The 109,827-nt window shown below is 36.3% G+C and overlaps 1 protein-coding gene, 1 long non-coding RNA gene and 1 other non-coding gene across 3 annotated transcripts; all 3 read right to left on the minus strand.

The window, feature by feature from the left end:
- Nucleotides 1-298: 298 nt before the first annotated feature.
- On the minus strand, nt 299-87,319 carry PDE3B (phosphodiesterase 3B). The gene is made up of 16 exons (XM_086749705.1): nt 86,026-87,319; nt 24,619-24,669; nt 23,479-23,727; nt 20,469-20,611; nt 17,396-17,502; nt 14,835-15,045; nt 14,214-14,287; nt 13,598-13,701; nt 12,677-12,811; nt 10,469-10,580; nt 9,615-9,728; nt 6,721-6,920; nt 4,798-5,001; nt 4,244-4,405; nt 2,604-2,853; nt 299-2,270 (listed from the first exon to the last, which is right to left on the minus strand). The coding sequence occupies exons 1-16, from the start codon at nt 87,049-87,051 to the stop codon at nt 2,044-2,046; spliced, it is 3,369 nt and encodes a 1,122-aa protein (XP_086605831.1). The 5' UTR covers nt 87,052-87,319; the 3' UTR covers nt 299-2,043.
- LOC147600592 (U2 spliceosomal RNA) lies at nt 54,047-54,231 on the minus strand. Its single transcript, XR_015258857.1, has one exon. It is a non-coding gene; the product is annotated as a U2 spliceosomal RNA (small nuclear RNA).
- Nucleotides 87,320-98,699: 11,380 nt separating the features above from the next.
- On the minus strand, nt 98,700-108,361 carry LOC147600593 (uncharacterized). The gene is made up of 2 exons (XR_015258782.1): nt 108,177-108,361; nt 98,700-100,770 (listed from the first exon to the last, which is right to left on the minus strand). It is a non-coding gene; the product is annotated as an uncharacterized LOC147600593 (long non-coding RNA).
- Between the last annotated feature and the right edge of the window lie 1,466 nt (nt 108,362-109,827).

The following is a 109,827-nucleotide window of genomic DNA, read 5'->3' on the forward strand; positions in this document are numbered from 1 at the left end:
CCCCAAATTGAGTCTGTTTTGCCCGTAATGGTAACTTTAAGGATTTCTCCCTGTCCTTATCTCAAACCTTGAGTCATTTTTCTTATATCATCTCCCCCTACTCTCTCAGAGGGTGGGGGGAGTGAGAGAGAGAGAGACTGCGTAGTCTGGTCCCGACTGGGGCTGAACTACGACATGTACAAACATGCTAAACACAAATGCTGAGAATACAGCATACTGAAACAAGTAAAATTTCTGTAGTCTTCAAATTATCTGTTAGGAAAATATATGAACAACAAATAAGTGAATGATAAATAAGTGCCAGCTTCAATAGTGCAACGTTTTATTAATGACAGAAACACCTGGTTTTAACACTGCTCATATTACAAAAAATGCAGTGATAGAAATAATGGTGGCAAAGGGGGATTTGATACTGAATATAAAAAATAGCAAAAGCACTTCCCAGTGGTCTTCTAAATGGATCAACAAAAAGCTTATTAGTGGAAAAATTAAAAAATAACTAATTTTAGTTATTTAAACTGGCCAATCAAAGACCAGAAGAAAAACTTGTGTAAAATAGTGCAATACAGTTTACACAACGTTATCTTATGAATATTACTGTTTTCTCATGTCAACTGATATAAATGTAAACACAAATATACTGATACATTTAGCAACTTGCATGTGTGTGCATTTGTTTTTATTCAGTTCAACTGCACAGCAAATAAATGTTTAGTACTAAAAGGTGCACTTTTAAAACCAGCTTTATTTGTGGCTTGCTTACATACCTGTAGACTAATTTATGCTCCCTTTTTTTTTTTTTCCAATTAGACCTACAATGGTAGTGTTCCTAAAAACACATTTATATGGAATGTCTATGTTTCTTATTTAAGAATTTAATAATCTAAAATGTAATATAGTACAATGGTGTCTATCCTACTATTAGGCTTTACACAGATTTTTCACGTTCTGCTTTCCATACATATATTTCAGGACGTACATCAAACTTGAAGGCAATATAAACTATGTCTGTGATGGGAGAAAAGATGTGGGACATATTAAAATATACTAGTGATTTTGAAACAGTAGTTTATGTCTTTTTTTTTTTAAGAAAAAAAATTTTAATTCTCCTGAAGTTTTGCATACAAAGAATAAGTGAAATACAATCTTATATCCTTAAAATTTAATACCAGAAATTGGTACAAGATAAAAATCTATGATGTGGTTGACTTGTTTTTAAACAGGAACCTGAGTAAGGGCAGGAAATATAGCATTATGACTAAAAGAATAAAATTCCTTAATAATTTAAGTAGCTGAACAGGTTTTTAATGTTTACCACAAAATAGCAAGGCAACAGTTTGTAACAGCCTTGTACTTAATGAATTATCATGAACACCCACAGCAAACCTGAATACTTTCTGCAAAAATAAAACATCAGATTATGCACAATAATAAAAAGCATCAGAAATAGATGCACCTGGATTTTTCTTCTTTTTTTAAACCACAATTATCAGAATTCAGCATTTATGTCACAGTCCTTGAACAGTTGCTCTGAGATGACTACATTAAGCATGCTACTGCACTAAGTAGACACCCCGCAAGAGGCTTGCACTGCAACAGTAACATAGTTTTCATATAGGCACAGTCGTCTTCTCATTCATGTTCAACAGGAAATAAACAACTCAAGACAATACTAGGATTCATCCCACATTTCCTTGTTAGCAAAAGTTCTTGCCACTTTGGTAATGAAGTCACTGAATGTTTTTAAAAATTGCAGGTACCTTAAGGAAAATGAGTTCCATATTCAGCAAGGCAGCATTATATCTGGATATTTCATACCAACTAAGGCATAAAGAACTTTGCATCGGGGTATACAATACTCAATCTCTGAATAAAGTTTCATATTCTGTGTGGCAAAAGTGCATAGGAGTGGGATTCCACTAGAGTACAAAGAATCCTCTCACAGTATTGAGGCCTTTCAGTTTTATGTGAATTGTGTCAAGCTGAAGTCAGCACAGTGAAAACAGATAGGCTGTCATCATACTGGACACCACTGAAGTTTTCTTAGCATGTCTTGTCTTCTCCTAGTTGTCGCTCATCTTCTTCATCAGCTTCCTCAATAACCTGAATTTCATCTGCTTGAGGTAAAGATGAGATCTCAGCCAGCAGTTTAGCTCCTTCAGCTTTATTTTTTTCTTCCTCTTCAATCACTGTCTTCCATATTTTGTGATTTTCACTGAGATGGTGTATTAGCTGGCAAAATATTCGTCTACCTTTTTTTCTTTGAGCTTCTGTAAAATTGTAAGCATATTTGATTGTTTGACATTCAAAGTAATTATATTTTACACATACAAAACCAAAGGCACATTGTAAGAGAGATGTACACTTGAGAAAAAATCATGGATGATTATTCTGAATATTTAAAGAGAGACATGGAAAAGGATAACAATGAATTTGTTTCAAATGGCAAGTCTCCTCGTATTAACCAAAATTGTATTAAAAGAGTAAAATTTATGAAGCAGCATAAATCTACAATATTTGTACTACACAATTTCAACTATCATTGCTGTGTCTGAATCTTTTCATTCCGAACCATATGTGTCAAATGAAATACAGAAACTTACTTAAAATGAGATCATCTTCCATTTCTTCATAATCACTCTCTAACTGTGCTCCATCATCATCTTCAGTACTTTCTGCATCTTCCTCCTCTTCATCAACCCACTGCCCTGGAAGCAGCCCAGCTGCATTATAGGAATTACAAAGGGGGCCAACTATGTGAGTGATGAAAGATTCTTGCAGTTTTGCAAGCTGTGGAGAAGAACGATCCATGAAGGGGCTTATAGGTAATCCAAGACTTGCTTCTTCATCACCCTGAAAAAGAAATTAAAAAAAAAAAAAATTCAAAACTTCTCTCAAAATTAACTTTAGTTTTTTATTCTAAAGATTACTTTTAAGGAACGAAGTCAACTTCACATGGATCGTATCTATTTACTAGAGGCAATAATAGTATAGACTAAGTGAATGAAAACGTAATTAGGCCAATTTAAAATAAAGACACATTATGGCTTGGACTTGCATAACCCACAATCCTCCCTTCAGCTTTGCTGTGTGATACCCTTGTGCATGCATGGAAACCTAATTCTACTGGAGTTCCTATTCCTCTGCCTTTACAGGTTGGCTCCAGGGTAGGCAGAGATCAGACTTAAATTGCTAAGCTGATGACCAGACAAAATGGGAAAGAAATCAGCTACAGTAAGGCATTCTGATAAACAGTTTCCCCCAAAAGTCATAGAATGTGAAATGAATTATAACTTCCAGAATAAAGTGGTTTGAGTTTTTTCCCCATTTTATAAATTGGAGAAGAAAAAAATAGAAAAGTTGCTTATACAGAACTCTGAGTTATAATCACTTATCTCAGCACTTTTGTGCATCTGATTGTTTTATGAAAAAGTTTTTCCTAAAGGAGCAATTTAGAATACTAATACAGTAACTGTAAGCACTTCAGATTATTACCACTATTGTTTAAATCTCCCAAGTGATTTTGCTGTTTACTTTTGTCTTCCTAGTTTGAAAAATATTTTTCAGTCCTTGGTTGTTGCCTCATAAATAGTTAACCTCTCAGAAAGCTGACTACGGAAAAATAACGGCATAGATCTGTAGGATATATTGGGTGGCTTAAAGAAGTTGTAACTGTAAAAATAGGCAAGTTTTCAGACTTTTTTCCAGTTGATCTTGATGGGATTATTTATCAAAGTTCCACTGTAAAAATCTTATTTACATGTTAGTACTGTTAGTAATGTGTATTTTTAATATTTAATTTTGAAAGTTTTGAAATATCTTCTCTCTTTGTACTAAGAGTTAGCTGAAAATACATTTCCAATCTTGTGGATTCTATGCATGTTCTTTGACCTGGAAACATTCCAGTCAACTTAACTTTCCAAAGTGGAAGAAGTTATTTTGGTTTATCAGCATCATTCTAAGAAAAAAAGACAAAAAAAAAACCAAACTAATATCTGGCAAATGGACAACATTGGCAGGGAACTTGTTTTCAAGCTGCTAACACAATTGATATGAAGTAAAAGATTACGTTAGTATGCTACCTATAAAAACAGATTTTCAGTATTCAGAAAGAGAAGATGGAAATACATTACCTGAAGATTTAACACAAGGCATAAGGTCTAATTTAGTTATACATTTGGTAATGTAAAGAATTGATCATATGCCTGTCATTAAAAAAGAATAAATTACTTTCCACACCCACCTGTTCATAAAATTCATTAACAATGCCTTCTGTCCATTTCAGATGCAGCTCTCTAACTTTTGCTGGGCCATTAATATCTGCCAGTTTGATGCATATTTGACAGGCCAGTAGGCGATCATTTTCATTGCTCCATTCTAAACCACGACTGTTGATATCATTGACCTGGGTTGAGCAAATACATTTTTAAAAATTCAGAACTATTCATCAATGTCATTTTTCAGGCTTTGCACAACAGACACTTGTATTTATTTTTCTACATTTTTTTTTGTCTTATGTAGTAAAAAAATCAATATTTCAGAAGATGGAAATGTAAGATATGATCGAGGTCTCCTGTGGGTCCCTATGTCACACCTGCTAGGCTTAATAGGGAATCTACAAAACGATCTACAAATAATTTGTACAAAGGAAATACTCTATTTGCAGTTTTTTATTAACTTAAATTTAAATAACATAAAACTTTAAATGCAAGTTATTAATACTAACAACTACTGAGTAGCAACATTAACATCAGTGCATCATGACCAGCTCAGTGTAGACACTAAAATGCAACAAACCTTGGCATTAAATTCTGCAAGGAAATCAAAATGCTTCTTGAGATCTGTGGCAAGGATTGCTTCAATCACTAAGAAACGAAAACGCTTGAATTCTACATGATCAAGATTTGATAAAAAGTTGTACTCTGGTCGTGATAAGAAAAGACTCCAGGCAGAAGCAGCATGGTGATTTTCTAAGACTGATCTGTCATTGTAGAGAACAGCCTACAAAAAAAAAAAAAAAAAAAAAAAAAAAAAAAAAAAGAGAGAGAGTGAGAATCATAAATGACAGAGTAAAGATTTCAATTTGTAATAAATATTCTGAAGCTTAAGGGTTAGTCAGTCTTAATTTAAAACAAAACATAACAAAACAAAAAACAAACAGCTACTGGGAATGTAGGATGTTTTGCCTTCTAGTTTTGAGGGTTAAAGTATAATAAAAATGGCAGATGAGGGAAAAAAAAAAAAACCAAAACAATTGGCAAAGTTTTTCCTTTCCTTAAAAGTCCTTAATGTTGTCTTAGTGACACCTACATTCACACTGTAAGCACACATACACAAACCACTTAAAAAGTAAACTTTGCACTCCTGACAGTATGTGTGGAGCACACATATTGACATTAGAAGAAAAAACAAACAAAAAAGCCCAAACAACAAAAAAAAAAAACCAGATCTAAGTATACGCTTTTAATTCCTTTTAATTCCCGTGTTGTTTTAAAAAAATGCCATGAAAATAACTCCAAAGTATATAAGAACTGTGGTTAATGCAATATGGTGTGCAGTATCACTAGTTTTCAATGATGTGATACATTTAATGCTGATGAATAAATTTTAACTACAAATCAGTTAATTAAAATATGAAACAGTAGTAGATTTTACGCACAACTTCTGTGTTTATACAAAACATCCTAGAAAATAATTAATTTAATATAGATTAAATATGACCTGAAAAAAAATATTTGGAAAACTGCAAAAGTAATTTTTATGTTTTGAGGAAAGGAAGATATTATTAATGAAATGAATGCATTTAGTTTTGAAAATTGGACATGAATATCTGTATTTTTTATTCTTTCTTGTATACTGTTTTCAGCAGAAATACATAACTGCCTACATCCTAAACTTTTTTTTTTGTAATAAGGAATTGTTGAAAACAGAGTGGAAAGTTCACTTTCAAAGTCTCCATCTTCAGACAAGTTGTATTGGTTTCTGATATACTGTTATTATTCTTGTTGTTGACGTTCTTATTATTTAAGTTTCTTATCTCAAATTTATTAAGAGAGACCTAAATAGCCACCATAAATATTCTTCCTCAGACAATATTCCACTCTTCAGATAAAAACATTTCACCATGCAGTTTAGGCATCTTTCCTTCAGTGCTTTTCCTCTCAGTTCTTCCCTGCCCCACCTTTTTTCCCTATCTGCTTTTTTGTTCAGCTGTACTCTCCGTTACCTCTTTTGTCTTAGCTTTTTAGTCCCTGAAGAGCATAGCATCTCCTTTCTTTCTACTCTCTGTTCTAAGAACAAAGTTGAATACGGGAGATAAAAACAAAGATGCCTTGCTGATTTCTTCTTATTTTACTCACTCTCCCTTCAAGATAATGGGTATTTACCATAAAGGACTAATTGGGAGTCCTCCATGGATTAGCTGCTTAGATAGTCCTAGGGCCATCTCTCTATGAAATAATCTTTTACTCTAACCTGTACTGATTTATGTTGTTATTGTCAATGTTGTAAATTGAAAATTATTTTTACACACATACAAAACACATTGGAATTTGTCAGGGAAAAGAAGTATTACACAAGTTAAGGACAAATTAATTTCCCCATTTATTAAATTGAGCAAATGATCCTAAACAGGCTACAGTAGTGATACAGAAGAGAAGAATTTTCATTATTCTGACTTCAGATAAAGACAAATAATTTTCTGGGTAAAGAATTTTTTACCTGAGGTGCATTTGTAGCCACCAAAAAAGCATTTGTACGACCAGGATGATCATAATCGTGCATGGCAGCTGCTACATATAAAGCCATCAATTCCAAAGCAGGAATGTTTGATGCTAGACAACCATAACTGTCATCAGCAATAGAACAACTTTTTGAAGAAATATAACTGACTTGAACAGGCGCAATACCACTGGTTTCCTCTAAGAAAAATGGAAAATACAAAAATAAAATATTTTAGAACAGTATTTCATTCATGTTTTTAATACATTTTAAATGACACAGCCAGATCCTACTGCAAACATAATCTTAATATAGCTATCCTTGTAACTGGAGCTGAATAATTGGCAAAGAAAAATTTCTACTCTAAGAAAAAAAAAGCTATACAATTTTTTTTATAGATAAACCAGCAATTGTAAAGAAAAGCTGAAATGCCAGTAAGTCATAAATTTGTCACGGCCACATGGGTTGTCCAAAAAGGTAGATGCAGTCTTATAAATACATTAAAAGCTTCAGCTGTTTCATGACATTACACAAGGAGGGCAAAATCCTACAGGACATTGTGGAGCCTGTAGAAGTGTCCCAAAACTGGAAAGGGGAATGTTCCTGTTCTAAAAACATTTCTTTACCTAGTACTACATACAGATATACTTCAGGATACATTTTTTCAGAAGAGATTTCCCATTACAATGCTGAGGGATAACTATAATTCACACAAATATAGTACGCTTTCAGAAGGATCCGTAAACACTCATAATCGGGAAAAAAACTGCTATGCAATTTTAGAAGAAATGTAGACTTTACACTTTTGGCAATGTATATGGGGCACATATCCACACTTACTGCCCTCATTGGAAGAGGAGAGGAAAGAAAAGATTTGCCTTAGTCCTTGAAACTGTATGGTGCCTTACAGGCATAAACCAGAGGAGGACACTCTACTTGCAGCTACAGTTCACTCGTGCTGCAGAAAGCTGGTTCAGAGGAATGTTTCAGCAAGCACAGAAGGCAATTTCATGGAACAAGGGACACTGGCCATCTGGTCTATGTCTCTTGATTGCAATTGGGTTTTCATTTAGATTAGATAGCAATCACAACAATCTAAGCTTTTCATTATTAAAATGCATTTGTAGGTATTTGTTCCATGGGAGGGAATGAAGAGAAGGAGAAAAAATAGCAAAAATGTACATCTCCAAGTCCAAACCACAGATCTTGGAAAATCCACAATGGATGACAATGGTTACAGATTACTGTTAAGATCTCTGTGACTTCTTTGTCTTCCTCTTACTGTCATGCTCCTGAAGACCTCCCACTAGAATTTCATTCCTTTCTTAAAATGACAGCACTAAAAGAGCATCCAACCTCAATAAAGGCGTGAAAGGATCAATCGGCACCTCCCTTAGTATTTCTGTAATTTGCTCATTTCTTGCAAACCTATAAGAAAAGCTCAGTGGACACTGGAAACTACTGCAAAAGGAACTAAACCTATTTAGTTAGAAATATTAGCTTGATAAGGAGATTCACAGTTTTATTCTCCTTTTTGCCCTGGATGAAGTCACTACTTTAAAAAACAAACAAACTGTTGTGGTTTTGTTTAGTGAGGGGGGACCTAAGGTGGTAGCTTCTGTAGGAAACTGCTAGAAGTCGCTCCCCTTTGTTCAGTGGACTCGGCCGGGCCTAGGGCAGACCCGCTGCTGGCCAAGGCCAAGCCAACTGGTAGCAGAATGTTCCGTGATAACGCCTCTGCAATAACACATTTAAGAAGGGGAAAACAGAAAAAAAAAAAAGAGATGTGAAGAAGCTGAGCGGGGGGCAGAGAGGGGGAGGCGCGAGCCTCATGGGCCTTGCAGGCCTCACCCTCCGGACTCTCGCCAGGCAGCCGACTGGGCCCAACTCGGCCCAGCCTGGCTGCAAGAAGTGGAGAGGAGATGGATGATGTGAAGAGATTCTGAGAGGCATCTGCCAGCCTGTTGTGAAGAACTTTTCGTGTGAGAGAAATGGCTGCAGACGCCAAGGTCGGTTCAGAAGGAGGGGGAGGAGTAATGTGGCTCCTGGCCAAGATTCCCCTGCAGCCTCTGGTGATGACCATGGTGGAGCAGGCTGTGCCCCTGCAGCCCACGGAGGCCCACGGAGGAGCAGAGATCCACCTGCAGCCAGGGGAGGACCCCACACCGGGGGAAGTGGAGGCCTGAAGGTGGCTGTGGCCTGTGGAGGGCCTGCTGGAGCAGCCGTTCTGGAGGGACTGCACCCCGTGGAAAAATTACCCACGTCGGAGCAGTTTTTGAAGGACTGTAGGCCGTGGGAGGGACCCCACGAAGGAACAGGGGAGGAATGTGAGGAGTTCTTCCAACGATGATGAAGCAGTGGCATAAAACAACATGTGATGAACTGACTGCGACCCCCATTCCCTCTTCCCCCCTGTACCGCTCCGGGCAGGAAGTTGGTAGAGATAATGTTAAGCCTGGCAATAGGGGAGGGGTGGGGGGAGGTTATCTTGTTCCCTATCTCATTATCCTGCTTTGGTTTTAGAAATAAATGAATAGTTTTCCCCAAGTCAAGTCTGTTTTGCCCGTGACGGTAACTTTAAGGATTTCTCCCTGTCCCTATCTCAAACCTTGAGCCTTTTTTTCTTACATTATCTCTCCCTATTCTCTTGGAGGGTGGGAGGAGTGAGGGAGAGACTGTGTAGGCTGGTCCCGATTGGGGCTAAACTACAACATGGGCTAACATTGTGATATTTCTACTGTCTTATACTAAAATACAAAAAAAAAAAAAAGAGTGATCAGAATAATAAGATATTTTCTTCCAAAGTAATTTGTTTTACCTATTGTAGTTTCACCAAAACATTCTTACAGAAAAAAAAAACACAATCAAAAACCAAAACCTATGTGAATACATACCCATATCACTTTCCATTATATGCTCATTATGAATTTGCTGAAATCCAGGAATGGGCCTTGTTGTCAGATACCATACTGCATGAAGAACATCTGTGGCATGTATGCGATTGTGATCTGAAAATTATCAAAATATAATAAAAAATATTATCTGAAATATTATCAAAAGAAACAAAAAGAAAGTAATGCACCAAATTTACTGTGAGATTTTTATTAAATATAAAGGCAGAATGGAATTTAAATTGTTAGTAGAGGCTATATCACTGAACATTTTAAAGAAACAAGTTAGAGAAACATCAAACATCCTCTAAGCATATTTCATCCTACCTGAGAGTCAGGAAAGGATTAAGTAGCCTTTTAAGTTAGTGATGGTGAGCCACTAGTGTTGCTTCCAAACTCATACCTACAAATATTGGGGTTCGTGCATACATCTGTGACAGATGGTGGGGTGGTGGGTGTGTTTTTTGTTTTGTTTCCTAATAAATTTGGCTGCCCTGAACAGCAAGATGAATAATTACTGTCAAAATTCTGTATTTTCTTATTATTCTATTGTGGGCCTAAATCAAAGTACTTTTAATTCAACAAATGTTCGCCCATTGACTTCAGTATGTTTGATTCAACTACTTGTTCAAATTCTTTAAGATTATATTCAATCTACACATTAACAAATTCAGTTTTGAAGTCCACCAATTTTGTGCTGCAATTCATTAAATCAGTTTTAAATTCTGACAAATGTATTAATTAGAAATATACTAAGTTCAGACATTGTCTACTTCTGTATTAAACATTAAACTAATACATACTAAAGAAGATACACTAATATAAAAGAAAAACATATGTAATTGGATAGTACTTACAGGGAATATCTCGGTACCCATTTTCAAGTGCGTGGAAGTAATTCATGAATTCTTGAGTTGGGATTTTGAAAATTTCAAACAAACCAGTGTCTTGAAACAAGGTATAAGTTACCTAAATACATATTAAAATTAATTTTAGTCTGAAAAATATACTTAAGCGTATTCTGCTTTTTAAACTTGAAAAATATTCCTGTTCTTAAAATTTTGTTTGTTGACAGATGGAAATTACTGAAATTCCATTAAAGATTACCTGAAAGCTATTGTCATAGAGATACATTTAATGATTTTTTAGCACAAAAATGTGGATTTTTATCATCCTTTCAAATACAGAATAATAAAACCTTTTCTTCATTTACTGATAAATTACATGCACAATTGATTATTTTTAATAATATTCTCCAAAATGTTCTTAATTCTGTTAGAGAACCAATGCTTTATTCCATTAGTGACCTAAAAGAAGAAATCTGTATTCTTATTATTCAAAAATTCAAATTACTTAACTACAGTAACAGAGTCATTAATATAAAAAACCCAACACTATATTTTTGAGACTTTGGCAAAGAAATACTATTTCTTTTATTAATTATTACTTATCTTGGGTATTTTTAACAAAGCTAGCTGGTAAATGAAAAAAAAAAATTCAAAAATGTACTCAGAACACACAGACATTTATATACTGTGCAAATATGTTATGGTTTACAAGTAGAACTTAGTGACTACAAAGACCTAACCTCCCCAAGACTACAAATATTAAGAAAGCTTTTCAAAACAAGTCACTGCTACACATTTTTGTCACTTCTATCCCAGACACTTGAGAGAAAGAGTAAGCTCCGAAGTGTGGGAGGTGCTCAAAGGAACAGGAGAGCAAAATGAGGGGACATCCCTCCTTCCACCTGTCCTAACTATTCCCCTTACACACGCCCAATCTGAGAACATTACAACTGATGATGGTAAAATACAGTTTTTAATTGGCTCTTAAGTGAGATATGTATCAGATGTGTACAGCACAACAGACACAAGGACTTGTATGGGAGGAGAAGGACAAGTAGTACACGTACATAGAATAGCAGGAAGAACTGATACAGAAATTCTGTTAGAATTTAGTAGAAACCTGCACACTTAAGTATTTACAGGTTTTCAAAGATCTCCTAAATTGCATACAAATGAAGTGCAAGCTAATCTGGATCACAGTAAAGGCACCACTCAAGAGCGGATTGTGGCATTCTAATCTGTACATTAACAGTTGTCACTAACTGAGGTGATAAAAGACCTGAAAACATTCGATCAAACAAGACTAACTGAAGATTTAAAACAATACACAGAATATTATGTATTATGAAAGAAAAGACAGTGTCTAATGACAAAAGTTAAATTATGCCCATTGTTTTTTTTCCTGTCTTCAGCACAGGTGCAGGCCTATGGTTACAACTGCACCTGAGTGCTTCTAACCTCTTTCCTTCCCTCCAGCTGCTTGCTCCTAGCACTACCCCTGAACAAGAGTAACATGCACTCTACTCCAGGATAGGAAACTATAATACTGGCAATAAAAATAGCTAATGCTATGGCTCCATGATTTCTAAATCCAGTATAAAGAAAGAAACAGAAGCTTCCAGATGACATCGATGAATGGGAGAGGCTGGGGAAGAGCAAACAGGATCATACTTTTGCACCTGCCATAAGACTGGCCTCAGCACAACATGAAACTGCACAAAAGAGCTTAGTAATAAAACAGAAAGAGATAAAAGGGATACTACATGCAGAAAGCAGCATGGAAAAAAAATCCCATTGTTTGTAGGATCAAGAGGCAAAAGACTGCCTAAAAGATCACTTCTCTTCCCCCACAGGTGTAGTTCTGGCAGAAATATTTTACTGAAATAAAGAAAAAAGAAATGGTTGACAAACAAGATAGCAATTCTGAAAGCAGGAGACAATTTTTAATAGGAAATGGCATATTACTACAAAGCCTAGTAGGTGTGAATCTAAACTATTTTTACATTGAGAATAAAATTCAGAAAATTTGAAGCAAGTTGTCTATAGATAAATCACTTTCTATGCTTTATAATGAAATGGAATACATGGGAAATGATATTTCCATTTTTCAAGTCAGCGTTCATATATTTGTTGAGTGCAAAACTTCTTCATGGTTTAAATAAAATATATACGCACAACAGCTTTACACACCCTCTCATATAATGAAAGACAACAAACCTGGCTAAGGATCCTTCCAGACTGGTCTCCCATTTCTTGTACAAGGTCAAAAATTTGGAAATTCCAATTGTTCATCTTCTCCATTAGTGAATCATGGTCTAATAACACTGTTTCTAATACAGGATTCTGTTCCACCTGCATGAGAGTAAGATACTTTATAATCTCTAAAATAAGAATGAAAACTAATTTGTCAGTTGTATTGGTAAAAAAAAAAAGCCATGAAAACGATAAATCATTATTGAACTTATTGAATAGCACTGTAACTACAGCTATGAGAAAATCATAAATCAATAGGACAAATAGCACAGTTAATGGCTTGACCTTTCATATTTTGGGGCAGTAGATTCCAGGGCTTTCTGAGATGGTGCTAAATTTTCATTCTTATTTCTTTTTAAACAAGATGAGTTATTAAAACAAAGCAAAAATATGCATAGGCTAACAAAACATTTCCTGAGCTTTGAAAGTTCATTAATTGAACTAGCGTTAAAAAAAATTGATGTTTAAACACAAAACGTTAGTAAAGCTTAAACCATTTGTCTCCCTGCACTTCCAATATACTGCACTGTATGAACACTCACTTGCAAGTCTCATTGAAACTCCTACATCTATCAAACTCCAAGAGAAAATAGTAGTCAATGTTTAAGCATGCTATCAACATTAAATCTACACAAATTAATTTTGATCAACAAAAAATTAATACTAATCACGATCTTGTCATTTGCTAGTGAAATTTATGCAAGCTGGAAATACACAATTTTTAAATAAAAATTTGAATTCCAACAATGCATCATTTCCCTTCAGAAATTACAACCGTTAGAAATGCAAAGATCTCTTTAGAAAGTCTTACATTGTTAGAAATTATAAAGAAATACTGCACTGATAAAAGTTACTGCAAGTTTTTTTTCAAGTTTGTAATCTTACAAGCAGATTATTTTGTGTTTGATCGATCATCTCCTTCCTTTCATCTTTTTTCTTCTCTGTATGGTGAAAAGATTCATTTGAAACACTAGCACTTCCATTTTCACCTTAAAGAAAATACATACGTATCAATAATTTATGTGTAAATTACTGCTATTTAATAATTCTTGAACTGATCATACAGATTCTTCACAAAAACATAAGCAATAGCTTGTTTCTAAGCAATTTTTGTTTTAAAAATTAGAGAACAAAGAAACTGTAAAGGATAAAATGTATTAGACAAAACCTGTTTGAAGACTAAGAAAAGCTACAAGTGTAACTTTTTATTTGTAAAAATTGGCTCAGTGATTAGGTTAGCTGAGATAGCAGAGAACTTGTTTGTTATATGGAGTACAGAGTCATAAAGCTATGAGTGGAAGTCTATTATAAAATTCTTACTCTGAAGCAAGTAATATTTTAGATTATATTGATTATCCTAAAGTCATAAACTAAAATAAAATATATGCATATGAGTTACATAAAGTATAAGAAAAAGTTCATGAAGAAATATAAAAATTTAAATTTAATTGGCTTTTTAAAAAAAGTCAATATCAAATACTTGTCTATTTTGAATTCTCACCTGATTTTCTGTCTTTATATTCTGCAAATTCTGGTTCTGGTGTTGGAACAGGTTTGAGTATCTGACGTCCACAACTTACAGAACACATGAAAAATATTTACAACATTCAGTAATTTTCTTATTTTGCTACTGATGTGTTATACTGAAAAATATTGGCAAATTACTTTTCTTAAAAAGGCATGTATTTGAATGTTCCTCCACCAAGTGTCCTTAGCATTTTCTCCTAAATCTGGCATGTACAGATTTGGTCTGTACTTAGAAAATAATCAACCATCACCTCCCCAGGACTCACCTTCTGAATTAATAAAGTAGAGCTAATTATTTATAAAGTATTCAGAAATATAGAATTAAATTCCCAGGTAGGAAGCCATTCATTTTTAAAAATCTGTAAAACACTGTTACTCAAAAAATAACTCCTGCTTTCAAGGATGAGCCATTTCAAATCAACGGCATACATACAGCTTTATATCTCGCCTGGATAATATTATGAGATTATATGCCTTTTTTTCAATACAAGTAGTTATATAGGTCTTGGTTTTGTTTTGTTTTGGTTTTTTTTCATTTTAATTGTATTCTTTTTAATGCATATGAAGTTACTAAAAATGTAAGAGTTTACAGTACCTGCTACACATATAACCTACAGGTGTTTTAACTTGCTGCTGAAAATCTGGAGAACTAAATGTGTATGCTGGAGGCTTATGTATATGAATACTTGGTTTTGTAAGAAAATCAGCAGTATCAGGAAATTCTACAGGTGACCAGCTGCTGAAAGCCCCACCGGAGACAGATCCATGACTAGGCGAACTCAGAGGACTCAGGCCAGGAGAATTACCTTCCAAAGCAAACATTAAATAAGGTTCAGATTACAGTAAAAACATCACTGTTTAGAAAGACTGAAATTAAATTACAAGAACCTTTTTAAGTTGTAAAGAATGTGCAGGTTTTCAAAACATGGTGTATAGTTCACACTGTTAAACACACAGAATAGCTAGATCTAGTCCAAGTTTTGAGATCTACAACTATGCAGTAGAGTCTAGGCTACACATTTGAATGGACAAACTATGTAACATGTTATAACATCTGGCTTTCAAAGGTTGGTTTTAGTTTTAGCTCTGGCAAAATTTAATCAGGAGCTGGAACTTTCCATATTCCTTACTGTTCCAGGATTGCTTTTTTAAATTTTCCAGACAAAAATAATCAAAAGCAATTCAGTATTGATAACTGACCTAAACAAAAGTCTTTTACCTCATTGTTTTGCAGTAAAGACAAAATATGCTTGAGAAATTTTAAAAAACAAAGTAGAAAGCCAAAATGTTGTAATTGCGTTTTTGAAGCAAGGGGTTAAAGCAGGCAGATATTGGTCTTTTTTGACAGTGATGTACCTTTTTTTTTACTGGCATGATAATCTATCCAAATCTGACTAATAAGCCATTGGGGGGTGGGGGGATGTGGAATACAAATTTTGCTCATGGGTAATTAGAGATAAACAAACAACTCCATCTTCCTTAGTTACATGAAATTCACCATTGCTGTAGAAAGTTAGCTAGGGTTTACTTCAGGCTTCTCTCAGTGAAATCTAGGAAAGCAAGCAGGTAAATCTGCACTTTGGCTACTCTATGCACCTGATACTAATTTACAACACAATTTTGCATTAAGCCAAAACATAATTTCTTTCTCTTGTGAAAATATACAAAAAGACAAATTATCTACGAGTGCCCGAAGTAAATACAGTTATAGCCATTGTAAATATACTTTTATCAAAAAGAATAAAGCACCCATGAGCAAAATAATGAGTTAATTATTATGTGGATTTTTCAAAGCTGAATCACTTATTCTGATTCAAACTATGAAGTAAAAACTCCATCACAAGTCATATGACTGTACAGTGCCTGATAACAAATTACTAAGAGAATATACAGTATTGCCCTTAAATAAGGAATGCATAGATCATACACATCCAGCAGTCATAGGCTACACTGACTTGACTCACACACTCTAAGACTAGTACGTAATTACATTTTGCTACAATAAAAGACAAGATTTTTCAAAGTTCACATTGCTAGGTGCAGAGACAGAAGTTTCAGAAAGCAAATGTCACTTCACTGCTGAAAATAAAGATCTGAAAAGTTGAGAAGCAATTTGTAAACTCCCTTCTAGAACTAAACCAGATTAATAGTCCCATGTTAGTTACTTAATTTCATCCTTTTCATGTATACACATTCAGCAGATTTTAATGCCTATCACTGCACTCCCTATTTTCCACAAGATTCAAAGTAGAAAAGTACAGAAGATAGCCTAGCTTTTCCTGAAGATAGAACTACTGAGAATGTGCAACAACGCGTTTACATGCAGAGTTTGTATGTTTCTTGGTGTCTAGAAGAGTGAAAAGGGAAAAAAAACAACCAACCAAACAACAACAACAAAAAACAAAACAAAACACCCAAATCAAATGACCAAACCATCAGCAAGTAATACAGGGAAAACTGCTGAGTTTTAAGTTTGGGGTTTTTTTAAAGAAAATAAAAAATGCATTCATGTCTCTCAATCCAACTTGCATATTTAAACTTTTATAAAACAAAATTATTAGGCTGTTATTTTTAAATCATGCTAACACAGATAGGCAAAAATGTCAAAAAAAAGTTGTTTTCAAGTTTTCACTTAATATAGGCAACCAGGCCAGTTATAATCTTTCAAATACTGATACACACATTATTTCAGCACTGCTGTTACAGTATCTACCAGCCTATTACATTGACAGTGTTAGAATAAAATCTATTCCAACTCCTTCTGAAATCTGTTTAAATAATAATCTCAGATGGCTATCAGTAGTGTCTAAGTGACACTGTTCCATTACAAAAAGCATAATTACTAAAAAAAAAGTGTCTTATTTAATGTATGTGACCTTTGTAATTTTCCACAGGTACCTAACATACTGAACACCATAACATTTTGCAGCTACATAGCATTAGGTGAACAGTTAAGATTTCTACAAAGTTTATGTTAGCTGTAGTTTTGCATATTCTTAGAAGCAGATTAAAAATAAAATATTTTTAAAACATATGCAACATGCTGATGTTACATTAGTACTACATTTACGTGAAAAAAAATCAACCATAATACATGATGTACTAACTACTACCCTGACATCCTGCCACTAAGTTACATGAATTGCACGATCTTACCTGCACGTCTGGGAACTAAATGATGAGTCAATGTCATAGAAGATGATCTTTGTTTTGGTATTGTCAGCAAGTTCACACCAAAAGTCCCATTTGAATGAGATCCTTGGCTGAAAATAAAACAGTAAGATTTTTTTTCTTTTCTACCTTGTCTTCCATTTTTATTAAACAAAATGCTTATAAAATATCCAGACTGCTCTGTTACAGGTCCATTACCATTCAAGAAAAAAAGGTTACTAGAATGAAGTCGAATTCAAGATCGGCTAGAAAATACATGTCAATTATTTGAAATAAAAACTGCTGGGTACTGGGTGAAAACAACAGAAAACTTTATGGAGTCCTAAAATGACACAATAGGTGTATTCAGACCACATGTCATAGGTTTTACTTTCTAACATAGTTTTACTTTTCTTGAATGTTTTAACAAAGCAGGCTGTTTTCGAACAGATCTGAGAACATTTAAAAGACAATCTTATGCAGCCACAACTTGCTTTTAAAATCAATCCTGCATATTTAATTAATCATTTTACTTATTATAATCTTGAAACTAAAGCTGTTTTTGACATAAAGTCGTATTGTACTTCAGTAGCTACATTGCTGGACTCTATTGTTGAATTATGCCATCTGCTGTTCTAGGCAGGAAATTGCATAGCAAAATTCCAATTATATATTTTGTTTCATAAACAAAAATTAGATATGCAATTAAAAACAACTGTATACGTGTACTTTAAAGTGAGAATACTTTATGTAAAACTATTTATTTCATTTCAGGATAGGAAAAGAGTATTTACCAAAACAGATTTAATCTTGCTTAATCAGATGTCAAACACAGAAATAACACTTGATCTCAAATAATTTCTTAAAATATATTTATTAGAAATAAATTAAAGATTTATTCTTCTGAAGTCTGATAAAGACATGTTAGCCAACTTAAAATAGCTTATATATATTATTTTAAAGCACATAAAAATGCTGCATCAATAGTTAGTGCAGTAAGACTAATATTAAGCAAGATCAGTTCATGTTGAACTAGTGTTTGAATGAGAAACCAAATCAAGAATCTGCATACAAATAAAACAGAGTTGCTTTAGAACGTTGTCTGGAGGGAAAGAAAATAATTCTGGAACATTAAAACAGATTTTGTAGCAATATTAATTTACTGTATCACTATTTCTCAACTCGGCTAGAATTCAGTTGAAAGCAGTCACTGTATGTAAAAAATCTTTGATATTTTTGTAAGCTTTCCTCCTAGTGAACAGTTTGCTGTTTCACTGTCTCATTTTACTATTAGCCCGCTCCTCCTTGCTTCTCTTCTAACATTCATTGAGTTCTTCATTGGGCTGAATCAGCTCCCCAAGGCAGGAAAAACTGTCTTCTTATTGTAGTTATTTTTCTGATAATTTAAGGGGCTGACTCAAGAGCCAGAGCCAAAAGTACAAAGTGCTCTAGGAATGCAGGACTGCCTCTTTTGGCAGCAGGAACAGCTATGCCAGTTCAGCTATTTCATCTAACTTTATGTTAAGTTAACCACTCGTGACGGATTTTGAGATTATTATTATGTGTTAGAAGTTAAAGGGAAACTGGTAAGAACCATCACTGGAAGATACAAGGAGACAGGGACTCTGAAAGGCAGGACACAAACCACAAAAAAATGAACACATATTCTAGGGCTGTATGGGGGCATATAGGAGCAGGGCAGGGGAACATGACTAACTAGAAGTGCTAGTGATCAGAGTCAAGGGATAACGTAAAAGTGATGGAGTACAAGTGAGGGTGTTTTCTGTATTGCTATTCTTAATGAGGTGAGCTTGAGTACATTCTTTGGTCAGTAGGAGCCATAAGAAAACTCTCTGTAAACGTACACTGCATCTGCACCGGAAGTGCTGAGTCTCAAATCATAAGTTTAAAGCAATTTCTCTGCTCTCTAGTTATTTCCAGTGGATATAACTGGGAAGATTCTGTCAAACACTGATAACCAAATTAGCATGAAAATACAATCTTTAAACCAATACTACTACTAGTATCTTTGATTATATTTTATACCCACAACACAGTTAACTTTTACTATGTAAAAACTTGAAGAGTATATTTTATTCAAGGAGAAAATGTCACTGACAAGTACCAAATTATTGAAATGGTTCACTTTAAAATTAAATACAATATTAATAAATAAATTCTTGGATGTGTGTATAAAAACTTTCATCCACTACTAGTAATTATCAATTATCAGCATAACTTACATTTTCTTTTTTAAAAAATGCATCTATTTTACTTTCCTTATGACTGACACAAAACCATTAAAGTCTTAAGAGATATAAGTATATTTTTAAAAAAAAAGTAAAACCACACACATTTTTATGGATTTGAGCTGCAACACAATTTCAAACATCTTCTGTACTTTTCTCACATGATATTGAGCAAAGCCATACACATCTACACATCTAAATAAAATTAAATGTGTGATGTTTCAGTCATATACACACTTAAACAAAAAGGAAAGTACATTTATTTTAACCCCAATTCAAAGTAATCTTAATTCTGGAAATTAAAGCTTTCTTTGTACCATACTGACTAACAAGTAGAGAAGAGATGACTTTCTTAATCTATCTTACTGCTTGCCTGATTACTACAGGAACAATAAATGTTGCAGTACACACAACAATGGTTACCAAATGGAAGAAAGTCATATAATCTTTTTAATAATAAAAGAAATTTTTGAGTATGTGGAAGCTAGAAAGTGATACATATTTTAAGTAAAAACGAGAAGGAGGAAGTCAGTAAAGGTTTAGAGGTTAAACTAGTTTGCTTTGCAATCATGTATGTCAGAGTTGTTTTTTTTTCATTTCCCACTAAAACTGATATGCAGGCCTATTTATTATGACAGAGCATGCCATTCAACCAAGTACAGTATATAATTAACTTGAAACATTTTCCAGTTTATGCTGGCAGAATTTGGAAATTTCATTAACAAAATTTTATGTTCAGTAATTCTGCCATCAAGTTCCAACATTACAGAAATGTACGTTTTAGAAAGGCTACATTTATTATTGTCCCTAAAGCGTAGTTAAGTGCTTACCTTGATGTGTTATATTCCTGATGAAATCTCTTGCTGTTACTTCGTTCCCATCTAGATGATGTTGATTCTACAGGTGGGATGCCAGAAACCCCTGAAGTTCGTCTCAGCTGTGGTGTTGGCAGGCTATTCCTGCTATTTAATCCCTGTTGAGTAATTTAATCATGGTTAAAATCAATATAATTAAAAACAGACCCTAAAATTTTATTTATTACTTGTGAATACTATTTATTGGGTTTTTTTTTTTAATAGTGAAACAGTAAGTATGCTATCTTACATTCACTTTTAGTGCTCAAGAAAATAAAAAAGCTGCAATCAACTTATTTTGCTTACTAGGAATAATTATTTTTCATATGTCTTTCTTTTCTTTCCTCAAATTAAAATATGTAAAGACACTTGTACTCTGAAATCCACATGGTCCAACAATTACTATGCAGAACTTTTAAAAACTGAGATCTTCTAGAGATAGCAAATTGTTGTAGGATTACGAATGCTTTTTCACACATCCCAATACGACTACAGTCAGCTCTCTAGCTCTCAGGATAACCTCAGATTTCAATAACTCAGGTGGTAAATATGGACGGTTTGGGTATTGTGGAACTTGTGGAATGGGTGATGCACAATGCACATTGTCAGTTCTGGTCCATCAAGGCTGGCTCTCTGCTTCCATAACCAGCCCCAAAGCACCCAGGAAGCTTCCCAGGCACCTCACCACTCACAGCCTAGCAGCTGTCTTAGTTCAAGCACACTGCAGCCTAAATACTGGGAATTGTCGCTGTACTTGAACAAAGTCCTCTGCAAAGCAGGGCAACAGCACTCAAACAGTCCTGTATGGAAATAACTCAGAACTTATTAACTTTGCTGTACTGAAATACTCCCAGAAAAGTATATTCATGTCTGAATAGCAACTAGTAGAACCTAACTAATAAAAAGGATAGGATCATTGAATTGAAACTGCAAAGCCAGCTCTGGCATATCTGCATCCATTGTACAGACAATCTATACATTGTACTTAATTATTATTTTTTTTAAATATCTCTCTCTGACTGCATTCAGTCCACAATCCACTTGTTAGCTCATCCCTAGATTTGGCCATTCAGCGGAGGAAGGGGGGGTGGGAAGATTCTTCTGCATAATACTGATGTGCGTCATCAGACCTTGCAAAGTAGAAAGGATGCCAGAAAAAAGTGTTTAAAAAAAGAAATCCAAAGCAATATTTGCAGTATTGAGTAAGGTCTGTAGGGTCATGTGTGACCCTTGGATACTACCACTTCAAAAGTCTGGCAGAAATAACGACTTTGCAATTTTAAGCTTCATCAGGTGGTCAAAGATCATAGTTAACTCACAAATCTATTACATATTTAAAAAAAATTTAACAGTGTTAAAGCCAGTCAGGGAACAGAAATAAAGATGCACATAATCTTCAGCAGAGAAAAAAACTTGTTTGAAATATGGAGACCTTTCATATTGCAAGTCAGGGAAAGAGAGAGTGAGAACCTTTCAATACAGTCTGAAAGGTACCATTTTGAAGAAATACTTACGATGTTCTTTGGTGTGTCATAATCTGGAGTTTGTGCTGACTTACCTGCTTTTTGAAAGAAAGATAAATCTTTTTCTTTCTTACAGTAACATACATAGTGGTAGGTCTTCTGGCTTACTCCCAAACATATACCAAAGCCAAATATTCATTGAATTATAGCGATAAGCACTATTTTATCCACCAGGTAAATGAATATACAGAAAAAAAAACCAAACTTAAATCAAGAGCAGCAACTTTTACGAAGGAGGAAAAGAGAATAGCTGTGAAAAAAACATAATCTTTCAATCTTGCATAATCTTTATAAGCAGTCTTCAGCAATTATTATTTTTCATTTCAAACAATTCTGATCCGCTATATAGAAATTTTAAAAATCATAAGTTAAATTTTCATGTTCACATAAATTATATTTTTCACATTGGTATACCAATCCTTGGCAGTTTAAAAAAAAAATCCACAAAAACACCATATACTGAATCATTACAATCTCTACTCAACTGATCTCTGCACATATCCATGTGACATTCCAAGGAATTTCATACTGCAATGATCCTGCAGGATCTTCCACTGAGTAATCTGCAGAGACTGAGCTTTTCCTCAAAAGCATTTGTCTTGACAATGGTTCCCAACAGATATTTCACAAGCTGAATCTGGCTTGAGGCATTTTATCTGGCTGCAAAATACTAAGCCAATAAGTTGATCAATTTGGGTCAAGCTGCCCACTGCCTGGAAATGGAAGCAACTACAGGGCAGAGATGTTCCAGACCAGCCTCCACAATAAGCAGCCTCATAAGCTGTGAATACCAGGCTACCCTAGAATTATTAGCTCTGGTGCACTGTAGATAACCTTCTATACTGGAATGGTTTTCCACAATGTTCCTTAACATGTCATATAGTAACTATATTCTTGCATTCACTTATTTGCCCTAGATAATGGAGAAGTGACAGTAGATTTACACACTGGTCCCATAACATGATGTACTGCACAGAAAGAAGATATATTTTTCTTTTAACATAGTTGATTTGCTTCTATCTGGCTAGTTTGATGTCAACAAAAGTAAATTTATTTGTAAAAAAAAAAAAATCCCTGAAAAAGCCACACTGACAATAATTGCTAGATCAAGAATGTGGGAGAAACAGCCCTATTTTTGCCATATCATGAGAATATAACATCTTCATTTTATATTTGCCTTTAGTTTTTTTAATCCTATCTTTATTTTGAGGAATCATGTGTTCAGAATGCAGACTAGGGCTTTTACCTGTCTATCCATCAATCACTTGAAGTTGCATTTTGGTACCTACATTCATTCAATGTGTTTTCACAGCTGCTCTCTTTTGACATTAAACTTAGTTCACAGCTATCCAAGTAAAGAAGCTACTATCCCATACAGGAACATTCTTTCCAGATGAATTTTTCTTTGATAATTTTTTAAAAAATTGCAACACACACATGAATGAAAACTAAAGTAATTTGACCTTGAGCAGCTTTCGATCTCCTTTTTCAGCAGGATCCTCTATTTCAGGACAGGGGAAGAACCCAGGAAATGGTGTGAATGGACTAGCCTTTGGCCTGCACGTGCCTGAGAAAGCACCAATCAAACTATTAATGCTTCGAAGGGAAGAAATCACTTGTGGTGGAAGGGATGGGTCAGTCAGGAGGTCTGTTAACATGCTCCGAGCCTCATTTAGTACTGAAAGATCAACTCCATTTCCACTGCCAGCATTCTAGAATAGATGGAAATGTTGCAAACTATTAACATGTCAAAACATTTCACAGTATTTTAAGTTTTAAATAAGCATCTTATCCACTGCAAATTTTAAAAGTTTTGTTAAAAATCAATGCAAGTTTTTTTAAAAATCAAAATGCTTTTCTTTTAAAGAAAATATATGCATATACATATATTCAGACAGCAATTCTTGCAGGTTTTTTTCACACAATAAAAAATATTTTTTAATTCAGCATTACCTTTCAGTTTATTTTCCCTCTATTTAAAATAGAGTTCTGGTGCAAATTTTTTTCTCTCAATTTTTCATTACTTCATCTCAGAATTAAACTTAGTATTCTGTCTCCTCCAGTAATAACAACAGAAATTTCGGTGGCCAAACTGTTATAAGCCCCTTATAGAGATGCAATCTTCACAGCCTTATTAGTTTTATTAACTCTGATTTTACTGAAACAAATCCTAACAATTCTGTCAAAAAAAAGTTATTAGTTTTTATTTGGCATAATTATCTGAACACGAACAGCAATAGCTGATTAGATGCCACCATTGATACAAGAAATAGGGGAGAAAATCAGGAAAAAAAGTTAAGAACCTGGTAGACCTGAGTTTGGCGACGTTGCTGAAGCATCACTCCCTAAACTTATGCTAAAGGATGTTTCAAAAAAAAACCACTTTCATCTTAGTTAGGTTTGAGGCTGTTCTCTTACACACCACAGAAAGTAGACCCCTGTCAACTTGGTTAGAAGTGGTAAAGATCAAGTCTCTGCTATGCAGAGCTAGAATGTTTTAGGACAACTTACGTAAATAAAACAGCAACAGAAAAATTGAAATCTGACAGTTTACAGTGAACTCTGTACTCACAAAAGAATAATTAGACTCTTAACCCACTGACCTGGTAATAGGGCTTGTACCATTGCTTCAAATCCCAATCCCAAAGTATCATCTGTAAAGAAAAAAAAAAAAAAAAAAAAGAAGAGTGATAGGTGATATGCTAATACTGAATAACAACAATGGAATAAATCTTGATTATGTGATGTAATAGAAAGTGTTCCTCCCCCTTCGTGCTTTTGTATGTAATTTAGGCCATTTTCTCAATTAATGCTACCCCAGTAAAAGTTCTAAAGAAGACTTTGAAAAAAACGCATGCAACAGAGATATCTTGATGACAGAGTAATTATATAGCTTTATTTCAATATTTCTAGATTGTTTATAAATCACTTAACATCTACATTAAATTAGGTGCTGACAGGGCTTTCCTGCTTCTATTCACTTCAACTTATACAAGCAAATCTATCCTCCAATATATTTTATATTTTCTTATTTTCAGAACCATTCAAATAGTAGCAATTTTGTACATACAGTGCAGAAAGTATGACATTAACATCATTTATTTTTTTAAAAGGCAAAATGCTCCCCAACATCTTAGCTTAAAAAAAATCAGTAATTTTAAAAGCATTTTCTTGCAGGAGGTTTTGTTAGGTTTTGCTTGAACACGGTCACAAATCTACATGTTCTGAATAACTTCACAAAACCCACCAAACCCACAAAAGAACGTCAGCAACACAATCTGAAGATACTATCAGCTTCAAGTACGTCAACAGCACGCACTTAATTTTTCTTCTATACTGACAAAAAAAGAAAAACAACATAAAATAAATGAAATTTAGATCTGTTTTGTTTCAAAAGTGTTCAGTCTTCCTGACTTCTTGACAGGTTCTAATTATTCTTTGTTAAATGAATTCATTTGCACAACATGCATTCACAAATAAATCAAATATAAAGATAACCCTTTTTTTTTTCCTTTTTTTCTGTACTTACAGAAACTGGCAATAACCCACTTGGTAGTTAATATTCTGCAGTACTCTAAGTTTTTCTTCTTATTTTTATAGGCAAGAACTATGTTTGGTTTTGTTCCTCTAAGACGAACAGCTCTTTATGGAGAAAACACTCCACCAGAAGGTGCAGAAAGTGTAAATAAAGAAACACAGGCTGACATGTCAGCAGTATCCAGGCAAGGGCGGCACTTAACAGCTCTTTTTCTCTCCTGTTATCTTCACAGAGATACCATTAAACCATATTTAACGTTAATTGTTATGACATTCACTTGCTCTGAAAAGTGAAGAGACCGATCATTAAGCATGTGCTTAAACTAGGAGTAAGTTATATCTAAGCAAGTCTATATCAGAAAGTCATACTGTGTAATGCAAGCAGATCTAAATAAAGAACTAAGAATTTAAGAATCTGCGTTTTTCGGGTTTTTTTAGGTTATTAATCTAGCTCCCATCTCATTCATCAATTCCTTTTCTTTTTTTTTATTTTTTTTTTTTTTTAACTAAGCATATGAGATGGCTGTTAGCCTGTCAGTGACAAGCATTAAGATAATGACCAACATATCTGGCCATACCCATTTTGCGTGATGTATTTGGTTTAGCATGATTATTGTTAAGATAAGGGGTTTTTCTTCTTTTCTTCCATAACAAACTAGAATGAGTTGTCCATCTGAGCAGGTTGGGTTTTTCTGTTTTTCTTCATTCTCAGATTTCTCTTTCCAGATTGACATTTATTTACCTATGTATCAAACAGGTAAATCTTTTGGTTTCCTTCTGTCTTTCTAAGCTCAGATAAAGAGACTGCGTTAATCTGCTTCATTGACTTTTGACTCAACCAGCCACAAAGATCAGATGTCCATATGAGTTTTGTTAGTTGTATCAGCAACCTTTGATACTAATGGTCCAAGAAGTTGCGTCAGCTTGCTCGCAATATTGCAGCCTCCATTAGGGGACACAAAAGAGGTTTCCCTTCCCCCAGCTCTTCCAGTATTTTATTTTTCTTTTAAATATGTGGTGAGTTAGCTATTTTTTTTTATTTGTTGTAAACGAGTTCTTAATAAAATACCTATGCTTTTGCTAACTCCAGAAAGACTTAGTCCAGATTTCTGTACCAAAACTTTAACTGCAACTGCTTTTACTGATGCAAGCTCCTTTATTCATCCTTTAAGCCACTGGGAGTACACACATCCATACTCACATAAGCTATACTGTTATAATTTTGAGGGTCAATCTATATGACTTTAAAAGTTCTAAATCTTCCTTTTGGCTTTAACCCTGCTATAGCAAAGAAATAGGCTCAAAGCTGCAGAGGCAGAAAATATGCAATGGAAAGTGTTACTGCCTTGTCTTGTGTCCCACACTCATCCAGTACACAGAAGGTAAAATGACAGAGCTCATGCAAAATCTACTTCCACTGCAAATAACGGGTTAATATTTTAAATGGCAGGGCATCATTTTACACACAATTTTATTTAAATGAAAAATTTTACAGCTTGGATTCATGATTTAAAATTTTCTGTTGTCACTGAAACCAGAAGATTTAAGCTTCTCCACTGATAACAATTTCACAGCAAAGAAATGAAAACAGTTTTGGAATAAACAGAGCTGAAGTTTACCTATATGTTGCCAACAGATTTTTTTTTTTTTAATTCACTATACATCACCATTAATTAGAAGTCATATCTCCCGAGAGAAGACAGGTGTAGTATATTAACACTCCTAGCAGGCCAGCTATATTAGCTGCAATATTTTCAGGGCTCATTCCACATGCCACACATTGAAGTAACTAAAATGAGTTGATGAAAATTTTAGGCCTAAAGTAGCAATCTCTTCTACTAAGCACAATGGGAAAAAAATGTAATTAATATTTTTCCAAGGTAAATACAACTTGGTACATCTCTATACTAATCAAGTCCTTACAGGTTAATAATGAAAGGGGAGTTACTACCTAGTAACTATCTATTTCTTAGATGCTTACAGGACACCACAAGATGGCACTGAAACCCAGAAAGCCTCCCCCATAAAAACAATTTCGAGACAAAGGAGCAGAAATCAGCAGCATATTCCTTAGCAGACCCTGCAGAATTGAAATAGTCGGGTGGGCAGGGGTGTGCGTGTGGGTGTGTGTGTAGTTTTAAAGGTTAACAGCTGATAAATTCTCCTTCTTCACAAAACCTTGTCTGTTTAAAGAAGAATGTACTCCTTACCATTCTATTCAGAAAATAACTGTAAGGAAACTGTACTTTATTTCTCACTACTTACCAGACTTAGTTTAATTAGCCTAACCCCATGCCTTGCAAGTTAAATCTGGAATACTGAAAAAGCAGCATTTTTTGCATTATTTTGTTGAGAGTTTGTGTCAAAGCTTTAATTCATTACTGTGGCTTATCAACAAAAGTTACAAAGTATTCCCAGAGTTGCATTAATCTTACAACAGGAGTAAAAAGAATACAGTTTATTTTGACTTAATGTGAGCAGACCAACAGAACTTAAAATAGATCTTAGGCAGAACCTCAGCAATGTTTGATTTTGCAACCATAAGACTTACTGCAGAAAAATCTGTGCTCTGTAATACAAAGATTTAGTAATCCATCGTACACAATATTCTTCCTCACCTCCTCCAACAAGAAACATCTGGTCTAGGAGGGACTTGAATCATAAAAGTTCCAAGCTACAACTTAAACCTCCACTTAGCAACTCACACACTCTCGATTTTCAGCATGCACTGCCAATGCCAAGATCACAGCAATTACACATCTGGGAAGTCCTCTGAAAATAAAACTGTAGTGGACTCTGGGCTTCAGGGTTTTCTGTTTTGTTTTAAGTTATTTTTATACAAAAAGTTATCTTTCCTATCACAGCTCAGCCAGTGTTTCCAGGGCCTGTAACAAATGCGTCTTACAGAAGCAAGTTGATGCCATGCAGGGTGGTGATCTTTTGGATTTTCTTTGCATGAGTGCCACAGCTCCATTTGGTTAAAGTCATGTTTGAGGAGTATTTTAAACTTATAAAAAAAATCATATCATCTTAGCTACTTGAGAATTACTTGTGTTTGTGCAAAGTTATACTAAGGACAATACTCATAGTTACACAGAGATTTAAAATACATAGCTAAAAAAAAGTTTCGGAGCTTAGAAATATAAAAATCAATTTAAAAATAGAATATAACTAACACGTATGCTCCATACCCTAAGCTGAAGTGTGCACACCATCTAAGGCCATACACAATGTTAAGATTTGTAACACTGCTGTTTTATCGCCTAAATTAAGTAACTGGGAAGTTTTAGTTTCAGTGACGATACTATTCAGGAGATTCAGTATATGCTTTAATGCTTGTTAGGAAAAGAAAACTAGTTCTATTTGACACCACCCATTCACGTTCCATGCTGCAAAATTTTAAAGGAGAAAAAATGAGTACAAAAAATGAGTTTCTACTTCTGACTGAGAGTCTTTCATTGATCAGATATAAAAGATTCCTAGTTGCCAGTAGATTCTGTTTGACACCATTAGGCATTAGCTCCATAAATAAGTATTTCCATAGCAACCAAGCACAGAATTAACTAAACAATGAAACCAACACCATAGAACTTGATTCAGGAATCAACTCTGTAAAAAATCACCTCATTAAAAAGCAAAAATTCTACAATCAGATGGGAAACTAATTTACTGTAAAATATTAAAAAGGTTACATTATATACGCATTTCTTTTCATGACTGCTTTTAAAAAAAAGACTGATGCTAGGTTCATTGCTTTTATTTCTAAATTAGTCTTTTGTAATAGCTTACAATCAATTAGCTTTTAAAACTCATGTAATTTATTTATATAAAAACAAACACAGTAGTATACAACCTAGAAGTCTTGTTTTATTTATTTATTTATTATTATTTTTTCCTTCTCTGGGTAGAAAAGGTAGATTTTGAAAAATACTATGTTATTAAGTAGTTATGTTGTATTGAGTATGAGACTAAAGGTGCTGCAACCAAAGAATGAATCTGTCAAAGTACAGGTAGCATTATTTAGATAACACAGACAATGTTCTGTTGTAAAACCTTCCAGGCCAAAACAACAGCCACTTGAGTAGATCATTGTAATCAAGACAAAACATAGCACTTGGAAAAGCATTAAATATGATACTTAAGGCATTTAGAGTCATCATGCCATGAAAATAAATGGGACAGGAAAGAACTAGGATATTTTTTGAATCCTAACACTTACCACTTCCTGACTCTACATAAATTATTTATCCAAGGTTGTAAAATGGCTAATAAGTTGTGAAGTCTGCAGATGGCCACAATCTTTGAACAGAAACTGAGTGTGCTTTCATGGTTTGGATACCTGTACTGAAGTAAACAGTCATATCCCCTATCCTAGACTGCCAGCGGCCCTACCAAACTCTTTCATAAAAGGCATTATATTTACTTTTTTAAGAAGTCTAAAATCTTCCTTCAATAGAAAGAGACTTGCTTCTCCTTAACTGCCTCAATAAATATTATTCTAGACATTAAATAGTACCTGCAATCTATGTGGCTGGACGCATAAGAACAACACTGGAACACATAAGTGTCTGGACACCATAATGTTTTCACAGTATTCTGATCTTCCTTGCAAATACAAGTCTTTGACAAGAGCTGCACCTAAGTAAACTTTAACAAGTCAGTTTAGTCTTCATGCATTTAGTTACTGTTTTCAGTAACTTTGTTCTCAGCACAGATACAAAACCGGAGCAAAAATGCTCTGTTGTTATGGAAAAGTTTCAAATAAACCTTCAGCAGGCTTTTTCTTAAAGTTAATATTACTCCCTGCAAGCAGAAAAAAAATACTTTTCTGGTGGGCTTTTGTTTCTTTTTTCTGTGTTTGTGTTGTTTGTTTGGTTTTTTAAAAAACATGCTACTTCTGCTTTTGTAACCAGGAGTACCAGCAGGTCAGCTTCTACTTTGTCTGCTTTAGAATGTTTTCAGTTTTCTTATTACTTGTGATGTTTGCTCCAATTTTCCTTTTAATATTTTTTAAGATCTTCAAATGTTTCAAAAAGGTTCCAAAAGGTGTTTTGTCTATGACGGGAAAGTAGGAGGTTTTTTTCTTCTTATGTAGATAATGAAAAAAAAAAAAACTGGCTAAAACCACACTTAGGTCATTTCCTGTTCCTTCTAGGTTTTGTCAGACTTGCACGTCAGAGTAAAGGCCCACCAGTAATTTATGGCAACTGAGGGGGAAGGGCAGAGGAAAAAAGCCTGCTATGTGCAGATCCTTTAATTGCCCATTATAAGCATTTTCCTTTAGAGCATGTGGTTCTAATAAGCATCAAAGAAAAGAAATACTTTCTGCTCTGATCTGCCACAGTTGCTTCGGTGTTTTGGCATTCTGTACTTCTACTGTCATCCAAAACCTAAAACTGTTTTTTCAAGTTCTGTTTATTTTACAAAAAGCAAAACCTAGAAATTGCTCCCAAAACATCCTTTTCACATTTACCTGTTGGCATCATTTTACAATTATACGTGGTGTGTCAACACAGCAGTAAAGGCTTTTACTGTTAATGTATGGTGTTGGAAAATACAGAGAGGGCAACCTTAAATTTTCTCTTTCTGCAATAGAAGGATGTGCATAAATCTTGTGATGAAGCATTTTACTGTATCCCGATATATTGTTAATGCAGTAACTAAAAACATTTAGTAGAGATGAACCAATTTCCCGCTCTATTAACTTAAATTTTTTAATCAAGTAGGTTTTTTCCACCTATTACACTAGAGATAAAAAGATTCATTCCTGTATTTTCAGCAAAGAGAAACTATTTCATCTGACTACAAGTTTTTTTTTCAGCACTGAGCTGAAGAAAAGGAGATAGTGAATTTTTCACAAAGATTTTTAACACAACTTTCTCTTTAAAATCTCATTAAAATACTTAAATTTCTCCTCTATCCGCAAGTCTCTCTCTAAAACAAGTAGCATAAAATTAAGCTGTACAACTCTCAGCCAAAAATTAACATGAATGTGAGAATGGTTCACATCAAATGAATTAGACCAAATGATCATCTAGTCCAGTATCTTGCCACTGACAATAGCAGCCATCTCAAGATAAGAATATCCTTAAGTAAGCAGTGCTAATTCTCAGAATATCCTTCCAGTCGCAGCAACACAGCTCAAGGAGCCATATTTTGTATGCCTTTGTATATTACAAAGGTAAACAGATTTTTCACCTTTGCATTTCTCCGATCATCTTTTCAGAATCCACATAAACTTCCGACAGATCCAATATCAGACACAAAGGCATCTCACAAGTAAAATACAGATGATGCAAATTTCTCTTTCATTCTGAATCTGTCAGTGCTGAATTCTTACAGTGAGGAAGCAAACAATCAGCAACTCCTTCATGTAGTCTACCCCCGGAACGATTTGGTTTTGCAAAAGCTTATAGTTGTTCTCCAGCTAACTTCAGGCACAAGACACACTTTTCTTTTCAGACTATAAGGCTCTATTTTCAAATCCCCAGAGCTAGTCCGTTCAGAGACACAGCACCTTCAGAATAACAAAGCTTCTAACTAACTAAACACTACCACTTCTTTATTTGATTGCATTCATTGTTATCTTAAGGATTTTTATTTACAAAATTGCCACAAGAGACAAGCTTTACACAAATCAGTGTTGTTTCCTTTTAATAACCTATTCAATCAAGGAAGATGATGACTCAGAAAGAAACATTACAGGGACTGAAGTTAGGGAAGTAACCTGAAAGAAAACAGTCAAGAAGCCAAAGAAGATATGTCATAAAGGAAAACAAGTATTACTGCAGTGCTGTGGTTGGAAGTTATACACAGGGACTGAACTAAATAAATTCTCAATTGCTCAAGCTAAAGAACTAAAAGGAATAATTTAAAAACAGATGAGAGAGTATAATTATGAGTCTGATTACAAGAGCAATTGTGTTAGCGCAAGTTAAATCAGTATTTAAAAAATACATCTTAATGGACAAGTTTCTGGTTGAAGTGCCAAGAAGTACAAGATGAGATCTCTTGGGGAAAAAAAACATAGAAAATCTGAAGAATGTAATACAGATTGCTGTCAGAAACAGAGAAGAACAAGGGAATGCAAATTGCTCCATTCTACAGAAACTGTCAATTTATTTTTCTCTAATGTACTCATGTTAAGTAGTACTTTAGATGGCAGCTTAGTAAGCAGTTGAGAAAAAAACTCAAACAGCAGCAGATTTGAAAGAACAATGAATTTTTTTTCCATGTAGTAATGTTGTGATGCTGTTCTAAATTAAAAAGAAAGGACAATGATGCCTTCCCACTTGTAGCATTAGATGATGACTAGATTAAATAAAACCACTTTGGGAGATTCACTTTGTCCCCCAAACGGCAAGTTTTGTATAGGTATGTGTTTATGTCATGCTTATCTTGCACATGCAAAGTGAACACAGGAATTGCCACTATCAGTATGGGAAGGGCCATATGCACCACTCCACTTACCTCATAATAAACTCATCTATCTAGGAAGAGAGTACGCAGTCAGATACCTCTGGAAGTTATTACCAGTTACTAATCTTGTAAAAGTTCTCTATTAAAAGATCAAGGGATGAACAAGCTCAGAAATCAATTTAAAAAGGGAAAAAGAATCTCCGACACTCTAAAATTCCAGAAGTTGTTGTGAAATGCTATTTTTAAATAACATTTAATAGCACATCCTCCTGAAACTGATTAATTTTATGTAGATGTAAGCTCCATTTCACACTCTGGTAATATGGTAACTAAATGACACTTCCAAGAAAAGAAAAATCATCTTTGTCCCACAATCAACATCTCTGAAACTACAGATTCTTTTCTTCATTAGCCTTTTCATAAATTATCTTCCATTCTGCTGTTCAAACAATCATAGGACTCTCTCACATTTGAAGACATAACTGTACAATCTACTATACACAAAGGTAATGGAAATATGTATGCAAAAGGCTGTTTTCACTCCAGTATTTTGACTTACTCTATAAGCCACTTTGCTATCCTGTTCATAGAGCACAAGTCACAGATGGAATAGACTAGACTAGACTTGAACAGGTTGGAAGGGACCATTAAAGGCCATCCAGTCCAACCACCCTGCAAGGAGCAGGGTCATCTTCAACCAGATCAGGTTGCTCAGAGCCTCATCCAACCTGGTCTTGAATGTTTCCAAGGATGAGGCATCAACCACCTCCCTGGGCAACCTGTTCCAGTGTTCCCCCACTCTCATTGTAAATTTTTTTTTCCAATTTTAAATTATCAAGTCTAAATCTATCTCTATCTATTTTAAAAACATTCCCCTTCACCCTATTACAACAGGTCCTGCTGAAGAGTTTCTCCCCGTCTTTCTTATAAGCCCCCTTTAACTACTGAAAGACTGCAATAAGATCTCCCCAGAGCCTTCTCTTCTTCAGGCAGAATAGCCTGTCAAATCTATGTCTCTCCAGTGTAGACACAAGGATGTCGTGTAGGCCAGTGTCAAATGCTTTGCGCAAGTCCAGACAGATGGTAGATGACATCAGTTGCTCATCCCTTATCCACCAATGCTGTAACCCCATCATAGAAGGCCAGCAAATTGGTCAGGCACAATTTGCCCTTAGTGAAGCTGTGTTGACTGTCACCAATCACCTCCTTGCTCTCCATCTGCCTTAGCATGGTTTCCAGGAGGATCTGCTCCATGGCCTTGCCAGGCACAGAGGTGAGACTAACCGGTCTGTAGTTCCCCAGGTCTTCCTTATTTCTCGTTTTTTAAAAATGGGGGTTATGTTTCCCCTTTTCCAGCCAGTGGGAACCTCACCAGGCTGCCATGCCTTCTCAACTGTCATGGACAGTGGCTTGGCAACTTCATCCACCAGTTCGCTCAGGACCCACAGATGCATCTCATCAGGTCCCATGGACTTGTGCAACTTCAGGCTCCTTAGATGGTCCTGAACCTGCTCTTCTACAGTGGGTGGTTTTTCATTCTCCCAGTCCCTGCTTTTGCTTCTGCAACTTGGGCGATGTGGCTAGAGTCCTTGCTGGTGAAGACTGAGGGGAAAAAGTTGTTGAGTACCTCAGGTAACTAGGTCTCCCGTTTCCTTCTGGAGAAAAAAAAACCTTTTTTTTTTTTACTAAAATAAAATAAAATAACTCAAACAGCAGCAGATTGGCTGTTACCAATCACCTCCTTATTTTCTATGTGCCTTAGCATGGTTTCCAGGAGGATCTGCTCCATGACCTGGCCAGGCACAGAGGCAAGACTGACTGGCCTGTCGTTCCCTGGGTCTTCCTTGTTTCTCTTTTTAAAAACGGGGGTTGTGTTTCCCCTTTTCCAATAAGCGGGAACCTCATCAGACTGCCACGACTTCTCAAACATGGACAGCAGCTTGGCAATTTCTTGCACAATGCTCAGAAAATCCATTGAAAAAGTAAGCTACAGAACTTTTGCTTTTTCATTTAATGCATCTCTATTTCTCTTTACACTTTCAAAATGTGAAAATCAGGCTGGTAAATTGGGAAGGTTCAATAGCGACAAATAAGGAGAGAAGAGCAGCACTTCTAGAAGCACAGATCTCCGAGTAACAGAATGCAACATCAAATATTAAAATAAACACAAAACTGCAGATAGCAAGCCCATTAAGCTAAGAACTTACTTACAACTATACTTCACTAAGCAAACACATTGATGAATATCTTATCAGCACTTCCAATTAGAACTTACTTTTTGAAGATCAGAGTGAATTGCAAGTCTAATCTGAAGATGTCAGGCACTGTCACAACCGTAACCACACCTGCTTTAAAAGGCAAAGGTATATGCCTCTGAACTGAACTTTGTATTACTGAATAGCTTAAAAGAACCCAAATTAAAAAAAGAATTATTGAGATCAGTGCTTTCCTTAAAACTAGCTAGTGACCTTCAGCAGCTGTATTTGAAATGTTAAATTAAAGGTGTTTATTAATAATTACAGTCCTAAATGAAAGTGAAGGTTATTTACTCTTTTGAACTATGCTAGATTTCTTCATGTCTATCACTATCATTTTCTTTGCCCAACTGCAAATAGCATAATGTAAGGTCAAACTACTTTAATTCTCATATTCAAGCAGGCATGTTTTGAAGTAAGGATAACCAAAATAAACAGTATCTTATTCCCCTGAAAAGTAGTGAAAGTAGATACAGAATATTTCTCTCTTTGCTCCAACTATATTATAGCAAATAATCTGTATTTAAAACAGAAAAAAACCCCCACATTTTATACAGAAGAAGTTCTATTTATGCGATTCTCTAGTGGAATTGGAAATAAAACCACTGACATGTAAGTTTGTATGTGATGGATACTATTGAAAATAGAGATGCTTTACAGATCGAATGTTTCAAAGAAAAGAACAAGATTAAAGTCAGGCAGCCACAAACTCAGAAATGCAAAAACAGATTGACAGAACCTTGACTGAAATATATGGAAAGAAGGAATTATTTCTTCTATGTTACTTTTCGTGCCTTTTTTTTTTTTTTCTAACCCTCTATTTTCAATCTGTTTGTTCATACTGTATAAATTTTCTGTATTTGTTTCTGCCAAGGACAGTCAGCTAGCCTATAAGGGCAATTGAATCAGAAAGACATAGGCTAATTGCCATACATATTAGCAAAAATTCTTACCCAGAGATCAGCCAGTAGGAATTAGATGGGACAAAAAATAAACCGACCCAACCAAAAATATCTCTCAAATTTTAAGAAAGATTGAATTTTTTTTTAATTAAATAAACAAACTCAACTCACCTGAAAATTGCCAATAATCTTTGCTATTTCTTTTTTTCCTGCTTTCACATTTTTACAAGGGGAAAAACAAACAAACAAACTACACAGCACTTTGCCTTTATTTCTACCCCTTCCCTCCTTCAGAGCATTATGATTTGAATCTTTCCAGGTCTACCTATGCAGTGATGCTTTCTTGGTCAGTGAAGACAGTTATGCAAGTATCAGTCAGAAATGGTAACACTCATTAAAAATGTATTATTATGTTACTAACTCCAGATTAATACAGAAAGGAACAATACCCTTCTTACTTTGGAGCCAACCGTGATGGCAGTTGCCTGTTTCCTGTGCTGTAATTATGCCACCAACTGCTGAAAGTGTCTTTTAACACTGAAGAAGTAAGAGCAGCGAAGTCAAGCTTTAACAGCAGAAGATAAAATAGGATACACATAGTCAAAGTTATGAAATATTAGGCCCAAATGGACTACTTTCATTCTTCACTTACGTACAACAGAACAGCTTGTAGTAATTTCTGCACCCATAACTACCAACTGGTTTACTCTAGAGCTTATTTTTTATGAGAATGTCTAGGTCTTTTCACAGAAGCTAATTCCAGTTGAAAAAGAGTACACGTGAATGAATGTTTTACACATTTGCTCTATATTATGTCCTATGCAGCCTAACTAGGAGTGGTCTAAATCATTCCATTTCTATGGACTATGTGGGAGCACAGAAAAATCATCTTTTGCACAAACAAAGAGAAATTATATAACAAGTTTAGCAGAGCAGGAAGACCATTTCAGCATTTCCTCTCAGTAGTAAAATGAACAAATGTGGCATCTCAAGAAAGTTAAAAATACTAGGGAGGGGAAATCAACAGACACCTGTCATAACCACATAAGCTAAATTATTTAAATGCTTTAACAACTAAAAAGCAATTTATAAATAACAGCATGATAAAGGCAGACAGACTTTGGTTCTGTGGCCAGTTTGTAAGCAGAACTGTTCCCAAGTGCTTCACAGTAAGGCAAGAAGGCAATGAAACAGAGATTTAAAAGTAGTCCACGTATGAAGGCAGCTTGGACCAATATTGTAGATCAAAAGCTCTGACACAGCTCAACTTCATAGGTGTTTCCCCAGGGAAGAATAAAAAACTATTTTCTCTGGGCTAAATTTAGTTAGAGACAAATTCTTCTTTTTTTTCTGAGCCTGTTTTTCCCTCATTTACAGCATGTCCTAACTGCGCCTGACTTAGATTAAGAAACCTTTCCAACTTGCCACAAGAGCATGAAAGCTCAGGACTTCATTGGAGGAAATCATTGATGTTTCTTCTAATAATCCTTTATTTCCTGCAGTATGAATCCAGATCAAATATCACATTTTTCAAAAGCATGCCTTATTGCAAAAATGTACATAGACATGAATTTCAGAAGTAGTCTCTATAGGAAGGTGGTTCTTAAAACCCACTGGAGGATTGCAGGCATAGTCAACAGCAAAGAAGAATCTTTGATGCAAAACTAGAAAACACCAAAAGTAATTTGATTTTACAAAACACAGCAATACAGGAACAAAAGAATAAACAGATAGCAAAAGCAGTAAATTGCTGTACTTTAAAATTGCTGTGTAGTTTTAAGAAATGACGATTCTAGGATGGGATTTTTGGTTTATGCTGGTATGGAGACACATAGAAAGGTAAGGGGGAAGGGGGGCGGTGTCCATGGATCCTGCTCATGCAATAAATTTTCCATTCTCCAAAGCAGTAACGTGTACACCTACAGAATGAACAGATGTATGGAAAAGCATGATAATAGAATTCCTAACTACAAGGAAAACTGCACAAGTCTCATACTACTCCTTAGAAGTAGTTTTCTAGAAGTCTAGCTATTAAACTTCTACCATGGGAACTGTAAGCATGTAAGTCCGGAAGAAAAATGTTACACACAAGTATGTCTAAAACACTTGAGTAGACCACTGAAGATTTCCTATTGTACACTAGTGTGTTTCCTCTGTAGCTACAGTCCTAAAAATGCTCTTACTATCATTATATAAAGGATATTAAGCCTCTTTCCTCTTTCTAGTAGGAATACTTTTTTCAGAATCTTCTTTCATATAGAAGATATCACCAATGGTTCTTAATATAATTTAACATTTTCATGCTGACTACATTGTAGTGTTTATACTGCCCTAAAATTATTTTAAATATAGAGATGACTGTAAAATGTGCTATTTAGACACTTACAAATAAGTTTATCAGGATGCACAAAAATACTTTAAAACGTCATCTCATCAGGTTCTCTCTCACAGACCAGTTTGAAAAAAGTAGCAATGACCTAATTTATGGGTGCCTCTTTTAAGAACCATCTGCCTCAAGCAGAACAGCTGCCAGTGATGCAAGCTGGGAAAGTAGCCAACCTGGCTCACATGCAACTATATACCCAAGAGAGCAATTAATAAGTCACAAAACAGTACCCAATTATGCAAGCATTTTTGAATCTTGGGGCTCAGAACAGGGCTGAGAGTATGAGACAGCCTGAAGGACTTCTCAGCATTAAACTACAGTGTATGGATCCTGCAGCACCACCTGATCTTTCCTTCTTACCAGCTTTTACACAAGATAAACCGGGAAAATAAATTTCACCTAAAAGCTAGCAAGCTTTTTTAAAAACATGAAACCAAATGACAATATTTAAATTGCAGGAAGATACCTTAAACAGTTGCTTAAGGCCCAAGACCCATGCATTGCTACCTTTCATTCAAAAAGCACAAGGGACTTATTCAAGAAAAGAGATTCAATAATTGTTTACACAAGTGACATTATTTTACCCTACTTATATGAGAGAATTAAATATTATTTCTATCACCTTATTTCAAAATTACTACCTGAGTTTCATATGTTTTGTTTTTTAAAAAATTAATAATTTAAGAACGTAATAAAGAAATCCTCTCCAGCCATGATCTGAAAAGCAGCCAGTGTTATTTTTTTGGCAAGTAGCAAGCAAGATTCAAGCTGAGCACATCTGACTAAGCACATCTGACAGTTATATCAAATTTTTTCAACGCTCTTCTGTTCACTACAAGTTTTCACTAATTGTCAAAATACATGAAGATTAAGGTTTGCACATATTTCAATCTCTGAGGGGCCTTTTCTTCACCAGTGAAAAGTCAGACTACATTAGAGCTAAAAATATTAGCCTATACTTTGTTTTTTGACAGATGAATTGGAAGAACTGTGTCTTAGAGTATCTCCAGGTTTATAAAGAGAACAGACACTAATCCACATGCATAATGGAAAAAAAACCAAACAAGAAGCATTATTAAACATGTAAATATGCCTTATTTGGTGGTAGTTTTCTCTTTTGTTTCCTAACATAGCAGGAAAAGTTGTTTGACAAAATATTACAGTATCGCTGCTTGGCAACTGTCACTACAGTAGCAGATTTTCTAAAATGAAGAATACAACTATACCTCTGCTACAAGACCCACGCCAACATTATTCCCCAGATAAGTGTATAAAAGTTACATTTTTGTTTCAAAACTAGGAAAACTGAGCAGATGCTTAAATCAGTAATGTCTCTACCTTCTTACTTTCTCCTTCCCCTCGCAAATAGATAAAATTATTCATAATTTTTATTTGTTTGCACTTGTAGCAAAAATTTAAAAAGACTCATTATAACTACGTTTTATATAGTAGTGTATTAGAAATCATAAGATCAAAATTAGTTTGGTAAATTTTAATTCCAACAATGCAAACAACTTCTAAGGGTACATAGCAGTCATACATGTACTCAAACAAGCTACTGGGTTCAACAAGAGATGCCTAGGATAGATGAGGAGTAGCTGGAATGAGACAGAACCATATAGAACTCCACATCTTTGGAAACCTCAGGATAACAAGGCAGAAGGGAAACTCCTGCTTGACTATCTGGTACCTGCAATGTAGTTAAAGATTTACAGAAAGGAACTCTGCTCCTCATAATTCTAGCAAATCTTTTGGATTGGGCTCACTATTAAAGTGTGAAAGTTAAAAAACAAAAATTCAATATGAATGTCCCAAGATTTATTTAATGAAATATTGTACAGTAAAAAAACCAAAATGGAGCAGTCAAGAAATACACCAAAAATTCAAGTTGAAACTGAAATTGCCATGCACTTGAAATGTTTGTGACATCTTTCTCCCACAGGTAATCCCTATCAAGTAGTAGAGCTGACACTGAAGGTTACAATGAAATCCTTAATACCTACAATCCCAAACTTATAGGAATTGGATCATCAGTAAAATAACTGCTCCTCTATCATTTTTTGTAAGATGATGCAACTGGTTCAAAAGGTAGTGGGCAAAGGGGTCGGATGTACAAGGAAATACAGATAGCACAAATGCTCTCCTGCAACTTTCTGCCTGCAAGGTAGCATCATCAGTTTCACTTCCATTGGAAACGGAGCTAAAATGCATATTATAACATCAATGCTATTTACTGAATAAACACACTTCTTTCTTTACAGGAATTGTTCTTTCTGCTCTACTAATTTCTAAAAACTGAAATATAACAGTTTAAATCTATCTATTGCATGAACCTGGACTATCAAAATTGTGAATGACACAATAACGTGTCAGGCAACCTCCACAGGAACATTTAAAGGCTGTAAAGGAGCTGCTGTCTCTCTCCTGCTCTGCATCATCTTTCTATTCCCAGATCACAGAGAAATGCTGGGGCATTTACCCCTCAGATTCAGATAAGGACAATAGCTACCTCTGACCTCAACTATAGTACAGTTGTGTTACTTGTCTTAAGGCTTACAAAGCTAAACTTAGGATGGTACCTGATACAGATACACTGTCAATACCTACAAATGCATTTGCCACCTTTAAGTAATGAAACAAAACCAATCAACATCTTCAAAAAATATTTAGATGGAAAATAACTCTAAAAACTTTCATGACGCAAGATTTACCCAATTAATAACTGACTCTAGAAAAACCTCCTGTAGGCATGCTATTACTTTATTATGTATACAGATAGTATAAACAGTTGCTAGGAATGGCAAATGAACCTGACAGGACAGGAATGCATATAAATTGAGGCCTGCCATTTACTTAGCACAGTAATGACGGTAATAGAATCATGAAGTATAAGCTGAGGAGCGACCATTTTAGACCACCTAACAAACAAGAAGCCATTTGTCAGACACTAACACACTATGAGTGCTTGAAGGACCACATGAACATTTTCAGTCAACCATACTAGGCCATAGCTACAAAATTTTCCATTCCACTTCACAGTACTTCTGATTTTATGAGCAGTTAAGATCTGTAAATAATAATTTTGTACAACAACTAAAGAAAAGAAAATGCATTTTTATGCAATCTAAATGTGGCTTGTATAATCTGTGAAAAGAGTAAGATTTCAGTTTTTGTAATGAAGTCTATTTGAGTAGGGATCAAGCATAGCTTGAAAAGTGAAAAGAAAGTTACATGATTCACATGTAACAATACAACTTAACTGTATAAAATTATTAAAAATTATTTTCCAATTCTTAAATCTATAATAATGACAAGCTCCTTTTTAATGTGTTTTTTTTTTTAATCTTTAATCCCTCCCCTCCACTGACGAGTACTTGTGTGTTTAAAGAAATTAAAACAATGAAAAAGACACTTGCAGGAAAATCAAAGTGCTACAAACTGAGGAAGGTCAAAAGTACTAGGTCAGAAATGAACTTTATTCTATAATGACACATTTTAAGCCTCACTATCACATTTCAATAGAAACCAGTTGAATAAATTTTATCAGTTAGTTTTTCAACATAATAACCAATATATTTTTTAAAACCTATAAGTTTAGCTATATATTTTGTATGTTTTGTGTTTCTTTCACAATCTTTCTAAAATAGAGCAACAACAAAAATTATTAATTCTTAAAATAAAGACTGAAAATATTTAGTAATTCTGCTAATTTTTTTAGCTATGTTATGTTTGATCTTCATAAGAAGTAATGAACAGAATAAAATCTTTATTATAGAAAAATCCACCACAAGAATAGCTTTCCTATTATTATTTTTCCCATTTAAAAATACATTCAATTCAGGCTGTCATTTGCTATCTGGACATGGTCCCAAGTAACTGGTGCTAGGTGGCCCTTCTTGAGCAGGGGAGTTGGAGCAGATGACCTCCAGAGGTCCTGTCCAACCTCAACCATTGTGTGATTCTATGAACTGCACAATAAGTCTGTAGTCCCAGGTGAGATCAAACAGACTTTTAAAATTTTGAGCAAGTTCCAATATTTTTTACCTTCATCATATCATTTTGTGGAAAAGTTATAATAATTTCCTTCTATGTCCACATCTGAACACACTGAATAACTTTAAAATTAGGACAGAAATTTATTTCCTAGTTATGATCTTTTAGGCGGCATAGTCACATACCACTTAAGAGGTTGCACCACTGATCTACATATACATTGCCTGAATGTGAGCTTTTTGCCGTGTTTGCTTTTCTATACCAGGCATTACATTTTGAAATTAAAAAAAAAAAAAGGGAGCATGTAAATACTTGCTGTTAAAACACAAAATAAATACAACCAATAGATATTTCCAGTAACAGGAAAATATACAGGAAAAGCCTACAGGCTGAATTCTCCATCATCAATTTATTAATTTTAACTTAAAATCCCAATACCTCCTTCCACCATTCCTTTTCCACTATTTGTTGCATTGATCCAAAAGAGGGTTTTTTTTTAATTACTTGATGGCTTATAGTTATTAGATCCACATAGTCCATACTATAGCTTTCTCATCACTGAATGAACCTTTTTGGAAGCAGGCTAATAATGCCCTTCCCAAAGAAGTTTCTGAAAAGCTTTCCTACTTCAAAATAGTCAGAGCTTCTGATATTACCGAGGCTAGCGCCATGCTATAATATCCATGCTGGTCATAACCTTATACACAACTACCGAACACCAAATTCAAACAGCGTTATCATTTAAAACTTCTAAAGGTCTATGGATGTATCCTATTTTCAGTGCACCATCCTGACAAACTATCTGAGATATCAGAAATCAAATAACTCAAGTAGCTTAATGCTCTCCCTGGACTCATCAGTAATGTGCTAAGGCTACTGCCATGGACAGATGATGCCCACAAGAAGCTAATGCTGCTCCTGCCTTCACTCCAGCTCAGATAACAGCATATTATGAAACATTTCTCATCTGCTACAACAGAAAAAAAAACAAAACACATTTAAAACCTTTTACCACAACACTGTCATTTCAGACATATATCACCATGGCCATTGGGTAGTTTAAAAGTACTTCAAATTTCCCAAATCTATATGGCATCACAGTTTTACACTGAACGATGACACAAAAGGCCTTGAATTTGGAAAATAGCAAGTCCCGTATCCAAAGAGTACTTCAAACCTATGGGAATGTTTCAGGAGGCATGAGGACACAATGCTTGGTTTATTCATCAGCTGACAGCTAAGGGCCAATGATCTCACTCTTCAGGCATATATTCATTGATTCCTCTTTATGGCATTAATCTAGATTGATTATGTATAATGACTGTCAAATATAAAATATTTCTTCAGTGAAACTACAAGATTGGTCAGTAATTATAGAAAAAGTTTATATACTCCATCAGTTTGACATGTTGGATATGAAAAAAAATAACTACTCTATATATTTTTAAAAAAATACTATTTTGGCTGGAAAATACTTGCTAGAAAGTGCCCACCACCATGTCCCTTGGCTGTGGTGCTCTTTGTGGCAATAACATAAACTTTCTGTTCTCTTGATTTGACAGTTTCCTTAAGATCCAGTATTAAACTGAGAAACTGCAAAAAGAATCACATAAGCATCACCCTTTTTGGAACTTGCAGACATAGGGTTTCTTTCCACTCAGAGGCAATTTGTGAGTTACATTTAATAATATTATGTTAACAGAGACTTCTTAAGTGGACAGATTGACAAATAAGAGAAAACAAAAATATTTTTTCTTTGAGGAGATACCAGTCTGCACTTGGACAATACCAAAAGCCACTGCTAAGTAGAAACAAGTTTAGAGGTCAAAACTAAGTGCCAGTAGTGCTATCTTGAACAATAATCACTGTATCCAAATAATGCTTCTGCCGATGCATTAATATTTCTTCTCTGATGAGGGAAAAATGCAGACTGAATCTCATAGGATTGCCAGATGTCCTGTATAATTAAGATGTTATGTTCTAGTAGTCAAATCCAGTGCATTATGGAAAGCATATAGGGTATGGCTTTTCCTGTCTTTCTGTGATAACAATTGTTGTTTTTTTTTTTTTGAAACATGCAGAAATAAAGGCTACGGGGCATCAAGAAAGAGTGGTTATTATGCAGATAAATTGTACTTTCCATGCACAGTTAATCTATGTATGTACAGTTTAGTTCTCTGCCATTGTCCCAGATTTTAGCATCTGAACTCTGGCAACCCTAAAACACTGCCAAATGTCTGCAGACAAAGAAAGAGTTTGTTTCAGCCCCAGATGTGATTGTGACTAAGGAGCTACTTCTGACCTTCCTCCTCTGTCCCTCTGACCTTGGCAAAATACTTGTAAAATGGGACTATTTATATTCACGGGATGCCCTCTCATGACTAGCTCATTACTGCATCATCAACCTGTATAGAAAATGATTACTAGTGGTAAAAGATGCAAATTTGACTTTTTAAATACTATTAACATGCAAATACTTGAACCAAATTCCTACAGGCTGGTGGGAAAGGAAAATAAGTTAAACTGCTGAGAAATCATACTGCATAGTGAGCAGAGAAAATCTGCTGCTAAATAGCATGTTTACACCAATATAGGCAGTGAAAGGCTGGGAAACTGTTTTTCACTCACAATTTAGAAAAACTTGGATGTCACTGGAGTAAAAGACAGAAATTGCCTGCCACAGCAGTGGAGACAGCTCCCCAACACGTTGGACTTCAGCAATATTAACCTAAATCTTCAAAATATATGTAAAATGGTGAAATATTCTGAAGAAAAAAAAAGACAGCTCAAGAGACTTTTTGCATCAGTTTAAACCTGTCAGTTAGCATGTGAAACTATTGGAGGGGGATAGAAGTAACGTTAACTGAACCTGTACTCAAACCAAAAGATAAGTGCGGAGATTCCTAATATTAGTGTTGGAATAAATTAAATCAATCCATTTAACATTCTTACATGTTCTGTGCAAGTGGTAGCCCAAATTTATTTGTAGTATTGTAAAGAAAGTGCAAAGTAAACTATTGAAAGTTATGAATAAAGTAATAAAAGCCCTAAAATTGTAATAATCTTTTGAAGGAATCTGACAAATCCAAAGTTTTCAATATATATGCCTCTTAACTCCACAAAATGTGAATTACCTGGTTTCTCAACTGGTAGAAACATGTTGATAATACCTGACTAAAGATATGAGAATTGCTGCAGTTTCACATAGAGTTGACTTTACAGCAGTGAAGTGGGACATTTTTCTAACCATTAGGCCCTCTCAGACCCATCCACTAGGCAATTAGCATGGTGCAAGCTGCTACTTTTCAGCTGCTTCATCTGAAGCTTCTTACTGTTTTTTTAAAAATAAAATACTTCAAGATAATCCCTCAGAGAAAATACACTGGGAATGTATTACCACACTGGAAATAAAAGCAAATCCATTGGCAAATCACTGCAGAACAGCTGATGTATCAAACTAGCTAAGCCATAGTAACATACTCACCCACATGTCTTAATGATTATGGGATAAAAGGTTAACTTAGACCATTTTAAGTACTTATTTCTCTTCCACACATTTAGTGTGACCTCATATGTTCCCTACTGTAAATCTTACAAACTGTGAAAACAAATTAATTTTCTAATGAGTTTTTCATAACGTTATTAAAAAAAAAAAATCCATCTTCTCCAAGACAGGTGAAAGCATTATGATAAATATTTTAAAGACAGACCAAAATATAAAGACAATTTAAACAGACTGGTTATCAGCTTAACAACATTTTATCAGACAAAGATTATTTTTCATTCAGCTAATACTTCCACAAAATGATCTTTTCTCATCATACTTTCAACCCTGAAACAAAACAAGGCATAGCTCTTAAAAAGTCTTATCAATTATGTAATTTATTGCGTATCTCTAATTATATCTGCTCCTTGCAGGGGGGTTGGACTAGATGACCTTTGAAGGTCCCTTCCAACCCTAACCATTCTATGATTCTATGATTCTATGATCTACCAATTATTTTCTCTGAATACATCTAGCCTGTACCTGGAGAAAAGATAAATGATTGCTGGAAAATGAAAGGTTTTATCATAATCACATACACGGGAAGTGATTGACGGCTATAAGTATTGTAACATTTTAAGCAAAACTGCAAAGCATAAATGCAGGTTTCTTAAAAGCATCACAGTGCTTTACTGTACATAAAACTCATATAAAATCTGCTACACAATAATGTATAGTATAATATATATTTGTAACAGAGTTGTACAGTATATAAGCAGCACTCAGTGTGTTCTAGACATTGAAAATACTGTGGTTAATGTTTTAGGATCATAGCATCACTGCCACGTGCAAAAATTTCAATTCATGGCTGACAGAACATGTTCTATTGCAGAACAACAATTAAATTAGCCATCACATTCCATTTTGCTGATGTGTGTAAGTAGTTCATCATCACTGATACAAGCAAATGGAAAGCATTTTTCATAATACAATGTACAAAGTGTATCTCTGAAATTCTCAGTCTCATAAGGTAGCCTCAAGTTGACGCAATAATTATGTTTAGAAAATATCATGCTAATGTGTGTATAAATAGAAAACGAAGCAAACACACTCATTGTCAATATACTAAGATGACTTGGTTTTAAGGGATTTGCAGACGGGTAAATGAGACAGAAATTTTGTCCATCAACACGGAATATAGCAAGTGTGAGTTGCCACACCTAAAAGACAACGGATCAGGTCCACAGAGAGAGCACATTACTCTGCCTCTTTACAGTGTATGACCCTGTACTTGCTGAATGCAGTTCAAAATCACTCAACAATTTTTTAAAATTTATTTTACTTTCTCTGGCTTTAGTATAGTTCTTACCATGATAACACCCTAACATTCACAAACATTCTTACAATATTAGCTACTGAATGCTTGTAAAATACGGGAATAATTTACTGATTAGTAACTCAGATTTTTAAAAATAAATAAATAATGTTGCTAAATTTGGACATCTAACTGAACATTCAGTTTCTTTCACTGCTTACATAGATTTCAGGCATTCAAAATACAGTTGATAGTCTTCGGCTACAGCAAAGAGTGTTTACTATCACGGCAAATCAGATCCATAGTCACAGGGTTAAAAAAAAAAAAAAAAAAAAAAAAAAAAAAAAAAAAAACCACACATACATTTAGTAAACATTTGAGAAAAGTTAGATTTTAATGACCAAGGATCTCACACACACAAAGAAATTTCAGTGACAAAGTCAGAATAAAACTCAGTTCTCCAATGTAATGTTCAACTGCCTCAAGCCTAAGCCCATCTCTTCCCTTTTTTTCTGACCTCCGACTCATTCTTTGCATTTATTTGGGGGCATGGATAACTGGGAACCACAGCCAGAAAATAAAACAAACAAAAAAAAAATCTCTCATTATTCACTGTGATGCACCACAAATTTCAGGATTTCGGGGTGGGGAGAGACAGGAGAAGTATATAGAATTATACAGTTAGAACTTGCAAAATCATAGGCACTTTTATTTCCAAAAATATTTAATTTTTTAATTCCTCCAGAAACACAGCCCATTTTAGCTTTTTTATTGCTACTGCCTAAACGTTCTCAAGAAGGCAAACCAAAACTACTAAATTCCATCATATGTGAGCGCACTGATGGAGTGACAAGCCATCAGAAGATCTGTCCCATTGGAGCAAGCAATGGTAAAACTCAGGTTAGTCTCTTTTATTCAGATAAATACTAGAAAGCACTAAGAGCCTTTCTCAGGTGCTTGCTTGCAGCAGAGATGGTGTCAGGCTCCCCACTGCAATATTTCTCAGCAGCCACAAACTTCTGTTTGCTCTCTCAAATACAAGATTTACAGCCTTGTCTGTTCCAGCTCCCTTCCTATCCCTTACCTCCTTATTTCGATTTCATTCTTCAGGTAAGTCCAGCTATGTTTACTTCTCAAGCTTCTCATCATAACCTCCTTGTCAAGCATGTCAGTCTCATTACTCCAGACATAAAATTCTCCCATTCTGATTCAAGTTCAAACTACCATTTGAACCTCCTCTCCTTCCGCCACAAATTCTTCCCTTCTGCTTACCAAAACATTTTAAACTTATTTTCTTCCACACATCTACATTCAGTTCTTATCCCTATTGCAATCAAATCAGGCAAGACAAGGCAAGGGAGAGAGAAAGTACAGAAGAAATCATCCTCCTGTTCAGTTCTGGGGCACAGCCCAAGCTCAGAGCTGAAACTATAGGCCATGTTGACTTTAGATAGGATCGTACACATTACAGTGAAAACTTCAGGTACTGTACTATAAAAAGAAGTTTAATTGAGCATACGTAAAATACAATTTAAAAAAAATATAGCTGATCTGAGAGCAGATTTTCACAAAGATAACAATACACACATCCTTGCCATAAAGGCCATTTCCCTTCCATTTCCAGTCTTGTCCTACAACAGAGGAATTTGAGACAACATTGGTCTTAAAGAATAAGGTAAGTTTAGTCTGAGTGCCAAGTTAGTAGTTTTCATTTTGGAAAAGGGAGGCAAAGACAAGTTAGATTACAATTTATAAATCCACTTACTAATCAGTTTTGGCTTGAAAGGCTTGACAAAACCCTATATCTAACCTAATGAATGTTCTCCTCCTATGTGCAGAGCTAAAAAAAAATAAACCATACAAATTTCTACTCAAATATGTCTATATTCAGTCCAGGTTTTACATTTTCATGACCTATAGCATTATATAAAAATGAGCTTTATGTACTTGCAGTTTGTGTTTCTCAAGAGGGACTCCATATAACTTTTGTCTATGCTGCAGTCACAGTTCATTGTATTGGGTCTGGCTGGGATGGAGTTAACTTCCCCCATAGCAGCCCTCATAGTGCCTTGTATGAAAGGGTTTCCAATAGCTTTGACTTCCCCTGTTACGTCTTTCTCTTCCCTTTTCCAATCTTGCCTTTTAGAACTCCAAGCAGGCTGTCAGATGGATCTTTGTTACCTACAAATTAGCTGGTTCCTTCAAAAAATACTTATATGTTTGTATGATACAATACTCACTAACAAAAGCAGTGTTGACTCTTCCCCAGGACATCATCTTTCTCTGAAATGAGTAACATTAATGTTTGTTGTGATTTCTACCAATTTGCCTGCTATGAAAATCATTATTATCAGCCAACACTTCTTTAGACCTCTCCTGGGAACTTTCATAAAGTGACATGACATGACCCAACTTCCAGTCAGCTGGGACCTAATCAATTATAAGCAAAAAGCTGCACAGTACATCCATCCTCCGGCTTCTCAAGAACCTTGGGCATGCATTATTTGGTTATATTATCTGGTTATATTTTGCTGGTTTTCCTTAAAAAAATTCTTTCACAACACTTAACACTTATTTGACTTAAACCCTCTGAAACACTGCCTGTAAACATCCAGCATAGGAATTTTCTCCAGGTCCTCCCACAGTAAACATTATTAAAAAGAACCTTTTCTTTTCCTGCTATGGCCTTATCTGATATGGATGCTCCTTCCATTTTTGAGAACCTATCAGTCCTACAGGCGTTCTGGGAGGCTTCAAGTTTCTAATGCATTTGTACAAATATTACTAAAAATTTTTTACATCTTCCACAATTTGCTCTTCAGATTATTTTTTATCTGGCTTGGACTATTACATTTAACTTGTTTCTTCTCAAACCAAGCTCAACTTACTTCAAGAATGCTTACTTTTTCCTATGAGCCTTTTTTACCATCCTGTTTAATCTTGGCATCTTTCTTTTTATCTTTATATCTTGTTTTGATAAATGGCACACATTTGTCTCAGGTTTCCAGTATGATGTCTTTCAATAATATCTATGTCACCTAAAGGGATTCTACTTTATTTACTTTCCTGTTCTATTTTAACAATTTTTCTAAACACAAGTGTAACGGATCTTTTGGATTCCATTGCTCCAACATGAATTCTGAATGATCGCTGACATTGCAGTCATCATGACAGAGATGCTCTCTGATTGATATTTTGAAGCAGATCATAAATATTCCTCAGGAAGAAATTAACAGTTGCTTTCTTTTTCTGATTTCTCTGATTGGCTGCTTTAATAAACAAGCACTCATGGTATCTAAAGATTTAATCTGAGCACTCCACTCTCATGCAAAAATCTAAACAATCTACATAAAGGTATATTTCATTAATGTAGTTTTAAAATTCTTAACTTAATTCCTAACTGTTTTGCAAGTTTAAATCCCAAGAAAATAAAGATAGGACATATAAAGTTGTATGGCCTTTTTCTACAGTGACAGAAGAGTTAGTAGTAGTAGTAGTCGTCAAAGGTACTGGATGTTTCTAGTTCTTTCATACAAGCTAATAAGATTGTTAGAAAACTCCTAGAGAAATACAAGCTAAAAAGCTTAGGTAGTACTTGCTCCAGCCACACTGGTTGGAGTTCAACATTGACTCAGTACTCAAATATTTGCTCAGCTCCTTTCCCGGGATTCACAGAGTGAGAAGAATGACGTGCTACTGCAAACATGCCCTCAGCAGTACCTGAACTAGCTAGCTGTATCTACACAAAATTTCACACCAACAGGTACATAACCTTCTAGGATAACTCCATTTGAAAGGAAGCTCAAGAGATTGTAGAGCTATATCATGTAAATAGTAGATTTTTTCTATGAGAGAATAAATGTTATCTTATATCCCCATCTTACCTTTATACCAAAAGGAGTAGTTGCCAATTTTATCTCCCATGTTGTGATAATTTCCATTTAAAGACTAATTTCTGCAAGCATTAGAACTCCAAATATGAACAAGCAGTTAAGTTTTTACATCAGGGATGGAATTCCCCTTGAAACCACTGTAAACCAAAGTTTTAAACCCCCCCCACCCAAGGTTTGGGGACCACTGCTGTACAACATGTTAGAGAACCAATTATTTGGCCAAAAGGATTGGTCATTTTCTGAAATAAAGCAATGAGGCAAAGCTACCAAGAGCAGAAAGAAAATAACTAATATTGCACAAAATATTCCATGAATCCACTAGGAACAACATTTTGAAGCGGTTGCCTCCAAAAAAGAACAGCTCAAAAGGAAATCACAAGCTAAAGCCTATGTGCCCAAATTGCCTCCAAAGACTACATTAGACATTACCATATTTGTGTTGAAATTAATTTTTTCAGACATCATGCCTAGTCTATCTACAAGCCTTTCCTTTTTTTTTTGGCAGCCATATGTGAACTATCCCTCACAGAAGTGTTTATTCTGAGCTACAGAAACAAAAATCATCTTCACTGCTTATGTACAGATGTATTTGATTTGTAACTTTATATATGCACCCACCTTATCACACAACTTTTCTATTAATTGCTGTGTAACACATGATAATCAAAATCAAGCTTCATCTGTTGAAATCTCCTAGATTTTCAGGATATTTCTGAAGACACTAGCTTTATACTTGTTTAACTGTGTATTTGGAATAAAAGCAAAAAAAAAAAAGTAGGAAAGAAGCAGGAAGTAGGAAGAAGAAATTTACAGGATCAAATGTGATCAAATTTGTATATTCATAATCTTTGTATAAACAATGAGCAAAACAACAAAATCTTACAGCTAGCCAATTATCAGTGAAAGATTACTCAATTTCATGCATCTCATACTAACATCACACATCTTTCCAATTTATTCCATTTCCTTATTAAAACTTAATTTTCCTGTGTAAATGAGCAAGAGTTCTGAAAAATTCTGTTGACTCTATACTATGTTTCAGGATTTTTAAATTGTGGTTACCAGTTTAAGATGTATTGAGAACCTATGAAAAAAGTCTAGATTATAAAATAATGGAGCTTTAATATATTATGATACTGCACTGAAAATGTAACTTTTTGAAAAGGAGCATTGGACTGCTAAAAATAATTCAGCAAATAACTTATCAAAAAGTTATCAAGAACTAGCATGGGTATTTTTCGCAAGTCTAGAGAGAAATGCATCTTAGTTTGTCTATTATGAATTTATAGAGAGAAGTTTTTGCATCAGAGCCCAGTTCCAGTTTCACAAACTAACAGAACGTACAGGAAACTCAGAAACCTGATACAAGAATGGTTCCTATAGGTTGTACTGCAATTAGGAAATTTAATAAAAGCCTGTTGCTTTGCCTCAATTTAAGATAATTATGGTTAACCAATAGGTGTTATTGAAATTTTCATTTTAATATTTCATACCCTTAATTCAATGAGAGATTATAGTAACAGTTTAAGCTGTTGAAAAAATCAAATAAGTTAATTTTTTAAGAAATCATTATAGAAACTCAATATATTTTTAATAGTATCCCAGAGTAAGAGCTTTTAAAATATGATCTTATAACAATCCTATTTCAAAAGTCATAAATAAGTTACTCTTTTAAAAATATCGTTTATTATTGTTATTTTTACTGTTACCACAGAACCTAACAAGGAAAGAGTTCTCTGTCTGTAAAACTGTATTTTGGGATCTCTACTGTGGCTGCATTTTGAAGTCAGTGACACTGAAAGGATAATTTTTGGAATAAGCCATTTATTTACAAAAACATACAAAGTTTGCTCTCTGTGAACAAGAGCAGAACTTGCAGAACAAATACGTGTGAAACCCCAAACCATATGCCCAAGATGCAGCAATTTCTCTGTAAGTATGCAAAGACAGTTACAGTAATTCCAACTGATCTCACACAATACAGAATCAACAATTTTCCCCTGCAAAAGGAAATTAATGTAATAGCATGGTATCATTTCTCAGTGAGCAGATTTTTCTACTGTTCCTTTGTCTTGTGTTTTGCACAAGAACATCTGCTACTGTTGGGCAGAACTTTGAGTGGATCATCCTGCAACAAAAAATCCTAATGGCAGATAGTTATCAACCTCCAGAAAACAGCAAAACTATGTATTACTGCACTATATTCAGTCTAAGAATATACAAAGTCATAAACTTTGACATATTAACCTGGTCTCTAAAATAACCTTAAAATGATTTTAAAACAAATTAATTATTGTCGCTGCTAGATGTCATGAATATTACTACATTGAACTCATGACTGTTGCAAATTCTGCCCAAGGAACTGGTCAGTAAAAACTTAAACTCAACCGACTACTTTTTTACAGCACAAGAACCAGAAGCCATTAGAAAGAGCTAGGATGAGCTAGGCCTAAAACAGAAATTGACAGTTCTTCACTAAGTAGCCTGCCTTATCAAAATTGTGGATGCAGCAAGTTTAAATAAGTTCAAGGGGAAACTGGGCAAAGGAGGAAATGCCCATAAGAAAGAGAGACTGAACAGGCACTTGTAACTACATAGCTAAACCACATTAGGAAGTCCCCTGAGCTAAAAACAGGTGGAAGTTGGGAGAGTGCAGGAAGGGCAGGGAGGGAGGTGGTGGGAAGAGTATTGTATGTTATCATAATTTTATCCTTCCATTGGCCTCTGATTAGGGATACTTTCTTTTTCCCTCCATGATCTTTAATGCATTTAATTGCACATTAGCCCTTGTAATGGACGAGAAGATGATAAGCAGCAACTTATAACTACTATTTTTATTGATTTTTCCCTTGGTGTGCCGCTTCTGGAGACACTGCAATAACAGGAAAATGCACATAGAAAGAGTCCTAACCCATTTTTTGGACCCAAAAATCTGTTTAATATGATATCATCAAGTCAAGGATGTAAAAGATATTTAACCGATAAGAACAGATGTTAAACTTCACCTTAGACAAAGATCAGAGATTAGAGATGGAATATTAAGGTAAATTAATTCTTAATCTGAGCCATTTTTATGCTTTTATACTAATGAAACTCACAAGTAACTTCATTTGTTTAAGAACAGTTTACTCAACAAAATATAATTTCCTAACACTACCTTTGCTATTAAAAGCTGGAGAAAAAAAATATTATAATAAGAAAATACAGTTAAAATGAATTAAAATTCAATAAAGACCTAGAAGAAGCAGCAGTAATGGCAAATGAGTAATAGCACCTGCAACTACTTATCTTCTATTAACCTGAATTAAAACCCACTATTTCATTGTTCAGAAGAAGAGTTTACAAGACGTGCTTAGAGATGATACCAAACTGGGGGAACCAGACAGTACATGCAGAGGCAGGGCTGCCATCCAGAGGGACCTAGACAGGCTGGAAAAATGAGTGAACAGGAGTCTTATGAAATTCAACAGTGACATAATTTAAGCCCTGCACCTGTGAAGGAAGAGTCCCCTGCAACAATACAGGCTGAGGGCTGCACTTCTGAAAAGGATGAAGGGCTGAACATGAGCCTGCAGTGTGCCCTGGCAGCAAAGGTGACCAACAATGTGCTGGTCTGTGTTCAAACAGCACGGCCATTAGGCCAAGGGAAACGATGGCCCCCTCTGCTCAGCTCTTGTGAGACCATACTTAGAACAGTACATGCAGTTTGGGGCTCCCCAGTACAAGAAAGGCATTGATAAAATGGAGCAACTTCAGCAGAGGACCACCAAGATGACTAGAGGACTGGAGAATCTACCCTGTGAAGAGAAGCTGGGGAAGCTGAGCTCATCCAGTCTGGAGAAGCAATGGCTTTTGGGGGAACCTAACAGCAGCCTGCCAGTGTCTAACAGGAAGGCAACAAGACAACAAAGCCAGGCTGTACCCTGTGGTGCACAGTGAGAAGATTGGAGGCAATGTTGAAACAAGAGAAGTTCAGATTAGATACAACGAAAAAATTTCTCACTATGAGGACAGACAAGCAGTGGGAAAAGGTGAAGCAGAGTGCCCAGAGAGGTTGTGCAGTCTCCATCTTTGAAAGTTTTCAAGGCCAGACTGAATAGCACAACATAACAGTACAGGAAAAGTAAAAAGATTGATGCGGACTTCAAGAGCAGTATGACCATCAAAACAGCCACATTCAAAGTGGACTTTATTTAGCTTGACCTTTTCACCTTTATGCTTGCTAATGTCCTCCTGTGTCCCACAGGCATTTTCTTTAATTTTAATCTGATTTACATTAATTTGGAGCAATTGTTCTCAGCTTTTATTTAGTTCTGAAAGTTGCTGCTTCTATTCCTCAACCTGAAGAAGAGATTCTATGCTTGTTATTTTTCTTCCTGCCTTATTAAAGCATCTGGTACTACTACTACTTCCTATAAACTTTTTAGCTTCTCTGTCTGGTCTACCATGACTGTAGTAATCTCACTACTATTTCCTTTACTTTCATGAAAATATTTTAATACAAAGAGTCTTTGCTACAAGTAATTTTTATTCAGTGTGGGTGTGCTGCAAGTATAATCAAGGACAAAAAAAAAAATTGACAAAGGTAATTAAGCCAGCTCCACTCCAACTCTGTTTGACACAAAGACATCCAGTAAAATGTTTCAAGAGTATCATTCCAGTTTTTCTGAATGTATAGATTCTGGCCACAAATCTCTAAGTAAATATGTTTTGCTTGAACTGGAAATTGTATGCCTGCTTTCATTTCTAATAGTCCTACTTCTAACCTTGAGATCAGGTATGTGAAATCTTTACGCTACGACACATACTTTTTAAAATTCTCATTTTAACTATGCTATAGAAAAGAAAAGGCTACCCCTTTAATGCAATAGCAAAGAGAATATATACCCCTCCTTATCATCTCCTGCAAAGTAGATACTGTGCCGTATGCAACAGAAGACACAACTGTTAATCAAAATAAAATACAGAAAAAATAAAGTATGACATTGCAAGCAGTATGTATGCTTATTTAAAGCAGCAATCTCTTTGGCCTAATCTAGTTACGTACTTTCGTCTTTTCTAAGAGTCTGCCCACAGCAGATAAACACACAAACCTTCTGCTGCTGCACCAACTGACGTCAGCAGTCGCTTAGGAACAGCATTTCATGCAAAAGTGGTAGTACTGAAACTATGTTTACAATTGAAAAAGAATGACAGTATGCAGGGCTCACCATAGCTTCAGGAAAAGAGATATATTTTTTTTAAATTTATAAATTTGTATTTTCCAAAACTTCATGGGATTTTCAAAGACTGTTTATCTGCTCAACTATCTTGCAGTGAATACTGAGAGTAATAGATTTATTTTTCTATATTTTAAATGGTACAATTTCCACTCCCACCGCCCACCCCAAAAATGTATTAAAAAAGAAAAAGAAAAAAAGTCTTCCATTTTGGAATGCAAGCTTTGAGCTTCTTTCACACTTCTGTTTAATCTGTAAAGAAAAATTCAAATCCAGTAACAACTTCATCGGGTAACAGTTTACAGGGACAAAGCCCTCTTATTCCCACAGTAGGAAAACAAAAGATCTCACAAAACAACCTGCACCAGTGGACATCATCAGCCCCATCACTATTTTCTAAATAGTCGAATGTTTAGAAAGTCAGCATTTAAGTGCTCTACTTTAAATAACTCTATCAAAATTTATTCTGAAGACCCTCAAGAATAAAAATTAAACTATACAGTTGTAAAGCTGTTTGTGACAGCTTCCCAAATGAACTTTATTTTGCAGTTACAGAATTTTAATTTAGAAAGAATGTGTGTGAAAACTGTATATACAGGTTTATTTATTGGTCCAGAGTAATTTACAAATAAAGAATCACAGAATCATAGAATCACATGGTTGGATGGGACCTATAAGATCATCTAGTCCAATCGTCTTCCCACTACCATTGCTGCCACAGCTACTAAACCATATCCTGTAGCTCCTTATCAAGCCGCCTCTTGAACACTGCCAGGGATGGCGACTCCACCACCTCCCTGGGCAGGCCATTCCAGTGCCTCACCACTCTTGGGGAGAAAAAGTTTTTCCTCACGTCCAATCTAAACCTCCTCTGGTACAACTTGGGGCTATTTCCTCGGGTCCTGCTTGTTGCCTGGGAGAAAAGGCCAAACCCCTGCTCATCACAACCTGCCTTCAGGAAGCTATAGAGTGCAATGAGATCTCCCCTGAGCCTCCTCTTCTCCAGACTAAACAATCCCAACTCTCTCAGCCACTCCTCATAAGACTTGTGCTCCAGACCCCTCTCCAGCTTTGTTGCCCTTCTCTGGACACGTTCCAGGGCTTCAATGTCTTTCTTGTAGTAAGGGGCCCAAAACTGAACACAATACTCGAGGTGCGGCCTCACCAGCGCCAAATACAGGGGGATGATTACCTCCCTGCTCCTGCTGGCCACACTATTTCTAATGCAGGCCAGGATGCCGTTGGCCCTCTTGGCCACCTGGGCACACTGTCGGCTCCTGTTCAGCTGAGCATCAACCAACACCCCTAGGTCCCTTTCCTCTTCACAGTCCTCCAGCCACTCAGCTCCGAGCCTATAGCGCTGCATGGGGTTATTGTGGCCAAAGTGCAGGACCCGACACTTGGCCTTGTTGAACCTCATGCCATTCAGCTCAGCCCAGTGATCCAGCCTATCCAGATCCCTCTGAAGGGCCTCCCTACCCTCAGGCAGATCAACACCACCACCCAACTTGGTGTCATCTGCAAACTTACTGAGGGTACACTCAATCCCCTCGTCTAGGTCATCAATAAAGATATTGAACAAGATGGGCCCAAGTACCGACCCCTGGGGGACACCACTTGTAACAGGCTGCCAGCTGGACTTGACTCCATTAACTACTACCCGCTGGGCACGGCTCCCTAGCCAATTCTTTATCCAAAGAAGGGTATACCTACCCAGTCCACGGGCAGCCAGTTTCCCTAGGAGAATACTGTGAGAGACGGGTCAAAGGCTTTGCTGAAGTCCAGGTAGACCACATCAACAGCCTTTCCCTCATCCACCAGTCTGGTCACCCAGTCGTAAAAGGAAATGAGGTTGGTCAAGCACGACCTGCCTTTCGTGAACCCGTGCTGGCTGGGCCTGATCCCCTGGATGCCACGCATATGCCAAGTGATCTCACCCAAGATGATTTGCTCCATAACTTTCCCGGGTACTGAGGTCAGGCTGACAGGCCTGTAATTCCCCGGATCCTCCTTACGGCCCTTCTTGTAGATGGGAGTCACATCGGCAAGCCTCCAATCCTCTGGGACCTCCCCAGATAACCAGGAGCGCTGGTAGATGGTCGAGAGCGGCTCGGCAATCACCCCCACCAACTCCCTAAGCACCCTAGGATGGAGCCCGTCCGGTCCCATGGACCTGTGGCAGTCCAGATGTCTCCACCTGTCTCCACCTGTACCAGAGGGGGTGTATTCAGCCTGGCATCCCAGACTTCCAGATTAGGGCATAAAGTGCCCTGAGGATAACTGATCTGCCTATTAAAGGCAGAAGTAAAGAAGGCGTTGAGGACCTCAGCCTTCTCCTTATCCTCAGTGGTCACATTCCCCGCTGCATCAAATAAGGGTGTAAATTCTCCTTGTTTCTTCTCTTACCACTGATATATTTGTAAAAGGATTTCTTGTTCTCTTTTACTGCAGTGGCCAATCTGAGTTCATGCTGAGCTTTTGCCTTCCTAAAAAGCCCAAATTTTGAGCAGCCTGATACTTTCCATTCTATAATAACATATAAAGTTTCTAACCACTTGTTACACTTTTGGAAATATATTGAAGGAGAAAAAAATTTGCATAGCTTGCACAAGTTCAAAAAATACTATTTACAGTTAAGTGCTAGATTTATGTATTACACCTCGAGTCAGCATTCTCCAGGTTCAGGCTATTAAGCAGTTTTCTCATCAGAGCTGAGCCTAATAGGAATCCACTGTAATGTTCGACATCATAACAGAAAGAGCCTGTACCTTGTGTGCTCACATTTCTCCTGCTGGCTCTAAGAAAACATGAAGGAAGAAGCTAAAACTAGAATGGCCAAAAAAAAGGACACTGCAGAGAAGAAAACTGAATAGTATGAGTCAATATTACAAAAGCCAGCTTATTTTAATATTCTTTTGACATACTTCCAATATGAAACCTCATGTTCAACAGTCACTCTTAACCCCTGAACTATAATTACTTAACTCAGACACGAGAAGCTGTGTCAGCATTTATCACAGTTTTTTGCTATACACATCTCTAATTAAAAAAAAAAAAAACTACATGGAAAGAGGACACAATCTGCTTCTTCCTTCAAGCTAACACAACAATTGCTACAAATTTGGGAAGGCTAACTAGCACATATGTTATTCAAATATAAGTGATCAAAATCAGGCATATTCTCCCTTCACCCCATCAAAAGAAATCCACCATCCATATGCAAAGTGGAAAAACTATGTAAAAGACAGTAAACAGAGATAACCCTATTGTTTTTAATATTAACTTCCTGACATGCAAACGACTTTACACAATTCATCCCCAAATTCACTAATACCAAGACAAGGAAAAGAAGCAAGCAACACCAATTTGATCTGAAGCAGATAATGCATGGTTTCATTCAACTCATTTTTTGGTCTGCTACTGAGACTGGGAGAAAGATGTTTCTCTGATTCCAATACATCCTTAAAGAATATTGTCTCTGGACAATTTGATCCCAAACTGAAACATTCTGACACCAGCCAAAGGTCTAAGAAGTTTATCTGGAAGTCAAACAGAGAGATCTGAAGAAAAAATTGGCTCTACTAAAAGCCTTCCTCATTAATTCTGTTATAGTTCAGAAATTGCTCCAGCTTGCTTTCTGATTTATATTATTGTATATGGACTCTAAGTCAACTTTTCCAGGATTCTGAATTTACTTCCCATCACACCTTCCATCACCACAGCTGAGAACTGAGTTGCCAGTTTTCTAATATCCTTGGGAAACAAAGTATCATTTTTCTGCTGCTGTTTCTGGAACCAATCAAGACGCTGAATGGGACAACTAGCTGTTCAAACTGCTAGCTTTGATAATTTTTGAGAGGCTAGAACACAGTTCAACCATGCTTCAATGGACAGCACCAGCAGGAGACTCTGTTGTCCAAGGTTCATTGTAGTAAAACTCCCATACAGAGACATTCAGAAGCCACGTGGATAATCTTTTAAATATAACTTGGCATAGGAAGGAAAGACTCAGAAGCAAATGTCCAGTTGCTAACAAAAATGCAGCCAATGCACTAAGCACACACTTGCAGAATTCTAGCTAGAATTATGCTCCTACAATGTCAGCTTTGCATCCCATAAAGAGGTTAGACTTACAGGGAAATAGATTTTGTTGTCATTGTTCTAATACCTGGTCTTGAAAATGGCCACGTTTTAAGTGCCTTTTTTTCCTTCCTCATCCTCTCCTTCATAAATGTTAGCTAGTTAAATGAAAAAAAAAAAATCACTTCATTGCTGAAGTAGACAACAGATACATTTAAACAAGATTATTTGCATATTTATTGTTTATGTTATCTGCAACTAAAACATGAACTTGGAGATACAATGAGAAACATACATCACTCACACATAAATTACTTTTCTTAGAGGGGAAAAATAACTTGCAGCATCAGAAAAGACTGTGAGGAAAATGAGTGGGAATCAATGTTAATAAAACTTTAGGCTTTCTGGTCATTCTAAGAAAAGAAATTCTATGAAAATTCATCTTTTTCATGAAAAGCAAGCTGCTTTGCCACATCATTTTATCCGCTGTCCGTTTTACTATTCAGGGCTCCATAAGTATTGACGGTGATCTATTCTTCTACTTCTGAATAGGTACAACATGAAATAAAATATTAATGAGACAACTTGCTTTCACATCCCAGCAAGGGCAGTGAAGCATGCCTCATGCTAAGTCAAAATCTGTTTGAGCGCGTCCTTCAAAGAACAGCCATTGCCATTCCCATCTAGCAGTCCGTTACAAATAAAAAAGTTATAGTCTATTGCAAAAAAAAAGGCTCAGAGCATAAATAAATCAGCCAATAAATGAGACAGCATTTCATTTATCTTGGAGCTGTCATCGCTAGACAGCTTGTTTCTGTAACTAGTAAAGACTGAAGAACAGTACATTAAGTCCTATAACATGACGGGAAATACACTGTCATGTTTCGCTACACAGAAGACCATCTTCCCAAAACTTGAGCAAAACACATCTCAACAAGGAATATCAGAACAGTAAACACTTTTTCAGAAAAAGAGGTAAGTGGCTCTGTGAGGAGCACAAATGATTAAATACTTGGAACTTCTGTCTTATGACTAGATTACCTGGCAACTTGGAGTTGCAAACTATAAATGCCCCATTTTCCTGTATTTAGAGTACTCATTCCATCTGTCTTTTGTGGCTTCTTCAGTATTTTTCATAATGAGGATGCTAGCAGGCTCTCTTCTCTTGCTGGCTACGGATTTTCATTACATTTACAGGTAATTCTTTATTCAAGATTACTATCCTCTGTCAAATTTAACTGAAATAAGCCAGTTAATTCAAAGATACTAGGGATGGATGTTCACATGACAAAAAGGTACTTGAATTAAACTATGATATGTGCACACATACACATGCACATATATAAATTTTTATGTATTTACAAAACATTAAGATAATAATTTAATATAGAGTTATATTGCCAGTAAACTAACCTACAGAAGTACATCCTAAAAGAAGGTCAGGATAGTAACTTCAGAGATGACCTGGAAAACATTAGATGTCTGAGGTAAAGGAACACAAATACCTCACCTAGTCCAGATATTTGACAGCATGGGACAGTGTCTTTTATTAGTATTTAACAAGAAGATAAAAATAGGAGACAGGATATTGTTTCTTAAATACTTTTTGTCTTGTAACATAAACCTTAGGGATACATTTACATAGCTAAAAGATGCTTTAGGTTCTTGTAAGGATTACAGTTCCAAGAAGTAGTGCAAGCTCAGGACTAAAGCTTTAATGACGAAATATGTTTTTTGGAGGAAACTCAACTTGGAGTTCACAAAAATGAATTGGTTAAGACTAGAAAAAGCTACTTGTAAAAGAAATGCTGATTCACTTACAGAATGGAATAGTTCAATAAATTTACTCTTCAGTAAAAAAAAAAATCATATTTCTTAAAAAAAAGTTATGTGGAAATTTGTTATTACAAACACCATAAGACTGACTCACGCGATGTTTAAACAATGTTAACTCTCGCTATCACACTTAAACAGTTTTAATTAATTGCCTCAGGACACAGAAAATGAGCTACTACTTTGCAAACTAGAAAATGCAGTTTCTCAATGTCTATAAATGGTTACTAAAAATGACTACAACTGTTTAAGCAAAAGCATACTGTACAGTTAATATACAATATACATATAAAACTAGTCAGCATATTTAATGTCAAAATACAAAAGCTGTAATTTAATTTCAAAGTTTTTTGATTATATTTTTAACATTGACAACAATTTTGTTAATATAAAAAAAAAAGTTGTGCAGCTTCTTTGAAGTTACGAGTTTTCACTGTGAACATACAGGGCATTTTACAATATTTAGATATATCAAGTCAGTCATTAAATACACAGATCGGAAAAATTCACAAGACATATGTTTTGTGAATGCTGGGCATTCTACTTTTCTTTTTTTTCTTTTGATAAATTTTTAGAAGTTTGGGGTACATGGATTTGCTTTTTTTCTTTTAATTTTGAAGTAAATGTTTTAACAATCATTACTAAGTAACCAGCACAGCAGAATGCGGCAATTCTTCAGTCTAATAAAAACATTAAAGCTACGCAAAGCACTTAGTAGTAGTTATGGAATGAACAAAAAAAAAAAAGTGCACATCAGTTCACTAAACAGTATTCATTAGAATCTAAATATTCCTAGCTTTCATCATGAAAATTTGAAACATTTTTAATACTTCATTGAAATTTTCTGACAAAATATTATCTTCCAAAAGCACTATCTTTATGCGCTTTGGCAAAGCTTACTTTGTAAGTGTTCCAAGAAAAGAGACAATAAAGCTCTATTTTATAGAATGAAATCTAATAAATATAAACGCATTACAGCTTTTTTGGCATTTTAGCATAGCAACAAAACCTGTACTCTTATTGTAGATGAAGTTATACTAAGTATCAATACAATCAAACACTTAAGAGATTTTGACATCACTTCTGTTTGATGCATTTTTTCTGACTGATAGATAAAGGGTCATCTTTACTGTTCTTCAACTCATACAGGACTATAACCAAACTAATCAATTAATTAAATCGGCACACAATTTGCATTGAGAACAAAGCTTTTAACATAAAAGAAAGATAAGATTTTGACTGGAGGCCTCCAGATAGTATGGCATAGAAAATAAGGCAGGGAAATCAGATTAGAATTGCCTAGCCTGGCCTTGGGTTATATCCCTGTCAGCATTGACTGTTTACAGAAAACATTGGCTAAATTTCACAGAACATTCAAATTTTGACAGTTCATCAGCCACAACAAGGAGCTGTTGCAAAATATTTAAGTCTTGTGGGCTACTTTTCCAAATGTTCTGTTAATCAAAAAGATTAATGGCAGAATAGAATTTAACACAAAATATCCACCCATGTTCTCCTAATTTCCTGAGTAGGTTTCACAGTATGCTGCAAATTGTCTCAGCTGTACTGTTAGCAGCATTAGAGATAGCTGCTTTAAAGCCATCTCAAACAGTAGTCACTGCATCCCTTTTCTTGAGATGTTGTAGGGTCACTGTGTCTTTTTGCAGTCATTATGGTACACAACTGCTAAGGGCCACTCTTACACTCTTTAAAAGTGCTTGCCAAACTGCCTTGGTCAATGAATAATTCCCCTGAACTATTTCTTACAATATATTTGTAATTAAGTTTTAAGCTGAAAAGTCTTTGAAGTGTTTTAGCTCTTCAGTATATTTCTGCCAACTAGCCATACTTATTAAAGATCTTACAGACCATATTCTGGGAATTCCAGTGACAGACAACCCTGCACATCCTTCATACTTCACATAGCATTGTCTAGAACAGATTAGCTTGAACAATCACTAACAAATAGATAAAGTCCCAAGAATTGCTAAATCCTTATTTTGACATAAGCAAAAAAAAAGTGTTCTAACTCCATCTTCTGGCTAGGAATAATTGCTATAGAAGGTCAAAAAAATTAGCAAGTGAATTCAGCTTGACATCAGGCTTTACTTACAAACTTTATGCTTCTATAGTTTGTTTCTTCTTTATAAGATGAAAGTTTTCTCTCCAGTTTATCATTCCCTTCACTTCCCTCTTACTTCTCCTGATTTGAGTTTAATCTTTGTCAAGGATCTATATAATCAACATTTTTGGTTTAAAAAATGTAAAACTAATCAAGAGCAATTTTCTGCTTTATCTTCCTGAACATTATTTTTAACAAAATAAAATTAATTAGTTGATGAGAAACTGTCCTTGTATTAGGAAAGCATTATTAGTTGCACAGTGCAAGATCTAAAGTTTCAGATTTCATAAAGGGGTAGAGCTACCAACTCAAAACAGCAGGACTGCAGGTGTTTTCACAAGATTTTCTCTTTGATCACAAACCTCCAGTAGAAGAAAAGTCAAAAAGTTCACAACAGAAACAGATACCTGAAGTCATTATGTGTACTACCCAATAGAAGAATTTATTCAAAAGCTGAAATGAGACAGGTGGTGCACCTGCTTCCATTTCTCCACTTCCAACCCATTCTGCAAAAAAAAAATCTCATCGTACTGTGGCTAATAACTTTACATTGATGATTCTACTGGGATGATGGACAGAACACATAAGCAAACACCTCAATAAAATGAACATACCAGACCAAGAGTTATTATGAAAGGAGTTAGTGATACATGATTGGATTGCACAATTGAAAACTGTAAACAAGATAGAACTCTGAAGCTGACAGGAACAAAGCCATGGGACCTATTTGTCCCATGAAGTTCAGTCTAGGCTTGAATTATTAATAAGAAAAAGTGATTTGGATCACATTTTCCTTTTTCTTGCTGTCACATATGTGAATTTTTAGCAGCAGGAAAATTAAGAGCCAAGGAGAATTACTGCAAAGAGCTGCATCAAAGCAACTTATTTTATCAGAAACTTCAAGTACCCATGAAGTGAGTAGAAAAATTATCAAAATACCTGGAAGCATCAAAGAGGGATAGACATACTCAGCATGAGAGGACTTCCACTTCTACATTATAAGGTAATAACTTTTCACCACTACCATATTACATATTTAGTCCTACAGACGGAAGCACAATGGATTGATGGTGGTTCACAATAGTGTTGTTACAGTTTTATAATGTTTTCATTTCACTTCACTCAGAAAATAATGAAGAATATTCACAAAAACACAACAGTATTAAAGAACTGTTTTAAATGAGTGCCAAGTATTCAGGTATTAGGAAGAATCTGATTCACATGTGTCCTTTACCACTTCATTCTGTTCTCACACATCAATGCAGTACGATTCTGCCTGTTACCACACAATCTTAAATTGTTTTTCAAAAGAACCATCTGCCCCATTTACTTTACAAGTCTAACTTAGTTATCTAAATTGCACCTTTCCATTCAAGGTCTTTGTGAAAACTTTGTGTATAATATTATATGTTGCAAGTGTGGTACCACACCTGTCTGTGATTGCTTAGTATCTGACAATTTAAGTACCTGTTTGACTTTTTTCAGTTATCCAATATTGAGGCATTCTGTTCCTTTTATTTCAAGTAAAGAAATGCAGAATATACTGTTTACTCAAGACACAGAAAAAAATACAGAGGCTTTCGGTTGTGAGGGGATGGTATTTTTACTGATTTATTGGGAAGTTCTAACACATCCATTCTTTACACTGCAGTACCATTCATTCTCTTAAATCAGCACAAGTTGGTCTTGCCACAATAAAGGCGAAGTCCTGCCCTCCCTCAGCTGCTTATTCCCATTCCTGTGTCACTCCCTCTCTTAAGCAGCAAAAGTATTCATGCAGGCATGTGGCAAGGAACTACAAAAAGAATTGATTAGTTTTAATACAGATTAGTTCCCCAATTTAATTCATTGTGTAGTCTCTCTGAATGCTTGTGTCAGCATAAAGGGAGATGATGCCAGGGCAGGAAAGAGCAGACAGTGCTGGGAAGGACCACTCCTTTCAGTGGAAGCGCCACAAAGCATTCAGGGAATTGGAATATTTGAGTAGACATGCTCAGATTAGAAAGCATATGTCCAAAGGTTAAAAAAAAAAAATTTTTTTTGTGACTACTTAAAAATTCATCTAAATTGGACACAGTTCTTAGCATCAGAAAATTATCATACTCTGATCCCAGAACTCAAAATTTTAATCAAGACTTGTGCTGCAGTTGTACCTCCCAGCCAACAGAAGCTGCTGTTGCGTCACACATTTTAGTTCTGCTGCTGGTATTGTCAGCAAAAAAAAAAAAGAGTCCAAAAAGAGGCCTCTCTCTAATTCCTTCTAGCTGTTATCCTCTGAAAATCCAAAATAAACAAAACAGATAGGTTTACTGAAGGGTGAAGTTGTGATCTCCCAGAGTGGAGCTGTAGAGAAACTTTCTATTCAGAGGAAACAGGGAGATTTTAATATTAGGAGAAAGGTGCTGGTGAACATTAGTAAGTCTACATCATTTCCTTTACAGATCTTAATGATTACTTTGAAACAAACAAAAAAATTACTGGCAAAGATAGTTGGAAAACAAAAACACCTGGAAGAAAGTTATTCAAATTAGACAATGGGAATAATATTAAAAAAAAAAAAAAAACCCTGCCCATCTTAGATTATTCTAATGATCATTTAGGAATATAACCATATGATGAGAAAACAAAAGAAAGAAAAAAATCCCTTGGTGTTGCTCAGAAAAGCATGAAAATACCCCTGATGCACAAAACTATCCATGCAAGATGATCTAAATGGTAGCCATTTTAGCCACATATATAAAGAAACGATGGACTGTCAGTTACTTTCTTGATGTTTTCAGTGGAATTTTCTACAAAATACTTCACAGCATAAGAGTTGCAAAGAACATTTTACTGATTTATTTTCCTCAGTAAAAGTCACAATTAGAGGAAGATGGAACAGACCTTAATTCCTTTTCTCTTTCAGAGGACCCATCTATCTTATTGATTCCAAAAGTTACAGACCACACAGTATTGGACAAGTTGACTTACAAAGTCAGTAGACTACAACGGATAAAAAACAAATGTTTCCTCAGGAATCATACAAAACTTCACAGACTTAGCTGAAAAAAATGCAGTCCCTTACTGTAATGTCTGAAAGATTAAATAGCCAAATAGTATCCTACTAAGCTGCAGTTATATCTGTCATTACAGCCTTATCTTTTGAAACATGCATGTATACCAAACAGTCTGGCTGAGAATATGATATTCAGGAAACAACAACTGAATGTTGTCAGCTCATAAAATAATTTTGAAAATAGCTAAGAAGTGCTAGAATTAAGAGTAAGTTAATTAAACAATATTAAAAGTTATGCAGAAAAATAAGTATGTGAACACGTAACTCCCATCTCCTTAATTGAAGGAAGACTGGCGAGGCTTAGAGGGCTAAAATACCAAATGAGGATAAAACAAAATATTCAATATGCTTGATGTATTGCATTACTTGCAGACATTCCCTAAACAAATGGCAAAGTTCCTGGACATACACTCCTTGAACCCATCTGTAATCTGATTACACCATAACCTCCATTTTACTGTCTCGAATTGAAGAGATAAAGAAGATTAACAACAAAATTCACAATTCAAAATTGAGATTTCCAGATCTCCTTTTGTTAACACCTACATTAACTGTTTATTCATAGAATCATAGAATGGTTAGGGTGGGAAGGGACCTTCAAAGGTCATCTAGTCCAACCCCACTACAAGGAGCAGGGATATCTCCAACTAGATCAGGTTGCTCAGAGCCCTATGCAGCGTAGCCTTGAATGTTTCCAGGGATGGGGCCTCCACCACCTCTCTGGGCAACCTGGTCCAGTGCTCCACCAACCTCACTATAAAAATGTTTTTCCTAATGTCTAATCCAAGTCTACCTCCCTCTATTTTAAAAACATTACCCCTTGTCCTGTAGCAACAGGCCCTGCTAAAAAGTTTCTCCCTGTCTTTCCTGTAAGCCTCCTTTAGGTACTGGAAGGTCTCCCCAGAGCCTTCTCTTCTCCAGGCTGAACAGCCCCAACTCTCTCAGCCTGTCCTCATAGGAGAGGTGCTCCAGCCCTCTGATCATCTTCGTAGCTCTCCTCTGGACTTGCTCCAGGTCCATGTCCTTCTTATCTTGATGGCTTCAGAGCTGGACACAGTACTCCAGGTACGGGTCTCACCAGAGCAGAGTAGATGGGCAGGATCACCTCCCTGGACCTGCTGGCCACGCTTCTTTTGATGCAGTCCAGGATATGGCTGGCTTTATGAGCTTCTGGCACACATTACTGGATCTTGTTGAGATTCTCGTCCACCAGTACACCCAAGTTCTTCTCCTCAGGTCTGCTCTCAATCCATTCTCCGCCCAGCCTGTATTTGTGCTTGAGATTGCTCTGACCCATGTGCAGGACCTTGCACTTGGCCTGGTTGAACTTCATGAGACTTGCATGAAGCATGTCTCCAGCCTGACAAGGTCCCTCTGGACGGCATGCCAATTCCTTATCCACCGAGTGGTCTGTCCATCAAATTTATGTCTCTCCAGTTTAGAGAGAAGGATGTCATGTGGGACCAGTGTCAAATGCCTTGCACAAGTCCAGGTAGATGACATCAGTTGGTCATCCCTTATCCACCAATGCTGTAACCCCATCATAGAAAGCCAGCAAATTGGTCAGGCACAATTTGCCCTTAGTGAAGCTGTGTTGACTGTCACCAATCACCTCCTTGCTCTCCATCTGCCTTAGCATGGTTTCCAGGAGGATCTGCTCCATGGCCTTGCCAGGCACAGAGGTGAGACTAACCGGTCTGTAGTTCCCCAGGTCTTCCTTATTTCTCGTTTTTTAAAAATGGGGGTTATGTTTCCCCTTTTCCAGCCAGTGGGAACCTCACCAGGCTGCCATGCCTTCTCAACTGTCATGGACAGTGGCTTGGCAACTTCATCCACCAGTTCGCTCAGGACCCACAGATGCATCTCATCAGGTCCCATGGACTTGTGCAACTTCAGGCTCCTTAGGTGGTCCCGAACCTGCTCTTCTACAGTGGGTGGTTTTTCATTCTCCCAGTCCCTGCTTTTGCTTCTGCAACTTGGGCGATGTGGCTAGAGTCCTTGCTGGTGAAGACTGAGGGGAAAAAGTTGTTGAGTACCTCAGGTAACTAGGTCTCCCGTTTCCTTCTGGAGAGGGCTCACATTCTCCCTGGTCTTCCTTTTGTCCCCAACGTACCTAAAGAAGCTTTTGTTGTTGCCCTTGACGTTGCTGGCCAGATTCAATTCCATTAGGGCTTCAGCGTGCCTTACCTATTCCCTGGTCATTCAGACAATCTGTCCGTATTCCTCCCAGGCTATCTGTTGTTACTTCCACCCTCTGTAGGGTTCCTTTTTCTTTTTCAGTTGGTCAAGGAGCTCCTTGTTCATCCATGCAGGCCTTCTAGCGTTTTTGCCTGACTTCCTCTTTGTTGGGATGCATCGGTCCTGAGCTTGGAGGAGGTGATCCTTGATTATTAACCAACATTCTTGGGCCCTTCTTCCCTCCAGGGCTTTATCCCATGGTACTTTGCCCAGCAGATCCCTGAAGAGGCCAAAGTCTGCTCTCCTGAAGTCCCAGGTAGAGAACTTGCTGTGTGCTGTGTGGGGCTCGCTGCCCCAAGGATCTTGAACTCCACCATCTCATGGTCACTGCAGACAAGGCTGCTCTTAATCATATAAATTTAAATCCCAATATTCATTGACTTCAATGGTAAAACTTGATAACTTGCAACTGAGCTAATATGAATACATACCAAATAAATCATATACCAAGCAGTGGCCACATGCAGTGACATATGTTAGTGAGGTTGGACAATTTTGAACTAGCCATAAGAACAGTTGCTCTTTCTTTAAAAATGCATCCCAGTGCTTTAGCCATCTCCATCCAGACACAAAAACTTTTCTTTTTTACTAAAATAAAATTGAAGAGAATCCCATATGAAGATCCCAAACCAGGTAGACCGTGGTCGCTATTTGGAACGCAGCTCCAATGACCAGCTAACCATAGATGACACTGGCCTATAGTCTGAAAAATCCCCTAAAAACATGGGCTGCTAGACTCCTGCAGCAAAGTTAATCTATCATAAGTGTGCAGAAACAGAGATACTCAATCTTTCTAAGCCTTGTATTCAAGAGTTCAAGGTGAGGGAAGAATTGGGTTTGGAGCTGAGTTTTTAAGTTGGGTGGGTTTTTTTGTTTGGGATACTGGTGAGGGGGAAGAGCAGGGGCAGGTAGGGAAGTTTGGTGGGTTGGTTGGTTGGTTGGTTTGTTTTGTTTTTTTCCCCTAAGAGCTTTGTGTATTCAGATATTAACACAGCTTTAACTCTGATGATCTGTCAAAGTCACTCTTTTAACAAGGAAGAAAATGCAGGGATTTTATATGGAAGAATTATTCCAAAATAATTTTAAAATCCTAGTATTCAAACTCTTAAAATATATTAACTTTTTAAGGTTCACACAAACACAGGAACACAAGTGTATTCCCAACCCCAGCATTTTAACAAGTTTAGCCTTTACTAAGGCTGTGTAGTGTACTACAACACTAGTTCGTTAAAATCTAAGCTTATTTGTCTGTTTGCCTATGTAAAAACAAAAAACAAACAAACAAACAAAAAGGTTAAAACACAGTGATAAAAACTCTTCATTTAACCTGTTGGTCATTGCATGATTTTTCCCTTAAAAAAAAAAAAAAAAAAACTATCCATAAGGCAATACCCATACTAACAACATAGATCAATATTAAGTCAGCTACTGTGAATTTGTTTACAGTTTTTAAGTGAAATGCAGAAGACATGATGATTTTCTGAGATAAAACACACACTGCTTTCAACACTCACTGGTTTATATTAGTGGCTAGCTAACCACTGGAAGTTACATAGGGAAAAATTATTTAGAAAAAGAATCTCTTGCTTTAGAGGTTAAACCTCAGGTAACATTCATTTTGAAAAGTATATTTTAATATGTAACACACAAGAATACTTCAGTATAATTGCTAGAAAAGGTGGTGATATCCAAAACACTGGTGAAACCTGCATAGTACTTAGTAAGCAGGGATGATAATTTTCATATAGATTACAAAAATTTGACTGTACATCTTTCAGAATCAAGCATAACTACAATGTTCTTTGGAAAAGTATGCTGGAGAGTTTAAATGATTTTTCAATTTATCTGAAGTAGAACTTTGCAAATTCTCATGAGTGCCATAGCCGCAGTCACAGCTGAACAGTTTCAGACGAAGCCAGTCTTCTCCTTTTTAACAGTCGAGTTCAGCTTGCAACACTATCAAAAATAAAAGAACTGTAAGCTAATTGCTGGCAAGTATGACGCAAGTGGTTTCCTAGGTAACAGCCCAAGTTGCTGAAGTGCCTGATCCAGCATTTCCTCATCTGTTTGCACTCACACCAGCAGCCTGACAATGTAGTCACTGCATCCTGTTTCACTCGGCAGCCAGCAAAGCACACTGAGCTTAACCCCTGACTAACATTCTTACAGTTCACCCATCGTACCTATAAATTAACTTTTACAGCGATGTTTTGTCCATGCGTTTTTAATTTTCTCACACCTTTGCGGTAGCTGTCTACACTGCATTTTCTTTTTAATTGAGAAGGAAAACAATAGAAAGAAAACATAATCTAAAGTAAAAAAAAAAAAAAACCCACACAAAGCTAACAGACATATTTTAATTTGCATTTACACTACCGAAGGTTTCTGCCACAAATTAAGTTTAAAAAAATTAGTCACCTGCAGATTTTGCATAAAACATTGAATTAGCTGTATCTGCAATTTTAATTTTATAGTTCCAGAATTATCCTGATTTTATGCTATACCCAAAATAAATTAAATACAAATATCAAGAGGGTCTGTCAAGCTACTGCTCATTCACTTCAAATAGATGTGTATTAATGTATAAGTAGGAAATGCATTTTTAAAATGGGTCATAAAACAGTTAATGTATACACCAAGGAAAACAAAAATCACATTTTGATCTAAAAAAATGTAGAGTGCATGGATCTCATCAGTCAGCTATCTTTCAGGGCAACCGTAGATTCTAGAGCAAATAAAAAAACAAACACATTAATAAAAAAATGCAAATATTGGCCTTTCTGACAATATACCACACCCCCCAAAAAAATGGATAATTTTAGGGTTTATTTTTAAATGTGAATTTGGTGATTTCAGGACATCAATACACATGAAACAAACTATTTCCAGCACAGAGCTTTTATGTGCTGACATCGGTGCTTATTCAGTGCAAAACACAACTGTTTTTCTGTACTATGGAATAGTTGTGGAGCACAAAGAAAGCAAAAAGGCAAGATAAAAATATTTTTTTTGTTGTTAAAAATTCTGGGCAATGCTTCACCAAGACAAAACATATACAAAATCTACTGCTGGAAAAAAAGTCTCCCACCTTCACTGACTGATCTAACCAGTCCAATTTTAAGTGGGAAATCCCCTAAAGCATTCTGAAATAGACAACAGCCAGCCAGAACGACCTGTCACAGCAGCTTCCTGACCACTAAAGAGAAGTAGGTATCGAAAACATGAAGGTGCAGGGAGGAGGTGACGTTAGGGACTTTTCACTGTTTCTTTCACAAAAGCTTACTCACGCCAGAGGCCAGGTTCATATCAAGTTAGAACTGCTCTAAAAGGAGATCTAAAACACTTCTGATTTTCCAGTAATTGGAAGTCTCATTCTTTCAAATACAATACAGATGCTCCAGTTTCTTAGGAGGCCTTCTTGATCAAATCTAGTATCATAATTTACCCATATTCCAAAAAGCAAAATACAAGTGTTAGGTCAAAAAGCCCAAGGGTACAGACAAATGAGTGGCCTGAAATAAAACTTCAAAGAACAGTATGCAGGTATGCACTCACCTAGAAAATAAGAAACAGAAAAGGACTACCATGTCTACACAACATGATCAATGTTCTGGCTTAATCAGCTATTGACTACTTGTTAGCATCTCAGTGATCTTTTTCCCTAAATGCAGATGTTTCCTTCAGCGTATCCAGAGAAGGGCAACAAAGCTGGTGAGGGGCCTGGAGAACAAGTCTTATACGGAGGGCTGTGGGAACTGGGATTGTTTAGTCTGGAGAACAGAAGGCTGAGGCGAGACCTCATCGCTCTCTACAACTACCTGAAAGGAGGTTGTAGGGAGGTGGGTGTTGGTATCTTCTCCCAAGTAACAAGCAGTAGGACGAGAGGAAATGCCTCAAGTTGCATTAGGGGAGAGGTTTAAGTTGGATATTAGGAAACACTTCTTACTGAAAGAGTGGTCAGGCACTGGAACAGGCTGCCCAAGGAAGTGCTGGAGTCACCATCCCTGGAGATGTTCAAAGAACGTGTAGATGTAGCACTTCAGGACATAGTTTAGTAGGCATGGCAGTGTTGGGTTGATGGTTGCACTTGATGATCTTAGAGGTCTTTTCCAACGATTCTATGATTCTTAAGAAAAAAAGAAATAAATGTTTTCTTCACCAATAGATAATTTTCCTCAATTGAATAGAAAGCCAGCTCAAAAAAAAATAAAGGAAATAGCCTGGTATGTGATTATGGAAATTCCAGAAAGAGATCAAGAAGTTTCAGTGACGAAGAGGCAACAATAGGCAGAAAACCTGTGATGTCACAAGGCATGTTGAGGAACTCTAACATCCCTGTAGGAGAGGGAAGCAAACCAGCACAGACTAGCAAGACTATTGTTGCAGGGTTATGCTGGGATACAAAAGATTACCACCCTGACTCCACTCAACACTGGATCAGGGAACCCTGAGAAAAATCATGAGCCACACAATATCTTTAGATTACAAGACTCAAGGTTCAGACAGGTTCTCCAAAACTAAAACATAAAATGGTTGCTGAGGACATCTTTGATAAAATGAGTCTTTAGACACTTGGATTAGAACTCAGTGGAAGGACACCCACATACAAGTTCTGTCAGAGGACACTACAAAATACTTAGATGTAAGTATGAACATAGGCACTAAATGGCTTAACAATTTTGGTTATGTAATTGACATATAACAAGACCATTTTGCATAGAAGGTTAGCCTCTACAAGGCTTGGAAGTCTATTCAAACACTAACGATTAAGTACTTTTGCAATACTCGGAATTATTTGCCTTATAATAATCCATCAACTATGGAATCCACCATCACAATATATAGTTTTTCTCCAGCTCTATCTCCTGCTATACTCTGACTTGGATATAAGAAGAAAAATACAGTTCTGTCCACCAAGCAAGATAACCTCCCCTCCACTTTGAATGAATCATAGAATCATAGAATGGTTAGGGTTGGAAGGGACCTTCAAAGGTCATCTAGTCCAACCCCCCTGCAAGGAGCAGGGACATCCCCAACTAGATCAGGTTGCTCAGAGCCTCATCTAGCCTGGCCTTGAACATTTCCAGGGATGGGGCCTCCACCACCTTCTGGGCAACCTGTTCCAGTGTTCTATAACTCGCATTGTAAAAAATTTTTTCCTAAGGAGAAGTGAAAGGAATAACATGTCCAGTATTTATTTTTTGAGGCATAGTTCATTCCCTGTTATCATTAGTCAACCAGCTACTCTTGCTACAACTCCACCACTTGAGCCAATACTACTCCTGTTTCTCCCTCCTCACTCGGTTACAATAGGAAAGAGTTAGGCAAAACATAAACAAGATGGGTAAAGGCTTAGTCTTCTCAAAAAAAAACAACCTAACAAAAAAATCCCACCAAAAAATCCACAACCAAACAACCTAGAAAATCTTTGTCCCCTCTATCCAGGAAATAAACAGAGGATTTTTTTTCAGCTTTGAAACTACCGAAGACTCTCTTTGGACAGCAAAGAATAAGTTCCTAACTACAAAAGCCTACATATTAAGAGCTCAGTTTTTACAAGTAAATTTGCAGTTATGCTTACAAAGAATGAAGCAGGTAGGCAAGCACCTTGCATATAACTTGCAGAACAAAAAGAACAAAATGCAAAACCAAATAACTTTACAATATTGTACAGTACCAAGGTAAAGGATAAGATCTGTAGGAGCATGTCAAAAATAAATGTATTTGTCTTTTCAAATGCAGTCTACTTATGTATCATTTTTCAATAATGGATATTTACATGGTACTGAAATGAGGGATTCTAGAAACATTTTTATGCTGTAAATGCAAATAAATATTTAATTCTTCTATTTTATAAATTATATGTTACCAAATGTTCTACACATTTTTTTAAACAATAATTTGATTGTTAGATTTCTGAAAAAGTAAAATGTTTTCAGTCAAAATATTTTTATGTCTTTGCTGAAAGACACTTGTAATTTTGAATCAACTTACATTACTGATTTTGTAACATGTAGAAAGAGAAAGAACACACTTAGGAAGAGGTGTTAAAATTATTTTAAAGTGAAGAACAGATAAGGACAAGGAAAGAGAAAGAAAAATGATATTTCAAAAAAGACAAGATAAGCAAGCAAGCAATTTACTGTTGAGCATTAATCTCCTGGGAAATTATTTTTCTTGTCCTTTCAAGGCCCAAATAATTAAAAATAAAGAAGTGCCTTCTAAAAGTACACCAATCCTGTCCATCACCAGACAGCTGAAAGGAATATAGCTTTAAGAACATATTCATTTGTGATTGTTAACACTTGCTACTAGAGAGCTAAAGTTATAAATTACACCAAACCCTGTGAATTTTTAAACAAGTAAGGACTAGAATCTCAATCCTTAAACACTGTAAAACACATGTTCTTTTCCACTTGAAAGCTTAAGTGCACTGCTGACTCTAGGGAGCTTCCTACTAGAATAAGTGCTAATACAAGTATGGAAGACTTACAAATCATTAGCAGTGAGATTTTAACAGCAACCAGTCTCATACAAGAAAAATGACATAAGACTAACTGTATACCTTTATAGGTCCATTATTAAAGCTGTATTGACTTTTGTAGCTAATCCTGTGTTGTGGTTTTGTTTAGTGAGGGGGGGCCTAAGGTGGTAGCTTCTGTAGGAAACTGCTAGAAGTTGCTCCCCTTTGTTCAGTGGACTCGGCCGGGCCTAGGGCAGACCTGCTGCTGGCCAAGGCTGAGCCAATTGGTAGCAGAATGTCCCGTGATAATGCCTCTGCGATAACGTATTTAAGAAGGGGAAAACAGGAAAAAAAAAAAAAAGAGATGAGAAGATGTGAAGAAGCTGAGAGGGGACAGAGGCGCAGAGCGGGAGGCGCAGGCCTCATGGGCCTTGCAGGCCTCACCTTCTGACCTCTCGCCAGGCGGCTGACTGGACCCGATGCGGTCCGGCCTGGCTGCAAGAAGTGGAGAGGAGATGAGAAGTTAATAAGATGTAAAAAGATCCTGAGAGACATCTGCCAGCCTGTTGTGAGGAACGGTCAGTTCAGAAGGAGGGGGAGGAGTAACGCGGCTCCTGGCCAAGATTCCCCTGCAGCCTGTGGTGACGACCATGGTGGAGCAGGTTGTCCCCCTGCAGCCCATGGAGGCCCACGGAGGAGCAGAGATCCACTTGGAGCCTGTGAAGGACCCCGTACCAGGGGAGGTGGATGCCTGAATGAGGCTGTGGCCGGTAGAAGGCCCGCTGGGACAGCCGTTCTGGAGGGACTGCACCCCATGGAAGAGATGACCCACGCCGGAGCAGTTTCACAAAGGACTGTGGCGTAGGGGAGGGACCCCACAACACAGCAGGGGAGGAATGCGAGGAGTTCTTCCCCCAACCATGAAGCAGCGGCGTGAAACAACGTATGATGAACTGACCGCAACCCCCATTCCCTCTTCCCCCCTGTGCCGCTCAGGAGGGGAAGGTAGTAGAGATAATGTTAAGCTTGGGAAGAGGGAGGGGTGGAGGGAGGTTATCTTGTTCTCTGTCTCATTCTCCTGCTGTTTGTAGTAATAAATGAATAGTTTTCCCCAAGTCAAGTCTGTTTTGCCCGTGACGGTAACTTTAAGGATTTTCCCCGATCTTATCTCAAACCTCGAGCCGTTTTTCCTTATGTTATCTCTCCCTATTCTCTCGGAAGGTGGGGGGAGTGAGAGAGAGAGACTGTGTAGTCTGGTCCCGATCAGGGCTGAACTACGACATCCTGAAACAGCATCTCTTTATTATATGAAACAAAAACTGAATATTTTCTGAAGTTTTAAGATACTTTCCTGAAGTAAGTATCAATTTCATATTTACAGATATAATATCAGCTTCTAAAGGAATTTGTCCTGAAATTTTATCCTTAATGACTTTAATAATGGGTTATGTAAATTTCATATGTAAGCACAGTTTTACTGTTTTAACAAGATGGTTTGAAGCTTACGGTCTTTTAACTAGCTTTGATTTTTACTTTTTGTAAAAAATTGTTATCCTTCACACATAAACTGAAGTACTATTTTCTTTTTCAGAACATTCTGCAGATGTCTCCAGTATGACAGCCATTGTCTCACAGGGTTTGAAAGCAGGCCACCTTTAAAGGAAATAGCCAGCATCTGCCTCTGCTCATCTACTCCTATTTTCTTATTTTCATCTTGACATCATAGAAAAACTGGCAAATCTATTATTTTCAAGCTGCTTTTAAAATCTTTTGCCATCTAGCAAATAGGCTGCCAGTTGTGAAAAATAAATTAATTTAAAGCAATGACAAAAAAAGACTGGTTGTTAAAAAAAAAAGCTATTACAAACTCTTCTTTCTTAGTCAAACCTGTTAAACCAGAAACTCCAAACAGAAGGAAAAATTAGATTTTCAATATTGCCAGGGAATTTTGGCAGGGAAACATTCTGCTGTGGTAAATAAGAAGTAGCAAGAAACTGACACAGATACTAATTAATGCTTTTCTACAATGACATAAAAATAAGTTAAGAGATACTTTTAATCAAAGTACTTTCAACTGTGCTTCGCCATAACAGCACAAAGCTGTTACTTACATCATGGTAATCACTCATTTTAACTTCAGATAGACATACTACATTTCTTCAGTCGTTGCAAAGATGCTATATAACATCCCTCAGCTTTTTACTATTAAAAAAAAAAAGTTAAACATCTGTGCATAATCAATCGAAATTCTCTCTTTGCAAGTTTCATTTGAAATTTGCTTTGTAAGCATGCCTCAGTGATCCCCAAATGGATACTGTGCTGCCCCAAAAACGCAATTAGTTGAAACAAGAACAGAAGGAGGACACATACAAGGTAGACAACATAAGCTTGTTTGTGTTTTCTAGTTAAGATGTGAAAATACTGCTCTGTCCTATATTAATACATCAGAAAGAACCAGGCCACTGTCATCATTAACATAAATGTTTATTTACAGCAGCAATACACAGTAGGTACATCTGTGTTTCAGTGCACTTTTGTATGGACAATCTCAATGGAAACAGTATAACCCAGATCAACATTAATCTTTCCTTTAGCAAAATAAAGCCCGCTTCTTGCAGATCTGGCTAGTCAAGAGGAAAACTGTGCTAGTGTGCACAGTTTTCTTCCAGTCTGAGCCAATTCCTTCAGGGCAGTGCCAGAGCAGATGGCGTTTCACAAGCACAGCAGAATCTAAACTTTTTCAGTCTGCTAATCACTTTCAGGTTTCAACACAAATTTCCCTTCGCTATTACCCACACATAAGACCAAAACACATCTACTAGACAGAAAGAGCAAAACTATATTCCCGAAATGGCAAACAAGTATCACGCAACAGTGCTTAGGAGAAAAAAAAAAAAAAAAAAAAATTTTAAAAAAGGGAAAATAAATTATGATTGAATCTGTAATACTAAACTGACTCTAATAAAAATAAAAATACCGTAAATGTAAATACAGGCCTTTAATTTTAGGTCACATTGGAACAAAGATCATACTAAAGATGCAGACAGTGAGTCTAGTGCAAGAATGCCCTTTTTAGCCTTTAGTTTAGCTCCTATGTTGTTAAAAGAGTTTAATCTAATAAAAAAGAAAACATAACATGACCAATGTTAAAAGAGATACTCTTAATACCATAGCGTCTATGCAGGGAGTCATTGTTAAGTTGTTATTTCAATAAAACTGATAAAATTTCCTTCTGCAAACCTTAAGTTTCAGAACAGTTTATTCTGTATTTGAACTTTGCTGATAAAACAGTAAACAGGCAGGTGAGACAGGGGCTTGTTGTACCACTACCTAACAGTGGTACAGTTCCTCTGGGGCAGGGGAGTAGCACTAGCTGTTCTAGGCATACTGAAAGTACTCACCCCAAATTAAACCCCGTGTATATTTCTCAGTTACTAATACCAGCATGGATATAGCTAAATCAACATACATATATTGCTAATTCATACCAAAAAGCCTAGAATGTTCCTCATAAAAGAGGAAAGACCTCTCAAAACCAAATCCAAAGCACCCAAATACAGCATGTGGTACATTTTCTATAGTATCTTGAATAGCTTAAAAGTAATAAATCATAAGGAAAAAGATCATTTTAACATTCCGTAAAACTAACTTTTTTTTTACCAAATTAACAGCAAATTAACATTTGCTGCAAATATGCCTTTAACTTAGTGAAGGTATTTGGCTTTGCATAAAGGAACATTAAGGCTGGGAACTCAGTAGTGGGTAACAAAACTTGTCAGGATTTTCATTCTATCAGTCATTTAATTGGAAATATGTCAGCTTTTTCCATACTTCCCTGTACAAAGTGAGGTTAGCACCAGTAGACATGTATGTTCTGCATAGCAGCACTGGTTTTCATAGATACTGAACTATCAAAAAGAGGGATGTTAAACAATTGCTTGGATAGCCATGCCCTATTCTGTCCCTCTCCCAGTAAATTTGCACTTATTTCAAATTAACATGCTGCATATAAAAGCTATGAAAAAGTAAGGACAGTCCAACACATCAAAACTTACTCCTGATCACCAACTGCCTGTATTTAAATGAATTACATCCTTTGCCAAAGCTGTATGATCCACTTTCAAATACAAAACTGCTCTGGAAAGTATAATTTTATTTCAGCAGTCATTCGTTGTTATGCCATCTCTAGTTCCTAAAACACTTCATTTTGTCACACTCAACAATAAGGCCATTCACTTAACTGGTCTTCCTTAAGGACAGATCTCTCCAATCTGTTTCTGTCACACTTCCCCTTCCCAAATGCCATATTCTGTCAGCTTACTTGTTATGCTCTGAACTTTATTAGCATCCACGATTCCTCTCTGTTTGGAAGGCTCTAGTACTCTTTTACTTCCACTGGATCCTTTCTGTGCTCTCCTAATATTCACTCATATATTACACAGTCTGCCCTGACCAATCCAAGCCCTGACTTTTACCTTAATTTTCATTCCTGCTATTGAGCTGCAGAAAAGTCCTATCATTTTTTTTTAATTTATTCTGTGGTATCATTCCCTCTTGCTAAGCTCTGTTTTCACCCACTGAAAAAATTAAAATGAAATTCAATATTTCCTTTCACTCCCCTTTACTCTCAGCTTAAACTATTCTTTCAGCTCTCTCTCCACATAGTTTTATCCTAGAAAAATGAGTGAGATTCCAACAAAATATTCTATCACTGTAGCTTCCCATGGTCTGCCCTCCTTTCTCATTTGACAGGCAGAAGTTTCTCATGTTTTCCTTCCCAAGTTTTTGCATCAACGATAAAATAGACTACATCTCCTAATTTCCCTGCCTGTAAACCTTATCTTTGCACAGAAATATAAGATTTACTCTTTTCCATCTTCAGCAACTAGTTTATGAGCACCTGACCTGACAGTTACAGTTGGCTTTTAGTGATTTGTTTGAATGATGGTAAGGCTCCATTAAGTTTTCATTTTTAGGTATCAGAAAACAAAAACAGGAGGAAAAAGGCTTTTTTAAAAAATTTAAATTTCCTATCAAATGCCAAATAAGGCCCAGACTTTAACAGAATCCCCACCTCAACCCTAGTTTTGATACTCACTCACGACATGAGAGACACTCATGTGGATTCCTAGATTCCAGCTCACACTGCAGGCTGGCCCTGTGTCAGGGCATATTCCACAGGGTCTCTTCACTTCCTACTCACCTTTCTCATAAAACTTGCTGGAATTTGATACCTTTGAAACTTCTAAGGCCATAGTATTCAATCAGTTCAGTTGGTCAGCTTCAACTATGAAAATGGTACTGTCAGGCATATAGTATGATACTTCAAGAATATAACTTCACAATGAAAAATAAAAAGGAGGCGGTAAGGATGCAACTCTCACCAGCAATCTTCACATTTCATCTAGCGCAAAACATTTTGTCAAGGTCAGAGAGAACCAGACAGAAACACACAGTATAATTCTACTCATCTGAAATATAGTTGCAAAAAGTTTTCCAAGACTGTTGCTTTCACCATGTAATCCTTCTCTTTGTATATTCCCTATGCTTAGTTGCACCCAGTTGAAATTGATTACATTCACAGCTCAACACACCCACATTTCTACCTTGATTTTCCACATAAGACAAACAATAAAAACTCAAGAGATACAAAGATCCTGTTAAGAACAGAAACAAATCTTGACATGCAGTTACACTTGTGGTAACAGTCATTGTAACCATTAGGGGAAAACTTAAAATTTCAAAGAGCTAGTTTGTCAAATACATAGAAAGAACAGTTACATCTTATGTTATTGGCTGCAATCAACAGGTAAAGGCTCACATGTTTTTAGGCTGCAAACAGTATCTGAATTTAATAATTCTAAGACACCGTAAAATACATATTAACAGACAGCTTCTGCACTAGAAAGTTTATACTCTGAGTACTTATGGACAAAGTTTAATTTGTTTCACAAATAGGAAACAGACACTGATATAAATTGTCCAAGCAAATAAGGAACTGCATTAATTCCAAGTTACATAAATATTGTAGACTCTTCAAATTGAGTCCTTAGCTTCCTAATGTAATGCATCAAAAACATGAGATAGCTCGGAACAGAAACTGGGGAGAAGTAGCAGTCAATTCAACAAGATAACAACAAGACAATTCTTCCTGAAATTAACAGAGTGCAACATGAAAGCAGTCTTTACTCATGAACTATTCTAACCTTCCTACATGTTTGAATGCAGTCAGATAGCTAGGAAAAGTATCAACTCTGGTTTTAGACACATATCCCATATATTTAATTAGAAAGGCCTGTTCTTTACTCAAGGAAAAATATTAAAATTTTAGAAATCACATTTCTTTCTAGACCCTGAGAAGTGCCTATGTATGAGTTCCTATTTGTTCTCATATTTCCTTCACCACCATATTAAAGAAAAAATAAAGTTTTACTTTAGTATTTTTCAGGACGCAGAGTGTTTACAAGATCTGCAATACTGACAAGCACCTTTCAGATTCCCAATTCTGATTTGGCTTTCATGGGAAAAAAAAAAAAAAAGTGCTAAATATGCAATAATCAATGAAGATAAAGCCTTTAACACCAGTAGAGATAGGTACAGCTAACAAATTAGCATCCAATTAAGACATGCAATCAAAACATCATCTACACAAAACTTGTAATACCAATCAATACTACAGTCATACTGCTAATAAGCAATTCCTCTCTAGATCCAAGATAAATACTAAAGTAAGAATCCAAAAAGCCTGTTTACTGCTAAAATCATATGAATTTCTGTGAGCAGAAGTGTTAACATAGTAGAGTTCAGAAAAGACATTGCATTTGCATAATTTTTAGCCTTAACTGTAGTCATATTGCTTCCTTCTATGTTATTTTGATAACAACATTTAAACATATTCACAAAAAAAAATTAAAGATATAATCTATTCAAGACTCTTTCCCTCCATCTCAAAGTACATTGCTAGCCATATGTACTTCAGAAAAGCCACACACAGCATAAATCTGTAGACTTTGGCAACTAAAGTAAGCATGGATACTCATATAAAAATTAGAATAAAGGTAATCTAATTTCATCAGCCTTCCAGTTTTATAGTTGCCATAGCTGTTCAAGTACAGAAAGCAATAATAAGCAATAATAAGTATTTGTCATAAGGATTGCCCAAATTCAAAAGGATTATAGGCCTCTTTCCAGCTGCCCCAGAAAACGGTGATAGCTCCATCCGATTACAGTGTGCACACACTACTGGTTGCACACATCTGTTCCGCCCCATACTCTCCATGCACATAGAGCCTTTAGAACTGTTGGCTTGAGCTTATTAATGAAAAAGCAGTCAAATCAATATAATTATTTTATCATATATTCAACTAGACAGGGTACCGGGCAGAATTTCAAATCAACAAGTAACTGAAAACTTAAGGTCAATACTAAGTTCCCTATTTTCCTCAAAGAGTAACCAAAACCTACATCTGCCTTTTTTGTTCTTATGGGTCCTTTTTGTTCTTATGTGTGAACCTTGTAGAGGTTCATACAAATCTTTACATACAAGAGGTTCATAAAAATCATACAAAATACATCTAATAGAATTACAAGAGCAACGTAGCTCTCATTTATCAAAGTATTCCTGTTACAGTGAACCTGCAGTACATTCCTTGTACTCCACTGATCTTCCTAACAACGTTCATTAAACTCACTATCTTAAAATATTAATATTGGAAAAGAATCACTGCAATATTTTATGAAGACCTGCAAAACATGCCACGAGTCCTTAAAGAAAACTCACATAATAAATGCTCTCTTAAAAGCCTCAAGTGCATATATTCCTTCTGTTTCAAGGAAGCAATATAAAAACCTTGTAATGTTTATACAAATAAAGTCACACATTGTAGGCTTACTTCTCCCCTCCTCCCTGCCCAAACAATTGACATTTTATCAGCTCTGCGACGTCTGATCTCTCTCCAAGTCAGACACGAGATCAGAGGATTTAACCTATTATCCTTTTAAAATCACATATTAAAAACTGCACAGAACATATATCTATGAATCCCATTTAAACTGTGCTTAATAAAGTACAAATATTTACTGTAAAGCATAATAGACTATTAAAAAAATAAAGAACTTCAGAACTCTTTGTTGTTTCTGTTCACTTCTGGTGATAATAAAGATATCAAATTCTGGAAGTCTACCAAACAGTTATATTTTATTATGAACACATATGATTTAAGTACTGCCAATAAATTCTACATATTTAGTTATGGTTGACATTTATGATGTTACTTAAAGAATAATAAAGGCCTTAACTTGAAATATGTGCATGCTTTTAGGAAGTGAGCTGAATATGAAAGGAAGCATTTAGCAACTTGCATAAGAACAAATATCTCCTATCATTTAGAAAGGTTAAGGAAAGATGTTGTCATATTTTCTGAGTTTTCTGTACTGCAGACAAATGTGACAGCATTGACTATCCAGAAGGGAACAAGAGAAAGTAAATTATTATAGAATATTCCCTAAATATCTTCATTACAATATTTTAATGTTTCTTTCATAGTATGCATTAGATAATTTGAAACTTATTGAATGAGTTATTTCTGAAGCCCCTTAAAGCATACTTGCGTTTTAACCTTTTATGCAAAAACAATTACCGCTGCATTATTCTATTGTGCAAATGCAGGGAAAGCAATACTCGAAAACTACTCCACCGTTTCAGATTCACCTCGTATTTCCTCAGAGCTGTTTCACAGTCAATCACAAGTGCATCACGGAAAAAAAAAAGTCAAAGCAAAATCAGAAAATTTCATTTAGTATCCATGAATTTCCGCCACAAGAACAGTAGATGGGGGATTCTGCAGCAACAATCACTTCCCAGAAACTGTCCACTTGCACGTTTATTAAACGCACTTCTCTTACTCTCCCTCTCACAACGGGGCTGATAATCCACTTGCAGCAGCCTCAGGCCGGTCTCACCGGCAACACAACTCGATGTTCCTGCACTTCACGTGCAAGTTCACCAATATAAATAAACTCGCCCCATCCCCCACCCCGCCTCGGAGGTTTGCGCTACAAAAAAAAAAACAAGACTCGTTGAAAAGTTTTCCAGGAGGTAGAAACCAACAGAGAGCTCCATTCAAAAAAAACTGAGCATTTCGGGCATCCCTCTAGACTCAACTGAACAGCTGTCTCTTCAGTAAAAAGAAGTTTCTTAAATCCCATCAACCCAAACCTAATGTTAATTTATGTGGAGCGAGGATGAGAGGGAGAAACAAGAGACTAATCTGCAAGAATAGCTGCCACTCAAACAACGCCAACATTTGATAAATAATATCCCGCAAAATCTCATTTTTCTTTAGCACTTAGCAATAATTTTGTCGATAGAAAGCGGAATGAACCTGAAGTGTCGAGCAACTAGAAAGCTGTGGTTTCTTTCTCTCGGGAAGTCTGCCAGAAGTGGAGGTGGTGGTGGGCTTTGGACAATAAATCAAAACAACAGGATAGCTGATAGTTGAAGATGTTTGGATCGGAGTTTTGTTTTAATCAGGAAGAACTACTTTCTAATACTTAAGACCGTGTGAAACGCGAGCAAGTCTCCTGTCCTATAGCAAATACATCGTTATGATTTAGCTTCTACATAGACATAAAGGACTATATCGATTCTGCAGAACCGAGTTGGGAAACCCGCTAAAGAACTAACGTTTTCCTCCATTCTTCTAACAGGAGTTTGACAGATAGCACACATCCAGCACAAACATACACAGGAGTTAGGAAAAGCGAGTGGCGCTCATTCCTCAGAAAGTTTCTCCCTCCAGTTTCGGAGAAACTTACCTGCTCTCTGGAAATGCAAGGCAAGGAGGGTCTCCTAAACATTTTGCAGCTGCCATAGTAGCTGGCCGAAGTTTCCCCTAAGGATACGCAGCTCGATCTCCTCCTGGGTTTGATCACAGGCACTTTTTCCTCCACGCTCGGGAGCCGTGGGTGGTGATGATGCTGGTGGTGCGCTCCTCGGCTCGGCGCCGAGAAGATGCCGTGCTCCCCGCCGCAGAGTGCCAGGAGGCAGCCCGCCACCCCGACCGAGCCGGCCAACAGCGGTCTGAGGGCCGGGGGGAGCGAGTGAAGGCTGGTGAGGGACACCAGCCACACCAGGCTGGAGAAGACCAAGACGAGGAGGCGTCGGCGCCACTTCAGAGAGCTCCGCAGCAGAGTCAGCGCTGCCACCGAGGCCAGCACTGCCAGGAGCCTGCCCAGGACCATCTGCGTCTCGGCGGGCGGCTGGGGCCCCTCTTCGCGCCCCTCCGCGGGCAGCAGCCACCGCAGCGCCACGAAGTCCCCCGAGAAGCAGCAGATGGGAAGCGCCAGCAGCCACCAGCGGGTCGTGCCGCCGCCGTGCCCCCCGCGCCTGCCGCCGGCCAGGTAGCAGGTGAGGAAGAAGAAGGCACAGGCGATGCTGAATAGGGGGCTGAGGCAGCGGGACAGGCACAGCAAGGCGTGCAGCGGCCGGGGGCTCCGCCAGCTGCTCCCGTCCTGCTGGCCCCCGGCGCTGCCCCGGCCAGGAAAGGCCAGGAGCGAGAGGACAAGGGCGGCCAGGGAGCCCAGGCTGAGGAGAGCCCGGGAGGAGGAGGAGGCGGCGGCAACCGGGAACAGCAGCAGAGAGAGGAAGCTCTTCGGGGGGTTCTGCCTCAGGGGGGTCGCGCAGCTCTTCACGTAGCCGTTCCGCAGGCTCTCCGGGCCGCCGCCGCCGGGGAGCGCCAGCGGGGCAGCCGCCCCGCCGCCGTCCGGCTGCTGGCAGCGCGGCGGGGCTCTGCCGAGTCCGTGGTGGGAGGCGGCCGCGGCGACTTCTCTCTCTTCCCACATGGTGGTCGGGGAGGCAGGAGGGAGGAGGACGGGGGGAGAAGCGCGGGTCGCGCTAGCTCCGGCCCGGCCGCGCCTCCCTCATCTCCTCAGGAGAAAGGCGCCGGGTTGAGCCGCCGCTTCTCCTCCGCGGGCAGCGGCGTCCGCAGCATGGTGGGTAAAGAAGGTGGAAAGAGAGGAAAGGTAAAAGTCGCGCTCGCTCGCTTTCCCCGAGCAGATCCAGCGGCAGAGACTCGCTGTCGCCTCCCAGCGCTCAGCGGCAGCAGCAGCCGCCGGCGAGGGTAGGACAGAGGCGAGGAACGGAACACAACGGAACGGAACGGAGCAGCCCAGCCCCCGCCCGCCTCCCCTCGTGTCGCTGCACACGGCGCGCGCGAAAGCTCCTGCGGCGGCACGCGCGCCGGGAGCGGTCGCGCGCTCGCTGCCACGCGCTAACGGTAGCGGGGGCGGGAGGAGAGGGGAGGCGCGCTCGCGGCTCCACGCCCGGCGCGAGCCACCGCCCCGTGCCCGGCGGCTGCCTGGCCTGAGGGGAGCGGCGGGCTCCCGGAGCTTGGAGTCCCGCGGCGCCTGGGCCCCGGGGAACCGCGCTTTCTATGTGTATCAAACAGGTCTTTTAGAAAACACGGACATAGGTCCCGCGTGACAGGCAGCCGTCCCCGCGGGGGAGCGTGCGGGGAGTGGGCCGGGCCCCTGCCAGCCCGGGCGGCCGCGCACCGCCCTCGCCAGCGCGCCGGAGCTGCGGGAAGGGAAGGGACATCGGCTGGAGGGGTTTAGGGACAGAAAGGCTGAGCTGGTTTAACTTTCTTTTTTTCCTTGTCTCTTTGTTTTGAGATACCACGGAAAAGTTGCTAGTACGGGCTTTAAAGCTCACAAAGAGTACCGAACTATTTTCCCGTTAAGGACCGTTCCTCTCTCTCTCTTTTTTTTTTTTTTTTTTTAGGACCTGAAAAGTAAGTATAGATTACGGCAATTTACTACACTTTTTTTTTTTTTTTTCAGTCTTGGTTAACTAAGTTACAGATTAGACTGCATTGCTCGACCAGATTTGATTATTTGCACAGCTGATCCCTTTGGAATGGATCAAAATAATCGTTTTGGACCAGACTTTTAAAAGTGTTTAGACTAGTGTAAGTGAAAATAGGCAGCTAATGGGATGTTGAGTAATGGCTTTGCTTATTCATCCTGATGTTTCTGGAAGAGTAACTGCTTAGCACTTTTGAAATTATAACTGTACGTCTTTACCTCCTTGCTTAAAATAAATGCCCTTTGAGCCATGTTTCCACATAATATTGTGTTGCTTTGCTTAAATTGGTTTAGATTTACCTAAGTCGGTGATTGCACTTTTTGCTTATTTACTGAAAAGGATTTGCTATTTTTGAATAGCACTCAAGTGGCGGCTGCTTTGGGGAAGCTGTGGTGTAGCAGGAAGTGCTGCTGCAGGACACGGGCCTAAAAGTAGGCAATATGCAGAAATCATCCAGCATGATTACTGACAGAAAATACAACATGCAGTGACCAACAAGGTAACTTATGTACATAAGAAGATGGAAATAAGTAATGATTGTTTTTCAAAAGGCAGATCAAATGGATGGAACTTTAATACTATTATACGCCTTCCTCTGTTTGAAATACTCCTACACTCTTTCCCAGAAAAGAAAAAGAAATTCTATCTTGACTTGGTACACTTAGTACCAATATCAAGGTACAAAATCTTTGTCTAAAAGTTTTTGAAAGAGAAAATATGAAGTTCTTTTGGGAATTATATTCTTACATTTACTTCTATTCGTATGTTAATGATAGGAATTGGACCACTGTCAAATGTATGTGTAAATGTTTTCAAAGGTGAGATGTATCTTGCTTTTACGTATGTCCTTTATTTTTTATTCCCTTGAATTTAAATAAATGCATTGCAGAAATAATTAGATAGTGTAGTCTTCATTAGAACATCGTATTTGAGTATGTATGTCTTTAAGAGTGGACACTAGATAGTGCCTACGGAAGAGTACAGGGATAGGACATCATATGATCCCTTAATATCCTGAATGCCACCATCTGTGGCTTTAGCACTTTATGAATCAGAAGTAGTGTCTTATTTTTAACAGTTCTGAGTAGATTTTTATTCAACAAATTTGTCCAATCATTTTTTTTTAAGTCTATGTAGGCTTTTGGCATTTGCAGTGTACTACAGGAAGAGGTCTTTGCTCAATGCAACTTGACTATGCATTGTGTGAAATGTGGTTTTGTTTTTTGAATGTTTCCTATCTATCTTAGTTGATATTCTTCCTGTTTTGGTAGAAACAATGAACAGTTGCTCTCTAGTCACCTTCTCTCTTCAATTCATTTTACATCTTTCCTCAGTCGTGTAGTTTCCAAGCTGGAGAGTTTGAGTCTATTGTATTTCTTAACACGTTACTATTAATCTCTCTTCTTCTTTTTTTTTTCCTGTTTTTTTTGAGCGCTACTATGTGCTTTTGGAGATGAGGACACTAGGAGTGACACACAGTATTGAAGATACAAGAGCAGTCAACATAATTATTTTCATGTAATTACCCAGTTCTTTCCTTATAATTCCTGTCATTTATTTGTTTTGCTTTGTTAGAGAAGTGAGAAAGCAAACAAACTGAGCATTGTTGAATATTGTTCTGTTGAATATTTGAACAAACGTTGAACATTGTTTTCATAGCATTAACTATATAGATCCCAGGATCTGTTTTCCGAGTGTTCACATCTACATCCACTAGATAGTTCTATATGTAAGGATATGATTTTTTTTTCCATGTTTACATTATAGTTATCTACATTAAATTTCATCTGCCTGTGCACTCAGGATTGTGAGGCTGTATGCACATTCCCTCAGCCAGCTCTATTTTTACTGCCCTCAGTAACATTACTGACAGTATACTTCACCACCTTACTATTTATTTGTTTTCAGGTAATTTATTGTGAATGAATTGGCTTTTATTTCAGTGGTATGTCTGTGCAAAAATACCCTGAAGAAATGCATTCAGGATTCATTCCAAAGTGTAATGGGAATATAGTTATTCTTTAGTAGCTTCTCTGTTGCCTAACAACACTCTTCATTTCAGGCCCCTGTCCTGAGGAGTTTACAATCCAATTGGTTTGAGAGCAGGTTCTTTTGCGTATCATAAATCAGAAAAGCAGTAGCTAAATTTCTCCTTGTGATAGAATAATTTTTAGAATAAAGAAATACCTTCTCATTTACTATTCCTTAAACAAATACAGAAAAATATAATGTGTTTCATTTAAATTGGAATGAATAAAATAATTTCAGGGTAATGTAATTTTTTTTGTCATCTTCCGATTTCACTAATAAAAGAAATGTGGTAGTTTAGTGATTTTAGCTGATTCTTAATGTCCCATATGATAGAATACCTGCTCCTATGTAACTGTGGTTATTGATAGTATTGCCTCAATGTGCAACCAAATGTCTTCAGTTGCTATTTGGTAAGTTTCTAAATGAAAATTAGGCTATAATATTTCAGAATACTAAGTTATTGTTTTCATTGTCTATTCTCCATTCCAAACCAGAATAATTAGAAAGAGCAGAGAGTATAACCATGACTCTCTTCACTCAAGGCTGTAATCATAGAATCATGGGTTGGAAGAGACCTTCAAAGGTCATCTAGTCCAACCCCCCTGCAAGGAGCAGGAACATCTCCAAACAGATCAGGTTGCTTGGAGCCCCATCCAGCCTGGCCTTGAATGTTTCCAGGGATGTGGCATTCACCCTGGAATCCACCCATCCTCTGGGCAACCTGTTCCAGTGTTCCACCACCCTCATTGTAAAAAAATTTTTCCTAATATCTAATCTAAATCTACCTCCCTCTATTTTGAAACCATTACCCCTAGTCGTGTCACAACAAGCCCTGCTGAAGAGTCTCTCCCTGTCTTTCCTGTAGGCCCCCTTGAGGTACTGGAAGACCACTATAAGGTCTCCCTGGAGCCCTCTCTTCTCCAGGCTGAACAGCCCCAACTCTCTCACCCTGTCCTCATAGGAAAGGTGCTCCAGCCCTCTGATCATCTTTGTGGACCTCCTCTGGACCTTCTCCAACTGGTCCATGTCCTTCTTATGTTGGGGGACACAGTACTCCAGGTGGGGTCTCACCAGAGCAGAGTAGAGGAGGAGAATCACCTCCCTTGACCTGCTGGCCACGCTCCTCTTGATGCAGCCCAGGATGTGGTTGGCCTTCTGGGCTGCAAGGGCGCATTGCCAGCTCATGTTGAGCTTCTCATCCACGATCAGTCCCAAGTCCTTCTCCTCAGGGCTGGTCTTGATCCATTCTCCACCCAGCCTGCATTTCTAATCTTGGCATCTTCTTTGGCCTGTTTCTCTCCTTTGACCCACACATCCAGAACATATCTAAATCTTACCACATCCACTTGAATATTCCTAAATTTTAGTAACTCCCTTCTGTTTGCACTGCCCTTTTTTTTTTGGCAATGCACTGGCCTGTAATTTTGGTACATGCAGGGATCAGCGCTGTTCAAAATTGCTGTGGTTTTTACCTCTAAGTACCTTTGTTGTCTCCTGTTCTTCAAACACATCAAATACAAACATTAGATTATTCCTTCCTACTTCAGTCCTGTGATTCAAATCAGTTTCTCACCACATGCGCAACTATTGCATCATTTAATAACTTTGGACACAGTTGCCCAGCTCTTCACTTCAAAAAACCACTTTGTGCTTTCTTTTCTATCAGCACAGAAATATTAATCAAATTCTAGGAAGTCCTCTAGTTTCTCTTCAAGACGTTCATACTGTATTCATCAAAGTACTAATAATTATATGTAATTATTACTGTATGTAATGGTGTCTTGGCTATAATCCTTGCCCTTTTTACATGGGGAAAGAGATTAACAATATGGTGCATAACATGGAAACTTTCACAAGGTAATATTTCAGGAAGTGATGAGACACATCAGTGCTTTCTAGGTTGTCCTTTTTGTGTATTTCTGTGACAAAAATGTCTTGGATGTGACTGATAGCTTTTTCGAGGACTGAACTTTATATTGGCCAAAATGCATCTGTTGTATTTGAGATTCATTTTTAATAAAGGACTTGGGTGTAATCAAGTTCTTTAAACAAAGCATCCTTTGAAATTGGAAACAAAAGAAATTTAAACCAGCTAGATGGTATACATAGATTGCCTTTCTAGTCATGATCTGGGATCATTTGCACAGAAATTTTTGTATGTAATTGAAGAATGGGTAAATTGATGCCTTGTTTAGGGAACAGTATTCTACCTGACTACTAGTGTAGTGTAGCGTGTATGTTAAAAAAAAAAAAAAAAGTGAGAATAGACGACATATCTTGTGCTGGAGCTCTGAGTTCGTAAGCTACTGCATTTGCTGCTTTTCTTTCATTCATATCCTTAAGGAAGTTGATGTCTGAATACCATGTTTTTCATTATTTTTTTCTTTGAATATTACAGGTTGAGAATTTAATTTGTAAATTAATATAAAGACAGTTGAGGTTATGCAGGAAGTAACTCTTTGTGTGTATCTCAATTCTGTTATCAGTTTTACATTGTATGTTTGAATAAATAAATAAATGGCATTATTACAGCCATAATCACTTAGGGAAAAAACAAAACAAAACAAAAACTAAAATGAAACAACAAACAATATTACACCTCCAGAAAACCCATACAAATGTGGTTCACTTAGGGAAATCAAACAATTTAACCAAACTTGAATCAATGTTTGGAGAAACACCAGCATTGTGTATTATCTTTCTAAGTTTGTATTGCATCAAACACTGTGGCTGCTCTGTTTGGTAAGCTGTAGAAACATGTGCTGCAGCTAGCAACTAGAGCTGCTTGGATGATCTCATATTCATCTGTGTGTAATGTGCTATCCTTTACAAGCAGGCTATGATATCAACTACTAAGATGTTCATATGTCTTTAGCACTGAAGGCCTAGACAGATCTGCAGTGGTTCATAGGCAACCAGACATAATGGAAACAAGCAACTGAAGGATCCTGAGATGTAGTTACTAAGGGAATTTTAGAAATACAGGTAAAAGAGGCTTCTTCTGCAAGTGTATTCGCTATGCATGATGTCAGTATACTTGCAATAAGGTGGTGTTAATGTATTTGTCATGCTTAAGGGTGGGAAAAAGAGATCCAGTTGCATTCCACGTTAAGCAAAGCAGTCAGTTTTAAAGGTAAGTCACAACATTTTGGTCTTCTTCATATGGTGGCAAAGACCAAGTTACTACAAATTACATCTTTTAGTTTAATTTGTCAACACCAGGCATATAGCAAAGAAAACTGGAAAGGAGGAATGGAAAAAAGTTGTTCCTTGTATGATAAGATGTCTCTAGTGGATATAGTCCTAGTCAGTTTAAAAAGTGTGGGTGATAGCACCAGTAAGGTGGACCTGCTATGATGCCATTGTTAGATGAAATTTCCCATTTCTGGTGAACGAAAATACTGGTGCGATGATCCAAGCTGTAGCTCAGCAGTGGCAAACTTTGAGGAACAATTAGTGAGTAGCAGAAATATTCTATCAACCTAATTAACACTAACTGTTTAGAAACTAAAAGGACAGAAATCTCTCAGATTTTTTCTTGTGCCCATATTTTTCTTTTTATGAAGAGAAGCAGCAGCATGCTGACTTCTGGTACTGTATCCAGATGCTTCTACTACTATATTTTTAAAATCTAAGCAATCAGCCTCCTCATCTGAATGAACTTGGACTCTTCTGAAACGGCCCAGCTTGTGCATCTCCAGATAAGCATGCAATGATGTGCACCTTTACAGCTGAAATGTATTTTGATTATACTCTAGTTCTCAGTTTAAAGGTGAAATTGTCAACAGACAATTATATTTATTGTTTTACAAGCAGAATCTATTGATGCTGATGTGATTTCAATAGTCAGGCTATGTATAATCTGCATATTCTTTCAAATAACATTAATAGTCTAACACTTCATATTAGCTTTATGGAAATTTTTAATGGGATTGCATAACTTTTTAAAACATCATTTTTATTCAATATATAATGTATCAATTTAAAAAAAATATTTGAGAACGTGTTCAGAAATTACTCATTTAAATAAATGAGGATGTCTTTGGCTGATTTTTTTCCCCAAGGTACCATGAATTTGGATGCTTATTTCTTAATAAAAATAAAGATAATGGGCTATCAAGTTCAACAAACAGCTGTCAAAATTTTGTCTTTAAGATATTAGCTCTGTAATTATATATGGTACTAATTTATTTACATGAGCTTATTTGAAGAATAGCCAGATAGTTTACGTTTTTGACAATAAAAATGCAGGAATTTCTCAAATGTGACTTTCTTGGCCAGATTTCACTTTTTCAAAGCTGATTATTTAAGTATAATTTCTCATACTGTGGTATAAGCAAAACTGAAGATTAATAATAAAAAAGAAAATAGGTTACTTTCTTCATATATAAAATGTTTTCTTCTCTATAAAACATTTATGCTGAATCAAGTTTTATTATAAAGTCTAACCCTTCAGTGAAATAACATTAAACTATACTAATATTTCTGTGGCAATTCAATCCTTAACTTGCTAGTTGAAATTTCTGTCTTGAATTCTAATAGAAGCATTTTGTGGATTCTGACTATTAATAGTGCTAAAAATTAAATCCAACTAGGGAGCTGGTTTGGTTTTTCAAAGAAGTCTGACTTAACACATGAGCACCAGATACATAAATATATTCTGAAAAACATCAAAATCAGTTCAACTCAGGTCATTTATTAGGAGGGAGAGGCGGGGGGAAAAGTGAGCTGAATCATTCAGTCAGCTTCTCTCATTTCCACATCTTTCAGATACCCATTTTATTGCCCCTAAATCATCCTTGTTAATTAACATTCATTTAAATTCTGTTAAATTGCTAAAATTACATTATATTGTCAGCAGGCATAAAACAACCCAGTAAAGAAATTCTGCTGTATTATACCTCTTCAGGGTCTAGCCTGCATTTCTGCAAATGCTTGAGTATAATCTCAACTATTTTGTTTGGCTGTGTTATTTCATTCAGTTATGTGTATGAAACCCTTATAGGCCTTAATATATTCAGAAGTTCATCATGCTTAATGCTTTCTTATGGTAAGTACTGTAAAACCTTGGATCTAGGAGGAAATAGTATTATAATATTCACTACTTGTTTTGTTCATAAATAAAACTGAAACTTTTAACTTGAAGTACCAGGCTGTAGATGCCTTAATAATACTGCTTTGACAGCAAATATGTGGAAGTATGTACAATATCTTACTTCTTGAATAAAAAAAAAATCTGGAATGTTAAGTATTTACAGATTACCATAAAGTATTATATAACATTATCTTGACTTGTAAAATGTTTGGCGATTCATTTGTTTTTAGCATTCAAACTAATGATGTCTAATAAGACAGTCTATGTAAGTAAATGTCCAGAACAAAACATGTAAATGTAAATACCCCCTATACATCCCCCAAAAGAAGAAGAAATGTAACAGAATCCTGTAACTGTGATTTAGTAACTATTTCTTTGGGAGATTCAGCAGCAGATTAAAAAAAAATAAGAAAATTATTCAGTTAAGCTAATTAGCTCATTAATGTGGAAGTATTTTGTTGTTCTAACCACAGAAGGAATTCATCCGAGTAAAAAAGCAGACACGAATAAATTGTGGTAGGAGACAGAAATCATCTGGTTTTAAAATGATAAAGCATGGCACCAGCATTTCTTAGGTTACTTTTATTTTTATTAATTGTTAAGACCAAGTTGTTCATCATACATAACCTGAGTCTTCTATGTTGTCCAGAAGTCATGACACACAGTGAAAGTGTTTCAGTTTCAAACAACTTGTCACAGAAATCTTTCCTACTTAAGTCTACTTATTTATCTAAAATTTACTTTTCTTCCTCATGCAATGCGCTAGGACTTTTAGCATTCATAAACAATACTGCATACAATTGCAGTAATTCATCAGCCTGCTCTTAGCATCTTAGCTGGAGCTCCTGCTCCCTTTCACTGTTCACAGTTCGTTGAAAGCGTGCTTAAGACAACAGAGCCTGAACTTACCACATCAGAAACTGCGCCCTAACTAAAGACTTGAAATGTGTTTGTAACTCTGATGGGTTTGCTGCTTTTGTCTCCTCTGTATAGTATAATGATACATCATGATTATTTACAAACATTGAAGGATTGTATTTAGTTGTGAAAGGCAAACAAATGTAGGTAAAGCAGACAGCAGTTTCACAAGATCAAGTAACAGAGCATTTAACTTGATCATTTAACTCAGCTATTTTTGTTCTTAAAACTAGCGCTTTTATCAGGTGATATTCTTTATGAGTAAGAATAAATAGAATCTTTTAGAAAATACTGCTAATCTCTGTAGGGTTTACCCAAGGAGCAAATAGACCATCATAAAAAGCCTTTAATGTTAACATGTCTGAATTGACTACGGAAGCAAAAAATGAGGGTATGCTATGGAAAGTTTACAAACTCTGAGTCTAGATAATGCAAGTGGATTAACTTCAGTGGATTAAATTATGTGCTTATTTATACCTAAAATGTAACCAGCATACTGGGGTACAAAGTAATGATGTAGAAGCAATCAGCCATGTGCACCTGTTGGATCTTTCTTGTAATGACAAAATAATAATTGACTCAAAATAACAAAAGTAACACATTTAGAAGGGTTCTTCCGTTGCTTTGGAGTTTTTGTGCTTGAATTAACAGCAACATGAGAGGAAATTACCTTGAAAGAGAGTGAACTGAACACAGCAGTAAGTTTTCCCACAGCTGATGAATGAAACCCAGAAGTTTATGTTATGACATCTTCGCACTTACACTCAATTAGTAATAACTATTAGCAATGACTGATGCTTAATATAACAAAGTCAAACACAGTATCAGTGAAGAACTACGTTTAAGTTTACCTCAGTAACTGATTTCTTATTTAGCATGTACTTGCAATATCATTTATACCATTCTATAATGATACCTGTTGTGATTGTTTAAATTATGTATGTATAGAAAAAAATCTTGAGGGTTTTTCTGAGACCTGAAAATATGTCTAGTTCAACCTTGATGGAATTTTAGTTACATTTGGGAAAATGTTATATAAATTGCAAGTTACATGAAACACATGCATCTTATTTCATAACTGTTAGTATAACATTGACCATGAACTGAGTTACAGAGGTTTTCATTTACTCAGCATTCCAGTAATTTTTTTCTAAAGGAATAGGTATCACATAATGAATTTCACTGATACAGTATTCACTAACACTGATCTACAACAAACTGCAGTGCTGTGCTTACTTGATTACTTGTATCGCTATATTCAATGTCTTCTTTACTAGAATTAGAATGTTTATTAAATGTAAGTATTATGGCAATATATTGCTAGAGAAAAAAGTATAGTGAACAAACAGTAAATGAAGTGAACATGTACCTGTATTGTTGATTTGTAAAATTTGCTGATTTTTAATCTCTTTCTCTGCGATTGCTGCTAATTAAAAGACTCTAAAATTCAGAATAATTACTGCTTAGTACCAATGTGTGCTTGATAGTAGTTTGAAAGTTTGTGATTCTTAGCCACTTTGGTTTTTAGTACTTAATTATTGGAAGGCTTATTGCAATGTAGTAGTTTCCAAAATGTAGGTCTCCTAGATGCATGTAACCTTTGCAATTTAAAACATTACACACTGCTTTCATGATCTGATATATAAAAATTACAAAAAAGCTATGTACCAGGGGTTTAGTCAAATACCAAAGATGCTGAGTGACATAGTTTAACTGAAGTTGCTTACATCATGTATTCAAATTGCTGCTCTTAATTCTGAGACACTTTTATATTAAAAAGAGAACATCAGATGTCAGATACTATTATTGAAGGTTGGATTTAAACAAGATTTTATATTCTTCAGTTTTGGCCTTGATTACTTACTGTGAAGTTACTTAAATAGCACTATTCATTAAAATAGTACATACTTAGCATGTTTGCTTTCTTTAATGCTGAAAGTGAGGAATCTATCCTTTACACATAAATTTAGTTTTGCTTTTATTTATTAATATGTTCCCTTCCCACAATTGATGCATTTTTCATGCAAGTTCTGAAAGGGGTGGGGGGGAGAAGGAAAACAGCAGTCCAGATTTAAGGAAATGTTTAGTTAAAATTTCAATGCATTCTGATATATTAGGGAAAAAAGATAACAATTTTCTAGACTCAATTTATATAATTTGTAGTTTAGGAATTGGAAAAATTTACATGGGGCTGTTACGGTGTTAATTGAAATCCTGGGATGTATCCTATTCAGTTACCTCCTCAGCCAGGTCTCCTACACAAATAGGTCTGTAGCAAATCTAATGGTGCAATTAACATACTTCTGAATAGAAAAACATGTAAAATGTATTAATCTGGCAGAGGTGAATTAAAATAACTAAGACATTTTCATATTTTTAGTTGAGAAGCTCAATTCTGTACACTAGCCAGCAAAATAAAATAGCCTTAGAGAGGACAGGCAAAAATGCTGCTTTAGTATATATATTTTTACACTGAGGCTTTAGGCAATAATGATCTATAAAAAGGATCATGCTTCTGAGAGGTCTAGCTAAAAGCCTTTGTTTTTATAGAAGATATAGGAATATATTGACTTGGGACATAAATGAAATTAGTATATAATAGTTTATTTTACTGTATGTAAAGTTACAATATTCCAGTTGCCAGAGCAGCATGCACATGTACATTTATTTTCTCTTTGTGTTAATCTGACACATTTATAAGCTATTTTTATAAATGAACATGATGTTTTATAAAATGTTTCTGAAAGTCAGGCTGTGCTTTCCCAGTTACTTGTAAAGTTAGTGTTAAATGACAAAATGACTTGCAAAAATTTAACTTACATCAACCTTAACCAATAGAATCAGGTACTTTCCATGTATTGTTAATTACTTAATCACTGAACATACTTCACAAATGCCAATGTAAATTTTTTAGACATGGAATGCAAACAATATGTTCCAGGAGTCAAAAGCCATTTCTTCTGATAAGAAATCTGTCATCTGTTTTTCCTTCTTCCCCACCTTTTCCCTCCTTTTTTCCCCTCTTTTTTCCTTTTTTTTCCATATAGGCAGGCTTTAAGACTAAGGGCTACCTTTCTTAAAAAGCTTCCTTGATGATTAATAGTAAGCTAAACATACTTTGAATTAGGCAAGGATTCAATATTCTCTTTATCAGCTGATCTATGTTTACCTTCACACTGAAAGCGTATCTGTACCTAGCACTACAGGTCAGGTAATCTTGTTGATAGCAGCAGGACCATGTACAAATATCAACCACCTGCATAATGTCAATGTGACAATAAGCACAATCCTCTTTCTACTCAATTGCTCTTAAATGTCTACTGAATCAAAATGATTCCTCATTTCATACACTACCTGTGGTGTGTGGAAAGCTGACTCCCACTTTTGAAACTTTTGCAGGTTTTTAGAGCTAAGAGAGTTTTAGCTGCTGGTGGTATTTTTATTCTACTTTCTTTAGGTTCTGCTTTGGGGTTTTGAGAGGTGCATTGATCGTGGCAATAGTTTCTTAATCTCAGATAATCATTCCTATTGCTTTGATAGCCCATACCCTTGGGCAACTTTGTCTTTTTGCCCACTGAGATTATTAGCACTAGCTTCAGGAGTATTTGTTAATTAGGTTTGTGGGTTATTCAGAACCAAGTAGCATCACAATAGCTTATTATCCCATCAACAAAGTAGAGAATTGCTTTTGAACACCCTGTTTCAGTCAGGATGGGAAAGAGCTGTACTCCAAAGACAAAACCCCATAACTGGGAGCCTCTGATTTCTGATCAAGACCTTAGTAGTGGGTCACCTCCATGACCATTGTGGCAATTGGAGAAGCTTGTCAGCCCTGCAGCATCACACTGTCTGTTTTCCAGAGAGCCCTAATACAGGCTATTGCCATATTAGAGTGTTCTTAAGGAAAAGATCTCCCTGTATTCTAGATCTTCACCTCCCCTTAGTGCTTCATAAGTACTTTCCAAGTACTTTTCTAAGAACTGAGTTACTAGTGCTCCATAAAAGACTGGACTCTTCAGCCTTACTTCAGTTCTACATTTGGAACTACCTTATGTGCTTCTCAAACTATATCCACAAGATCTTTGACCATCTGGTGACCTTTATCAGATTACTACCCAAAGATATTTGCCAGAAGTTTGACACTCCAATTATTGAGGGTCATATGTCATCTAGAACAATCCTGCAAGCCTCATGACACAGCAGGGACAGCAGTCTGTGCTTTCACTTCCTCTTTATTTCTTAGGCAATTTTGTTGGCTTTTGTGTTTCCAGGGAGAATAAAGCAATTATAAATAAAGAGATTATTTAGCATCCATTCCAGAGGACCATTATGGATCACAAAGGGGTGTGAGTTGGAACACTGTACCAGAAGCAAGCAGAAGTGTTAAGAAGTTGCTTACTCTTCTACTGGTTGTTTAGTGAAGTTTTCCCCTGTTTTTGAAGTATAGACTTTTTGTGTCTGAGTCTAAGCAACATTGTTATTAGAATGTTCTTCTAATTACCCATTCTTCCAGGTCTTTGTAACAGATGCTTGCTTTCTTTGCTAGAAGTTGTCCTTAGGTGACTTGAGATTGGAAGGAGATATGCTGTCCTCCCCAGAAGTATATCAGGTATCAGATGTTTCTGCTAGCAATCTGTCTGGGTTCTTGAATGAGCTGGAAAACAGATTAGGTCATTTCAAGCATCCATATCACAAGCAGGAAGTCCATGACAAAGTTCTGGAGACTTTTCTACATGAATGTAGTTAACCAAGACCTATTCTTCCCATGGATGTAAATAGGAAATGCCGTCCTTTTTACTACAGCGTCTCTTCCAGACCCTTTTGTAATGAACTGTTAAAGGAGAGAGATGCATTCATGTCAACCACGCATGTGTTTTTTAATCTTCAGAGTTTTTTTGAAAGATAAAATAGGATGATGACTCTGATAGCTAAGGATGAACATAAGGCAGACCTGACATCATTTCAACTTTTCAGTTGAACTTCTCTGTTCAACTTCGTTATTGAAGTATTTTTTTAATTGCTCAGAGAATTTTTTTTCCCTTCAGAGAAATGTCCCAATTAATAGAAAAACAAACAAAAGGCAAATTTATTTGCCCAAGTAGACTTAATTTTCCATGTGATACACAGAAAAGCCAGTTTTCCTTTCCTTTGCCTTATTCTCTGGAATTCTGCTCTATTTCCTGGACGACACTGGGTTCCTCTATCAGCTTAATCTATTTGACAGCTGTTTCAGCACTGCACTTCCAGGCTGGTAGCTTCTTTGTTTTTGTTGATACTATAGTAATTTTATCTTGAAGAGTTTGTTAATATTTTTTTCTCCTTTATGTACTAGTTTTCAAGTAGGATCTGAATATCGTAGTTGTTTCCTCTGTTTCTGAACACTTTCTGATTTGTCAGAAAAAGTACTTGAGCTTCCAAGTCCTTGTGAATGTTCATCACAGGTCCTTCATAACTTATGCTAATCTTGGAAAGAGAAAGTATGGAAGAAGAACACAGGCAAAGCTAGATATATATTAAAACTGTTATCAACTATTTAAAGACAAGACCTTAAAATCGTGATATGTATACCCACAGCAGAGCAACTTAAGAAATGGCATTTCCTGAGCTGAGAAACATTCTATGAAATTCACATTTACTTCACTTTGTATAGGTGACTATATAATGAGTTCATCCCTGGCTAGAAACCAGAGAAAGCTTGTCAGTTTTATACCAATGCTCAAAAGTCTTTTAAAGGAGAAGTAAGCAATGAAGCAATGCTGTCATTTTACTTGTATGCTACAGTCGCACAATGCTGTATTATTAAAACCTTTTGTAAAAATACCTATTTGCATAATGAAGTTATTCTGTCAATTCCTGTGATATTTTTAAATTTATTTTCTTCTTTGTGGCTAATCAGATTTGAGCCAAAACCCAGAAGACTATTCACAAATATGTTGCTGCAGGCTGATAACCAGTATCAGCCAACTATATTTTATATACTTTTTAAATTTGATTTAAATTTGACAGTTCCTACTACGTGTTCAAGATCTACGTAAAGCTGTGGCTGTACTGAAGTCACTGAAAAAAAAAACTTGATAATGACTTAAAGATTGTAACTCAGAAACTGGATTTTAAAACTCAGGTTGAGTATATTTTAAAGAAATGTTTAATGAGTCTGGTTTGCATTAGAAATAGATGCTGATACCACTTCAGTAGAAAGCTACATTATGAAAGGGCAAGCCATATACCTCGGTGAAGCTTGGTAATTATTGATAAGGAAGCAGTATATTAGGGCATACTTCAAATTACAGTGTATAAGTGGTTCTTGGTTAGGTTCCTAAACAAGTTAACTTAATGTTTTGCTTTAGTGGTAAGAAGATATTATTGTCTGAAACTAACTTAAATAATATGTGCTGAGTATTGTGAAGTTAGTAGTGAGAATACAAAATTTCATAAAAGGAGCATTCTGTTTGAGAGTAGCGTATTTTGTAACTTTCACCTATGTGATTCTGCACAATAATAAAGAGAAATACAAATCCATTCATATTTGTTGCTCACTATGAAACAAGGAAGTATCCAGGATTTTCTGGTAATTGTATTGCCTTAATGCATTTCAAGTTGCATAACAAAAAGTGATAGCCTCTATCATTCATCACTTTTAAAAATCCTAAGGTACATATTCAATTTCCAACCTGGAAAAATACCTTCCTGTTTTTATTAATTGTTATAACACAGTTGAAAGGGTCTATATAAATGCAAATATAGTCTTCTGATTTCATGCTCTTTTTTTCCCCCTATTTCAAGTCTGAAATCTTCCATTTGGTAATACCTTTTCTTTGAAGAATTATTATTCCTGTTCATATAATGATGTGATAAACACAGCTTAAAAATACTTTGGTGCCACAGAACCTGTTGTGAATGAGACATCTGTAGTCACAAATCTATTTGATATATACTTCTTAAAGTCAGAAATATATGTGCAGATGTGTTGACTGCATAGTGATATGCTAATAGCTACTGCGGAGATTTTTAGATACTCACTAGCTCGTTTCAAGACAGGGTTGTATCGAGGCAGTTTGGAATTAATTTAGAGCCCTTCAGGCCCATCACTGAATCCTTCCATGGACCAGGCTTAGAAGCCAAGGGTTGCACCAAATACTCTGGATTTAGAATTATCCTTACATCAATGGAATTTGTTCGTAATTTAAGCATGTATGATGCACTGTCTGAGCTCAGTGATCTGTCAGAACAATTGCAGACAATGGATGTGACACTGCCAGAAGCTCTTACATTTGTCAGGACAGGCTTAGATTTCTGCTTGCATTGTTGTTAGTTTAGGAATACATGCAATAAAAATGGCAGTGCCAAATAAAATTTGTACTATGAAAACAGGGATATGCATGACAGCAAAGCTGTTAAAATCCAAAGCAAAATTAGGAGCTTGGCAGACAGTAAAAAGAACTGGCTAATGACAGCAAGACTTTTTAAGACTAAAGCTTATTTGAACATGGATTTTTTTTCCTGCATATTAATTCTGTATTGTAGTCTTTTCTAATAAAAAAAAATTGAATCCATGCTAAGAACAGGCTGAGTCACTTTTTGAAAAGTGTGGTTCACAAATACCAGAATTGTTGTCTAAATAGTAACTGACTATTACAACAAGTTTAACACTCCCATAGAACTTGAAAATGCCTGTAAAGAGAAGAGTCACAGAAATCCTTAATGTCTTGCCAGGAATAGTAAGTCATTCCTAGGGTCTTCTCTCTCCCTCTCTCTTTTTTTTTTTTTTTTTTTTCTTTAAAGTACTTAGTTTAATAGTCTCTGGCAAATTTATTTCTGTATGTGAATGTATTTCCATTTTTCAAGCAGAAAGTTTTGACAATAATAGGCGTGGGAAAAACATTGTGAACATTTTATTGTGTGATCTACATATAAGTACTCATTGTAAAATATTTATGGAATATAAATACATAACTAAGAAGGTAATACTTTGTCTAGTCATTAATTTAGTAGGACAATAATGTCTATCATAAGGAAATGGGATCCGTTAGTGGTCTCATGGATTACAAAGTCTTTATTTCTGTATCACTCTATCTACTACTTCCAATCTGTGCTTACAATTATACTTAATTATTTCATAGGTAGAAATTTTGAAAAAAAAAAAAATCACTAATATAACTGATATAGTATTCATTCATGAACTTGTGCATCATTCATAGATGTCTGTCTCAAAATGTTATATATCCACTGCTGAATGTTTGATGATGCTTTGGTTTTGATTCAGTTATACTCAGTCAAAAATAATTCCAACAATATGAAGCAACAATAGCAATTAATGTATTTGAAAGAGTTTATGCAGCTATATGCACACTGAAATAGATCTTTTATCCTCAGAACCTTAAAATAATAACTCCCATTCTTCTTCATTGAAATAAAAAGCGTAACAGATTTTCATAAAACTCTAACAATGTATTTCATAATACTCCTATAGATTACGAAAACAGTTCTTCAGTTAGCTTTTGATGACTCAGACAATACTATGTACACTGTTTAAATCATAGCTTCTAGGCTAGCAAGCAATTTGCAGCTCAAAACATATTTTTCTTGTACTATCAATGTATATTATACAGAAACTCTTCCTTACTCAGAATGAAGAAATAAATTTCAGGTCCAAGAAATAACTAGCAATACTATCCATGTGAATTTCTCTCTAAATATATTATTGTTTTATTCAAACAAGATCTTACAAATAAAAGCTATTTCCATGACCAGGATATGCTACAGCAGTTCTACTGTGTTGAACCTTGTGCCCCTTGTTTGTTCAAGGACTGGGCAGAAAGAGTCAGACTCTTTTCTGCAGTTCTCTTTCCACAGGGATTATTTTAGCCTGCTTTCAGCATTGCCTGGTCTTTCCCAGCCAGTTTTGATGATCAAACCAGGTTAGTTGCCCTGAGGGCCTGTCCTGAAAAGGACAAATGATGTTAGTTCACAAAAGCAATGGGTTTTTAAAAATTAGGACTAGACTTTTAAAATTTGTGTAATTAACATTTTTCATTACAAAATATTTCAGTATTTTAAATTGGTCAGTAGTTTAAAAAATGTTAAAAAATGCCTTTGGCAACATGAATGCAAGGCTGTTACAGAGAAAGAAATGTCTGCACCTCTACTGAGAACTTGCAAAAGATTAGGAAAGGAATTTGGTTATTTTTTTCTATTTACAGTACTAAATACCAAATGATAGACTTTTTTTTTTCTTTGTGAGCCCTTCTGAGACAATCTTTATTCTAAAGACAAGTATATACATTTATAGCAGCTGTCAAATTTTTGCCCTCAGTTGATGAAAATGTCATCAAATATGACCGATGCACAAATCCTTACAGGTAAGTAGTCTTTTTGCCTTATAAAATATCTATTAATGAAGTAAATTTATTATGTGCATTAAATCCAAATGTGGACTGTTCACATTGTCAAGAGAGTAAGACAGGTCTCAAAAAAGCTTTTTGAAAATGTTCCATCCTGAATGTATTATGACAGTATCCAGTTTAATATAAAGTAATCTTATTTGGATGAAAACAACTTGTGTACATGAAGCTGAAATGTTTGTATGTATGTGAGTCTGGAATACGGGTGTTTGGGCCACAATTTAAACCCAGTTTTATTTTAGCGATTAAGATCAAGGTTCATGTGATTAAAAGTCACAAATCAATGACTTGAGAAGTATAAGAGGCACTTAGTGTGAAGTGATTATCAACCATGGTGACTTGAGACTAAATTAGCTGTAAATGTACTCCATCTAAATACAGCATATCAAATTGAAGAGTCTTCTGAAACAAACGTGATGGTCATTTCTGCCCTCCAGTATTTGTAGACCGCAGTGGACAAGAACACAATTTTTTTGTATTTTAGGGGATTTTTTTCTTTTATTAGGGGAAGGAAGAACACCACTGTTTTAATGTCTCTCTTCTGTAGTTCATTCTCCTGATTATAATTTTTAAGAGAGTCTTGTACTCTGTTTTAGAATAAAGTATCCACCCCCTCTCATGTTGGCCTAGATGATTCATCATCAAATGGACATTCAGTATACAATGCAAAAAAAAAAAGGAGCTAACTGTACAAATTAAATTCTTTCTCAAGATTTTGCTGTCCTTAGCTTCTTACAGTGTCTCACATTTAATTAAAAAAAAATAGCATTGTTATAAAACCTTTGAGAGATACTTGCCTAATGCAGCTCAGTTTTTGTTACCGTATGTTCTTGTTATGCCACCTATTCTAGGAGCAGTCTGACTTTTGCTTGGCTGGTGAGCTTTACTTAATCCTTCTTCTTTAGCACAAATGGTACCTTCAAGTCTCCTGAGGCTAATATTGACTGCTTCTTTCCCCTAGTAGTAACAGTCAAACTCCCAGCAATTGCTAGATATTAAGCAATGGATTTTTTTTTTAATTTTATAAAGATTGAGATTAATTGATAACACTTTTATTCTTATACATAAACACTTCTTAGTGCAGGAAGCTATACTGTGTAAATCACAAAATACAGGCCAAAGAAATTAGAGTATTTGCATGATACAGTAATATGCCCATCCCTATTTGCTGAACAGTAACAGCACTGCTATTTGTGAGTAACCACTTGCCCATCTGACCGGAGTAGCTCCGTGATCTCCCTGGGACCTGTCCTTCCCCTTGGAGACGTTGCCTTCATTTCAGTCTGTCTCTTACTCTGGCACAATAGACTTTTCTTTCTTCTTTTGCAATCTGCTCTGCCTAGATAGCACAAAACATGCAGTCCCTGGGAGTGTTACCAGTTACCCCAGTAGAGCCAATCTTTTAGCAATAAAACCCCATACAGCTACCTACAGGAGTATAGGACACAACAACACAGTGGTTAACATAGATTGATGGTGAGTGGTATCCTAAAAGAGGACTTGGTGGAATGTTGTTTCCTCTAGCGAATCAGCAGAAGGAAGTATAATGGCCTTGCCTGTTAGTTGCTGTGTATTAATCTCTGCAGACCTATGCCTGCCATTGCTCAGGTGTCAGATGCTGTTTATAACTACACTGGAAACATAACATAGAACAAAACAGTATCATTAATTTCTCTTGAGACTGTGTATGCACGTTTTAGCTTAGCTATTTTTTCACTGCTGCACTTAGTTCAAACATTGTGTCAGCAGTATTGTAAATTGCCTTGAAAAGTGGGTTTGTCTGTGAATTTGTCCAGTTCTCTCTCAATACATGACCAAAAGACCACGATGTGTTTAGGTGCAAAGGTTTTCACAGCACAGGTATGACACGTCTCAGGAAGTATCACCTTGTGATACTTGAACCTGCTGCCTTTAATGACACCCAATACTCATGCTGGAGGACAGAGAGAAGCATCTCCGTCCCAGTTGTGATTTGACAAGCATTCCTCACCTTCCCTTGTTTTTCTGTTATTTAGACTGAAAACTTCTACTCTTTGCTGTCATTTTTTTCATATGAAGCTGTTCCATTATTTGAATAATTCTTTTCACTCTTCCCAGTGCCTTCAGTACTGCCACATTGTTTGAAAGTGGGGAAAAAAAGAATCACAGCCAGTATTCAAGTCTGAATGGTGTCAGATGTAGTATGGATTTATAGTGGCATAGTAACGCTTTACATTTTGTTATTTTTCCTAATAATTTCTAACATTTAATTTGGCCATTACTGAGCATTATTTTTGTAGAGCCATTAATTGCATATTCATTTATCTGAAGTGATCCCTATTACCAGAATGCCAAGTCTGAAACTAAAAGTAAGAAAATACTATTTTCTCCTTAGATAGATGTTTTATGAGTAGATTATTTAAATGTGAGTATAGTTTTAGTTTTACTTTTCAGTCCTGTAGTCTTTTATATTATGATTTCTTGAGGTAATACGTTGATTGCTACTTGTCATTTGCTTTTTTCTCTACAATTAAATTTGTATTTCTTTAATCCTCTTTTTCTATTAATTAAAACCTTCTATAGAACTATGCAAGCATATCTTAATAGTGGTGTTAGGCCTGCTACCAAAGAAAACAGCTGATGTACTTTCCTATAGCTTTTAGTAATATAAAATGAATACCTGTGATATGGATAATTGTGATGGTTCTGTAGATATTTAATAATGGCTCAGGTACAGCAGTGGCAATGTGAAGTTGTGTTCCACGTTGCCTCTTCAGTGTGTCTCAGAACATGGCTTGCAGAAAACAGCATTTTCGTGGTGACTCAGCACTGTTTTTTCTGCTGTGCCAATCAGTTGCGTCTGTGTTATTGTAGCCTTCTGTCATGTGGAATTTTATCTCCTGTGAAGCTGACTAAAACCGTCAGATCATTTCATGTAGGCCACTGTACCACCAATTTTTTAGGTGCAGAGGTCAAAATAATGCTTATGCATCACTTCAATTTTACTAAAACTCTAAATTAAGGTCTTCGTTCAATTTTTCTAACAACTTTAGATGACTGACAAATTACTAACTTCACTAATTTTAGTAACTGCCGTATTTGGGCAAAATATATGTTAAATGCTTCCTTTGTTATCTGAAAAAGAGCTACTTAATTTTGTTTTGTTCATTCCTTTCTCTCATTTTACATTTCAGTATTATACTCATTTCAAGTACATCAATGGGGAGTAGGCTGGGTGCTGTTTAATAGCAAAACACTGAGACATAATCAGATATACATGACAAACCCACTCGCTTTAGCCCTGCCTATAGAGGGCTCGTACTGAGCCTAAGGGGCAAGCAGGAGCATTCAGAAGGAAGTGAATTACTTCCTTCTACGGTAAGCATTTCCCTTTTCTAGAGATTATTCCTGCCTCTGACATCCTCTTGTGCTGCTGGCTTGGGAATACAGTAACAGTTGTGCTGGCTGAAGCACTGGAGAGCAGCTGAACTCTGTTCCATGGCACCCTTCCTGCTGTCACATGACCTGAATCAGTTTGCTTTAGAATAAATTTTTAATAGCTGGACATCTGGCTAGTTTGGTTTTGAATATATTTTTCTACCCATGTAATAAAGGAAAAAGACTACTCAGGAAAATACTTAAGTTGTCATTTAATAAACCTATACAATCGTTCATATAGCTTCCAAAAGTTCTTAATTTATACAACTCTTACCAATTTTCTATGTGAAAGTTTACAAATTCTGCCTTTTTATCACTAAAATCGTGCTTCCTAACATTACTTGCTGTATGTGTATAGAACAATAGAGAGTCTTGGCATAGTGTAGCATTCTATCAAAACTAACACACTTTTGCCAAAAGAGAGGAAATATCTGTCTATTGTTCTGTTACTGCAGGTGGAGTAAACAGATCTTTAGGGAGGCCCTTATTGCTGTAGGAAGTTATTACGGAATGGCATTATAGCAGAGACTACAGGAATAGTTACTGCAAGTTCACTGAAACTTGAAAGTTGTTCAGCTCACTTAATAAGATGTTTATATATCCTGTTTCAGTGCACACCAAAGAATGTGGAAGAAAGGAAGTTATTTCAGATCAGATTAATTTTTATTAATCAGAAAGCTTAAAAATAACAAAACAAGTTAGGCAATTTAAATCAGGCTGTTTAGATTTTTTTTTTCCTAGACTGTAGCCCTCTCCAGGGAAAAAGAGAAAATTATCCGGTAATAACAGAAATGTGACATTGGTCCTGCAGTAATCAAAAAGTGATAGAATACCAGTTTGGCTTTAATGACTGTGACTTCAACAGCTTGATATTTGTTTTAAAAAATAAAACA

The sequence above is a fragment of the Chlamydotis macqueenii genome, chromosome 5, assembly GCF_036417535.1.
Source record: "Chlamydotis macqueenii isolate bChlMac1 chromosome 5, bChlMac1.mat, whole genome shotgun sequence".
Taxonomy (NCBI): Eukaryota; Metazoa; Chordata; class Aves; order Otidiformes; family Otididae; genus Chlamydotis; species Chlamydotis macqueenii.

Bases quoted from the DNA above. Each gene is read 5' to 3' on its own strand.
- PDE3B (XM_086749705.1), bottom strand. From the start codon at position 87,051: ATGTGGGAAGAGAGAGAAGTCGCCGCGGCCGCCTCCCACCACGGACTC. The intron at 17,503-20,468 runs GTAAGCACTTAA...TTTTATTTTCAG, and splicing joins CAGGAATATAACACATCAAG to CCAAGGATCTCATTCAAATG. The intron at 2,854-4,243 runs GTGGGTGTGGAA...TTTCTTTTTCAG, and splicing joins TTAATGAATTTTATGAACAG to GGTGATGAAGAAGCAAGTCT.